Source organism: Lissotriton helveticus, chromosome 4_1 (genome assembly GCF_964261635.1).
Source record: "Lissotriton helveticus chromosome 4_1, aLisHel1.1, whole genome shotgun sequence".
Lineage (NCBI taxonomy): Eukaryota > Metazoa > Chordata > Amphibia > Caudata > Salamandridae > Lissotriton > Lissotriton helveticus.
In genome coordinates, this window is record NC_136063.1 from 1,180,894,341 (window position 1) to 1,181,038,519 (window position 144,179).

A 144,179-nucleotide genomic window follows, 5' to 3' on the forward strand; every position below is an offset into this window, starting at 1 on the left:
CAGAAACACATTGCTTCACGCAAGTAGTTTCCATCCGACTAATCTGGTGAACAGTATACCATATGGGGAGTGTTTGAGAGTTTACGCAATTGCAGTGAACCTGAAATGAAGGATAAGGAAATTATGAAACTCAAAAGTCGTTTTAGACAGAGAGGCTACAGTGAAAAATGCTTGGTAACATCAATGGAGCGCGTGTATAAGCAAACTAGGGAACACGTCCTCTTTAAGATAAAAGATAAAAAGAAGAATGGAAATGAGTGTAGGTTAATCACGGATTATAATAAACTTCATGGCCCTGTTACAAAAATCATGACGAAACATTGGCATGTGATTAGAAATGATCCTATATTAGGAGCAATAGTCCCCACAAGACCATTGATTACTTTTCGCAGGGCAAGATCATTCAAACAGATGTTAGTCAGTAACACTCTGACTAAAAAGAAGAATACGGCCAGTGCTTCAATGCTGACAAGAAAGGATGGCTTCATAAGATGTACAAAGTGTAAGGCGTGTGAACATGGTAAAAATGTCTCGACCTACCAACCTGGGTTATCAAACAGGATTAAGAAGATCAAGGGTCAGTACGATTGCAAAACGGAGTTTGCCGTTTATGTTCTAAGATGTGAATGCAATTTGCAGTACGTTGGTAGCACCATTCTACCCGTACATAAACGGATATTGCAACATCTTAGAGAAATTAAAAATAGAGATAGGTCATACCCAGTAGCACGCCACTTCGAAAGGTTCCATAACAAGGATGTTCGAGGTTTGGTGTACTTCGTGATTGATGCCATCCCCCCCAAGTATTAGAGGGGGAGATAGAACAAAAAAATTACGGAGGCTAGAATCCTGGTACATTGTTGAATTAAATTCTAAAAGCCCTGCTGGTCTTAATATGGAAGAGGACTTATATACTCATTTATAAATAAGAAGTAACAGGTATTGAGCAATTGTAAATATTTATAACTGTAAGGCAGACTTGTAATTTTAGATTGCTGCTTGAGAATTTCTTTCTTTCCTTTTTTTTGGTTTTTGGCACTGTTAATTTTATTCATTTTTTATTGTTTTGTTTATAATGTAAAATACCGCATTTAGTGATGAACTAATACTAGTGTTTGCCCACTTGGGCTTTTTTTTGCGTGCAGGACCATTTGCTATAGAAGGGCTTTGTACCTTTTGTATTTTTGCCCACTAGGGCTAAATTCATGCATTTATTTGACTACATGCATTCGACATTTTTAGTAGAGCCGATAACTGAATTATTACATTCCCTGGTTGTAGCTAAAGGATTTTTAAGTGCAATTTGGGATACATGAATTTGTTCCAGGCGCTTTTTAATTAATTTTTTATGCACTACACAATGTTACTATTTTTTTGCGGATATGCTAATTATGTCGTTATTTCATGAGCTAATTTTTGCTTATTATTTTTGGTTAATAAGCTCGCTTTGATAAATAGAGATTGCACAAACTCTTCATATGCTTGTAAAGAACTACAAGACTGTTTAGTTTTATCACTTTGTGGTTTCACGTGATTGAGTCACATGGTGAGAGTTTAAAAAGCGCTTTGTAAATAAAAAACTTTATTCGTGAACAAGACTGCTGGGACAGGCGAAACGCGTTGAAGAGCGTCATTAAACTTTGAATTACTTCACCACATGGCGTTGTTTTTCCTCATGGTATGTGGGGCTGATATTGGAGATTTTGACCGTGTCCTGCTTGGGTGACCGGCTACAACAACGCGCCCTCTGTTCTGGTGGTGGCTGCTGTAACGCAAGCAACAGGAGGTGATATATATATATATATATATATATATATATATATATATATATATATATATATATTTATTTATTACCTACTGGCGATAGCCAGTAGGTATATATAGTTAGGACCTAGTTTCCATAGGAAATCCGCAACATTCTATTGGAAATATCTTTGGCGCCGGTTGAGGAATTTGCGTGTAATTTTCCAATATTTAGGCCAACTCCGCCCCGCTCCTTCCCTGGAAGTTTCGGGGGGATTCAGTATGCGGGGGCCGAGAAAAAAGGGGGGTCCCAAAACGTCTTTTCCCCATGTTAATTTCCATAGGACAAATAGACACGGCTACAGACCGAACCGCTGAATGGAATTTCACCAAACTTTGCAAAATTGTAGAGACTGGTACGCAGAAGTGCCTTTTCTATATTTGGTGAAAATTGCTCCAGTGGTTTTTATGAAAATCAACTTCAAAAACACATATATATCTGGGCGGAGCCTAACCACACATCTCATCGTGAGATCTGATTGGCTTGTCAGCACTTCATCCAAGACGTGTTGGCAGCCATCTTGGGACCAACATACATGATAGCACCTCATTAAAAAGCATTGTAGTTAATAGTTACATTATGAATCATTTGTTGATGGTACCATACTCATTTTAGGAATTGTGGTGTGTTCTAAGGGGATTTTACCATGTGAAAAAGTCTTCTGCTGGGATATCATGAATCATGTTTGAAAGAAAACTATTATCTCATGCTTTTCCTACAGTGGTTTGGAAGGGGATCTATAAGCTAAACTGAAAGCATATTTTCTGTAAATTCACATTATCTTTCTCAGTCATGTGAGAATGAAGTCTGACATTCTCAGTAAAACATGTACATCCAACAAGGACAGAGACTGTCAGTTGATTCCTTTGTGTTCTACTGCAGCCTCCTAGAGTGTTCTAAAGAACAACTAGAGCGCTAACAGTCCTACTTATTACAAAGGTATGGCACACCTGAAGCCATCTTGATTGGAATAAAATGGTAACTCTTAAAAAATTTAATTTAAAAAGAAACAAAATGAGGGGGTATATTTTGCCATAGAAAGTATGATTAGTGCTGCAGAAAGAAATATTAGGGCACTTTTTGAGTGACTTCTCAAATCCTCTTCTATTTCATTAAAAAATTCTGATATGCAGTCTCCCAAGATGGCCACCAGAGACAAAAGAGCCCAAATGTAGCCCAAATATCACCCAGATGTAGCCCAAGTATAGCCCAATGACAGAATGCCCCAGAGTGTTCTAAAGAACAACTAGAGCGCTAACAGTCTTTCTTATGACAAAAGTATGGCACACCAGAAGCAATCTTGATTGGAATGAAGTGGTAAGTCTGAAAACATTTAATTTAAAAAGGAACAAAATGAGGGGGTTCATTTTGCCATAGAAAGTATGATTAGAGCTTCAGAAAGAAAAATTAGGGCACATTTTGAGTGACTTCTCAAATCCTCTTCTATTTCATTAAATACATTCTGACATGCAGACTGAAACATGCACTTTAAATACCAGCAGCAGACTTCCCTGGTGAGCAGTAGCTTTACTACAGTGATCTAATGAGCAACTAGAATGCTAACATTCAGAATTTATGGCAAATGTGTGATACAACTGAATGCCTTCTTGATGGAACCAAAGAAAACAAGCACTGAAAATGCAATAGATCTCGCCCTCGTTTAAGTTAAAGCCATTCTGTTTGTAATGAGGTGGCTTTTTAGCTCTGCTTTTATTAGTGTTTTTAAAACTTTCCTGTAAATAACATGCATATGTATGCATATATGTATATGTATGCATGCATTTATATTTCAATGGTTTTGTATGAGTGAAAAGTCCATCTAACTATAACACCCCTAAAACCTATAGTTTTTTGAGTGGATTTTAAATGTTTTTTAAATGCTAATTCCTAACTATATTAAGGCCTGAAACCTATGGTTTTTTCAGTGAATTTCAAAGGTTTTTTAAATGCTAATTCCCAACTATATAAGGCCTGAAACCTATGGCTTTTTCAGTGAATATATATATATACATACATATCTAAACATATATAATCTGCATATCTATATAAATATAAATGCATGCTTACATATACTTTGGAATATTCTCTACTACTCTCTACTACTTACTCTCTACTACTCCACTACTTTTACCACTCCACTACTCTCTAATACTCACTCTCTACTACTCATTCTCTACTACTCTACTACTCTCTACTACTCTCTCTCTACTACTCACTCCCTACTACTCACTATCTACTACTCTCTACTACTCACTCTCTACTACTCTCTACTCTCTACTACTCACTCTCTACTACTCTCTCTCTACTAATCACTCTTTACTACTCACTATCTACTACTCTGTACTACTCACTCTCTACTTCTCACTCTCTACTACTCTCTACTACTCACTCTCTTCTACTCTCTCTCTACTACTCTCTACTACTCACTCTCTACTACTCTCTCTCTACTACTCTCTACTACTCACTCAACTACTCACTCTCTACTACTCTCTACTATTCTCTCTCTCTGATACTCACTCTCTACTACTCACTCTTTACTACTCTCTACTACTCACTCTCTACTGCTCTCTACTACTCACTCTACTACTTACTCTGTACTACTCTCTACTACTCACTCTCTACTACTCACTCTCTACTACTCTCTACTACTCACTCTACTATTCACTCTACTACTCTCTACTACTCACTCTCTGCTACTCTCTCTACTGCTCTCTACTACTCTCTACTACTCACTCTCTACTCTATTACTCACTCTCCTCTCTCTACCTCTCTCTACTTCTTTCTCTACTAGTCTCTACCTCTCTACCTCTACCTCTCTACCTCTACCTCTACACCTCTACCTCTCTCTACATGCACACATATACACATATATATATATATATGCATGTATATGCATATGCATTTATGTATGTGTATATATATATATACATACATATATAAACATATATAATCTGCATATCTATATAAATACAAATATAAATGCATGCATACATATACATATATGCATACATATGCATGTTATTTACATGAAAGTTTTAAAAGCACTAACAAAAGCAAAGCTAAAAAGCCACCTCATTACAAACAGAATGGCTTTAACTTAAAAGAGGGCGAGATCTATTGCATTTTCAATGCTTGTTTACTTTGGTTCCATCAAGAAGGCATTCAGATGTGTCACACATTTGCCATAAATTCTGAATGTTAACACTCTAGTTGCTCATTAGATCACTGTAGTAAAGCTACTGCTCACCAGGGAAGTCTGCTGCTGGTAATCATACTTTCTATTTCTATGGCAAAATGAACCCCCTCATTTTGTTCCTTTTTAAATTAAATGTTTTCAGACTTACCACTTTATTCCAATCAAGATGGCTTCTGGTGTGCCATACTTTTGTCATAAGTAAGACTGTTAGCGCTGTAGTTGCTCTTTAGAACACTCTGGGACATTCTGTCATTGGGCTATACTTGGGCTACAGCTGGGTGATATTTTGGCTACATTTGGGCTCTTTTGTCTCTAGTGGCCATCTTGGGAGACTGCATGTCAGAATTTTTTTTATGAAATAGAAGAGGATTTGGGAAGTCACTCAAAATGTGCCCTAATTTTTCTTTCTGCACCACTAATCATACTTTCTATGGCAAAATATACTCCCTCATTTTGTTCCTTTTTAAATTAAATGTTTTAAGAGTTACCACTTTGTTCCAATCAAGATGGCTTCAGGTGTGCCATACCCTTGTAATAAGTAGGACTGTTATGTTATGTTATGTTAAATTAAATTTATTAAGCGCACGTACGCCCGTAGGCTTCATGGCGCTGTGGAAGACTGACAAAACATAACATGTGACAGAAAGAAAAATTAACTAAGGGTAAGCTTGCTTAAAGAGCCAAGTTTTAAAAGCCTGTCTAAAGGCTAACAGATCTTCGTGGAGTCTTAGTGGCAGTGGCAAAGAGTTCCACAGGGAGGAAGCTAGGAAGTGGAAAGATCCTCCTCCCTGGCGTTGTTTCCTAATCCAGGGCACAATTAACAAGTTCTTTTGGCCAGAGCGGAGGGCACGGGAGAGAGTGTAACTGGCAAGCAGGCTGCTGATAAATCCAGGGCCCTTACCCTGTAGAGCCCTGAAGATAATGCATCCCGCTTTAAATGCTGCTCTCTGCGCAACAGGCAGCCAATGGAGACTGGCCATTCCAGATCTGATAGACTGCCACTTAGGAATTTTGCAAATCAACCTGGCCGCTTGGTTCTGGACCAGTTGAAGTCTCTTGAGCTGCCCCGCTGGTAGACCCAAATATAAACTATTGGAGTAATCCAAACGGGACAGCACAAGAGCAATAATGACCTGAATCAGAGCAGGGTGAGTTAAAAGGTGGGCAATCTTCTTAATCTTGCGAAGTTGGAAGAAACTTGCAGATACCACAGTCCCTACCTGGCTTTTGAGCGAAAGGTCTTCGTTGAAAGGGATTCCTAAGCTCTTAACTGTTTGGGATTTAGCTGGAGGAACTCCCATTTCTGGAGGCCAGAAATGTGGTCCCCAGTATAGTTCACTCTTCCCAGGCAAAATCAATTCAGTTTTGCCTGGGTTGAGTTTCAGATGATTTAGGCCCATCCATCTCTGAATGTGAACCATGGCCTCCCAAAATTCGGTGGCCGCACCAGGGGAGTCCAGACAGAAGATCAGTTGCAGATCGTCTGCATAGTTGAAAATTAAGGCTCTAAACTTTTTTAGTGAAAATAACAGGGGTCGTAGGTACAAATTAAATAAAAGTGGGGACAGGGACGAGCCTTGAGGGACTCCACTTTCGTTTTTGATGAGTAGCTTACTACATATGAAGCCAGCTGCTCCGTCAGAATAGATGGATATTTGGCCATATATTGGGGGGGCCGGTATATCAAGACCAGGATGAGGGACCCACTTTCAGTGTCGAGATTAATCACCAAGTTCTCAGTGTCCGGAAGGATCAAGGAAGATAGTTGCCTGACCTGGAGATGTTAGCGCTCTAGTTGTTCTTTAGAACACTCTAGGAGGCTGCAGTAGAACACAAAGGAATCAACTGACAGTCTCTGTCCTTGTTGGATGTACATGTTTTACTGAGAATGTCAGACTTCATTCTCACATGACTGAGAAAGATAATGTGAATTTACAGAAAATATGCTTTCAGTTTAGCTTATAGATCCCCTTCCAAACCACTGTGGGAAAAGCATGAGATAATAGTTTTCTTTCAAACATGATTCATGATATCCCAGAAGAAGGCTTTTTCACATGGTAAAATCACCTTAGAACACACCACAATTCCTAAAATGAGTATGGTACCATCAACAAATGATTTATAATGTAACTAAAGTCCTAAAACCCTCTATTAACTACAATGCTTTTTAATGAGGTTCTATCATGTATATTGGTCCCAAGATGGCTGCCAACACTTCTTGGATGAAGTGCTGACAGCCAATCAGATCTCACGATGAGATGTGTGGTAGGCTCCGCCCAGATATATATGTGTTTTTGAAGTTAATTTTCATAAAAACCACTGGAGCAATGTTCACCAAATATAGCAAAGGCACTTCTGCGTACCAATCCCTACAATTTTGCCAAGTTTGGTGTAATTTCGTTCAGCGGTTCGGGCTGTAGCCTTGTCAGAACGTCCTATGGAAATTAACATGGGGAAAACACGTTTTGGGACCCCCCTTTTTTCTCAGCCCCCACTTCACGAATTTTCCCGAAACTTTCAGGGAAGGAGCGCAGCGAGCTGGCCAAAATTTTGGAAAATTACACGCAAATTCCTCAACCGGCGCCAAAGTTATTCCCAATAGAATGTTGCGGATTTCCTATGGTAGCTAGGTCCTAACTATATATACCTACTGGCTATCGCCAGTAGGTAATATACACATACATATATATAAATGCATATGCATATATATGCATATATATATGTGTATATGTGTGCGTGTAGATAGAGGCAGAGAGGTCGAGGTGTAGAGGTAGCGAGGTAGAGGTAGAGAGTTAGAGGTAGAGAGGTAGAGAGGTAGAGACTAGTAGAGAAAGAAGTAGAGAGAGGTAGAGAGAAGAGAGTGAGTAATAGAGTATAGAGTGAGTAGTAGAGAGTAGTAGAGAGCAGTAGAGAGAGTAGCAGGGAGTGAGTAGTAGAGAGTAGTAGAGTGAATAGTAGAGTGAGTAGTAGAGAGTGAGTAGTAGAGAGTGAGTAGTAGAGAGTAGTAGAGAGTAAGTAGTAGAGTGAGTAGTAGAGAGCATTAGAGAGTGAGTAGTAGAGAGTAGTAAAGAGTGAGTAGTAGAGAGTAGTAGAGAGTGAGTAGTAGAGAGTAGTAGAGAGTGAGTAGCAGAGAGAGAGAATAGTAGAGAGTAGTAGAGAGTGAGTAGTAGAGTAAGTAGTAAAGAGTAGAAGAGAGAGAGTAGTAGAGAGTGAGTAGTAGAGAGTAGTAGTGAGTGAGTAGTAGAGTGAGTAGTAGAGAGTGAGTAGTAGAGAGTAGTAGAGAGAGAGTAGTAGAGAGTGAGTAGTAGAGAGTAGTAGAGAGTGAGAAGTGGAGAGTGAGTAGTAGAGAGTAGTAGAGAGTGAGTAGTAAAGAGTGAGTAGTAGAGTGAGAGTAGTAGAGAGTGAGTAGTAGAGAGTAGTAGAGAGCGAGTAGTAGAGAGTAGTAGATAGTGAGTAGTAGGGAGTGAGTAGTAGATAGAGAGTAGTAGAGTAGTAGAGAATGAGTAGTAGAGAGTGAGTATTAGAGAGTAGTGGAGTAGTAGAGAGTAAGTAGTAGAGAGTAGTGGAGAATATTCCAAAGTTTGGCACAGCACCACTTGCACAATAAGTCCAATCAAATCATATCACTTAGAGTCCTTATTGAAGCGCTGAATCTTGGTGTATATTCAAATGCTTTTATTTTCCTTAAGTTTATGTACCACAGCCAGCTGACGCGTTTCGTTCTGTACAACAGAACTTCTTCAGGGCGTTCTTATTTCCTTCAAGTTATGTCGGTATCCTGTTGTCATATAACTATATATTTCTTCCAAATGTTAGACGAGACGTAAGTACATTCTTATTCAAAGTGACTAGGTATCAATTTTACCCACACAATTCGGGCAGACTTGAGTAATTTATAGCATCCTCAAAGTCAGTCTTTCAAAAATTCCAAAGTATAGGACATGATAATCCAAATCCAAATGTTTCTCAAGAAAAGTCATTTTCAATCGTTCGGAATATCGGCGTTTGGGCAGATATGACCCAGGGACCCCCAGTATGCAAGGGGAATTAGTCCCCCCTCTGCAAACGCGCCAGTGGCCTGCGTTGCAGAGAGGTGTAAAAAGGGGCATAGCCTCATTACACCTCTGTGCAATGCTGTCCCCTGGCGCATACTGGGGGTTGCAGGTGGGCTAGTTGGCCCCCAGGGAACCCCAGTATGCAAGGTGAATTAGTTCCCCCTCTTTAAACATGCACGGGGGCTGCGTTGCAGAGAGGTGTAAAAAAGGGTGTGGCCTCATTACACCTCTCTGCAATGCAGCCCCCTGGCACATACTGGAGGCTACTAGTGGGCTAGTTGGCCCCCAGGGACCCCCAGTATGCAAGGGGAATTAGTTCCCCCTCTGCAAACGCGCCAGGGGGCTGCGTTGCAGAGAGGTGTAACAAGGGGCATAGCCTCATTACACCTCTGCATACTGGAGGTTCCAGGTGGGCTAGTTGGCCCCCAGGGGCCCCCAGTATGCAAGGGGATTTAGTTCCCCCTCTTCAAACATGCACGGGGGCTGCATTGCAGAGAGGTGTAAAAAGGGGCGTGGCTTCATTACACCTCTCTGCAATGCAGTCCCCTGGCGCATACTGGAGATTCCTGGTGGGCTTTCAGGTCTTATATAGTTAGGAATTAGCATTTAAAAAACCTTTGAAATTCACTGAAAAAAACATAGGTTTCAGGCCTTATATAGTTAGGAATTAGCATTTAAAAAACCTTTGAAATTCACTGAAAAAACCATAGGTTTCAGGCCTTATATAGTTAGGAATTAGCATTTAAAAAACCTTGCTAATTCACTGACCATGTCATGAATGATGTAATATGTGACATCATCAGCAGTGGATTGCGGGTGCGCGAAATATAGTTAGTACAACTAACTATATAGGAGCAATTTCAATGGTTTTGTATGAGTGAAATGTCCAGCTAACTATAACACCCCTAAAACTTATAGTTTTTTGAGTGAATTTCAAAGGTTTTTTTAAATGCTAATTCCTAACTACATAAGGCCTGAAACCTATGGTTTTTTCAGTGATATATATATATGTGTGTGTGCAAGCAATATTGACACACTTACAAATAAGCAAATGCAAGTGTTAAATGCATGGAATAAAATACAAGCAGATAACAATGATAATAATAATACGGGATGTCCACTGCAAAAAACAGGCCCTGTTAAAAGTAAATAATCAGTTACAAGGAATCAAAGAAAAGCATGAAAAGATATAAAGATATATACACTAAATACATCAGATGATTATAACCACTGGAGACTGTGTGCGCAGACAGACACACTCACACATCACAATGCCAATAATCAGAACAAATACACCACCAGCTCCAATAACTTCAATAACCGCTCCAGACTGGTGGATTCCCAGCTGGGGTCAAGAGACTCAGCAAGCTGGGAACTGCTATACTGAATTTTATGCGTCTGTCCTTAATTCAGGATCCAAAATCCCACTTTTCAAGTCAACAAACCCCAGTTTTATATTCTCACTGCACTAGAAGTTTCCGAGAAGACCCCTGCTGAGCCAAGGAAACTTACGGGAGTTGGCCACTCTCCATGCAAACATTCCAAAGGCAAAGTACTTCTCATGTGTTCTTCTGCGCTCCCACGTGTTCCAGTCCCTTATCTTAACGAAACTTGAGAATAGTACAACATTTTCCCAAAAGTAGAGAAAACAATCTTGAACGTGAATAGACTAAACAACTTGAGTGATCTAGGGGCCTGACTCTGTCTCAAGCTAGACAGAGTCAGAATTCGACAAGGCATGAGGGCATGTTAAAGCCAATAGTAAAAACTTCATAAAACATCCCAATATACAACACAATGAACATTTGCCCACCACTGCCTATAGCACTACACATTTTATTTCCCAATGTACAACATAATGCACATTTGAGCACCCATGCCTATAATGCTACACTTCGAGACAGAGATGTACATTCCACACCTTTCTCTCTCATTCTTTCAAATGCACTCCCATTCTGCCACATTATGGAAACACAAAATGCAAGTGCAAAGTGGAAATAAATACAAAAAATCAATTAAAACGATGGTAGCCGGAGGTCATAAAATGGTCCCAATAAATGGGAGTGCCTCTGGCACTACATAGGATTGCAATGACAGCCATTTTTTTTAAATTAATATTTATTTGTGTGTTGTACCCAAACAATTTAATAAAGCAGTGTTTCGCTAAGACACCCTTGGTAGCCATGGCACAAGGAGGTGGCTTTTCCTTAGGCAAAACAGTGTTAGCATCAAGCATTTTCAAACAAAATTACATTAGAACACCACATAATGAAATTCCAAAAATAATTGAAAAATTAAGAAAAATGTAATGAGTACAACAAAACATTGTGGAAATTGGTTTAAGGGGAGCACGGATATGAAACTTGTTTGTTTCTCCAACACTTCCAAGGGGGCAAGGCAAAATGTTTTAGTCAACATGGCAGCTTTCTTTGGCTGGTCTACAGTAGCTGCAAATTGTGCTTAGAAAATCTCTGAGTAGGAAGAATTGGCCAATCTATGCCAATGAAGTTACATTGCTTTTTTGGAGGCCTTGGCCTCTGCGCCCTCTTCCTCCTGATTTCAAAATATTTCTAAATTCTAACTTTTCCTAACACTTCTAAGTATTCTGAATATCTGAGGGTCAAAGTCACAGTTCAGCACTGAGAGTCTGGCTCAACCATTTTCTTCACGCATAGCTCCCCGCAAGGACAGGTGCAATTCATTCCCAACTAGTCAGCTGGTTCTTCTTCAGTGTGTCCTTGAGGTAAGACAGGAGGCCAGTAAACTGACACTTGAGGAGCACTTCCTGTCTTAGGATACAAGCAGAGATTGGTATGTCTCTCTTTCCTTTACACCATCAGGAATCTTCTATCTTCTGCATTTTTAACAGGTTCATTTGTGATCTGATAAGCTGAGATGATATTGGGGTTACCCTTTTTTAATCATGCACACTAGGCTGTGATTAGAGAACATGTCTAGTTGAATCCTGATAGAATTCCCACAGTCTAGCTATCCTACTTTTTCAGTTCTATTTGCCTTTCTGCAAACTGCTATACCAGAAGACTTTGCTCAATATGATAGGCCCTTGACTCATCTATATATTAGGGTCCACCCCTGTATATTCCCATCCAACAGTTCTGGAAATAGTTTTTCCCCCAAACAAGATCAGACACAGAGGTCTGCAAAGTATCCCTAGAGCAAAAGCCATGTTCAGAATAACCCCTGCCTTAACAAAGAAGTCAAAAGCCAGGGCTCAGCATTGGTTCTTCTGTTACCCTATCTTCCTCCTCATTCTGAAATACCCCATACAAAGTTAATTGTCTAGAAATTAAACCTCCTAAGCCGTCTGTCTGCAGATCCTCCCTTTATTGATCGTCAGTAGAAAGACTGTTTCATGCCTCATCAGGGTGCTAAGTACTGCCAATGGAGAGAAGGGGAACAAGCGTAGTCAGTAAACGTCTAAAAACACCACTCAAATAGATTTTCGATAGTCAGAATAAACTTCGAACTAGGGAATAACGCCCGTGGTTAAAGGGTTAAAAGAAGCCTCACAGTGCACTAAGTCGAAATAAGTTTAAAAACTCAGGAGACTAGGTACAACGGTAAAATTGTCACAGCAAGCAAAATGGGTTTTCATTTCATTCAAATGAGGACGAAATATCCAAAAAGAATCATAGCCTACTGTAGTACAGGACCTTTGTTTCTATACTCAAGACATACAAAATCCACGTAAAAAGACATATCCACATACCAACTTTCAAATTTTTCTGCGTATGAGATGGCTTCTGAGCTTTTAGTTCAATATTTTGCTTTCAAATACATTTCCCATATTATAATGGTTTATCCCAACTCTCCGTGCAGTGCTTAGTTGTCCGTTTCGTTCTGGTTCAATCAATATAAAACATAAATAAAGAAACAAATATAAACATTATTCTTGGTGGTGTTCGCTTGCTGCCTATGCTGTCAGAATAGGCAAACATCTTATTGTGTTTGTCTTTTAACAAGCAATGTGTACATTTGAACATCAGTAATGTTTCATTCTTATATTTTAGCATTGCAAATGGAGGAGCGGTGCAGAGTGCGCATCATAATGCACACACAATAGGTTTTCAATGCACGAAATCAAAAGAACATGTGGGGTAGATGGTGAGTGAGACAGTTTGCAGTAATAAAATCGTTCAAGGTTACTATCATAATACTGCTTTCACTGATTGTTCCATTGTGAGTTTGAGCAAACAGCAGTAGTACAGTGAGACTCAAGTTGGACAACATTTCAAGGGTTGATAGGCAGTGACTTCGCCAGGAGTATACTCTTTTTTTAAGTTTAAAGTTTATTGAAAGAAAAGGCATAATATACATAGGAAAAATAATATTATACAGTAAATAGCAAAAATATAGTCTGATAAGTACTGAAGAGAGGGAGGGGGAGGGGTATCATAATAAAACAGTACAAGGGGTAATTCTCTCAGCAATAAACGTGGAAGAACATTTCTGAGGCAGAAGTTTTCTAGCTCCAGATACTGATGCTCTTGTTTCATAATATGGTATTTGTGGGGTAAATATGTGAAAAATGGTATGGTTTAAAGCACATTAGGCAACTCCAAATATAATTTAAATATAACTTGAAGGGAAGCGAGTATGCTTTTGTTCTGTTCAAGAATGTTTAGAAAGAGAGTTTGCAGTGGTGCATAAGAAACACAGTTGGGCACTTATTTATTAATATTTTCCCCATAGTCATATAATGGGCAAACCCGTTTGATATATTAGGTGCTAGGTCAGTAACTCCTATGGAAACTGATTAATATCTAAATTCAGCTTTCGAAGGTGTTTATAGGATCTCATTCAGGGGAGTATTTTCAAAGGCAATGGCAAGTAGTGCTTTAGAAAGAGCATTGAAACAGTTACATATGTCAAACCTGGACAGAATTTAAACATAACTCTGCTAGGATTTCAACAACATAACTCGAAATATTCAAGAAAATCAGGGGCATAAAGTCTGTTTCATTGGTTGAGCTAAGGAGTGCTCATTCAATGTATGAGTTGAGAAACATGGGATGGAAATAATACTCTTTTACTTTTTTGGGGCCAGGGACATAGTGCAAATTGGACGATTTGATCGATAACCACAAGTAGCTCTGCTGCAACTCAGCATGTATGAAAAGTCCTCCATTAGCCCGAAATATCTGTGCAAATAGCTTTCAGCAATCTACTTTACTAGTTTAAACCAAAGTTCCTTCACAGCAGATAACTACCCTAGTGCCACATTAACACCTAATAGCCATCTTCATAACACACATATATGTGATGCCGGGATTGCCAATGCAATATATCAAACATATTCCATTTCGAGTGCCAAAGCAGCCTCATAACGTTTTAGCTTTCTTTTCTGAATTTTCATGGGACTTTATTCAGGTTTCAAAAATGTGCCATGTGTCTGAGATGTTTGAGCAGTGTGATCAAAGGCTAATTAGAAGTTACTGATCAAGGATGGTGTCCACTAGGGTCTTACATTTCTGCTTTCCTCAAGCTCACATGCTGTTGTGCATCAAATTAGGAGTCAAGTACCTCTTTTAGCACCTGAATCTCAGGGTAGTGTACGGAGCAGTCCAGGGCTCTCTGAGGGAAGTGCTGTGGTATAAAAACTGAGAACTCAGCAATGCAACTCAATATTCAGTAAGCACAATTTCTTTTAAAAACTAAAAGTACTTTACTACATGGAAAACTAAATATCACACACAGTGTTACACAATATTACAGTGAAGTGCAACATGCCTGGTGGAACCACCAATGGGAACTGAAGGGGCTCCAAGCTACATGTGGGGGTGCATTAAAGAAAAGTCACAATGGTCAACTAACCCTCTCAAAGCAGACTAGAAATCTTATTTCTGCATCAGAAGACTCTAAATCTTAAAACCGCAGTATCCCCTTATAAGGTTTTATCAAGTCATGTGGTAGCGAATTGCAAATGTCAATCATACATGTTTTGTCAGATTAGTATTAACAAAACAATCAACAATGAAAAATAGACATTTCAACATCAATCACTCTTCAATTATAAGAAGGTTTTATCTATTACTATTTAAAAAAACGGACTTGCTGACACATTTTTAATAACAAACATTTTAGTGAAATATTAGATTTCTACTATCAAACCACATTACCTAGCAACCTTTTTAAACTTAAAATACAACAGACGCCACTCCAAGACCAGGACACACAAACGTTTAGGGCATGGAATACTTCAAAGCACCGTCAACTCTTTCCGACCTCACTGATCTAACGCTCAGATAGATTTAGGGTAACACCACTCCCTAATGTGAGGGGGGCACTGATGGGGGACTTCTTATGGTCCCCACAACTTTACCAAACACTTCATAGTGCAGCTGCTCTTCTGGAGACACTTCAAGAGCAAAATATGCACATTTCTTCACTACCCTCTGGAATTATAGGACAGTCTTTTGTCTGATGGTTTTTGTGCTGCTTTTGATACAGCTACCAGCATTAAACTTTTTCTCTCACATAAACTATTGATGAACACACCATCTGTTTTTGCGGCACCATTACTTACATGCCCACAGACACACACAAACACAAACTACCCATGCAGTGAACCCAGTAGCACCGTGGTCTGGGGAGCCCCCTTGCTGGCCATAACAGGTTCCTGAGTGTGGGATGGTGAAGTTAGCTGTTCTGCTTTCTTCTCTGTTGGCCTGCTTCAATCTCATTTAGGCAGTGGGCAGGAGGAAAGAGCAGAAAGTGCACTTGATGTTTCTGGTCCAACCTTCCTTCCTAGGGCCTCCAGGTTGACCCAGGCTCTGTCCCTCGCATGTCATTGCCAACAGTATTTCCAGGTCTGAGAGTGAAACTGTAGCACATTTCTCCTGAGATAGATTTGCTGACCCATTCAGGTGTAGGTTCTTCCAAGCTTCAAAGAAAACGTTCTCTGGAGTTAGATGTCTGCCTGTGCTCCATTTGTTTGGCAGCATCTTACTTGCATTTTATAGGGAGGTGTTGCTAATCAGCTTATGGAGATTTAAATCTGGCCCATTCCTCTCCCTGAATAAATATAATCTCCAAGGATGGGCCTATTATTCAATAAAGATTTTGAAATGTCTTTGGCCCAGCAGAGTAATTAACTTGCTCAGCACGGCAGCTAAAGTATGAATTTCATAGGGCTGGCTATAGGAAATCCATCCATCTCTTTATCTACATAAAACACGAGTAAAACGGACTCTATATGTGCAAGATCATGCAGGTATTGGACCAACAAGCAGGAATAAGGCCACATTATTCTGTGTCCCAACTGTGGCAGTGCTGCCTGTGCACAGATGACAGACTGTGTAAAACAACAGTCATCCTCGCTCCTTCTGCCAGTGTAACCTCAATCAGCTTGTTGTGCCAGCTGCACTGCAGTAGACATGTTTGTTTAAATGGTGTGCACTGCCTACAACTATTTTAACATAGCTTCTACAGTGAGAGGAAAATTACTTATAGCAGAGGTCTAAAAACAGAAGTCCAAAACCAAAATATCTGGTAGTTTTCCTGCGGTAGAATCGGTTTTCTAACAGCCTGTTACCTGAATGGAGTTGTTAGAAAATGTATTATTTGCTGCAGTGGATAGTAGGTACTAGAAGTAACACTGCCACGTTCTTCTTATATCCAGTAAGGGTGTCAGTAATTTGAACCTGAGCGCAATCCCTGAGAGCTATGGCAAAGAGAAGACACGCTTAACATAAGGAAATGTGTGAAGCATTTGCAAGTACTAAAACAGCTAAAATATCGAACATAAAACACAATAAAAAAACAACTCCAATTTACAAAAATAGAGGCTAATTTAATGAACAAATTTATACCAAAATCAAAAACATCCCATAATGGAAGCCTGGACATGGAAGTTTCACATGAAAATAGAGCCAAAAATCGTTAAGCGCCTCCACAGTAATATGGCTGAGCTTGACCGGGACCTAGGCACAATTTAAGGCCATCCGCGATGAAGATACAGAAACCAGATATTATTCGGTTCGAAGTTTTACATTCTGACTGAGTCTCTCATATGGAAGTAAAATATCTACAGCAGGTCATGTTAGCAGTCTGTGGCTGAAAACAGCTACATGAGGCTGGATATCCATTGAATGAGGTTCCGGTAAAGCCGATGACTGTGAGTAGGAAAGTTGTGAGTGGAGAAATGTAAAACTCGAGCCCAAGGAATGTAGCTTGCTGGCTGGATACTTGTGTGAGGCCGCCCAATAAAGATTTCTGTGTTCGGATTTAGTAACATTTTTGGAGCTCATATTTTTCCAGCAGAGCAAGTAGGCATGAAATAGCTGAACAGGACTACAAAAGGCAGGTTACCCTCTCTGCAATTTCCAGCTGGAATGGATTTGTAGCTGTGGAAAAGTGCAAGAACAACATGAATCTTAGTCAGACTTGGCAGGTTTGTCTTGGTCATTTATTGGTCTATGTAGCCAAAATGTTTCTAAGTTCTAGTTTTTTTTAAGATGCCAGGAGGAAAACACTTTCACACATTCAAGTGTCTTAGAACAACACTTAGGAGTCAGGAATCATTCCAGCAGACCACCCCACCAGGTCCACTGGAATTGGTCAGCTGGGCTCTCCGGAAAAAGGGCTTGTTGTAACTTTTGCAGCCTTGGAACTTTACAGGAGGTCCACCACCTGACCTTTTGACTCCAGTTATTTGTTCATGGTACAGATAGAAGCATATCCAGCCTTGCAGGTCTCCTCACAGGTCTCAATAGCAGGTGCAGTCCTCTTCTGTCTTCCACACGTCCAGTAGCATTCTGAAAAGGGTGTCCTGGGGTGCCACGTTTATGCCTGAGATTAGCCTGTGGGTGGGGTGACTGCTGTCCTTTTCCTAACTAATAGCAAATAAGTTCAAAGGGTGACCCTACCCACATTTTCAGCAGTTCCTATGTGCCATACAGCAAACAACCCCACAGTGCCCCTCTCTGCCCAAATCCAAGATGGTGAAACTTTTCTCCCTTTGTACAATGCCTGCATGCCCACCCCAGGCGTGTTGCCAGGAAAACGAGAAACACCTGCTCTGGGGTCACCTCAAAGCAGTTCTGTGAACAGCTCCTCTCCCACTGTAACTGGTGCCTGGGAAAAAAGAAGGACCCTCCCTAGGTGTCAGCTAACATTTGCCTGCGCCGGGGTAGACCTCTTTGAAGCCAATCAAGTTCCTGGGCACGGAAACACCTTCCCATACAGAAACCTTTCTCCAGCTCTAGGAGCATTTGTCCCATATCAGTAAGAGGCTATTCAGCTGCCAGGTGACAGTTGAAACTCTTGCAAATGGACTTTCAAAGGCCTTAGGCAAGGAAAGGTTAACTTTCAAAAAGTACCTTTAACAAAATATTTACGGCACATCTAACTTCACCAATGTATTTGGCTTGTAATAAACATTTTAAAAAGTCCAAGAATGCAATTTGCATCTGTTTCCTAAGCAGAGATGGTATTATTAAATGAAATATAGTATACAAATGCTTTTCCAATGGGACAGCCAACCCTGCTACATGGAAAATAGCTTTAAGGGCCTTTTACTGCAAGGGCATGTTTAATCTTTAACTTTGACATGTCCTGCTTTTAAATACTATGCACCTTGCCTTATGGGCAGTAATACATACCTAATGCTGACATTCATATTTAAAAAGAAGGTTTAGGTGAGCCAAAAGGGGTTATTTTGAAAGGTCAAATGTGCTGTTTAAAAACTGCACAGCCAACTGCAATGGTAGCCTTTCAGTAATGTTTGCATTGTCGCTCTAGTGGGTGGCACAGTGAGTGCTACAGTTCACTAGTGACAATTAACTTTCAGGTCATGGGCAATTTTGTACTTTATACTATGTTTGAGAATTTGGCCTGGCATATGACATCTACTATTCTAGTGGGCACCTTGCACCAGTCCAAACGACCCTTATTGATGGTAGGTTTAAAGTCAACCTTTATAGAAAACTATCCTAGTGGTAGCTGTGGAGAGCAGCCTTCAGGCTAAGACTTAGAGGCGAGTTAAGCTAGTTGTTTTACCAATTATAATCTCTTGAATGATCAAATGAAAGCACACCACACAAGGTATATATCAAATATGTATGTATTTATTCTAAACACAACCCCTCTGGATTGTTTATGATGTCAGGGGTAAAAGTACAATACAAGGAACTTAATTATCATACGATAAGTTGCACAGCATACGTTATGCGCTAGGGGCCTCACAAACCATATACTAAAATAGTGGTATAAGAACCATGTGAGGGTTACAAAGCAGGCCTAGGGCCTGTGGAACTGCTGGGGCTACCAGGAACCACCCAAGGTAGGGACACAGGAGGCCCACGGGGTACGTGTGCAGTGTCTAAACACAGCAGAAGATCACCATTGACTTTCTATGGAGAATGAACAAGTTACAATTTTAAAGATTAAGGGCACTTATAGGTGAACTACAACGGAATCCTTTTAGACTAAGACACTTCGGGAGTCTAGACCCATGGGAGCACCGGAGTACTCGTGTTACCTCACCGTGTTTTCAGGTGAAAGAGGTGAAGATTGAACCTTCAGCCACGAGGACCAGGAGGCATCGATAAGGACCAGGAGCTGGATTCGAGCTGTCCCACAAAATATGTCGAGTGCTGCAGTATCAGAATCCAGATTGAACCCAACAAGCCTTGGCAACAGCAAACCATGCAAGATGACATGATTGGCTTCCGTTCAGACCAGCAAGGTCTGAGGGACTCCTCCTTTGGAGAAGAGTGAGAGCAGGTCTAGAGCAACCTGGAAAGCAGAAGAAATCAAGGATTGGCCTTCGTGGGGGCTCACTATCCATTGGACTAGGAACTGCGAAGGGGCCTCAAGCTGTGGTGAAGGAAGGGGACTCACGGATCACTCGTGGAGTGCTGGCCTCTGTACGTTGGTGCAAAAGGTGCTCGGGCAGGGGCTTCAAATACTCGAATGCACAACTTTGGGATACCTCGCGAAGTAGGTGCAGGTGTAAAAATGCGGGTTGTCCAGGAGTTTCGGTCCCACGTCTCTCGTGTCAGCTACGGGTCTCAGCTTCGCTGGGATCTCGGGTCAGCTTCAGAGATGTATGGAAATTCATGTCCTGTATTGCAGATTCTTCGGGATCCGGCGGGAGCCTCGAAAATGCAGACCAGCAAAGATGCTGTTGGTGCCTGTTTGAACTGGGTGGTCACTCCTGGACCACAAGGGAGATTTCTTCCATCTTCCAGTCGATATGGAATGTCGAAGGTCCAAGATATATGTTGCAGAGTTTTGTCCAATGTAATCTAAAGTCCTAGGGACTGGGGTTCTATACTTATAGCAAGTTTAGGGGTGGGACTAACTCTAAGGTCCCACCTATGGGTGGACCTGGGGAGGGGGTGGTTACACAACTTCCCCTTTGTCCAGTTTCGTGCCAAAGCTGGGGCTGAGTGCCCCAGCAACCGGTTTGAACTGGGAAATGCATGGAGTACTTTGTGTGCCCCAGGCAGTGTCTGAAAAGCATTCACTGAATGCAACACAACCTGCTCCACTACACTAAAGCCTGTCTGGGGAGGTGCTAGCACCTCCCTGGACAGGAAACCTATTGTCCAGGCCTTCCCTGCAGGAGTTTCATCCAGCAGCAGGAGGGCAGACTTGTGTCTGTTCCAGCAGCATCCATTTTGTGAGGCTAGGGCTCTGTTTAACTTTAACTGGGTTTACCAGTATGTACATGTCTTCTCCCTCTAGAAGGGTGGAATGCTACCCCTACCACCTGAACTGGTGGGGAGGTAGTATTCCAAAGTGTTTGACACCTTACACAACATGTTTTGATAAAGCCAAAGTTAGCATTAACCGCAAGGATTATAATGCACTTAAGAGTATATGGTATGGCTATATCATAGAACAGCTGTAAGGAGATGGTTCCAAAAGCTGCAGAGGGGCTCAGATCATGCTAGGGCACCCTCATACACAAAACCAAGCACTCTGCCTTCAGGATTGTCAAGGCCTACCATAGGAGTGACTTATAGGTTACTATGTGTCTATCTGTAAAGGTAGATATAGGTATACTATATCTAAGTAAGGGGTGATTACACCACCTTACCCAGGCTGCAAGTGCAGACCTGCGGTGTCAGTTTGCAAGGCTAACCAGGGGTGGCAGAATACATGCTTCACCCCCTGGGAGGCCTCTGGGGTCCCTATGCCCTGGGTACGTAAGGGAGAGTTGCGGCGCCGCGGCCTGGGCGACTGACACTGGACGCTGAGAATCACAGGTCGATGCCCGGCTCTGGCGGCAGGGGTCTTCCCAGCACCATTCTTCTCTGGGCAATAGCTCGCTTAATCTTCCCAACAGCCCCCAGTGCCGAGATACCCCTTCGGGGGTGATTCGTGCGCTATACAAGTACTGGATTTACATTTTTTATTTACAATATACAGGGACTCATAAGGGGGGCCCAGTAACCAATCTGGTATGTACCTAAAGTACATGGTATCAATTTAGAGAGAGAACAGCCAGGCTGTGGGCCTGATTAGCAGGGCCACAGCCATACTAAAGTCCAAAAAACAATGAAACACAGCGAAAAGTGGGGGTAACCATAGGAAGTAGACCCTACTCTCCTACACTATGGACTTAAAGGTAAGTTAAATATGGCAATTTGGAGTATAAACAATCTCAACATGTTTTAGGGAGTACACACACTGGCCTGTTTATCACAGTTCTAGTGCACAAAGTCAAAACTCATCAACATCAGTCCTAAAAACTGTAGTAATCATGCAAAAAGAGACCTTTTACTACAAGTAGTAGTGCACAATCCGTTTATATTTAAGTCTGTTATTTTATATTGTCACTAACAAAAGTAAATGTTATGTTTCACTAAGATTCATATTTAAATATTATAAAGAATGCAACAAATGATGTAGCTCATTATGTGAGACAACCTGACAACTAGGTACATTTTCTATTGTGCAAAATAGGCATTTACTTGAATAATTGAAATGAACATCAAAAGAAAATATTTTATGTGAAGTTGGATATTGCTCTCTGATTAAAAGGGTGTTTTATTAAAATAGGAACTGCTTCCAAATCAACATTCTTCTGAGCATACAAACCTCTATATTATGAAAAATAACCTTAAAATCCAAAGTAGATATTTTTTAAATGTTGCATGTCATTTAGTTTTCAAAAGAAGAAACAGCACTATATAATTTACTTTCAGTGCTGGAGGGCCCAGGTTCTGGAGAATTTGTGGTTTTTTTTGCAGAGTTTTATATAGCGCGAACTAGACCCGAACCGAATCAGGTATCAGAGCGCTTTTACATATTTTTCCAGTTACGTAAGATTTTTTTTTTTTTTACGTTTCCAGTTACTTTCATTTTAGGCACGGGGAGATTGAGTGATGTGCCCAGAATCACAGGAGGTTTTGGCGTCGTTACCGAGACTCGAACCCAGATCCCCAGGTCCGAGGTCGAGCGTCCTAGCCGTTAGGCCAACTCCTCTCCCCTGTTTCACAGGGATATTTCTTGCACTAGGTGACAACGCTGCTGCATTCAGATGCAGAACTGTCTTGCTACTCTTGTGGACTGTCCTTTTGTGGGAAGTATAAAAGGTATGCTGCATTACTTTACTGTACTCGGTTTCAGTTTCAGTTGGAATTTGTCTAACAGGAGCGTGTCCCAGAGCTGGAGTTCAATTGGCTTAGTATGAATGTTGGATGATTGGAGGTATATTTCCTGTTTGTGCAGTGTACCCTTCTGCTTAAACAGAACATGGATATAAGGCTAAACACAGGCATACTACACTTAGCAGAAAACATAATTCTATTGCCAGTAATAAAGCTGAAATTAACTTACTCCAGCTCTAAAAGACAACCTATGATCAGGGGAAAAGAGAGGGATCACACTTAGCCAGCCAGTTACCGCTGAAAGTAGAGAGGACGTATGTCCATGAAATACTTTAAGCACAGGGGCAATTATTTACCTCCGCAAAAGGGTCCAATGACACATATGTAACTACTACTAAATTGCGCTATATTCACTGGACAATGTCCCCAGTGCTATGCAATTGTCTTGCATGGTGGAAGTGGCCAAGGCGTGACTCACTTGCAAAAAGTGGGTAGACCTCAAAACCTCCTTCGATCCATCAGAGGTATCAGCTGCAATAAAAGTGATTAAACTTTTAATGTATGGGACACAAAGATTTACAGGCAGCAAAAACCAAAATGACACTCTCTTAAACTCCTTTCCTGATGGAAGTAGGGTCAAACTCAATGGGGCATGCCAGCCAACCAGAGCAGACTGGTGTTATCAGGAGATACCAAACCCATAATAATGTTAGACATCTTTTCACCTTGTTAAGAAGGCCTCAAAGAAAGTTGCACACCCCTTCATCCTTAGATGCCGAGAAAACTTTCGGCTGGGTACACTGGCTCTTTCTCATGAAAGTGTTGAGAGGATCAACCTGGGGCCAAACTTGATTGCAATGTCGATGCCCTGATGTTATTCTCCCACTTTAAGGAACAATATAATTGGTAAAGCAGCTCAGCCTTCGCAGCTTCTCATGGGGGCTCAATAGTCTGTCCCTCTCTCCCGTTATTTGCCCACAGCCTTGAGCTGTTTTCAAAATATCTCTGAAGTGATAAGCCCATCGAACCTATTTGATTCAGGCCCAACACACAAAACATTTCTGCTGTCTTCAGAAAGAGGGTCATCCTTGTGTTGCACACAAGATTGTCTGATGATCAGGAACTGCCAAGGACCAAAGTCTAAAAAAAATCCTAATGTGTTACACAAAAACCTATTTTAGGGTCTTAGTTGATTGGTCCCTTCAAGTGATGGACAAACCATGGCCTAATTTGAAACATACTATAGTAGAAAAAATGTTCTGCAATGCATACAGTAGCACTCCAAGTAGACCCACTCTAACATTTAGGGGCTCACTTAATAGAAGGATGATATAAATGATGGTCCCATCCCCCTGCTACCCCATCCACTTAAACCATTTGTTGTCTCCAGTCCTAATGTACGGACATTGTGGGAGGTGGAGGGAGGGGTATACTCTGCTGAGGATATGGCCAGTTAAGGCCTGATACACAGGGCTCATGTCTGAGCCCCACGCTCTTTAATATCTATGTGGCACCCCTGGCAGGAGTGTTGCGTATATACGGCTTTGTCCCCGTATCTTACGCAGATGATACGCAGCTCCTTTTCCCCTTCAAAACTCTTTCCACTGAGGTTAGGAACTCTTTCTCATCAGGCATGAGAGAAGTGTCAAAATGGATGTCTACCAACTATCTCCAATGTAACGTCAGCAAAACAGAGATCATGTTATTTGGGGAGGCTAAGATACTATGGACTCCGGAATGGTGGCCATCAGAGCTAGGAGCAGTCCCTGAACCTAAACAGGTCGTGAAGAATTTGGGAATTCGGCTCGATCACGACCTGTCACTAAAACAACATACCAGCTATATTTCAGGGATATGCTTCCACACCATCGGCTTGCTCCGCAAAGTCTTTCCACTCCTACCTAACTCAGTAAGAAAAACTCTCGTTCAAGCACTGATCCTGAGTCGGATCGATTACTGTAACGGTTTGTTACTCTCTGCCAACGAAGGAGTGCTGGATAAGCTACAAGTCATTCAGAACACGGCAGCTCGCCTTGTTCTGAATGCCCCCCCAAGAACTGCCTCCAAACCCCTCCTTAATCAACTGCATTGGCTCCCAGTTAGACAAAGGGCAAAATGTAAAATATGTTGCCTGATCCATAAGTGTTTGAACGGACAGGGACCAATCTATCTTGAGCGAAGATTTGTTCTTTATGTTCCAGCACGATCCCTCAGATCAAGCAACAATCTCCTCCTTGCGGTCCCCCATGTCAAAAGGGTCAGACATGGAGGTAGAGCTTTGTCTACCATGGGTCCCAAGCTGTGGAACAAATTACCCCTGGCTCTAAGACAATGCAAAGAGCACCTAATATTCCGTAGACTTCTAAAAACTATCTTATTCAAAAATGAAATCTAATTCCACCCCTACATTATGTCTGCTGATTTACCGGTCAAAAAGCGCAGAGATAATCCTGGCGGAGTGATTCAAGCGCTATATAAACCCATAAATAAATAAATAATAAATAAGATAGATTAAAAGAGCAAACAGCTGTAGAAACTAAATGAGGGGCAAAGATTTCATTAAACCCAAATGAGTCTCTGAGTGGGAAATGAATGGAATCAACCTTTAAGGACCTAATTTGAGAGGCATATCCAAGGCAGGTGGCTCATGGAGTACCATCGCCAATATTTATAAAATTTGATAGCAGCAACACAAAAGGCCCATTGGCTCACAAAGGCCCAGAAAAAAAGGCAACACGTGGAATTTGGAGTATTAAAGCATTATTCTGTATGTTATGGTCCACTTTATTATTTATAACATTTTAATAGCTGAAACACCAAAGACACATTGGGTTTAAAGGTCTGATCACATCCATCTCTGGCACAATCTGGAAAATAATCTTTTTGCATTCAGGGGAACGAAACCCACTATAGGGTGATGTTGGGAATTGTATCGCTACATGTGGAATCTTTGGCACTTTCACTGAAGATCAGCTTACTGTACCCGTGGGGATGTGGACTCCCGGATGATTTTCACTACTTTTGTTGAAATTGTGCTCATATTAAGACATACTGTGAAGAAGTTCTATAAGCAATGAAAGAGATTTAGGGTAATTTATTTACCATCTTGTATTGCCTCTGTGCTCCTGGGGCACACTTCCCAAATATGGAGTACAAAGCCAAAGCAGAATAGGAAACTGATGTGGTATTGCCTGGGAGCTTCCAAGTTAACCCAATGTTTAAAATGAAAGAAAGCAAAGGGGTCCTTCCTACCTCGCATAGTGGCATCTGTATCTATGTTACATACTGTCATGGAAAGTCTTTTATTTGCCCATAAACACTGAATTATATGAAGCTCACTGATGAGATATATTTTGCATGTCCTGCCCAGTGCCCCATCATTCTCAGTCTCGAGGCAGTCTCAAAATATTTAATCTCTTTTCAGCTCAAAGCAATAAGCTTCCCAGTGTGGCTCTGGTTTTCTGATTTTCTTGATATTGTTGTATGATTGTTCATTGTAGACTGCAATACCCTTCTTAACAGCTTGAAAAAACAACTGGAAATTGAACGTACATTTCTAAATTACTCCCTACTCTTTCTCACTGCCATATGAATTACCCCAAGTTTCCCTTGTAGCCCTGTAGTGCTAGAGGCACTCTTGTGGTTTTACACCCAATGATGACCTTTGATAACCATTATTTTAACTGACTTTAGTGTGTTATTTCATCCTAGCCTGGATGTATGACAGTCCTGCATTTGCCTTGCTTCTCTTTCTTGTAATCTTGCTGTCTTTCAGTGGGAGCTATCATGGAGTAGACAGCCTTGCTAAGAATAGAACGTGTGGGTTGTGCATGTGAAAGCGTAAAAGGGAGAGAGAGTAGTGTGGTGTAATCTTTGCTTTCGAAGTGCACTGTTGTGGGCAGTGATGCACACATGTTCTATGAGAATTATGAAGGGCTTACCATTGGCTTTGACATGGCCTCATGTCATTCTTTGTCCTGACTCTGCCTTGCTTCAGCTTTTCTGTGTGCACAGCAGCGCTTGCAAGTTGCTTGGGTTATTCACGTTCAAGGTCCTTCTGTTTTTGTGAGGGATTGTTCATGTGTTCTGAAAGGCTTTGCAAGCTTCGTCAAGATAGGGGCTGGAACATGCAAGATTTGGAGAAGAGGCCATGAGAACTCTTTCATGCCATGGGAATGCTTGCTTGGAACCTGGCTAGTTCTGGTAAGATTCCTCTGGCCCAGGGGGAGGTCTTTCTTGAACCTTCTAGTGTGTTTAAAGCTGAGGGTTGCTGACTCGGAAACCCGGAGTTTGGAATCTGAGTGGGGGCTGATGCTTCTACCTCAGAGAGTGGACCCTGGTTGCTGAGGCTCTCATTCACGGCTGTTTACTTCTCCAGTCTGAGATGCGGTGTTTGCACCTGGTGATGTATTGAGTTTTGGTTATTGCCATTGTGATGTTTGGCCAGTGGCTTTGATTATTTGTGGTGTTTTATTTGTGGTGTACGAGTGAGTTGAGGTGCACATCCTAAGTAATCATCTGATGTATATATATATCTTTCTGATCTTTTGCAGGACGTCCAGTATATTTGCTTGAGTCTTATCTCATATTATTTGCTTCTTGTTTATTAATCAGTATTATTCATGTATTTAGATTATTTCTTGCATATAAACATATATACCTCTTTGTGCATTTGAATCTTGTGCATTTGACGTCTGGGAAAACCTTTCTGTTAGAGGGCATTATGTAAAATAAAACCCCAAGCCTTATTCTAGAGAGAAAGTCCTTGCATTTTGTAAAATAAAACCATGCTTTGTTAAAGTTTTTGGCTGCGCCGAGTGTTGGGCTACCATGTAGAAGATTCTGTGTTATCTGATAGGCGCAATCAAATCAAGCCCCTACTTGAGTCAAATATTGCCTGCAGCTTCCTGGTTAATTATTCTATGATGTGGTTACTGTCTACCACAAATATGTGAAAGCCACACTGCTATGTACAAATCTATTATTTCTTACAACTGTTGACTATCAATGGTTTGGGTTTATTCATTGGAAAGCAGCACACCTCGATGATAAAGGGCAATCTCAACCATCTGCTTTGCCATCTTTTCAAAGCCACAAAGAAACTCTGTTATGCATACTACTTTGGTACTGCCAATTCTGCTTCTTAACTCAAGATGTCATCTTCATCTATACATGAATAGCACCCACAAAAGATAGTTCAGCCCATGCTACTGAATACAGTAAAAAAACATATGACTGAGTCTGACTTCAAACCAATGGCCCAAGCAATGGTTTAATATACACTGGACTATGAGAGCAATCTTTTAATTGATCTACCCAAAGCAGATATGTTTTAAGGCATGGACAAAGTGGGCTCTGGCCCAGCCTTTCAGAGGGCCCCCCCTGGTAGAGCCACCTCTGTTCTGCTGAGTTTTGGCCTGATGACCTTGAATAATTCTTAAACGAATTGTAATAGACTCTCTGGCATCACCCATATTCAAAATAAAGGACAGGAAACGGTATTTGAAATAGACATTTTGCAGAGAAAGTTGCATTTATGTTTCATTATTTTACATCAAAGCAGGACCTCACATATTCATATGTCACAGAGATTATTTGCAGTAATATTAGTGTACTGCTGCTCTTACAGTATTGAAAACACACATCACTATCCCTGAACATTAAATGTAAACACATTTAGAATATGGACCCGTGTATCTGTGCCCTGTCAGTGACCTGGCCAAAGAGGGCAAGAAAGAGCTGAAAATGGATCATATATTCAAAGCTGCTCTGAACAAGCGGTCCACAAAAAAAATTTAGCCCAAGGCCCCCGAAATCCTTAAGATGTCCCTAACCCAATGTCTCATTTGCAACCTTCTTGGCAGCCCTCTTTGCAGCTGCCCTCTTGATGCCTTGTACAAACACACAAACACACACACACACACACACACACACTTTGATCACATCAATCCACTTCTGTGTTTCTGTTGATGTGTCATGCAGTTTCAATTTTAACTTTTTGATGCACATGAAAAGTCCACAATGGTTTCCCCTTGTACTTACCCTTAGCGTTTGCAATTGCTGGAGGTGACAAAACCTTACACAGGGCAGCGATTCTGCACCTTCAAACCCTTAATTTTAGAATCATTATTTTCCCCCAGAATATGGAACTCCCCCTTCACTTGAGAACCTCACACGATTTTAAGAGAATATTGATATGTCTGCTTTGTCATTGTCAGTTCTATAAAGAATGTTCAGAGCCCCCTTCCCCGTAATAATATGCACTTATGACTACTTTTACTTTCTACTCCTCTCTTCAATTCTATAAGGAACCATGCTGTTTCCTGGCAAATATAACACTTGTGGGGTATTTTGGTCCTTAATCATTTGATGATGTTGTGCTCTCTTTATGTTTGTCACTGCATGCTTTTCTGAATGCTCTACCTTGTTTCAGTTATTACGCTGGAAAACCTACCTGACTTGCCAACAATCACCGCCGTGAGGGAAACGGCTCTTGAACCCTTCCTGGGAGTGCCGTCACAGGGGTAACAACGCCGCCGTGAGGGGAACGGCCACCGAAGTCGCAGCAAGCCACTACCGCCGCAGGTACTACATTTCCCAGCTGCCCCGGCGGGTGTGGCACGACCAACGCGAAATCACCGGAGCGCCCCTTAAGAGGGAGGAGCGCCGAGCGAGCGCTGAGAACGCTGGAAAACCTATGTGACTTGCCAACAATCACCGCCGTGAAGGAAACGGCTCTTGAACCCTTCCTGGGAGTGCCGTCACAGGGGTAACAACGCCGCCGTGAGGGGAATGGCCACGGAAGTCGCAGCAAGCCACTACTGCCGCAGGGACTACATTTCCCAGCTGCCCCGGCGGGTGTGGCGCGACCAACGCGAAATCACCGGAGCGCCCCTTAAGAGGGAGGAGCGCCGAGCGAGCGCTGAGAACGCTGGAAAACCTACCTGACTTGCCAACAATCACCGCCGTGAGGGAAACGGCTCTTGAACCCTTCCTGGGAGTGCCGTCACAGGGGTAACAACGCCGCCGTGAGGGGAACGGCCACCGAAGTCGCAGCAAGCCACTACCGCCGCAGGGACTACATTTCCCAGCTGCCCTGGCGGGTGTGGCGCGACCAACGCGAAATCACCGGAGCGCCCCTTAAGAGGAAGGAGTGCCTCTCGCCCCGCGAGTCGCGCGCGGGAGCGCCCGGGTGAAGCCCGGGCAAAGTGCGGGCCGCCTGTGGCCGTCCGGGACTGGCCGGTACTGGACTGGGCCAGGAACGCTGCCCAATATATTAATAGTGAGTTTCCATCTTTGAGTATACCCTCCGCTGCAATTATTGTTATTTATCTCTGTCTAACCTCACTTATAACACGCTACCTACTTGTTATATTGTACAGTGACACTTGTGGGAAACTAGTCTTATAATCACTAAAAATGTCTAAATCTAAAACACCCCAAGCTGTTAATACTCTTGATAGCTACCTAGTTCAGGTTGTTGCGAAAATAAATAATGATAGGAGATCCTCCTTGGGCTTGAGCCCCTCCCCCTTATTTCCATCATTAGAAAACATGCCATCCGACATACCTGATTTTGATACCAGCAATGAGGTTATTCAGCAGTCCACCCATGAGAGTAATTCATTAACCCAGCTAATAGTAGCCTTAGCTGAGTCAGATGCTGATAATATACCTGACGAAGAAATAGTACTAATAGAAGATGAGCACCCAGCACCAGTTCCAGCCCCTAGAGCTGCTAAAGGGGGGGATAAGAGTCTCCCAAAACGGGATGGGCTCCGTTCAGGTAAAAAACGCCCGGAAACCTCTCCACCTAAAAGGGTTGGAGAGGATGAGAGGGGTATTTTTGAAGGGAAGTTATTACTGGACGAAGATCCATTTAAGAGATTAGTAAACGCCCTAGACACCAAAATTAAGAACCTAACTAAACCTCTTTTAACCAAAATCGATCATCTCACTAAAGAGGTGAATAGGTTAGGGGGACTCTTGCAAAAAACACTACAGGAAGTAGCAAATATCCCCAAACAAGAGACGCTAAGAGTTGAGACAAAAGAAACTCAGACAGCGCGTAGGATAGAACCCATGGTTAATACACCCCCTATTTCCACGGTGAGCAATGACCAGGGAGGGGGGGCTACTGGGGGACTTGGTGTAAACAGCGGGGCTTATGAAGAGCTGGGGCAAAGGGATAGGCTCATAGACTGCAACATAGAGAGGGGACCGGTAGAATTAATTGTAGAGGCTTCTCCTCTAGTATTGGTTCTCGCTAATGTCCCTCATTTGGAACCTGGGCAAGGAGAGAATTCAACTTCTCTGATAAACAAATCATTGCATTGGCTTTCACGTAATATGGCCCTTTCTCCAGGGGGCATGGACCAGTTGGCACAAGAGGTAGTAAAAGCAAGAAGAGTAGAATGGATCGGGGTGGTAATAAAAAATTCAGAGGGGACTGTGTGGTGTTACATCTCTCAGACCCCGAAGTGTTGCCAAATATTTTGGCTAACATATATCCTCCCCAGCGTAGATCCACTGAGATAGTTCCTTTAACATTAGACTTTTTTTACGCTAGGAAAGGTAATACCCTAAATCCCACAGTATTGAGAACAAAATGGAATACTGTGGTAAGGAGGGGAAAGTCCTTTGGTATAAAAAGTAACTGGGGTATGCCCTTGGAAAATAGATTTTCTGCCCTATCGGATCTAAAGGAGTGTGACTGACTGAATGGGATGGAGGGTGCTGCCCAAGATTGTATAGGCGGTACGCTATCTGGTGAGAATGATACTATTGAGAAGAGAGTAACTGTCCACTGTCATCAAACCCCATGATGGGAGTATATATTCACGGAATAGGACTGAGTTTAGCACTACAGGGTACTCGGCTACTACTAGTTGTTACTCTGATAATAGCTGGGCAACTAGCCCCTCACCAAATCTGACCCAACCTCCCCACAGTCAAAAAGTACTGCTATCACAAGAGAGGGTGGGTCCAGCCAAAGAGGGTCTTAAACTCCTATCATGGAATCTGGCTGGAATCTTGAACAAATTAGATTCCCCAGAATGGTGCGAATTTATTGAGCTCCATGATGTAATCATGCTGCAGGAAACTTGGGCAGTGCTCCCTGTCTACTGACAAGGATTCCTAAATGTCTATACCCCCGCAAAAAAGAATCCTAAAGGGCGGCCCTCAGGGGGGTTAATTATATGGGTAAGCCAATCATTGCAATGTACTATAAGAACGAGATCAGTTAACGATTGTGATATATTGTCAATTGTGATCACTTGGGCAGACGGCCACGAGATGGCCCTTTTCAATATATATGCTAGGGGAGTTGTGGGGGGTAAAGCTTCAGAGGTGGTAGCTGCACTAGATAATGATCTGAAACTCCTCTCACCGCACATTACAATTTTGGTGGGGGAAGACATGAATACCACATGCGAACCACTGGGCCAGGAGGATAGTGAAATGTCCCAAGAGGAGGATGTAAAATGGGGAGTTCCTCAACTAGATTTGGCCCCGGTAAAGAAATGGACCGAGGTGGCAGTACAGTTTAAGAGCATGTGTCTGGCCAGGGGCCTGAGGCCAGCAAATGGACGTACCCCGTCTGACCAACGGGGGGCCCATACTTTTGACAATACAAGGGCAAGTAGTCGGATAGATTACATCCTTGTAGATGTCAGAGACTGGCATATGTTAGTGGATATGAGGGTTACATCCAGACTGGAGAGTGATCACAACCCCTTGTGCTTGCTCTTCCAACTAAACCAAGGAGCAATAGCGCCAAGTTCGGGAAAGGGTATTACGCCCCTGGACATTGTCTCCTCTAATAACCAACGCCATGTTAAGTGGGCAACACTGCTAGATAAGTCAGAGAAAATGCAAGATTTAATGGTGGCAGTGGCGAGCGAGGTTAGTAGCTTGCAGGATCATTGTAATGAGCCCAATTTTAACAAACTAATTGAAGAGTCACACCCCAAGTTTTTTTTTTTATTACAGGGGTTTTTCTTAAAGCAAGTTGATCAAAAAAAGGGTGCACATCCCCCAACAAAGAAAGGATGGTATGATCAATCCTGTAGAAAGGCACGACAGAAATTAAGCTTGGTGCTGAGGAGTAAAAACAGAGAAGAAGTCCTGAGGGCCAGGGATGACTATAGAAAAGCATAAGCTGGGGCAAAAAGGTTGTGGGATGAAAATCAGTGGCTGGACCTAAGAAATGCCTGTGCAGCTAAGAAACAAAAAGAGTTTTGGGCAATCATAAAATGGGATAGGGGTGGAATAGCGGAATGCCCAAAAAACCACGTGGCTAAGGAATCTTGGATTGATTTCTTTAAGCCGCAATATTCTTGCAGACTTCCCCTTGGGTCTCACCCCCCCCCCCTATGGTATTTTACAAAGAAGAAGTTTTCACTATAGGGGATGTAAATGTAGCACTGGATGGGGTGACAAGAGGAAGGGCCCCAGGTATTGACGGAATACCGGCCGATGTATTTTTATGTGACCGGGATAACTGGTGCCAATATTTCGTCTGGCTTGCAAATTCCATAGCACAAGGAGCCATAATACCTGCCTCATGGAAGGGAGCGGAGATCATTCCAGTTTTCAAAAAAGGGGAGAAGGCTTTACCAAGTAATTATAGACCCATCAGCCTTATCGATTCGGCACAAAAACTGATGGGTAGAATTATACAAAATAAAATACAAGCCTGGATAGATGATAAGGATGTTCTTTCCCCGTACCAAGCTGGTTTCCGCCCCCTAACTAGCTCGATTGACCAAGTATTTCACCTTTTAACTCTTTATTGGAAAAATGTGACCTTGGTAAATGGCCCATTGTATGCCGTTTTTGTCGACCTAAGGTCAGCATTTGACCTAGTGCCCCGACAAAAACTATGGACTTCCTTAGTGAGCTTGGTATCAGCACAGAACTACTGACATTGATAGTCCGAATGCACGAAAGTAACTACGCCAGGATTCGGTGGGGGACCCAGGGCGAGATCACTGATTCTTTCCCCGTAGAGCGTGGGGTGAGACAGGGATGTGTCCTGGCTCCCACCTTATTCTCTCTTTATATTAATGGAGTAGTGGACTATCTCAAGAAATCACCAACTGATGCCCCAATACTTGGTGGGGTGCGGGTCCCAGTACTAATGTTTGCTGATGACACGCTCCTGGTCTCGCGAACCCCTAGTGGCTTGCAAAAGACAATCAATGCATTTGGTGATTTCTGTCGGATTCGGGGCTTAGAACTAAACACAACAAAGACCAAGTTCATGAATATGAATCCTAATAAACAATTTAAGGGCAAAATAACTTTTAATGGGGCAGCATTAGAAGAGGTGGATGCTTTCACGTACCTTGGTATTTCCTTACAGGGCAACATGAAGTGGAAATCTCATATTGATTCTGTGGTCTTAAAGTTCCATCAGCTCTCAGGGGCCATAGCACTGAAACATAAATCTTCTCTAACTAAACCTATCTACCCCATGATGGAGATTTATGGTATGAAAGTGCTGGGTGCATGCCTTTATGGAGCAGAACTGTGGGGCTTCGCTAATGTTAGTGCGCTGTCAACTGCGGAGAATAAATTCTTACGCCGGCTAATAGGAGTCCCGCAGAGCACTCCATTGATCCCACTCCTATATGACCTAGGGAGGAAAAAGATACAGGATCTGGCTCGGTTGCGACCACTGCTATTCTGGAGGCGCATAAAGACAACACCGGAACTGAGCCAATATGCATCCGCACTCATGGACATTATCAGTTCAGACCGGTTCCATAAAATAACATAGCTCAATGAAATCAGGAACTTGCTGCAAAAACTGCATCTAGACCACCTATGGTCTATCACTGACCCTACAGTCTTTCCATCTAAGATGTTGTTAAAGAAAATGTTTTGGGACATGGTACACCACTCTGTTTTGTCTTCCACTCAGCACTCTATGTTGACGTTCCAGTATCTGGAGACTAAATTAGCCCCAACTTGCGAACAATACTGGGACTTGATTACAAAACCCTTGGACAGAAAGCTGTATTTTCAGTTCAGAGTTGGTTGCCTACCTCTAAATGCTTTCACTTTAAAATGGTCACCTAATAATGTTAATATGTGTTGTCATTGCAAGGTCCATGCTGAGGACATCCCACACTTTCTGTTTGCTTGCCCCCTTTATGCCGCACCTAGAAGTAGATGGCTAAAACCAGTATGCAAGAATCTGGGGATAAGAAGGTACCAAGAAGCACTTAGAATCTTAAGATCAAATTGCTCCCCTTGTCTTGCAATTGCCCTAGCTAAATATTTGGGCTGGGCATGGATCATACGCACCCGCACTTCAACTTTAATGAAAAGTGATTAATGAACAGTATTATGTTTTTAGCTGGGCTCATTATCTGTGATTTATGTACAATGACTTGGCACTTTTAGCCGTAAAATCCTTTTTAAAAATATGAATTTGCCAGCATTTTGTATTTAATGTGTATTTTAATTGTTGTAACTTAGTATAGTATTAATTTATGCCTAGATTAGGGTGAAAATGATTTTATGACAATGCTGTCGAATAAAGCTTTGAAACTTGAACTAACTTGTTTCAGTTATTACTTAATTGTTCCCTTTCACATGTTACATTTTACTGTGTTTACCTTAGTATAACACTTTGTTGCCTTCTGGGCCTGTTCAATGCCATATAACACATCATACAAATTATAAAATATATACATATATACCTGCCAATATTCGAAAAGAATAGTAGAAGCTACCTGAATATTTAAAGCTCACTCATTTCAAACCATCTTCAGAAATAATACACTAGATTTTGTTTTTAATTTCTTTTTAAAAGTTGTATTCTTTAGTTCGAACTTGTTTCTAACTTAACCATATTAAAATGAAGTCGTCAAAGGCAATCTGTTATACCCATAAACTAGAAGAATGATACTCATGAAATGCTTTGTACTCTGTAGACACCTGTGAGCATTAATTTAAATATTAGCATTCTTGAAAGCCGAGGAAACTGCATGTGAGTTCTAGGGTGTTTAAAAGCATTTGCAGAAACGTTGGCAAGAGTGGTCAAGTATTGTTCTGAAATTCGGTCGAACATGAAAGTCTCCCTGAATCCCCTTTTATGTTTTTACCTATCCACTTTTTACACTCAATGTCTGTGAGCCTACAGCCTTACTCTTATTTCGCAGTGACCACTTCTTTTTTCAGTTGTACTCCTGTAACCCATCCATGCCCCCTCCCTTTTTCAGAACTGCATTCCACCCTTTAAAAAACATCGTTCCTCTTGCAGAATGAGCACAATATATCATGCACATTTTTGACATGCTCTCTTTTCACAAGGAGCAAAAACTACATTTTTAGTTGTGCAACAACATTTCTGATCAGGAAATATCTAGAACGATTGGAGTTTTTAATGAAGGAGAGTCTCGAGGACTGGATACATTTCGCAATTAAATGTGTGCTGTGTTTTTTCAGTTGTTTGCGGATACGGAAAACTTACATAACAAAATATGGAGATTGATTAAATAATAATGTATGGGTGAATAATTAAAATCTTTCCGAAATTACATGCAGTTAAAAACAGAACAGAAACCTCAATTTAAAACGCAAAATATTACATTATGGCTCTAAATGATTTTGAGGTACAGCGTTAAACCCACAATTAAATGTAATCCAAATTAAGACATGGGGTAAATCTGATAAGACAACAAGCCAATTACATGTGACGAAGTCCAAAAGTGTATTGATAAACAAAATCATATTTCAAACTATGAATCAGCATTTCCATTACACTTGTCTTCTATGAAGATTCCGGAATCCCCTGCCATGGTGTCATTACAGAAGCTAAAATTGTGCCAGTATGCCTTAAGGTTCAAAAACTAAAGTATTCATATTTTACATTGAGAGGAGCTAGGGCGATCTTTATGAACTTTATCAAAGAAGCTGTCGTCTTTGGGTCTGACACACTCCGTGCGAATGTTGCAGCTTCTGTAACATTATAGATACCTTTTATTCGAAAACAGCGTCGGAGCCATTTGTGTCTTGCACCCAACAGCTGATCACAACTATATAGCAGATGCTGCATGGTTCCCAGATAAGTCTTGCAAAGCTATCATCTAAAATCAGGTGGACCCACAAATCTCTACAATTTTCCAAATCCATATAGGAGGATGAGCAAAAATCGAAACTGGAGGAAAGTGTGACAGATGTGATTTGTCAAGGGAAACATCAATTGACTCAGTAAAATTTAAATTCAAAAACTTTCTTCGGTCTTAAAAACAATGCACCATAAAAGTACAAAAAAGAATAATGCGCAAAACTGTAAACATACATGAGAATTTCGATATCAATTGGCTCGGTATGATATTTTCAGAATGGTTGCATAACAGGAAAACAGAGAACACCAATATAGTGACATCAGAATATTGTGTCAAAATATATATATTTTTAATCTAGTTCACACTTTTTGTTTCATAGCTGCTTATTTAAATCAGTTCTTTGCAGTTAATGCCTTTGATGCTATTTCTTCCTGTGAATGCCACACATTCAATATAATTTGAGTACATTTTATATGGAGAGGGAATCATACCAAATAACGGTAAATGGGTTCCCCAAATTAAAATGTCATGTTGTACCTCACTGGTATAATGGGGCAAGAACTTTAAAGAACGGCAGACAAAAATTTCAGCTGCACACGAGTTTTTTAGAGTCCCCACACGTTACCCAGTTTTTCTTCCATCATTCGGGAAATGTCAATGTTAGTTTGATGAAGTTGCATTCTCTTTGTCAATCCACATGGTCCTTCTGGTGCCCTGATTTATTTCATTCTGCATGGTATGCTCATGTTGGCGTTAATTAGTTGTTCTAATATGTACGCTATACTCTTTACCTTGCTCAAATTATGTAACAACTGTTTGCAGAACAACTTTAATGTGTTCCCTAGTTGATTACATTGCACAAAACCCTCTCCGATTAGATTGGATGTGAGCTCTTAAATATTATCGACAAACAGAGATCACACTGCATTCTGAATTTTTTACCTTGAGAGTTACCGGGGGATGGGGCTCACATTGCATTTCTTCATATTGTATTTATTCATTTAAGAGATAATGAGGGCCAATCATTGCATTGTATTTTTTTCAAATTTACCAATTTCTTTTTAAAGTCCCCCAGAGAGATTACCGCTATTTGCCCTCAGGTTATTATGTTAATTATATCCATCGGCTTGGTTTGCCATGAGCACCTAATTGATATGATTTGTGTATTTTTCAAGCATACTTAAAACTCTTCCCCATTGCCTCAATCGGTTCCTATTGCTGTATAACATTTGATTTCGTAGAAAAGAAATGCAGTAGTTCCTTATTCTTCAGGCTGTAGTTGTTTTATATATTTTGTTCGTTCGTTAATCTTTATTCGGTTTAAAAAAAACATTAAAAAGATACAGAATAAACAGTTCATACATATTGATAAAACACAGTTAAAATACAAATCCTTCCATTATTACGGCCTTGGACCCCTGCAGTTAATAACATGTTTACATTTACAATAAAATAACGGCTAATGGATGGATCAAGTAAAATGTGACAAAAATGCTAAACTTACGGTTCAGTACAATTAAAACATAGAAGGGACTGTACAATCCAGGCTGAGGTAGGAAAGTGCAAATAATAAAAAGGTACATGTAAGTATTTAAAGCTTTCTTCAGATTCTAGATAGCAAACAAAAGTGCAAGTGCTTTAAAAGTGCTTATATGCAAACTTGAAGCAGCACATAGCATGGTCAAAGGGTGCATGTTGGTGTCTAGGCATTCTGCATGGTCTCTGGACAATTCTAAAGTGCAAATGCAAAGAGTGCATATAGATAATTAAAACAGCACATAAGATTAGAACATTAAAATGTCATGCCTTTTTTTACCTTAATAAATCAACGGTAAACAAATATCTGCTAACACTAAAAACAATTTTCTGTGAAGTATCGGTTTTTAGTATACTTTTGGCATCAGAGCAGGACCTAGTTTCCAAGTTCCGATAGATGGGTTTAATCCATTTTCACCTTGGGATGGCGTATGCTGGGCAGAAGAATAGTCTATGTAAATAATTTTCTTGTACATTGGGTTGGCATAATAAACAACAATCCTCGTTATTCTCACCTATTTTTCGACCCCATTTCACTGTATTAGAATTAAAGTGCAAAGCACCATAGTGAAATTCCATGTACAGGGATTTTGCAAACTGAGGCTGCACTTCGTCCAGATATTGCTCAAAGGTCGGAATTGGTTTTCTAAGAAGGAACTGAAACGTTAATCTATGAATGTCTGAATTGTGGGAAACACTATTTTGTATGTATGCCCAAAAAGCAGTTTTCAATGTTTTTGGGAGTGTGATGTCCATAAAGTGGGCGCTTCCCAAAAATGTTTCAACCAAAGTTTACAAAACCATGTGTGCACATACTTAACCAACTGGAGGCTAGTACACTGCTCAAATATTAAAATCTCTTCTAGCCCTTCTTTATAACTTGCTAGTTCTGTTGTGGTCCACAATCAAACTCAGTACAGCAGTGGTCTCAGTGTAGCCTGGTGGTCAATGCGTATTATATTCCAATCCATGTTATGTTATGTTATGTTATAGGGGGTGCTTCTATAGCGCACGGCTACTCCGAGGAGTGTCCCGGCGCTGTCAGAGCCTCACAGGTCCAGAGTGGAAAGAGACAGGACGAATGAAGGGGGCATAGCACAGCAGGGCGGTGTTATTTCAGGAAAAGCAGGGTCTTCAGGTCTTTCCTGAAAGCCAACAGATTGGAGCAGGATCTGAGAGAGAGAGGAAGATCGTTCCACAGCCGAGGGGCGAGATGTTTGAAAGAACGCCCCCCACAGCGGGCACGCCGGATCATGGGAGTGACTGCCTTGGCCTGGGTTGAAGAGTGCAAGGATCTGGATGGTGAGTAAAAACTGATCCATTTCTGAAGATAGCGGGCGCCTGTGCCATGCAGAGCTTTAAACGTGATGGTCAGGGCCTTGAAAGTGATCCGCTTCTTCATGGGTAGCCAGTGAAGAGTTCTAAGAAGCTCACTGGCCCTTGCTCTCCTAGAGAGGCCGAAGATGGCGCGGGCCGCCGAGTTCTGCACCACCTGGAGACGTGATAGGAGGTAGTCTGGCAGTCCAAGGTAAAGGACGTTAGAGTAGTCCAGCCTTGAACCAATTAGGGCCTGGACAGTGGTCTTTCTGTGTTCCAAGGATAGAAGCGGCAGGAACTTTCTCAGCATCTTCAGGATGGCAAAGCATTGACCATGGCAATGGGAATAACAGGTGTGCGCACCGGGAGACATAGCAACTTTCTTAAAAAAGTATTTTCTTCCCCCGCAAACGTGTTCCTACACTTAGCCCCCCATACTTCTGCACCATAAAGGGTTGCTGATTGTGCCCGGTATTTATACACTTCGGGGCATATTTACAATAAGTGGCGCATCCCTGCATATCAGCAGGGATGCGCCACTTATTGTGCGCCATGCCTCCGCCACCATGGATGCGCCACATTTACAATGCGGCGCACCATGGGGCAAAAACGGCACAGATGCGTCACGCATCTGTGCCGTAAAAGTGATGCATTGTTGGAGTTTTGTCGCAAGCGCGACGCAGCTCCAACAATTCCCTGGGGGGGCCCTATCTTGTTAATGCTGCGTCAATCCTTACGCCTGCTTCAAGCAGGCGCAGGGTTTTGACGCAGCATGGGCCCCAAAGTGACTAGGTGAAATCTTGTAGATTTCACTCAGCCACTTTAAGAAGGCGTTCCTGCGCTGGAACGCCCCTCCCTGCGCAGGAACACCTCCTTCTGGCCAGGGCTTTACAACGTGACGCATCTCCCAGATGCGTCACGTTGTAAATACCCTGCACCATGGCGCATCTTTTGCGCCGCCGCTGCATCACAAAAGTGACGCAACAGCGGCGTAAAAGACGTGCAAGGGGCTTGTAAATCTGCCCCTTCAAGTGCAGGGGACACTGCCTTAGTTATACTGTTCTGATTTATTTTAGTATTGTGAGGAAATTTGGAGCAAGATGGTCTTACTTTTTTTGCAGATGTGGGTACCAAGTCAATTTGGTGTTAAGTGTGATACCTAGATAATTCAAATTCAGCACATATTCTAGCTTCTGTTTTTGAACAGTGGTGTTCTTCTTAAACGATTTATGTGTTTTAACTGCCATATATTTTGTTTTGTTAGAACTAATTTCAAGGCCCTTTGAATCGCAGTAGTCACCGAAGGAGTCTAATAGATTTTGAAGACCCTTCGGAGTTTGAGATACTAGAATGGTGTCTTCCGCTGGCACTGGCACCCCACCTAACTTCAGTGAGTCATGCACACCCCCCTAAAGATATTTCGGGCATCATTTATATGTAATGAAAAAAAGGTGGGTGCCAGTACTCAGCCCTGTCTTACATCCCTCCTTATGGGGATTTGCCTCCGTAAGTTCTCCTCTGGGTCCCCATCTAACTTTTGTGTAGTTGTCTTCATGTAATCTTATTATTTGTACAAGGAGATCCTCAGGTACACCTTGGTTTTTTAGAGTACTACAAAGCAAATCTCTGGGGATAAGGTCGAAGTCGGCCTTCAAATCTAGAAAAGCTATATACAGGTGACCCTTCTTTAAAATCGTATATTTCCAAACCCCCCCCCCTTTTTTCTTTTTCTTTTTGTTTTCCTCTTCATCTTTCAAATAAGTGTTTTGGGTCTTTCTAAATACATTGTATAGCTTTAATATGTCTCACATTGTGTGTTTGTAATAAGTCCTATAGTAAATATGTCTTATATTGTATGTCTGTTACAATCTCTGATTGTGTCCATCAATTAAGTGATATGTTTGTGTGTCTTATATATATTTTATGTCAATCTGTTCGATGTTGTTCGAAGTGAAATATTCTTCAAATAAAGAATTGAAAAGAAAACATCAAGAGACCTACATTTCTCTATTTTTCAGTGCACTTCTCAATGTGAAAAATAACCCATGCAAAGGATTCTAAAGGCCTGATCAATTGTACTAGCTCTAGCTCTAAAGCCAGCCTGGATTTGTGATAAAATATCGTTTCCCCCTATCCAGTCATTTAATTTTGATAAAATCTGCTTAGTATAAATCTTTTGTAAGGTATCGATTACATTTATAGGCCGGTAATTTGCAGGGTCTTGGCGGTCTCCTTTTTAAAAAATAGTAATAATTTCTGCCCCTTTCCATGATTCCAGTATTGGGGCACCTGCTGCCACTGCATTACAAAGAATATTGATATATGTCCACCAAACAGCTTTAACATGCCTCAACAAGTTGCCTGGTAATTTATCTGGGCCTGGGGCTTTCCCGGGCTTAACTTTAACTGCGTCAATAGGTGCCGGGGTATCCTCTATACTAATGAATGGGGTTTTTGTTTGTTACCTATTGGTAATTATTGCAGGGTTTGTTGTATATACTTGCTGATTATTTATGGGATAAGTGGTGATCTCTGAATACAGTTTTGAAAAATGGTTGACCCAAGTCAAAAAAGGGATCCATACTACTTCTTTCCAATTTGTTACACTTGGCTATCAATCTCCAGAAGAGAAGCCTGCATGATCCTTAGTGTTGGCTGCAATAACCAATTCCGTCCAGACACTATTGTCCCAATTTCTCTTTGTTTGCATTAGTAATCTTTTATACTGGTACCTTTTGTCTCTTAGTGTCTTAACATCATTTGATTTTGCTGCCATTTTAAGCTCACTCCTAGTTTGCGGCACTCACTATTTTACCACTGATTAGCTGAGGTATAAGTAGCTGCATTCCCATCCTCAATATGCCTAGGGATCTTACTCAAGATCTGTTTTAAGTTGCCTACCATTGTGTGATGGATCTGCACAATAGGAATCTCTGTAACAGGCAGATCGATGTTACGGAGAGATGGCATCTGAAAAGGTGTTGTAAATCCTTATCATAACCTCGTCTTTACCCACTATTGATGGCCATTTCAGGGCTGTATGGTTGTTACTAACTGTGGGTTGGGTTAGAATTGGGTTGTTAACATTGTTTCTCCCATTCATAGGTTGAAGGAGAGAGCCTGCTAGTGTAAGAGTAATGGTCTCTGATTTCAACTTTTAGATCATAGATGTTAGGCCAGGAGTTAATGGATACCATCATGTGATCAATGCTGCTCTTAGTGGTTCCCCTGCTAAATGTAGGGGCACTCAGTCTATCTGACGGCAGTCAACCATTACAGGCCCTAAATCCCTGCCCTAAGACGAGTCGAATAAGTTGTGAGGCGGCAACTGCGCAGGGCACTGCAGGGCTGGTTTCCAGAGAAGGAATATTATTTGCTATATCCTCCTCTTCAAAGATATTTCCCAATCCCACTACTGGTTCAAATGTACAATTAAAATCTCCCCCACAATTGCAATTGCCCTAGAATCAATTGTGCTTAAAAATGTATCTAACAACTCTATAGCTGGAGATTTCTTACTAGGTGGACATGGTCTATTGTAAATGTTTCCTATAAAAATTTCCACTTCATCGTGTGTTGATATCTTTATCCCCAGTATGTTATGTCAACACTTAGGGTGATTTTTACCCCTAGGACAAGACCACCTGACGGTCTAACTCTTACTGAGGGGTTGGCACTAATGCTGAATGTTTTATATCAATACATGTGAGGGTTTTTCAGTGCCCAAGTTTCTTGCAGCAGGCAGCTTTCACTACAATCAATATATATGCAAAAATCCGCCAAATTCCGCGAGCTTGCAAATTTTTTTTTTGCGAGTTCGCGCAATTTTTTTACTAGTTCAGGAAAGAGAACTTGCGCATTCAGTCGCAACGGTCGCTAACATGTTGTTTCCACTTAACCAGCCTTCTTGCAATGCCTTTTTCCTGTTTCGGGTCGCAATGACGTGTTCGCAATTTGCTGTTTTGGGTCGCAATGACGTGTTCGCGATCGCGGTGCCGCTCGGCCAACTACCAAAATCTCGCAGCACACGCGAATAGGGAGGAAAACTCATCAGCGAACGCACAATCATGGTAAGTCAATGCCACGCTCGCGAGATTGTATTTTTGAAGCGCGGACAAGAAAAAAAATCCACCAACTCGAGAATTGCTGTTTTTTGGGCAATTTTGCGCGATTCACGGATTGCGAAATTGCCAAGAATTTGCAAATTCCGCGAGCGGAACAAATTTTCCGCCCATACTTAGTCTCTTCCTCAAGTAGTTGGGCCCTCTGCCTTGATACACCTGAAAGGCAAATGTAAGGGCCTTAAATTCGATGCGCTTGGCTATCGGGGGCCAGTGGAGTTGTCTAAGATGAGGAGAAATAAATTGGCAGGGTGGGACCTTGCAGACCAGTCTAGCTGCTGCGTTTTGTATTATCTGGAGCCTATGGATTAGGCCGATCAGCAGACCCATGCAGAGTCCTTCAGCATAATCGAGATTGGAGGTGGTTAATGCATGGAAAACGGTTTTGCGAGTTGACTCTGGCAAGTAATCAATACATTTTCGGGTGGCTTTCATTTAGCCAAAGCAGGCCACAGATGCCAGTTGGACATGGGTAGCGAGGGACAGGTCTTTGTCCCACCTGACTCCTAAATTCTTGACCGAGTCCTTAGGTGTGGGGGCAGATCCTAGTTCTGCTGGCCACCATAAAGCCGTCGGAGGGTGGTACAGCCTCAGTCTTGTCGGCGTTAAGCTTTAAAAAGTTGCTGCTCATCCAAGCAGAGATGCTTCTCAGGCAATCTTTTAGTGAGTCACAGGTGGATGCAGGGCCGGACTGAGAACCAAAACCGGCCCTGGCAAAGTGCTCGGCCGGCCCCCTGGGGGTGCGACCGAGCTCTTTGCCCGCAACGGCCAGTCCGGGCCTGGGTGGATGCCAACACCCGCTGAAGGAGAAAACCAGTTGAGTATCATCCTCATAGGATGTCACCTTGATCCCAGTTTTGGCGATGAGCTCCACCAGTGGTGTCAAGTAGATATTAAAAAGTAGCAGGCTCAGCGCTGATCCCTGCGACAGTCCCCATTTTAATGGTTTAGTGCGGGAGGTGAAAGGGTGGATCAAGACCTGTTGTTCTTGGTCACGTAGGTAAGATGTTATCCAGTTCAGCGCCGTCCCCTGGATGCCAATCGATTTAAGCCGATCCCGTAAGATGGTATGGGACATACATGGGTCGGTGTTTCGTGCTGTATAGCATGCTGATCCTGCAGCCATGCTATACTTTCCCTCCCTTGTCTATGCTAGCTGGTATGACCCCCTCTGTTTATACTAGATTGAATGTTTGTGTGGGTGCTAATCCTCTGCACTCTCCCTGAACACTCATTTCCACTCTCAGGTCTTGTTCTTTCCTGACTATGGTTTATTCTTTTTTCCCAACCGTACCTATCCTCAAAGATTTTACGTGATGTTTCAGGTCTTGAGCCCTCCCGTTGTGTATCAGTTCTTTGGTCCTTCAATTATTTATCTCCTTTCACTAGATCTTGTAATCTCAGATTGTTATTTACAGGATCTTGAGGGGCTACCTTGTTCCTCTTGTGGCATGCACAGTATTCTTATGGGGAAGATTCCCGGCATTTCCTGTTGTGAATTGTTAAGTTACCTATTATTTCCTACAAGTTAGCGACCTCTTTTGTTAGTGTGTCTAATTTTTTAACAAGGTTGACTTTCAATTGCATGTTTTCATTGGTTCATAAACTATTGTCCTGAAATGCTAATGTTATTGGCGGAGCACATGTTTTACTAGGTTTTCCTTGTGTATTGGCATGTTGTTGTGCCTGCATAGTTGTATTAGATGCATGTATGAGTATTTCCATGCTGCTAATGTGTGGCACTATCTCTACAGCTAGAGGGGAATACCTGTTGGAACATACAATCAGAGTCAGGGTCTCTCTACCTCTCTCAGCTCTATTTAATACTTCTGGTGCAGTAGACTTGGGCACCTGGTTGACGTTGTGGTCACTTTCATTCTGGGCCATGTGCTGGTGGGAGCTAATATCTCTTGTGCATTGCTGGGGTTCAATTATTACGGTTGTCAGGCCCTTTGTTGTAGTGCTCACAACTTGAGTGCTTCGGGGACATTTGGTATAAAAGGCGGTGATTCTTGCTTTGCTATTTCTAATTGATTTACATTTCGTGTTTGGCATTGATTCCACCTCCTCAATCAAATTGTCAATTTCGACAATATAGCAAATTCCAGAGGCGCACATTCTTATTTTTGAGGATTTACTGTTGGCTAGGCCATTGAGGGCCCAAAGCATTTTTATGTGTTTTAGGGCTAGGGGGAGAACTATTTCCCAAAAGTACACCCACACAAAGATCCTTTGGAAATTCACCTCTTCCTTGTTGCTGGTACTAGGTTGATACAATCGCCACTAAGCAAAGGAGGAGCAATTAACAGCTAGATGCAGAGGGTAGGAGAAAGGAAAGACTGGCAATTGGCAGTACAAAGATCACTCCTTATGCGTAATAGCTGAGTAACAATTTTTTGTATCTTTATGGGTGCCCATCCTCTGTAGCAAAAGTGTCAAATTTCAAGTATACATCCAGAGTTTGGTTTAAAAGTATGAGAACAATATTCTTTCTTTTAATACTACTATTATGAGATGGAACTGCTAGTAGTCTTGGTGATCTTACCTAAGACTGAAGATGATTAGGGCGCCCGAACCAAGGAGGGTGGCCCTGCCCTGTCTCTTTCAGGCACTGACAGGCGCAGATGAGCCAGCCCTGGGCCCGGGCACGCCCATGCATGTCCCATGCTGCGGGGGCTTTATGCACATCCAGGAGCAGGAAGAAGGCTGCAATGGCCGCGAAGGCTGCTGGGGCTTATGGTCCTGGCTGCTGGATGCCACCTTCACACAAAACGGGCCTCCCTACTGCGGGGGACCAATCACTGCTTTATGTGCCTCCAGGCACAGGAAGAAGGTGACAACGGCCGCAAAGGCTGCTGGGGATTGTAATCCTGGCTGCTGGCTGCCCCCTCCACACAAAATCGGCTCCCACGCTGCAGGGGCCCAATCACTGCTTCATGCGCCTCTGGGCACAAGAAGAAGGCGGCAACTGCCTCAAAGGCTGCGGGGCTTGTGGTTCTGGCTGCTGGCTGCCTCCTCCACACAAAACAGGCTAATGTATTGCGTCCCAATCACTGCTTTATGTGCCTCCAGGCGCAGTTAGAAGGCGAAAACAGTCGTGAAGTCTGATGGAGCTTGTGGTCCTGGTTGCTGGCTACCCCTCCACACAAAACAGGCTTCCATGCTGTAGGGGCCCAAATACTGCTTTATGGGCTCAATCTTTTTTTGTTTTCCTAGATTGTCCTGCTAGAATGTGTTCACGAATGACAAAATAATTCCCCTAACTATTCATTTCTGCAGTATGATCATTGTCCTGCAGAGCTGTTTTATTTTGGTGAACTTGTTTTACTATTCCCTTGACTTTATGCTGTTTTTTAGTAGCTTATTGCAGGGGAACCTCATTCTGTAGACCTTCAATCAAATTAAGGTGGCTAATTTTGTTTTTCGTTGGCTGGTCTTTTTTTTATTTTCCTCCCAAATCTTACCTGGCTGTGATAATCCTCTATCAATGATTTGCGTATTTTTATCATGTATTGGATCAGTTGGAATTAACTTCCTCCATCCTATCCAGTACTTGACTCAGCATATCCTTTTGAATCTGCTGCCCACCCAATAGCATTATTATGTTATGTTAATATAACTTATTAAGCGCATGAATACCTGGAGGTGTCTTGGCGCTAAACCTGAATGTAAGCCCTGAGGAATGAGAAGGAAAAAATGTATTTAAGAATAACCATGTTTTAAGGTGTTTTCTAAATGAGGCAAGAGAGTTGGCAGCTCTAATGTCCATACCATGGCCTCTGCTTCAGACTTCCCAGCTTGAGGTTCAAATCCTTGGTACCATCATTAGCCTGGCATTAGTAGACCGTAACTGTCTGCCAGGGTGGTACCAGGAGAAGATGCTTTTCAAATTTACTGGCCCTGTGTTATTCAAGGCCTTAAAGACTAGACATAGTGTCTTGAACTTAATAGTTTGTGCCACAGGAAGCCAGTGAAGTTTCCAGATGTCTTTAGAAACTGATTCATACTTTGGCAGTTTTAATAAAAGCCTGGCAGCTGCATTTTGCACCATCTGAATTTTTTTCAGATGTTGCTTCTGCACATTTAGATGGAGACCATTACAGCATCCTAACTTTGATAATACCAATGCAGTTACAACCGTCCTCCAGGAATCGAAGGTAATATAGGGAAGAACCTTTTTCAGTTTTCTAATCAGATAGAAGGCGGCCAAAACCATAGCATTCGTTTACTGAGAGAAAGTAAGTTTGTTGTCAATCAGGACCCGAAGATTTTTTGCTTTTTCTACCAGTTTTGGTAACTCTACGATCTCAACAGGTCACCAGAGTCCATCCGAACTTGGTTGGAGATTACCAAAGATCACAACTTCGGTTTTGTTCGAATTCAATTTGAGAAAATGCTTGCCCATCCAGCTGATAATTTCCCTCATGCAGTTTTGAAACTGCATTGCGTGGAGAAGCTTGATCTTTATTTGCAGCAATCACAATCTGGGTGTCGTCGGCATAAGATGTTAAATCTAAACCGAAATGTTGGATTAAGGGAGCCAGTTCCAACACATAACTGTTAAACAGGGATGGGCTCAGTGAGGAACCCTGAGGGACCCCACAAGGGAGCATGTAAGGAGTAAATTTAAACTGTTCCAGGGTCACTGTCTTCCATCCTTCAAAAAAGATGATAATAGAGACAGAGCCTGACCCGTAACCCCTAGTTTTTCCAGACCGAGTAGCAGTATGTCATGGTGGACGGTATTGAATGCCACCAACAGATCAAGGAGGATCAAGGCCGTAGAACCGCCCTTGTTCATCACTGTCCTAATCTCCTCAGTGGCCTTAATCAATGCTGTCTCTATACTGTGCCCTTGGCGGAAGCCAAAGTGGGAGGAATCAAGTAGTTCATCTTCTTGAAGTAATTGTGTTGACTGCTTATTCATGATTTTCTCAACTGATTTTGCTGGTAGTGGCAGCCTGGCAATCGGATGGTAATTACGGAAGGGCGGTTACACGTGACCAAGAATAGCCAGAGGCGCATGCCGAGCGATTAGAAGATTACATCATGAGCAGGTACGCATAGAATCAGGCTTGTATCAATTAAAGAGTGCGGGTAATGTAGAAAAGCTTAGCAGAGTGTCGGAGCATATATACAATCTGTCCTGCTGGGAGAGAAGTTAACTTGACGTGATGAAAGAGAGAATTAGAACTTATCTGTTACTATGACTGAGTAGGTGTAGCCTAAGGAGAAGGCAAGTCATAAATGAAATCTGGTAGATGGAAGGGAGAGATAATTAGAGAGAACGCGTCGTAATAACAAATGCAATGTATGTTGCAATAAAGTTGGTTTTTATTGAAGTTGGACAGAGGGATGAAAGAATAACGTTTTGAGGGTTGAATATTTATTTGTTTTGTTTAATTTGAAATGATGATGTTGCACTTAGAAATGATGGCCTAAGCATATATGTAAGACGTAACAATGATTTTAGTGATTATAGTCGAAAATGGAACACTTTAGTAATGCTGTAATTATTAACTTGCAGGTACCCCTGACGAAGGGCTGGAAAGTAGCCCGAAATGCATTGGGTTTTTAATAAAGACACGCTACTTTGAATCACCTTGTGTACTTGGATCGTATTTGCGAAGAAGTCTGGATGGGCGCACGCAAATATGGGAAGCATTACTTATACACTACGACACATATGGGAATTAAACGGAAGAACATGAAGAAAATGTGGAAAATAATATAGATTAAACTGGACAATTTGTGAACATGGTCAAACGGAGAAATACTGGTTGGATTTGTCATCCATAATTGCAGTGCGTCTGGGAGTGGAGCGTGACTTTTCACGCTCCCCACAAGCATTGTTTTAATAAGGTGCACGAAGGGCAAAGCACTGCCCAGTTTCGCACGCAACTTGCATTGTTTGTTTAAAATATAAATTAATACATTACGATAAATACGGTGTGCATGCCACCTTCTTTCATTATTTCACATGAAATATTACCGGCAGCCCACCTCCTCTCTTAATTGGGTCAATCCATTCTAGATTATAAAAATCCATGGGGGACTGCAACCATGAAATCGAGGTCAGACGCTGCGTCCACCCATGTCTCAGTAAGAAATGCTCATCCAAATTATATTGAGATATGATGTCCGCTATTTCGTGTTTATGTTTGGCAAGTGAGCTGACATCAATTAAATCACAATGTACCTCTGCCCAAATTTGGGTACCTGGAATCTTTGCGTTCAACTTAATATCGGATGTTTGACTTGCTCTGATTGTAAGTTGTGCCTGGAGGGAAAAACCACATGCACATATAAGACTTTTTTTGCAGAGAACCATTGTCCAGAGCATCTCTCTTGCAGACAGAGGTAGAACTTAAGTGGGAAATATCTAAAAGCCTTTACCTGTGGATATCACTAGTTCTGGCTTCACTGGACCAGAGTTTCTGGCCCTCTGCATGGTCCAGGCGCTGAAGGGTGCAGATGGGCGCACAAGGGCGCTGATGTGCTTGCCTTTGCCGCGCTGGCAGAGTGCCGGCAGCGCGTCCGCATCATCTGGTGTAAGTAGTGTGGTAGCAGTAAAAGGCTAGACCACTCACCATCGGAAGCAGCAGGATACTCCAAACCAACTACCCGGAACAGAATGTTGATCCCAATGCCCTCCATGCAAACAGCACTCTGCCACGGCGGACCAGGGCATACTCCTTCCTAAATGAAAAGCAGCGGCGAATTCCAGGTAAGAATCAGTGCAAATACCAACACAGCTATTTAAAAGCATAAAACCAACAGCAGTGGTGACATGTAATGTATGCAGTATGTAATATACTAGGTAATGTTCAAATTTCTCTGTGATTTGTCCCCATAAACTCACATCTGCTTGTGTATGCTCGCTCATCAATTTTTTTGTGCTCCTTGGGAATCTGTAGTTGTTTGACTGAGAAGGTCTCTATGCTGTCACAACCTTTGTCTGCTTATAATAATTCCAGTTCAAATTTAAGAGCTTGTTGAAGATTGCCTTCAGGTATTTGTGACTGTTCCTGATTTTGAGCACTAATCTGTAGGTATCCCCTATTACAGCATTAGATATTGTAATTATGACATACTTGCAACTCTTTTCCAGTCATTCTTTATGGGTTCTGTAGCTTCAGTAGCTCCTGCTGAAGTCAAACTGTTCTTTAAGTGGTTTGTTTTTGTTCTGTTCCTAGCTTTTCTCTGAAATGTCAGGTACATATACAGAACTCTGAACAATGTCTTTGGTAATAGTACTGGGTATGAGCATCTTAAAGTTATTTTCACAATAAACATTGATGGGCTTTAAGAGTGTTTGAGTTGTTTAAGCTTTAAGATATGGGGCAACAAAATGAGGTGCCTCCGTCCTTCTTTTATCCCTAACACCTCAAGCAAGTAAGATCTTCCCTTGCTGACCCACAGCTAACAACCAACAAGTTGGACCAAACCCGCCACACCTCCCTTCATTCTCCCACCCCAAATGCCACTGATGCACCACGGGTACGCTCTTTGCCAGCCTTTAGAAAGAATCCATGTAAAGCTGTCCACCGCTGCCCTGGATACCCAACAGCTGAAGGGAAGGGATCAGCCTTATGAACCTTCTAGTACCTTGTACCTCATAGCTGGACATCTAGGGACATCCTCCAATGAGCATCCTGGAGGCCTCTCTGGGGAAAGTGTGGACAAACAAACCAATCCAAATCTTTGTGAAAAGTTGGGATCTTGGGAGTGTTCGGTCTTTTACCTTAAATCAAGCGAGTTTTAAGTTATGCCACTGTTGGAGCAGTGTTATTTAGGTTCCACCTTATACGCCATGATTATGCAAATATTTACTCATAACTGACATTATATTCACTGTGTGCATTAACTTCATTGACATGTGTGAAGCATCTAAATGTAATAATGGACTGAAACCACTGTGGGGATTAGAGATGTCTACACATGTACACTAATGTTCAGTTGAATCATATAGCCATGTCCTCTTTTACTCATGTTTTAAATGTATTTTTTAAGTTTTACATGTGAATGTGCACTCATATTAAAGTTCATATTAAAACCTCAGCTAATCTAGCCTTGTTATATTCCATATAGGTACCTTATAGAGGCGCAGGTAACACTGCAACCTCTCCCCTATATCCTTCCCTACATTTCATACATAACGCTTCATAGTGACTGACCTTTTACCAAGATACGACAATGCATTCAGAACGCGGGATTTTCCCTAGTACGATACTCATACATTATGCATGAGGCTTCTTGGAAGCACAGCAGGACTCACAGCAGGATGAACATCTCCTGGATAATATATTTGTTAAAGTTCAAGCCCGACAGTAACACACCAATGTAGGACCCTTGGGGAGACCTGTGGGTATATATACATCATGTTTTGCTTAGACAGATAGAGGAGATCGCAACTTTGTGGCTGACATACTGACCAGATACGCTGAGGTTCCTGCATGCAGACGCTCCAGCTAGTAGTGGTCTAACATCCCTTGCGGGGTGTCCAACTTGAGACCAGATGGGGTCCTATATTCTCTCCTTACTCAGGTAATGGGGTTGACTAACCTTAGAGAGATCTTTGGTATAACACCTACACAGATGCTAGGTACATTTAGGTACATCTAGTTAGCGAGGCATCGTAGGAATATGCACTTTTTATCATGTGTTTTATATATATGTATATATATTCATGATTACTGCAAAATGGTAGAACTATACTATCCCTTTACTTTCGTAGTACTGCTAATCATATATCTCTGCTACTGTCTAATGGTTGTTACAGCAAATCTATTCTACACTAGAATAACAATTGTTCAATAAATCCTAATTGAAATGCCTAGACTGTTTATTCTGTGTATCTTTGAGACCAACTAAGTGAGCACGAGTGACTGAGCGAAAAGTAGTATATTGTTTCAACGATCCTGGGGCATCAGGGTTGTCATGTTCTGAGGTTGCCAGAAACTATTCTCTCCCCGATAAGAGGAGATTCTAGCGGCACTGTGAGCTAGCTAATGCAAATAGGCTAACATATCCGGTGTTCGGAACCAGTCTGCCACCAAACCCACATTTTATGTTATTTGAATGTGCAGATCCTGTATAGGATATATAGGAACTACACGACATGGCACCGCCAATGTTGGTTGCGTACTTATGTAACAGTAGAATCTGAGTAGTTCAGTCGTGCTATTCTCAGAGACCCCTACTCACGAAACACCAGAGACAAATGGAGTGGGTGGGCACAAAACTCTGCCACCGTTAAGTAGGCGAAAAATCCTGTTTATTAGCTGTTGGATAATCAAGCTTGAAGGACACAGCGTTCCTAAAATTGTGCATAAAAACCTTGTCTTGGATACCTTGAAAAGTTATTTTGTGTTCTTAAACAACAATAACTCACCCGGTTTTAGACCCACTGTGACAAGCTCTCCCCCTCACAGATGAGGAGGATACAGATGCGATACAAATTGCACCGAAATTCAGACATACAGTCACCCTGTTAGAACATGGTTAAACAGCCTGGGGTGGCTTAGTGGTTTTTGTGATTGGGGCAAACAAATCAAACAAAACAGATGTATTTCATTCGTGGGTTACATTCCCGGCAGAAAATGCAAGAACAAAGACATTTCACTCTTACACAGAAGAGATGCACCAGTAGAATACGGTCAGTTTGAGGACATAGAGATTCCACTCACGTACCAGGAACACTTATACTGGTTTAAAGGGAACCCCACCCCACATAAGAAGAAGAGTAAGATTAGGCCCGCATAGAGGAAAAGGAGCAGCATGTCCAATATTAGCGGCCTACACACCACATACTGACATTGACACAATACCACAAGGAGACTTCCTCATACAAGACAATGACCAAATTTAAATCTATAGAAAAATGCTGCAATTCATCATGAGGACTTTAACCGTCCAACCAGCAATAGGTGTAACAAAGGGAACTCATTCACGGGGTACAGCAAGTAAAATCACAACACAAACATTACATGCAGTGATGGGAAAAATGCCCACAAAACACGAACAAATGCCATTCTGGGTAGCTCAGAAAATAACAGAGTTAGAGGCAGTATTCACGAATCCTACCCCGTTTGGAAAACACAGAATGATAATAATCTGCTTGTCCATGGGGATAATACCACAAGTAGAGGATTGTACTACTTGGGGTACAGTCTTTGCTGCCATTTATACCAGAACTCATGGTATACCTTCATTAGCAGTGATACGCAATGTATTAAGACAAATACAGAACGAGTACGGAGCAAAGCCTGCTCTGAACATTAGGTATGAAGTTACTAGGTAACCATGCCCAGGTATCAGCCATAATACTAGCTAATATTAAGGGAGAAGCAGCTTCGGTGGCGATCCACCAACGCCTAGGGGAGTTCAGTCCTTTAGAACAGGAACACAAACTATGCAAAATAATTGAAACTACATTGCAGAAATAGTCAGAGACAGTTTGGGTGGGAAAGTTTTAAAATCCACAACTAAAGGACACTACCAAGCAAACACCTGCTTCTTCTAAAAAGAAGTGGGACAATAAACAACAACAAACATTTAGGGGAAATAGATATTGTTCCCAAGGCAGATCTCCTCCACAGGAGCCCTCTGAAATGAGGTATAATCTCAGGAATATGGATAATAATAGGAAACTTGACAGGTATCAGGGTACTGATACACGTTCCTCTCGTTCCTTTCAGGGTTTATCAAAAAACTCCAAGAGGGAAAGACGGTCAGAAAGACAAGAAGAGTGTACAAAGTCCAGAGACAAGCAGCACGCTCAAGAATACATTTCCAAAAAGAAAGAAAAAAAGAAAAAAGAAAAAAGAAAAAAAAATCCACAGATCAAGAAAAAGAAAGTTGCAAGTCTAAAGATCAGACATGCTCTGAATTCTGAGGACTCGACTACTGAACGTGGAATGGGCTCTGACGATGCTAGACAGTGCGGCAGAAGTAACAATAGATCACCAGAAAACTGATGGAATTTCTGGTGACAGCGGACTTGAATGATTATACACCTGATACTAGAGTAAGTGTCTCACATAAATTGTATGAAATAATGCTCCAGATGGAGGAGAACAAGAGTAGGAAAGTTTGGCTATAACATTTTGTTAGCTGTACAATATTGGCCGCCTGCATTCATCATGGATTGCCCTAAAGGAGAAACGGTAATTCTACCAGCCTTCTCAGATCATATTCCCAGGCATTTGCAACACACGTGTGCACAAGAGTGGGCTGTAGCCCATGCTTCAGCATTATACAAAACCATGTTGGATGGGTTGAGGATTCAACCCACCACATGACTCCTTTAAAAAATACTCCAACTGCACAGAGGTAGTGTTCAATAAAGCAAGAAGCTAAAAAACAGGTCAGGGCGATCTTAGAACAACTTGAATAGCGACCGGTTATTGAAACATGCACCTCTCAAATGAACAATCCTTTGTTTCCAGTCATGAAATCTGACAATTCATATCCTCTAGTTTCAGATTACAGACATTTAACCACTTGGACTAAGACATCTGCAGTCCAAAACGCACACAGTGCTGCATAAATGAACAACATTGTGCGGAAAAAATACAAAATAACACTAGATATCTCAAATGGATTTTTCTGCCAAAACATAGCACCTGAAAGCAGGTATTTAACAGCATTCTCAGCGCTAGGGCCCCAGCGGCAATTTCGGCGACTCACCCAAGAGTATAAGAACAGCCCGGGGTTTCTTCGGCCAGAGTAACCGAGTTACTTAAAAATTGGACGAAAAGGCATTGTCCTATGTGGATGATAATTATCTGATGGATGATGACCTGGAGGAACACTTGAACAGAGTGAATACCATAATTTTGGGATTTGCATCTGAGGGCTACAAATGTAACTTTAAAAAATCAATATTTGCCCACCTTTGTGTCCTGTTTTTAGGATACAAGCTTTAAAGTAAAGGGAAAAGCCTGGCAGCCAATTTTAAGAGACATGCGCGATGCTCCAACCTCCAAAATCATTAAAAAATCTACAATCAATACTGGGATTCCTAAATTTTGGTCGAAAATACATTTTAGATTATGCAGAAAGAGTAAAACCTTTCTACGACTTAATTAAACCTGATTTCTCAGCAAGAAATTGGACACAGGAACACACAGATACACTTGGGGCCAGATGTAGGTAAATCTGATTTACCGACTCTAGAATACCGAATTTTACCGATTCGGTATTCTAGATTCGGTACATCAGATGTAGGTAAAAATTCGATAATTTTCACCAAATCTGTATGATTCGGTAATTACCGAATCGGTATTTACCGAATTTGCAAGGGTGACAGGGTGTCACTTTGACACCCTGTTGCACCCCTGATTTTGGCTTGTGTGCCATGTGACACACATACATGCCCTTAGGGCATGTACACAGGTTTTCGTTATTTACCATGCGATTTAGAAAGATCTGCTGCATTTTCTAATAGTAAAACATTGGAGAGCTCAGCAGATTATGAATCAATGTATTGTTATCAACATTATGGTCATAATTTTTTGGATAAATCTGTTAATCCTAAGGTTTGCGTAAACATTCCGGGTTTGAAAAATATTTAAAAAAATGATATTGAGACGGTGTCCTTCTCTGGCCCAGACCCTAGTGAAAAAAATTAAACAACTGAGATAACTTTCTCCAACCTGATTATGGCAGACGCCTTGAGAGGATATAAAATGCAACTGGACAATTGGAGCATAAAAAACAAGCCCCCGCTCGCCATTAAATATCCATAGATCCTGAAAAACAATGTGCCATATGCCTGACAGGGAGAACAAGATTTGAATGGTCAGACACGGATGTTCAGTAAACACTCAATTCTACTAGCTACTGGATCCATTTTACATGGCTCCATAGGTGGCCCAAAAACGAATTTGCGGAGCAATAGCTCAATTCAAACTACCACACACATAGAAGGAGGTAACCTCTCCTGTTTGACTAAGGGGAACAGTATTAAAGACTGGTCCTGGCTCCCACTGGCCTTAAACTCTAGCTCCTAATTTCAGGCCTTTACTGAGCAATCAGTTGAGACTGCCAACGATTAGTTCTGCCACAAACATTGGGCCCGTCCAGCATACACGTTCCTCAGACAACAATCAAACGATTAATATCATGACCTGGAACGTTGCAGGGATAAATAAAGTTCTGCAAAGTCCAGCTGCAACTACCTTCCTTGCAGGAGCCAATATAATCTGTGCCCAAGAAACCTGGGCAACTTCATCCACACCAATAGGGGGCTATGCGGAATACTTCAAACCTGCAATCAAAGTCAATACGTTCGGGAGACCATAATGGGGCATTTCAACATACATCAAGCAAGCGCAGAAAGTACATTTCTCAGTGATAAAGAACTCCTCAGACATGTTTTTGGCTAGCACTTTGAAAGGTTTGAACACGACAAATGGCCCAATATCAATATTCCTAATCAATATTTACGGGCCGGGTCCGAAGGACATACTCAATCTGTTAATAAGCAAAATCAAAACTCTATTATTGCAGTTTACAGGCATGGACTCAATTATCCTTGGGGACTTTAACATGCACGATATAGTGCTGAACACACCTGAAATCCACGCCAACAGGGGCACCGGAAGATTAAACGCCTGTATGCAGGCATATAACCTGGCAATGCAACACTCTTTAATCACAAAAGTCGACTCAGGAGCATTGATAGCACCCACTTACAACAACCGGACCACAATTGACTATATCTTACTAAGTGAGAGGCTACAAAAACATATGTTAAACTACGTAGTTCAACCCTGGAATGAAATCGATAATGCCGCCCTAACCATCACAGCAAAAACTCGTCACACTCTTAGCTGCATTGGGGCAACAAAGACCAACACAGACTCCTTAGAAGAATCAAATGGGGGCCGCTCTCAAGTCACACGTTTGCTTCAAGGAAATCAATGTGGGAAGGCTGGCAGACCGGTCTCAACAACAAGGGCCATATTGAGGAATGGAGAATACCTGCCTATGATTTAGCATCTCTGCTTCGACGGAGCATCACACACAGAACCAACGTAAATCCTGCATACACACTGGGACACCAACCAGCAATCAAGGAATGCTCCACACAACTAAATTCCAAACGTAGGGCCTACCGGGCAACTAGGTCCTATTCTGCCAAAAAGGAACTAAAATTAGCGGCCAAGAGCCACTCATTACTGGTTTGGCAGGTAAAACGCGAATTTACAGAGGCAAAATCGCTGAAGATGTTCGAGCTGCTGGCACCTAGCAAATCCCAAGAATTTTGGCAATATCTAAACAAGATAATTCTCTAGTAGAGAAAACCCACTTAATGCAGGTACTTGGACAGCCCACGTGAAAACCCTCTACACCGATGATTCAAATGTAAATCCAACAGATAGAACCACAACTCTAGGGAGGCAATCTAGCAAAGCCGCAACAAAACTTAAGGAACCTCTGGCTGATGCTACACCCCCCCAGAAAAACACGCAATTCGAACCATCTTGAAAATAATATGACATAATGGAGCTCCTGGACCTAGGATACTCCCTGGTTCCCTCTTTAGGGAGGACATCAACTTCTGGCCAAACAATTTGGCTCAGCTGTATGCTGAGTGTAGGCTTCTGGAGGATGTTTCAGACCCTTGGAGGGGATCACTGCTGCACCCAATATACAAAAAAGAGCCAAACACTGACCCTAGGAATTATGGAATGATTGCCTGTTTGGACATTAAGGTCAATGCCTATGCTAGCACTCTTCTGGCGTAACTAGCGGATTGGTTCAGCAAGGAAGATCTTCTCCCCTTCTACCAGACCGGATTCTGATCAGGAGGTTCGATGATAGATAACATCATTGCCCTATCATACCTGGTACACAAAGTGGTGGGTAATCGTACCTAGCCGCTATTTGCTTGTTTCATTTATTATACAGCAGCATTTGATGGGGTAGACCACAACATCTTCTGGCAGAAATTGCTACATTGAAATATCTGCCTGCCACTGTTACAAGCCATTAGATCCCTGTATTCACGAACTTGGGAAGAGTTAAACTCTCATGTGAATCTGCCACAGAAATAAACACCACGGATCACGGGCTGAAGCAGGGCTGTATCCTTGCCCCACTGCTTTTTAATTTATACACAGCGGATATGGGAAGCGCTCTGCATGGAGCCGCTTTAGCGACTCCCAGGATTGGGCAAATTAAGATCCAGTTGACACAATATGCTGATAACCTGGTCCTTTTGGACCACACCAAAATCGGTCTCCTAAAAGCTCTAACAGCAGTCTCAGAGTACAACGTTAAAAACAAGCTGGTCGCCAACCCAACAAAATCCAAGATAGTGATCTTGGATGTTATCCAAAAAAAAAGCAACAAAATGGAGTCAGTGCCCATTAAGATTGAATTGCACCCAATCGTAAAACTATCTTGGGGTCTGGATCAGTGAAACTGGCCGCTCACGGGTACACCGCCATAAGATCAGCAAAAGGGGAAATTGTTCACCTACGCCATCTGCAAACTCCATGCTGTCTTAGATAGTCCGACAACAATGGCCATTCAACGAGTCCTGAGGGTAAAACTACTACCTTCCCTCAACTATGCGATAAAGGCGTTCCCAGGCAATTTCGCTCAGGACCTCGAAAAGATTCATTGTGCAGCTTATAAAAAGTTATTTCGCCTACCAGCATGTACTGGGAATACTTTAATTCGCCTGGAATTCAATGTCAACTGACAATCCTTGGAAGAATTGGCAGCTCTAGTGAAATACTTTTACCTAACAACTGTGGCTCCAGATCACTTGATGAAGTCACATTGACTCCACAAGCTAGAAATATATTGTTGATGTCTTCTACTTTACTTTGCTTCAAGAAAACCAAAAAGGGTCCATATGACCAATGGGGGAAAATCTTCAATGACAGCAAAAAGGTTGAGGTGTAACTACCAGTGCTCAGTCGGATGGTAACAATATTGGATGGTTAGTTACTGAAGAAATGGGAGTTAGAGTACCCCCTATAGAAGATCTTAACTTGCCCAAACCCAGTCCAAGCCCAAAAAGCCCATGTATTGGTTCAGAGGATAAGCGGAGTTCTAGAGGTTCGTAAGTGAGTTTTAACAGAGGAGAAGTGAGTATTAATAGGATTGCATGTTGTAGAGTGTATGTCAACCTTGCTCAATTTTTCGAAGATTGCCATGTGCGATCCAATGATGTTCTAGTTGTTGTTCATATTTGAATGCAATCAACACTGAGCAGATGAAGTTGTTATCAGGCTGGACATAGCCCAAGATCCCAGGATAAGTATGAATATACTGTGTTGTAATTACCTGCTAGGCTTTGTGGTGTCAGTTGTGGGGTCATCAAAATCATACACTCGATTACTTGTAATTGAGGTACCATTACCTTCACAATTGAGATAGGGACATATAACTTTCTGTGAGAGTAAGTTGTTATTGGTGTGGGGGAACCTGTTGTGCAAAGGAATAAGTACATTCATAGGGGTGATTCCCCGCATTTTTAGGTTTCTGTCTCATGAGTGTCTGAGTAGGTCAGAAGTGACATTCAGGACCATTTCTGGTGTGATTGAAAACTTTGAATTCTTTAGTGGAGCAGTCAAAAAGTTATTTCATGAAAAAGCTTAGTGCTTTGTTTTATGCCTGCTTATATTTGAGAAAAGGGTGTGCTTATGAAAATTGTAAAGGAAGGTGAACCGCTGCAAGGAGACTTACGTCATAGTTTGCCATGCTCAGATTGGATGTTGCTGTCAAAAAGAAAACTGTGGTTAAAGACATTATTACCTGTTTTGAAATCTAAATTCTATTTGTGATTAGTGATATAACTGCTGAAAAATGAAATGTTAGAGGGCTATCAGAGATTTCATTAGGGGAGACTTGAGAGTCCATGTTTGAGAAGGAGAAGAAGCACTACCAGAAGGCACAGCAGGTCATTATATGGCCATAAATTTGGCACTACACACATGCATTTTGGCTGAGTCAGTGACATCAGATCACTGAAAAAGAAAGTGGTTTGATGTTTCCATTCTATGGCACATTCAAATTGGGAATTATTGAAAATCTGAGAACAGTAGTGTATAAGACAAAATCACCTCCTAGACCTGCACAGTATAAGACACTTAATACCTGGGAGCCAGCAGCTCACGTCAAAGAAATAAAGAAACATCAGGGTCGAGTCAGAAAGGCAGCACATAGCTGTGCTGAAGCTAGGTGTGATGCAGAACAACAAAAATGTCGATCTGACATAATTGAGGGAACTAGGGTGCACCATGTATTGTTGAGTGAGGAACCTCAGAAAGAGAAAAAGAAAATGAGGATAAAGTAGAGAGCGGAGGGGGCTCAGGCGAAGATAGTGATTCTAGTGATGACTTTCTAGATGTGTCATTATCAACTCATCCAACGCCTTGTAATGTGACCCAACCTGAAGGGATAAGTGGCTCTGTTACTGGTGGAGACTCTGATAAAACAATCTCCCCAGTGAATACAATTCAGAACCCTATAGGATAGAGTTCCGGGATTTGTGCCCCTGTTAGCTCTACTGTTTCGAATGCCCCAGACGTGAAATCAATTCCAGTTACTATTGGTCCTGAAGCTCCCTTCTACAAACCTGGTTGTTTGCAACCGCTACACATGCCTTTATGGCTCCTACTAGAGTAAATATGTCAACTACTGTTCCTGCAGCCACTGGATGGGGAGGCACAGGAAGAACTCCTTTGGTCCTGAATATGGTGACTCCACCATTGGTTGTTCCTGGACCATCAGCAATGAATTAGACTGGACTTACACCTGTAGAGGAACCCACTCAGAGGTCGCAAAAAACTCACCTATTCTTTTGGAATTCAGCTAAGTGTATTTCAAGCATTAGTCCACGGGAAGGGATAATATCTAATACCTCTAGAATACAAAATGGTGTTGATTTATGAGAATTAGACGATTTGATTAGGTTTTTCAGTGGGTTACTGCAAGCATGTTAGGGCTCAGAATTGAGCAGGGAACTCCAGTCTCCGAGAAGGGAAACTGCAGTGGATGTGGTCAAATTAAAATTAGAACTGGATGAGTTGATATTAGGAAATCTTGACGTTTCTCGCTTAGAAAATGAACTTCTTTACATGTGCAAGGATGTTACTAAGCTTCCAGGATGAGTTCATGATAAGTTGTCTGAGTTAGTTCAAGTGTATGATGTAGATTTTAGTATGACCAAATCTTTACAGAAAAGTTACTGCATATGTTTTGATGAAAATGTAATAGAACTGAACATTCAAATTAGGGAGTTAATTGGTAGCGTCAGAATATAGAGAGAGTTCGACAAGTGGGAAGGCAGAGGAGCCATGAAGAAAGGTCAGAAGAAAGCAAAGGGAGAGCCACTTTCTTCTTTGATGGATGGAGAAGGTGCTTCAATTTTTCAGCTGAGAGATGCCTGCTGGAGGGTATGCTCATATACCTTGGAGTTGAAGTGATCTTGCATGGTTAACGAAAGATTTCCCTAAATTGAGAGAGAAGTTAGTGGAGTGGTATACCAGGTTGATCGATTTGTAAAGATATTACAGTCATTGCTGGTGGATTTGAATACCCTTTTTGACTTTTTGCTATCAAGTGACTATTGGGCTGAATGTAAAGTGGCTATACAGTGGACTGGGAAAGAGCCTCAGAGAAATCAGATATTTCATGGTGTTGCCTTTGGTAATGAAAAATTGATTGGGTTAAGATTGGCAGAACAGCTAAGGAGCCTAAAGAGAGTATGCATGCTTTCTATGAGAGATTTTTGCCATTGTTTAGAAAGAACAAACAAGAATGGAAAATCCCACAACCAATGATATAGAAAGTTTTGTGTCTCAGTTTATGACAGAATTGAGACCTGTAGTTAGTATGATGATTCAACAGCATTTAATGTTTTGGCAGAATAAGACTATCAATAAGAACTTGAGGTATGCAATATATTGCAGTGATGAATTGGAAATGAAACAGAAGCAGTTGAAAGATAAACTCATGCTGGCTCAGATGAAAGCTGCACAGAGAGGAAGTCAGACTCAACCATATGTAAAAAATGTTAGTGCTATGCAAGCTGTGGATCAGCGAGGAGCTCCTATGATGTAGGGACAAAATGGTAACCCAAACAGTGTAGAGGTCGCAGTATTCTGATTGACCCGAGTACTAGGATTAATGTGGCAACGTTGAAGATCTCTAATCCATGTCATTACTGGAACACGTTAGGGCAATAGAGGCAGGAATGTTGTCTTAATCCCAACAGACTAATGAATGAGCATCAAGTTCAAAATTCAGGATCTGTGCAGACACAGGTTAACAACACCGTACAGCCACAACATTTGCCAAGACAAAGGACACAAGGTCCTAATAATCAACAAGTTCCAGTGATGTAAGTTCCCCAAGCCCCAATTCCTCAGCAAAATCTAAATGATCCTAGATTTAATTGCAACTAACTCCTAAATTTTGATCAGAATTCCTTCCAGAACCAAATTGCTCTTCAGCAATTTCCTGTATTGGACACGCTGGAGGGCTATGTGTCAGATCTGCCACAATGAGGGTACCTGAGTAGGGATGAAGATTGTGTGCTTGGCCCACCCTTAGAGGTAGACCAGAGTGGATGATGAGCTAGAAGGTAAGGTGAATGTCCACCCCATGTCATTTTTGATCAACACTGGTGCTACCTCTATGAAGACAGCAGAAATCCCATACCTCCCTCTTGAGAAAAAGAATCCAAGTTTTAGGAGTTGCAAATAAACAAATGAAAAACTCTGTAACACGAGTAGTGCCTGTTAAAATACAGTCCTTTGAAGAGAGCCATTACTTTGTGGTGTTATTCTAGTCTTGTGAATCATTTAGGATGTGATTTGTTGTGCAAGCTGAAATGGACAATTTATTGCACTCCAAAAGGTGTGGAGTTTCAGACTCATGACGAAAATATTAATTTTAAAGTAGTGAATGATGAGCTAAACATTGAACTGTACTCTTCGATGACGAATTATGATTTGCCACCAGATCTCACAGATAAGGTGATGCCTGCAGTCTGAGACTTGTAGGGATAGGACCTATGTCTCATGAAGGGAGTTGAGCCTGTCTGTATAAATCTCAAACCTAATGCTGAGTAGCCAAGACTTCCTCAGTACAATTTGACCCCTGAAAGGATTGCTGGAATTACGCCAGTGGTTGAGTCAGTTTCAGTTTCAAAAAGCTTTATTCGAATTGAATGAACAAATTCATAAAAGCATACAAGATAAAATCACATTAAAAAACAAACAGCGATTATATTCATAACGTGGTCACTATTTGTACAAAAAATATAGGAAGGTCATTATACTAATAAAATCGTTTATACAATTCATCATAAACAAACCCCAGCAGCAATGGTACAAGGCGTAATCATATCAATTCAATTCAATTATCAACTTTAAAAATTCAGGTTCAGACAGGATTATTGGGCAATTCAGTTCTCCTAATGTAGAGAGTAGACTCACAGCAACATTACATGTAGTGTTGTTTGACTTGGGCAATTTATGATGACAAAATTAAAAAAACAAATAGGCTTCAGAATGTGCAAAAGAGCAAAGTGCATAGATGCTTACTTTAGTAAGGACCATTCCCGGACTTGGGGTAGGTGGTTATCATTTTCAATTATTAGCAAAACCGTTCAGAAATCAGATTAACAAATCAGTGCACCAGATCTATACCAGAGAATAAAGCAAATCGATTATGGGTGGGTATATTGTACCTACTAGATACAGGGCCTCTGCTACCCATGCAGTGGTTATTTTGTACATTTGATCTTACAGGGGGCAGGTATATAGTTCTAGGGTAAAAGTCGCACAGTTCCCAAGTTATAATTGGGCCGTCACCCATTTTGGCTGCCAACTTTGAAGATATTTGATGACTCGGGTGTCCCTAAAGTTGACTAAAACCAGGTCTCCCGGTATGTCCTTCGGGAGGGATCCTAACCACCCCACCCTTCTGACATTTAAAATGTTTCCATCGATGTTGGGTGGAAGGGGTCTATTTTTGGTGAGCCAGAAAGATACCTAATTTGCCAGATCCGCTGGTCCTTCGATTTTGCCGTTAGTAAGTTCAGGCACGCCTGAGAGGATGCACACAAAAGGTGCCGCTACCGGCGGTAGATCTATTTGTTTAATCTTTCTTTGCATGTTGCCATAGTTGGAAGACATCCCCTCTGTGGGCGTGGGTTCTTTGGTCGGCCCTTCTCTAATGGCAGAACTCTACACCATTAGGGGGTTTGATGGTAATAATGTTTTTGATGATTTTGGGGCAACTGCGTGAATTTGGGCGGTATTACTTTGTACAGAGGTGTTGGGGACGTCAGTAGCGACTAGGGTCTCTACTTGCTTATGTCCTACCATTCTTTTTATAAGTATCGCATTTGCCTTGATGGTTTCCTCTATGCTTGTGAGCTTTTCCCCTATAACCTTGATTCTTTTTTCCAACGGGGATATTAAGGATTTGACCAAAAGTTCAATCTGGACCAGTAAATCAGATTGTGTAGTGGATGCAGGAGATTCCAGAATTGAACATACCATGGGTGTTTTTGGGGTATTGCTAATGGACGAGGGGGGACTTAAATACAATGTATGTTTTTTTACTAGTCTTCCCCTTTGTTTAGCACCTTTGCGCTTTCTGTTAACAAAGGGGGCCTGGAGGTTTGCTGTCGGTTGGGTAATGTCTTTAGCTGATAGTAAAGGGGGGGTACCAAGATGGCTTACGTTTAGTTGAGATGATGTGCTAAGCTGGGGACTTGTGTTTCTCATTACACATGCAGGAGCACCGGTTTGCTCGTTTCCATCTTCAACATTAGTATATACAGTTTTGCAGATCAGATTTAATTCCTCCATTAACGTAAAATTTTGGATTTGGTCTGCTAGCACCAGAGGAGATTGGATACTAGATGTGGATTCTACGGAAAGACTTTGTTCTACTTTCTCTATTTCGGATTCGATTGCCGATGTAGCCTTAGTTAAATAGTTGTCCAATGTCCCCTTCCGTTGCCCCCCCTGAAAGATATTATTTGTAGGAAGCCCTTTATCAGTCATGGTGTGATTAGCTTTTGTGCATGTATATGACAACAACAGATACCTATGCTGGTTGGGCGCGTAACCTAGTAGCCCAAAAAGTCAAAAAGTAGCCCTTTAGGGTGTGCCGAAGTGTATGTAAAGTCAGTCACTGTGGTGGGTTAGTTCGTATTACCTCCTTTTTCCAGCGAACATCAGGCGAGAATCAAATGGGGTGGCCCTGCCCGGCCTCCTCCGGCCGCCGAGGGCCACAGAGGGCCCGCCCTTTGCCCGGGCTTCGCCCGGCGTCCCGCGAAGTGGACCTCAGCGCAGATTTAAAGCGCCTCCTGGTGCTGGCGCGTGGTCAGAGGAGTGCGCCACCGCTGAGGCTTCCGGGTATTGTGGTCCCGGGGCGGCGGCGCGATGAGAATGCTGGAATTGACTCTTGGCCGGTGGCGGCGCCCGTGCCCCCCAGTGTGGAGTCAGGTAGGGGCCTTCAATGTTTTCCCCCCTGCTCCGCCGACCTCAGCGCAGATTTAAAGCGCCTCCTGGCGCTGGCGCATGGTCAGAGGAGTGCGCCGCCGCTGAGGCTTCCGGGGATTGTGGTCCCGGGGCGGCGGCGCGATGAGAATGCTGGAAATGACTCTTGGCCGGTGGCGGCGCCCGTGCCCCCCGGTGTGGCGTCAGGTAGGTGCCTTCAATGTTGTCCCCAGTGGTTGAGTCAATAATACAGCAAGACATTTGAAAGAGAAAATGGGGATTCCACGTAACTCATTCATCATGAGTCTGCAGAAACCTTGTGGTAAGTACTGCATAGTGCAGGACCTGAGGAAGATTATTAACATTGTTGTTACCTGTTGTCCTGTGGTGCTGAATCCACCTGTGATTTTATTTCAGTTTCCATTTGAGCTGAGTGATTTACTGTGATCAATTTGTGTCAGTCATTTTTCTCTATACTCGTGACAGCCTGTACCTTTTCACCTTCTGCTTTGAGAACCATGTTTTGACATGGTGCTGAGTTCCACAAGGGCTAAACAGAGAATCCCTCAATCTATAATCAGATCTTAAAAAGAAACTTGAGTCCCTAATAATGCCCTGTAACTCTGTCTTAGTGCAGCATGTTGATGATCTGGTAGTAGCTTCAGATATCCAGGAAGCATATAAACAAGACACACTTGAATTGGTAAACCACTTGGCTGAGAATGGGCATAACATGCCCAACGAGTAAGTTACCATATTGTCAAATAGAAGTTCTATACCTTGGACATCCCATTGAGAAGGTAGCAAGGAAGGTATTGCAAGAAAGAATCTCGGAGATTCTGAAAATTAATTCGCCGACCACCCAAACAGAAGTCAGGATGTTTCTGGGGTGGGCTATCATCAACAGTGGATACCAAACCTTTCTTTAGTGCCCTAGACTTTACAGTGGCTGCCACACAAAGATGTGTTGGATCCGGTACCATGGGATAATTACTGTTAATTGCCTTCCTAGAGCAAAAAATATTGTTTCTTTCATGCCCCAGTACTAGGAGTGCCTGATTATAATAAAGCTTTTCTGCTTTAATGCAGTGAGACAAATGGCTTCCCTGTCTTAGTGCTAACACAAATGCATGGAAATGCATGGTGACCTGTGGCTTATTTTTCAGCTACTTATGATCCTGTAGCTGCAGAACTGCCTAGATGCCTTAAAACTGTAGCGGTGGTAAGTGTCAGCATTAAAAGATGTGAAAGAATTGTCATGGGACATCCTTTTACTGTAACGGTGCCCCAATCTGTGGAGATCTTGCTAACTCATCCACACACTCAGCATTTGACTGACAGTCTATTGATCTATACTACTATAATAAAGGAAGGACTTTGAAGCTTTGAGGCGGGTAAACTCGGGAACCACAGCGCCAATCCACACACCTGATACATCGTTGGAATTGTCAGGGTGTGCAGATGGACATAGGCTATATAAAGTAAAAATTAAACGTTATTTAAAAAATGTAACATAAAAAAAAATTGTCCCCTGGAAGTAGCGCCGGTCGCGATGTAGCGCTGGCCGCGACGTGCGTGCTGACGAGGAGGAGCGGCGGACATGAGCACGGGGTGGGGCGGCGGACAGGCGGGGAGGAGAGGAGGACAGGCGGGGAGAAGCGGTGACGAGCGGCGAGGAACGGCGGTGAAGTCAGGAGCACGGGGAGGAGCGGCGGCTCAGGTAAGGCTCCGGGACACGGACAATGTCGGGGTTGGAGGAGGCCGGGGGTTGGCGGTTGGCCCTGAAGAACGGCGGCTGAGGTAAGGGTGCCGCGGCTCAGGTAAGGCTCCTGGACACGGACAATGTCGGGGCGGGAGGGGGCCGGGGCCGGGGCGGGCGTTTGGCCCTGAAGAACGGCAGCTAAGGTAAGGCTCCGGCTCCAAGATACGGAAAATGTCGGGGCGGGCGGGGGCCGGGGCGGGCGGATGGCCCTAAAGCCTCATTGCCCCTGGAGGACGTCGGGGCGGGCTGCTAGTTAAATATAAATAGATTGTACTTGCAGTAAAGAATATCACTCTGAAGCAGTGTGCTTCCTTGAACCCTTCTACCTTGTAAACTTTGCCTGAGAATAAAAATGATGAGGGGGAGTAGAGCATGATTTTCTCAATGTCACAGAGCAATTCAAAATGCCAAGACCACATATGTAAGATAAGCCATTTGCAGAGTCTGACTGCACACTTTTTGTTGATGGGTCTTGACCACAATATGATATAGGAGCCCTGAGAGCAGCATACACTGTCTATACCGTTATGGGGTAATGGGAGGCTCCTGGCTCTGAGGGGTGTCTCCTGCCCAAGTAGCTGAACTGATTGCTCTTACTAGAGCTTGCAGTTGTGGCTACAGAGGGGATTCATAACATCACCAGGATCTCCTATCCAGAACAGAGACCATGTCATAACAATGTTGGAGGCATTGCAGTTACCTGCCAACATTGCTGTTATAAGGTATTTGGCCCACAGACACAAAGAAAACTATGTAACAGTTGCAAACAGATATGCTGATGAGGTTGTGTGATATTGTGCTCATGGGGCCAAACATTTGATGGAGAATATGTAAATTAATCTGAAGATGGATACTTGGGAAAAAGTGAAAAAGGTTACAGGAGGAAGTGCCAGGGGCAGAACAGGTCGTGTTGAAAGAGAGGATGACATTTGGGTTTTAGCAGATGGAAGACCTGTGTTGCCAGATAGCTTGTTGTCCCCAATGGCTAGACTTTTGCATGATCCTGCACATGTTTGGAGGGATGCCATGAGTAGATTGTTTCAACAGAATCTCATTTTAGATTGATGGCTGATGGATTGTGCCACAGATGTGTTGTGAACCAGAAGATGAATGTAGGGAAAAACATAGTACCATTAAGCCATATAGGAAGATCAGGTGGGCCATTCAACAGGATGAAATTGGACTTTGTTGAGATGCCTGTGTGCAACAAGCTGAGGTATGTCCTGGTGATTGTTTGTTAGGTTGAAGAATATCTAATCAGGAGAAATGATAGCCTCATAGCAGCTAAGTTGTTGAGGGAACTGATCCCTAGGTTTAGTTTCCCCACTTCACTAGAGTCAGACCAAGAAACCCATTTTAATAATGAGGTCCTGAAAATGTTGTGTGCAGCATTACAAGTGAATCAAAGACTACATTGCAGTTATTAGTCTGAGGCCGCACACATAGGTAGAACAAGTGAATGGGAAGAGTCTTCACCGTATATTTGATAGGACAACAGGATTGTCCCCACATGAAATGATGATGGGTCAAGCAATGACCCTGACTGAAGTGCCTGCAAATGCACTTGTGAACATTACATATGACATGGTTCTTAACTACTGCAATGGACTAGCTGACGTGCAGCATTCTGAATCTCAACAGGTTGAGCTGCCATGACCCACCGCTTCAGGAGCAGTCCAATGACATTAGTTCTGGCCTCTGGGTCTTGGTGAAGAAACAGGTTCAGCAGATGTGTCTGGAACTTTGATGGAAAGGACTTTTCCAGGTAATCCTTGTGATGAATATTGCTGTTAAGTATGTGGGGGCTTCCCAAATAAATCTATGCTTCCCATACTCACAGAGTGGTGTGTCCCCTTTATTAAGTGACTGTACCGCTGCCAGAAATGTAGACAGCAACTGAAAGGCAAATGAAAGAGGTTGAATGAGCTACCAAAGATTGACAGGAACCTGGAACAGCTTATCCTCTGCTTGATGGGGGTCTTGATGAGTCAGCATCTGGGGTTGAAACATGAAACTCTTGACCTGTGACGCTGGTAGAGCCAGATTCATACTATGATGAAGAGCCTAGTGCCATGTCAAGCCGAGTGGATGCTGGAGATGGCTGGCCAAAAAGACAAGGGAGAGAGAGAGGCCAAGGGCACAATCACAAAGGGGATGGATATCCGGTCCACCAAGTTATAAATCCCATTACATCCAATGACATTTATATTTTGGCGGATATGCTATCCATCACACTTGTGAGTGAGTAACCCATCCACCAAGATCTAAATCAGGCCGGCAGGATGTGTGCCATGTACTATCCCACAGTGTGGTATTGGGTTTCAACAGACCTACATGCTCTGCAAAAACTCTCGATACCTTAGAATAGAAGTTGGCACGGAAACTGGAAATGCAAAAGACAAGTTTATTAAGACCCCATGGGGTGGTGGTACAATCCTACAGCACCCTTCAGCAATGCAAGTAGTCTCACACCGAACATTGAGTACGTGGCTTCTTTTATACAGTTTACAGGAATTTGAAAAATAGGCGGTACACACTTTACACAATTTTAGGTACATATAGGGGCATTTTTGGAACACAGACAACTTGTGGGAGGAGTTTAGTACCACTGGTCAGTTTGGAGAACATTCCTAAGCAGTGACCGATCATTAACCTTGAAAGCCTGAATACACATGTGCAGGCTTGACCATTACTAAAAATAGCCGGTTGCTGCGCAGACCAAATGGTCATCGGGAGAGAGAAAGGACAAAAGGGCATGCTGACCACGAGGCAGAGCATTCACTCAAAATGGAAGCCAGGAATACAAAATGGCCTCCGGAATATAATCAAGCTAACAGTGAAAAGTTTGTGTAGCTGAAGCAAATGCTAACCCAATCGCTGTCAAACTACGATAGACTGCCCTTTTAGCATTTAGCTGAAGCTACCTCATATCTGGAGTAATCAGGGTGCTCATCATCAATATTAATTAGCATTATGTTCGTTATTTCGTTGTTGATCATTTGCTCATTTTTGGCAATAGCTTGTTTGGACGGAATGCAAGCAGGGATACATACGGAGCATAGTGTAGGGCCACATTGGATACATAGGCAAAGGAAGAAGAGTATTCCAATAAAAAAACAAAGAATAGTCAATAGTTTCCAACCCCAGGTACTAAGCAAAGTCCAGAACCAATTTCAAAATGTCCATGTACCATTTTCGGGGTGGATTTCACCAGCGATCTTGTGTAACTTAGAGATAGCATCATATACAGAAGGCGAGTTATCAGGAACATATACACAACAACTACTACCAATGATGCGACATGCACCCCCACGATCAGCCAATACTCCATCTAGAACCATTCGGTTCTGAAGCGTCACGATTCTGGTAATTTGAAGCTCCTCAGTTAAGTTCCCTAAAGCGGAGGCAGTTTGATTGGCAACAGCTTCCACAACATGTGTTAGCCGTCTTATTTTTCTAATGTTTAGGGCAGCACCTACAAATGAAAACAGGTCTAATTTGAAGTCAACATATTGCTGCAGAGCAGTATCTGTTTGGTCGACATCATCAATATCTAATGTCCTTTTAACTCTATTCAATATAAAATCGTGGTATAGCACAAAATCATTATGGTACATTGGCGGGGCGATAAACACAGGGGGTAATACAAAAGATATGTAGCAGGTTCCTAACCACCCAATCGGAAGGCGGTGGTAGCCCTTATTTCCACAAATAAAATAAGTGTTACGTGATGCTACAAAAGCAATATTATTTGGTGTGTCAAATGCTAGAGTAGTAGTACATTCACTTTTCCCTACCGGAATAGTACCTTTATTTCTTACACAAAGATCAGCTTTTGCTTCAATAACTGTAATCACAAATAAATTAGACATGTTCACAGTTCTTTGATTAGTAAAAATACGGGGTGAAGATACATTGTCCGGTCGATATTCTTCCCACTCGAGTTTAGTTCCTTCTGCCTGTGGGTAACCATCTTTATCATTATGACAAACTTTATTAAGTCGGAAAAGAAGTCCACCTTTTGTTGGCCATCTCAAGGTGAAGAGGAGAGTGTACCAGGCATTGCAGGAACCATTATGAGAAAATGGAAGAGGAATAAGTGGAGTTCCTCCTTTCTTTTGATGTCCAGGCAACATTCCACATATCCAACAGTTTGTAGTATTCGTCATATTGTGGGTGTGGTGTAGATTTTGGATGAAACTGTTATTCAAATAAGTTTGCCTATGTCTTTCTTCATGATAAGGCAAGGTAAAATGAAAATGCTCAGATGGAACTGGAGTGGTAGGCAGCAAATTCTACGACCCAAGCTATTATTGCTATTACCACCATTATGGAAACAAAAATCACAGCACCATGAATTTTCTTATTTCTCATCGTATTAGGCACCATAGTCTCAAAACAAAATAATCAAAATAAAACTAAAAATAAAAATGAGTGCTGAGCCCCGAGGTAGCCGCTGGTTTCTTCTCCGAGATTCAAGACAGGTGTCTCTACACTGGGCAGAACTGATCCCCCCCCATGATATTCTCGACTTCCGTTTTCACAAACCTCAGGGTGGTAACTCAACCAGTCTCGCACAAAACAACTGCCTTTCTCGATCGCAGATTGTACTTCGCTGCACCAGAAACAGTGTGGTCTGGGAAGGCTTCCTCAGATTCGCTGGGCGTAGTGGCTGGGCTCTTCTCTGCATCCAAAATATCCCGATAATCAGACAGCACAGCAGGGTTCACCAGATCCGGAGAGACACGGCAACAATGAGTGGAATGCACCCACCGCTTCTTGTTCATAACTCGCACTGCTGTTCGGGCTGCAAGTAACACTTGCTCAGGACAACGCCATCTTGGCTCTAGGCTGCTGGACCTCTCAAATGCTCGGACCATCACGTGGTCTACAGGTCGGAGATCATGAGCCTCTCCGGTAGAGTTATCTGGGAGCGCTTCTCGAACCTGTTGATGAATAGAAAGTAAATCATTTGTTAATCGTGCCAAATAATCGTTCATCATTATACAAGGCACATCATGTACTAAGCGAGGCTTAGGAACTCCCCAAATATTCATAGACCTTCCAAACACCACTTCATAGGGTGTGAGGCCAGATCGGGAGTGTGGCACTGATCTAATAGATAGTAATGCTAAGGGCAAGGCATCCGGCCATTTCAAAGACATGGATGCCACAATCTTTGCCAGCTTCAGCTTCAAAGTAGCATTGTATCTCTCCACCAAACCTGCTGACTGCAGATGGAACACAGCATGGAAATTTTTGTTTTATCCCTAATCCTTTCAGGACATACTCCACAATCTTCCCGACGAAATGGGGACCGTTGTCGCTCCACAAAAATTTACAAACACCATATCTCGGGAAGTACTCCTTGAGTAACACCTTAGCTGTTGTCAATGCTGTATTGTCCTTCGTGGGGTAGGCCTCTATCCATTTACTGAAGGCACACACCAACACTAAGACATACCTGAGATTGTTACAGCGTTCAAGCTGGATGTAATCCATCTGTAGTACTTCAAATGGTGCAGTCGGTGGAGCGAACCCTCCTTTAGGAGTATAAGTCCTTTTGGCAGGATTGTACTGTAAGCATATCAAGCAGGTCTGCACTACTCTCTTAGCCATGCTGGCAATCTCAGGATACTCCCAAACTCGTGTAAGCAATTTGGTAATTGCAAGAGCTCCAACATGTGCCAGCCCATGTGTCATTTGAACCATTGCTTGCAGATAGGCGGCAGGCAATTTCCATCTCTCCATATCTTTGCTACGCCAACAGCCCTCATCACCAACACTCCCTCTGTTGCCCAACTTGCAAGTTATGCTTCAGAAGCAGATTTCTGTATGTCTAATATTTCCTCTCTGGCGTCATGCCATCGCTCAGCCTGTGATTTCACCACATACATGGGAGAGACATTCTTTAACATTGCAGTCTCTCACGCTGTACGGTCTGCAAAGGCATTTCCTTGTCCTATTTTATCTGTCACCTTTTTATGTGCACTGCATTTGACTATCGCTACTTTCTTTGGACATAATAGTGCATTCAGGAGATCGTGTACTAACTCTCCATGCATGATTTGCACCCCATGCGAAGTCAGAAACCCTCGTTCCTTCCAGAGTAGGCCAAAATCATGTGCTACTCCGAAAGACTATCAGTGTAAATATTCACACATAATCCAGCACTTAGCTCACCTGCTTTCGTTAGAGCTATCAGTTCAGCTGCTTGGGCCGATTTTTGTAGTATGCGAGCTGTCTCTACCACTGTCTTAAGTGTCGTAATTGCATAGGCTGCGGAAGTCGTGCCATCTGGCAGCTTTAAACACGATCCATCAACCCACAGTTCCCCATCTACATCTGGAAGTGGCGTATCCTGTAAGTCAATACGGCCCTTTGTTGGTTCTTCAGTCAGAAAAACACAATCATGTTAATCTTCCTCTTGGGACTCAGAAACAGGATATGGCAGTAAAGTAGCAGGGTTCAAAGTGGCGCACCTCTGCAGTGTAATATGTGGCGCCAACAGCGTTAACTCGTATCCTGTTAAACGAGCGCTAGTTAGATGCTGTGTTTTCATTTGGTTCAATAAGGTGTCTACCGCATGGGGCACTAACACCAACAATTTGTGCGACAAAACTATTCCCTCACTCTGTCGTATAGACACTGCTGTTGCTGCAAGTGCTCGAAAGCACCCAGGTAATCCTCGTGCTACAGGATCAAGTACTGCTGAGAAGTACGCACAAGGTCGCTGTTTATCTCCGTGTGTCTGCACTAAAACTGATAATGCGCACCCATCCTTCTTATGTACATATAATGTAAAAATCTTTGTATAATCTGGTGTACCTAACACTGGTGCAGAGCAAAGGGCCTGTCTCAATTGTTCAAACGCATTCTGACCTTCGTCTGTCCATTCAAGAGGAGTCGGTGTATTTTTGGATAACAACGCTAACAAAGGTTTTATAATGTGTGAAAATCCTGATATCCACTACCTGCAAAAGGATGTCTGACCTATGAAAGCACGAACATCTTTCGGAGTGCAAGGAACTGGTGTGTCTAAAATTGCTTGAATTCGATCTGATGTCAATGCACGCCCCTCCTTAGACAGAAGATGACCGAGGTAGGTCACCTTCGGTCTACAATATTGTAATTTCTTTCTTGAAACCTTGTGATTATTTTTGGCAAGGAAAGAGAGCAGGGAGAGAGTACTCTCCTCGCATTGTTCATGCGTGTCTGCTGCTAACAAAATATCATCAACATATTGAATAAGAGCCACTCCAGACAGTAGCTCAAAAGAATCAAGCTGTCTTTTCAAAGCCTGACTGTAAATACTAGGACTTTCAGTATAGCCTTGAGGAACTCGACAAAATCTGTATGATCTATTATTCAAAGTGAAGCCGAAGAGATACCGGCTGTCGGGATGAATGGGGATCGAAAAGAAAGCATTCTTTAAATCCATGACAGAGAAGGTGGTGGCTGTGGGTGGGACCAAAGTAAGTAAGGTAGTAATATCGAACACCACAGGATATTGGGGCACTACTATCTTATTGACTTCCATCAAATCAATAATAAAACGGTAAATCCTAGTGTCTGTATCTTTCTTTAGAATCGGAAGAATAGGGCTGTTGCAAACATTATAGGAAACTTCCTCCACCACTCCTACAGCGATCAAGCCATTTATGATATGGGTCAAGGCAGCTTCACCTTCTCTAGAAAGTTTATACTGTGGTACACGGGGCAAAAGCACTCCCTCCTTTACTGTGATGTGTACGGGAGGGATAATCATCTGTCCTACATCAGTATGAGAAGTGGCCCATAAAGTACTTGGAAGGGAGGCTAACGCATCGGCTTCCTGAAGGAGGCATGATCTCTCAAACTCTGGGTAATTCTCATTCAAAATAACCCGCACCCCTTCAGGGGCGCAGCGTATGGTTGCTCGAAAATACTTGAGCATATCAAGTCCCACAATATTATCTGGTGTATTTGGAGACAACAAAAATGGACATGGGCAGTGAACTTATCAATGTGAAATGGAAGGGGCTGAGACAATGGGCTAAGGGAAGGTGTTCCATCGAACCCTATTGATGTAATCGTTTCGCCAGACAGGGGAGCCCTTGGAACCAATTCTTTGGACAGAGCGCTACGAGTAGCTCCTGTATCAACCAGAAACTGATCAGTAGAACCCAAAACATGTGCTGAAATATATGGACCCCTTTGATCTACTGGTACTTCAACCGATTCCATACCCCATCCTACGCAATCCTATGCATACGTATTATCATGAAACTCCGAAGATTCACCCTCAGCTATCTGATACTGATTCCGTCGATCAAAAATATTATAGTCAGCCTGACCACGACCCCTAGCTTCAAACCTACCGCGATCATTCGCTCCACCCCTCAAACCTGAATAACTACTCCAAAACCTATTATTTCCTCGACCACGCTGAATACGCTGTTCTCGAAGCACCAGACAATCTGAAAGCCAATGTCCAAACTGTTTACAGTATGCACATTGATCTGCAGAGAGATCAGAGCGGGAAGAAGGCGGGCCATAAGACCCACGTCTACCCCTGTCATTTCCCCCCGGCTGCATAGCGAAAACCTGAGCCAACATCACCTTCGTCTAAAAATCTTTCACCTTTTTATCACTACTTTCCTTAGCCTCCAATTCCTGTCGTTCATAATACTGAGCCATAGTCAGGAGAGAAGCGGGAGTTGCAGTGGTCCATGAACTTTCACTAGCCTTTAAACGCTTTGCAATCTCCGGTAGGAGATTAGCTACATACTTATCAACAAACAAATGCCTGCCCGTATCCTCTGTTAATAATTGACCACTGTAAGCATGAAACGCTTCCTCGAAGCTTGTAAAAAAATCAGAGACTGTTTCGTCTGGCTTCTGTTTACAAGAGGCCAACATCGTCCAATCAATCTTTTTAGGGGGAATGAGCGTTTTTAATTTATTCAAAACAGCCACCGGGAGGTCTAAAATTAATTTGCATGGCTTACACGCGGGTTCTCTATCCAAATCGGCCTGTGCTAGATCCCTCCAATCTGCACCTAATATCTGTCTATCATCAAACTTACGAATTGCCCTCCACATATCGGGAGGCAATATTAACCCAAAGAAAAGATCAATGTCAACTAATGTCATGACACATGAAGAAATAGCTCCGTCTACTCCCTCATAGAAAGCTGCCGGATTTTTGCGCGGGTCAGGTAAAGCTGTTTTAAGCGCCATAACATCCGCTCTATTCCAAGGAGTATAAACCCAATTATATATGAAATAGCCCTTCGAATCCGCAGACAACTTATTATCATCTGTACCTTAACCTTTGGGAGGGACATACAAAGGCGCAGCTTCTCGCATAGGCATAACGTGAACTGTATCACTCTTATCTGCTCCAAAGATAGGGCACTCCCTGGACTCAACCGTCGATCCAGACGCAGTCGAACCCGCTGCCTTTTTCAACTCCCGTAGTCATAACGTCTCGTCCCGTAGCTGAACCAGACGCCGGAAGAAACCATCTGCGTCTGCGAGAACAAAAACACCTTTACGTAAATTATCACAACCAACTGCTATATCCTTAGATTCCAACTCAGGTGAATACTTTCTAAACCGTTCAACAACTTCTTGCCCAAAATGTTCCAGAAAATACAATGGCTCTTTTTCAGACCACTTACGCATACAATCTTCAATCTCTGAAATAGAAATACCATCAACATTAAGTTTACGAGCCATCCCGCGTAATTCCGCAGATCGAGCAGTAGAAAGCATAGAACGGGTATCCCTCCTTTTATCCTGCTCCTCAGATGAATCAGGATCCACATCTGGGGCCGTAGGCATAATATATGGAGGCGGGCAACGATCTAACAATGAAAAATCATCAGATTCATTATTAAGGACAGGATAAAGAGGGGGTCGAATAGGAAACTGACCATTAATTTGTAAATCACGCTGTTGTATCTCCCTATCTTTCTGGTCCTGTAGTTCCTTATCCTGTAGCTGTAAAGCTTTAACATGGGCAGCCTTTCGCTGCTCCTTGTCCGCCAAGGCTTGTTCACGCTTCATTCGTTCACGCACCGCTTTCTCCCACATACGCACACAATCAAACATATCCTGTCTAGACCTGCGCTGAAACAAACACTGCTCCACATACTGAACCTTTCGTAAATCAAACGACCCATGTAGTGGTCATTGCAATTCAAGATCGACCTTAGTGTACTTATTCCATAATGTACTATACATAATAGGGGGGAGGCCAAATTTTATATACATTTCACGATTAGGTGTTCCCTCTGGGGGAGCCGGCTGAGATTCATTTAATCGATAACTGGTACCATTTCCAAGACAGCACATTCCTCGGAGCGTGCTAAAAACAGGCATGTCAAAAATATCACGAAAACGTGATATTACACTAAGTGGCACTTAAAGTGTTTTACACATGATGTGCCATTCAAACAAATACAAAATCAGAGAAATATCTCCACATTACCTGCCTATGTGAGGTGCACTCCACATATAGTACAAATCATAGATCCAAATGTTAGCTAACTCAAACAAATCCAAAAAGCCACAGTAAGTGTCAGTAGACTACCTTACCAATCCAAAGCTTACCAAATATTCCAAATGTCCAGATTCCAACTGCCAAGTTCTCGAATCGGCCAAACGGTCACTGCACGGCAACCCAACGATCAGGATCTCAGTTGAGGACCGGCACCACCTGGAAGGTCAGGTCAGAAGAAAAGGAAAAAACGCCGTGGTTGCCAAGACTCGGGTCACTCAGTGGCAGCGCGCGTCCAGGGGGAGTTTCCAATCCTTCGTCACGACCAATCCTTCGGGCATCCGAGTCGCCGATGAGTTCCTATTCGGGCGCCAATTTGTGGTATTGGGTTTCAACAGACCTACATACTCTGCAAAAACTCTCGATACCTTAGAATAGAAGTTGGCACGGAAACTGGAAATGCAAAAGACAAGTTTATTAAGACCCCATGGTTTGGAGGTACAATCCTACAGCACCCTTCGACAATGCAAGGAGTATCACACCGAACATTGAGTACGTGGCTTCTTTTATACAGTTTACAAGAATTTGTAAAATAGGCGGTACACACTTTACACAATTTTAGGTACATGTAAGGGCATTTTTGGAACACAGCCAACTTGTAGGAGGAGTTTAGTACCACTGGTCAGTTTGGAGAGCATTCCTAAGTAGTGACCGATCATTAACCTTGAAAGCCTGAATACGCATGTGCAGGCTTGACCATTACTAAAAATAGCCGGTTGCTGGGCAGACCAAATGGTCATCGGGAGAGAGAAAGGACAAAAGGGCATGCTGACCACGAGGCAGCGCATTCACTCAAAATTGAAGCCAGGAATACAAAATGCCCTCCGGAATATAGTCAAGCTAACAGTGAAAAGTTCGTGTAGCTGAAGCAAATGCTAACCCAATCGCTGTCAAACTACGACAACAGGATACTGAAGATTCTGGTCTAAGTGACAGGAAAGGCAAACAATCTGCACTCAGGAGGTCAAAAAGAGCTAGGGTACCCTGTTGGAGGTACACATCCTCTGAATGGACATACTTTGTAGCAACTGACGGTGATCGAAGATCTTTTGATATGGAGAATAATAGTGGGATTCCAGTTGAACCTCCAGGATCTGAATTCATCACTGAATGTTATTTTGAGTTGCTTCTATCATTGAATGTACTGACCCAGTCTGCAATTGGCATGGTCCTTGAACTGAGGTTTATTTCCATTAAAAACTATTTGTTTAGAAGTATTAAGAAGATTCCCAATGCCCGAGGCTGTAGAAAGAGTATAAGGTTGTCATTTAGAAGAAGATGGTGTTGTGTTAGGGATGACTCACAAAGGCTTTATAAATAACTTTATTATATGATTCATGAACTTGGTTTTGTCATTTGCACGAGTAGAAACATGAAGGAAATCCGTTTGTGCTATTTTCTACTTAACGGCCTGATTCTAGCAAAGTCATGGAAATTAGTAATATTAACAGATGTGGCTCATATTAGCAGGTGTTCTAATAACCATTGTTGTAGAATTAATCATTTTGCTTTAGGGGTTATATTCACCTATACTTCCTAATGCAACTGAACTTAGAACTAAGACTATTGCTAGAACTCGGATTCTCACTGATAGTAGCTTGATACATTTAACTTTGAAGCACTGCGTGTAAATTCATTAGGAGGCGATTTCTTCTCAAAAATGTAAGTTGCTTTATGAATATATTAATACCATGGATGCTAAAGATTGCTTTGTAGGTACACAGTTACCTGTTGCAGCTGAAGAAGGGATTACCTATCACCATATTACTCTTACTCATGGAATTACATGTAGTCTTTTTTTACAGCTTTTCTGGGAACAAGGTAATTTTCAGTGTTATTTTTTTTAATTATGGTTTCGTGTTTTTTGAAGTCCCCATGTTTAATCATTTAAATCACCACCCTAATGCTAAAGAAATGGATATAGCTGATTATTTCTTTAAATCCATTGAAACATTAGGTACTGCGTGTAATGAAAGACATAATTTGACTTGTTACTTAATTGATGTTGAAAAGTAATTTCTAGATTCATTTGAAGACAGAAGGGTGATAGATGCTTGATAGAGAACAGGGAAGGATTAAAAGTAGACGAATCAATGAGCTGAAGCAAAATGAAAACATCAACAGTCAGGAGTTGTGCCTGCACTATCTTTAGATTAGAAATGCAAAGGAAAACTATCTGTGCATAGGGGTAAATCTATAGTTCACACTAATCTGATGGGAAGGAGTGATTGTGATCACATCTTTTAATATGGAGGAAATTAGCCATTATTCATGGGAGGTCAGGATCAAGTTATTACCGGAGTTTATTATGTTTGTGGGGAGCACACATATTTTACAGTGCCCCAAGGGTGGTATGGCACGTTATTTGGCAATAGTCTTATCAAAAATGTATCATGTACAACATTTGGATAATCCAGTGTGGGGGATCACAGGTTAGGACATTACAAAGCAGCAGTGATTCTGAAATAATTACAGATATATTTGGTGAATGAATTCGTGCTTTAGGATAAGTTTTTAATTATCTCAAAATTTGAAACCTCTTTACTATAGTTGATAAGTAAGCTATCAGTACGGAAGATTCATTTTTGGCATTGGACACTGATATGATAGCTACAAGGTCTATGGTGATGCAGAATCTCCTTGCATTAGACATCCTTCTCATGAAGGAGGGCAGAGTCTGAAAGATGTTGAAGGTTCAGCAGTTCTGCACATTGAAGGTTCAGTCGTACTTCACCTATATTCCTGATAACAGTGAAGAGGTGAAGAAATACATTAAGAATATTACAGACTTTCATCACAGGAGGCAAGATGGCGTCCACGCTGGATGCGTGAGTAAGCCGCTCCTGACGGACCTCCCGGGGTATGAAGTGTTCGCGGTGAAGACCAGAGCAGCTAGTATCTAAAGAACTGGCGTACTGCTGGCAATTATTTCTCCTACCTTTGTTCTTGGCTGAACCCAGTGCGATAACCCGAAAGGCTGGTTCTTGCTGGTGAGGGTGCTTCTGTTCGGACCCGGATGCTGGAGATTCGAACGGCCGTAGCGTTGGAAGCCTGGAGCACGCTGAGGGATCAGTGGGCGTTTCGCCTGAGGCAGTTCACCCGACACACCTGGGGCGCTGTGTTCCGCGCAGCACGGAAACCGAGAAGTGTACGAGACGCTCTCCCGCGGCTGTGGCAGTAAACGCTCCTGAGTAGGATGGGACCGAAAGGGCAGAAAGGCCGTGGACAGGGAGCCGCCGCTGCCGAAGCTATGGAAAGAGTCGAGGGCTCGAAGGAAGCACCTTCAGCAAGTAAGGTGACTGAGGATGGGTCAGGGCTCGCTGCAGTGCGGTCCAAAGAGGGGGTGGCTGTCAGCTTAAGGAAGAAAATACCGGAGATGTTTTCCGCTGTTAAAACTAAGGAAACTGAAAAGAGGCAGCAGAGTAAGCAGAATGAGACTCCTCTTATGATTCCCGTAGCTCAGGAGGCAGCGGCGGGTGGCACACCAAAGATTCAAGTTGTTGTAGCTTTAACACCCTCTGCTTCTGCACTTGAAGTGAATCAATTTATGGTAACTGTTGAGGCGAGCCAGAGAAATTCGAGCAGTCTTTCCTCTCAGGGTGTCGCAGATTTAACATCTTTAACTTCTGTAGCAGACATTAATGACTTATTGATCACCACTGAGGCAATTGATGGTAACTTGGCTACAGTAATGAACTTGCCAGATCATGATGGGTCTACAGCAGTGGCTAGTGGTGAGACGGATTCTGCCGATTTCTATTCTCTATCCGATCGATCCATGTCATCCTCAGAGGACTTAGCAGAGTTGTATGCTACTCGTATGAGTATGGAGGATGGCAGGCTGGATGATGGCAGCGATCACAGTAGCTTGAATGCCGACTTCATGGAGATAGAGGGCCAGGAGCCCAGCACGGTACGCAAACTTCAACCGGGTGCGAAAGATAAGGATAATGGCGTCCAAGAGGAAAATGAAGGTGCTGCCGGTGCAGCAGCAGCAGCTTCTGACTCAGATTGGGAGGACATATCACTGGGTCTGATTTATCAGACGATGATGCAACATAGAGACGAGACGCGAGAGGACAGTCTGAGAGTACCGAATTCGTGTAAGAAGCTACATAATTGCGTGAGACGCTTGGTGAAGTCACACTCTGAGTTTTTGGTGAGGGCAACAGAGGCAGAATCACGTATCTCGTCCTTAGAAGATGAGGTAGCTCAACAAAAGAAGACTATTGACTTACATATGGCCACTAAGGACGATATTAATTGGAAACTTGTGGACATAGAAAATTGCTCTCGCAGAAATATTCTGAGATTTTTGCAGATTCCTGAAGGGAAAGAGGGGTCTGATACACGAGGGTTTATAATCACGCTTTTAAAAGAAGCAATGCCAGATGTTACTAAATGGGATTGGGATCGGGAGGTGGAGCGTGCCCATAGATTCCCATTTAAAGTTAATCAGCGTGACCAAAAGCCAAGAGCTATATTAGTGGCTTTTAACAGCTTTCAAGCTCGTGAGGCAATATTTTTGTAGGCCCGACCGGATAAAAAATGTTGTGCTTTAGATTGTGAATTTTTTGTGAGACCCGACTTATGCAAACAAACGGTTGATATAAGATGGCAGCTTCGGCAGTTAATTTCAGAGTTTCAATCTAAAGGGGGGCAGGCGTATTTGATGTTTCCAGCTAAATTAAAAGTTATTCATATGGAACGCACCAGATTTTTTACAACTGCAAACGCTGCCAAAGATTTTTGGGGGTCATTATAATCTGCAAAAGATATAAGAATTGGTTGCCAATAGGCTCAAGATAGTAAAGAGCCAGCAGTGGCTGTATATATATATTTTTTTCTTCCTCGGCTCTTCACCAGGAGCAGTTGGTCAGAGCATGGGGTAGATATGTTGGGTGAAGCCCCGTGAGGGACGGTAGGGGGATGGGGGTAAGCTCGCATCACAGGACCATAAGTCCTAAAGCCTCTATTAAGGGAGAAGGGAAGGGAGGGGGAGGAGGGGTGGGACTAGAGTGGGGGGTAGGGGGGAGGACGGGGGCACTTGGGCTGTTTTGGGGGTAAAAATGGGGGGAAAAAGTGTTCACAGCAATCCATACAGGGGAAATATGAAGGCAGAAGGAAATAAAAAGATTGTGTTAATATCCTCATTATTAGCTTTGGTTTTTTATTTCAGGCGGGCGGTAGATAGATGGGTGGTAGGGTTTGTATTTGTACTATGGCAATGGCGAATAAAGGTGTAAGAATTTGTTCTATGAATGTGTCCGGGTTGAACAACTATACAAAAAGACAAAAAGTAGCTGCAGAACTGATACACATTTGGCCTGACATACTATGCATACAAGAAACTCACATTCCTTGTTAAAAAAAGGGGTATGCTAAAGGAATTAGGATTTAAATTAGTGGTGGCGTCCGGCCAGTCTAGTATGATAAGGGGAGTGGCTATTCTGGTACAACAAAACTATGTAAATATTGGCCGGAAATTAGCGGATAAAAATGGACGGTGGGCTATCGCAGAGTGTAGGATTGAAGGGAGCCAGTTAACATTATGCACAGTCTACGGAGGTAATTTGGACGATCCAGCTGCCTTGAATGAAATAAATCTAGAATTGGCTAATTTCCCACAACCAATAGTGCTCTGTGGAGATATGAATATAAATTTATTGAATAGTGCAATACAGGATGCATTTGGAAACTATGCAGGCCGGAAACCGAGGGTGTACAAAGCTCTTGTTAACCTATTGACAGATCAAGGTTTAGTCGATGTATGGAGGCGGCTTAGGGGGGAAGACACTGGGTTTACATTTTATTCATTTCCACATCAGAAGCTGGTCAGACTGGATTATTTTTTTTGTACCGGAGAATATATTGGGTGGGGCAATAATTAAAATCTATCCCAGGATTACATCAGACCACTCTCCTATTGTGTTGGAAATACAGGGGAGTGTGAAGAATATAAGGTGCTCCAATTTCACCTATGACCGAAAGCTGGGTCTGAATGAGGAATTTACAGTGCATATGGACAGCTGGATACAGTCCTTTTTTGGCCATAACAAAGGGACAGCTAATGTGTGCATAGTATGGGATACATTCAAAGCGGGATTCCGTGGTGAGTGTTTGAGTTTTTCCATCTGGCAGCAAAAGAAATTTAAAAAGGAGATTGCCATGTTATATGATCAGTTAGCACAGGCAGAGACTTTATTAACGAGGGAAGTAGTTAGTGGTAGGAAGGAGCTATGGGAGTTTGAGAATAAGGTGGCAAAGGCCAGAGCTAATATTCTTGGATTTTGGAGTACGGAGATCGCAAGGGAATTTTTAACATTTAAAATGCAAAGTCATGAGTTTGGGGAAAAAATTGGGAGAAGGCTTGCGGTCAGATTGGGGATGAAGGAGTCAGCTAGGAATATTCATGCTATGAGGGATAGTCAGGGGGTATCACTTTCGGAGCCACAGCAGATTTTAAATATATTTCAGAAGTTCTATTCTGAATTATATACTCAGGAAGGCGGGCATGGCATGGGTACAGACTGGAGTGATAGGTTGGAGGTAGGCCTGAAGGTTCTAGAGTCTACGTCTGCTGAACAATTGGATTCCCCTATAACAATGCCTGAGCTAGAATTGGCAGTTAAGAGTTTGGCAATCGGTAAGGCGACAGGCCCCGACAGAATCCCTGCGGAGGTTTACAGACAGTTTTTTAATAATATTAAGGATGAGTTACTGGCCGTAATGCAGACAGCACAGCGGGGGAGCCCTCCTAGCACCTGGTCGGAGGCGACTATTGCTATATTTTGCAAGAAAGGCAAAGCGCCGGATCTGGTGGGATCTTACCGGCCTATATCTTTATTAAATGTAGATAATAAAATGTACTCAAAGATCTTGGCCAATCGCTTATCCGAAGTAATAACATCCTTAGTATCTAGGCAACAGCATGGTTTTATACCTAAAAGAGGCACGGTAGACCACATAAATAAAGTCATCACGCTATTTGATATCGCGGCTGCGAATAATAGAGAATTAGCGCTTTTTTTGCTGGACGCAGAAAAAGCGTTCGACTGGGTGCACTGGGGCTATTTGTGGAGGCTCATGGCTAAAATGGGATTTGGTCAGAAATTCATTATATCAATACGATCCCTTTATTATACACCAAAGGCTAGGATATCAGCTATGGGTTTACTCTCAGATTCTTTAAATATTACTAGAGGGACTCGCCAAGGTTGCCCCTGCTCCCCGCTATTGTTTGCCCTGTACATCAATCCCTTTATAGAACAATTAAACCATAATATATTTATCCCCCCGTATAATGTTTTTTAATATGATTTTTCTGTTTTTGCGTACGCGGATGACATCGCTGTCATAACAGTCAATCCGGGAACCGCCATTGTAGAGATTGAGAGGCTGGCTAAGGAGTTTGGAATGGTAACGGGGTATAAACTCAATGAATCAAAGACGCAGATTCTTTGCTCTGAAGCATTAATTTGGGAAGACGAAAGAGTGGTTAAAGAAGTTACTTATCTGGGGATACTGATCAAAGCTAATTTGTTGGAATTGGTTGATGCCAATTGGAATGATGTGTATGCTAAAATTAAGCTGTCCCTTGAGAGGTGGGAACGATTGTATTTTACTATCATTGGTCGCACCAACATTATTAAAATGAATGTAATTCCCAAAGTTTTATACTTGTATAGGTCGATTCCTTTGGAATTCACCAAACATAGGATACAGGCCTTGCAATCCTTATGTGGAAAATTTATCTGGAGCCCTGGAAAGCCAAGGCGGGCTATGAAGCATATGATGTTACCAACAGAGAGGGGGGGGCTAGCGGTCCCGGATTTTTTTCTTTATTATGTAGTTTGTTTTTTACTGAAAATGAGGACATTGATAATAGGGGGAGCAACGGATCATATGGTTAATTACCCATCAATCTTTGAAGTTTTGTTAGGACCCTGCGGAAAGCAGAGCCTATTTATTGAAATTGACGGTAGCTGTTATAAGCGCACTCGCTTTAAGGTGCTATTGGGTGCCCACAGGATTTGGAGATGGTTAGTCAGAACAATGGCTATTGGGAAATATTCATACTATACACCTTTTAAAGCTTCAAGGATACTGCCTACAATATTTTCGGATAGAATGTCACAAAATTGGCAGAAAGAAGGTGTTAGGTGGTTGGGTGATATTTGTTCGGAAGATGGTACGTGTAAATCTTTTGAGGAGTTAAGTGAACAGTTTTCCTTCCCAAGAGCTTATTTTTTTGAATTTTTGCAAATACGGGATTTCTTTGTAAGACAGAAGTTAATTTTGCAAAGCAATCCAGTAATAGAAGGAATTAACAAGCAGGGTAAAATAGGTTATTTCTATCGGATACTATTAGGGGGAAAAACAGAAGATCTTGAGAAAGTAAGGGCAAAGTGGGCTAATACTCTAGGTGATTCCGGAATAGTGGTGGAAGATCTTCTTTTGTAGTCCAAAGAGGCATTAATGTCTGCAAATTTAAAAGCCCAATTTTTTAAAACGGTGTTTGATTTGTATTATACTCCTGAACGCATGGCTAAGTGGGGTGAGCGATTCGATGGTAAATGCTTTCGATGTAAGGCGGACCATGCGGATAGTATTCATATTTTTTTCTCTTGCCCTAGGTTATATGGTTTTATAGGAGGAATTGAAAAGTTAATTTCTTTAGTTCTTAACACTTCTGTAACTATTACTCCTGCTATGATTCTCTTGGGGAAAATTCCCAGGGATAACTCCTTGGAGAGGTTATACTCTCATCACCACTTTATTTTTTTTTCTATGACGGTGGCACGATTATGTATAGCTACTGAGTGGCTTCAGGAAAAGCCGCCTGTTTATCAACAATGGCAAGCAAGAATGTATAATTTATAAAAACTGGAGTGGGGGCTTTTTTCAATTAGTGGATCAAGGAGAAAAAAGAAAATGGGTATGAAAATTTGGGATTCTTTTTCAGACTATTATGAAGAATAAGAATGTATATAACAAATGAATTGTATCTGTTAGTAATGGATTTATACTGACCACTAATTGTTATTTGTAGTTGATATATGTATAGCAATGACTACCCGCTCTAGATTAATTTCAGTCTTATTATATATACTGCTTATAGAATAATTTGGTGCCATTCTTATGTTGTATGTAATGTATTGCTGTGAACATATAATAAAGAAAAAAAAAGAAAAAAAAGAATATTACAGACTTAAAGGAAGATTTACAAGAGTTGGAAGCTACAGGTGCCTGGGAAGTGATTGGAAATGGATTCTCTGCAGTAGGCAAGTGGTTTGGAAATCTTGAGAGTGGGATATTGGGTTCCATTTTGAGAACCCTTATAGTCATTGCTAATTGTTTCATTAGTTTGTTTGTAATTGTTAAAGGTTAGAAGTGTGAAATACCAGGAAAGGAGAAGCAGAATGAAAAGGCAGTAAAACAAAAGAGAAAGAATATGGAACTGGAGGAGAGTCGGTGTAGACTTTATGATGAGATGAAACAATTGGAAAACTCCGCACGTAAAATGCTGAAAACATCATGGTTTTGAGCTGGTCTCATCTGATAAGAATTATATGTTGATTGTGATGGCGAACATTGCCTTCAAAGGAGGTATTGTAGCAGCCCTTATACATCACGATTATGCAATTAAATATTCATAACACACATTATATTAACAGTGTGCCTTAACTTTATTAACATATGTGAAGCATCTAAATGTATTAATGGACTGAAACTAGTGTAGGGATTAGAGATGTATACACATTGTCACTAACACTGAGTTGAAACATATAAGCATGTCCTCTTTTACTAATGTTTTACATTTATGCATCAAACTTTATATATGCATGTGCACTCATGGATTCGAGTTCATATTGAATGCTCAGCTAATCTAGCCCGACTACAGGCCTCAATTGAAATGCATTTTGCATTGCCAGCCTATTTTTTCTTTCCTTTACAGGTGCCTTATCATGTTTTTTGTTAGTGAGAGAAAGGGTTATTGTGTGTATTAGACTGCTGATAGTGTGGCCTGAAGAGAAGAATTTGGCAGCAAACATGGAGAATGAATGGTCAGAAGAAGCCTCCTGTTCACCGTGTATCAGGACAACGAGATGTTCAAGGTTTTGGGTTACAGTCCAGGTTTCGATGTGAAGGGATTTTGCAGCTGATCTCCCAAGTAACTATTTAGTTGGTTCCTGTTGGAGTAAAGGAGATAAAGATGTTTCCAAATCTCCATGTGGTTTTTATTTGGTGTTCCCACATAAGCAGTTTCAGATCTCCTTTGTACTTTGAGAGGTACACACCTTTCTGCTTTCCTTTTTCGTGTAAGTTTGAAAGTTTATGTTAAGCACGTATTTTCTATTTCCAAGACTTCTACTGAAGTCTGATCATGCTGAAACCTTTTTTTCTCCCTAAATAGAGACTCTTGGTAGATGATCCGATAATTGATTTATTTTAGAAGAGAGAAGAAAAGATTCCTTTTGGAAAACCTATTTTCTTTTTTTTGTTTCCTTATTGTTGTGGATCTTAGTTTTCTGTATCTCATTTTATTATGACTCAATATTCTGAGAAATGTTGGCTTATCACATGTATTGTTGTATCTTTTGAACTTATTCTTGGTATTCTTATATGCTGGATTGATTAACAACCTAAATTAAAACCCATGTAACCATATTTGGTGAATCCTGGACCTTATTGTGGAGTCACATTGGCTCCACAAGCTAGAAATGTATTGTTGATGTCTTCTCCCTTGCATCGCTTGAAGTCAATGAACAAAGGTCCATGTAACCAATGGGGAAAATGTTTCGATGACTTTACTAACAGATTGAGGTGTTAGTACCAGCACACAGTCACTGTCATATCAGTGACTTTAATCTTGAGTAGAGAGCTCTCTCAGAATGATCTGCTGGCTCAACAGAAAAGTATCTTTTTATTGCTACTTCAGCGATTTGGATTTATTTGCATTTTTTTGTCTTAGTCTGCCTCACTGCCTTACCACCTCACTGCTCCCACTGAGTGAATAAAGCTGTCCTCTCCAATGCCTGATAGGAGCCTACAAGACTTTTACAAGTGGCTTCAACCATTACCACACATAAGTTAGTTGAGCTGCTTCTGCTCCTGAGCCCCGCAACCTTGAGCACCAAACCACCTTAGGTACCTTGGCCCTCCGACATCACCTCATTTCATTCCCTCTTCAAAGATTGGAAGGAACTTGGCAGGGGGTAAAAGCTCTTCAGGATGCAAAGACCAACGGGAAGCAAATCCGGAAGAAGCCACAACTTAGATCGTCTGAGCAGCAGCAAGGAGGAACACAGTCCTCCCCGCTTGTTTCTCCCTATCAGCGTCTTAGCATCTCAGCGTTAGCATCACATGTCAACACACTTCATTCACACTGGCTCTGATCCATACCCATCTTAAGAGCATAGCATTGCTCAGACTCACTGAAAAAAGTATTATTGAAAATGAATAAAGATGTTTTCAGATAAAAGTAGTCAGATATACTTGCAACATAGTTGTATGAGATTGCTTAAAACTCATCTTCTCTTCTTCATAATCATAGTCCTTTACGCTCAATTATTTCTACTTTCTTACCATTCCATCAATTTTTGTATTTTGGTCGATTTTGATATTTTCATTACTGGAGGTATATTTCTTTACCTATTGACATGGGTTTTTCAGCACATGCAGAATTTCAATTGAATGTAGTGTTCCCTTGCGTCAATAGAAGAAAACACTGCTTTTCCTTAGTTTAGGTGTATGTTTATTCTCTATTCAGCAGCCACACAGGGAAAGAGTAGTGCAGCCCTCTTCTCCTGTCACCGACATTCTCTCAACAATTCTAATGCCAACATTCTGCTGGTTACACAGAACCATTCTTTACTTATTTCATGTATTAACCTTTTTACAATATTAACAGAAGGATACTACATTACCTTTTTCCTAGGGGAAACACAACAACTAAAAAGAAACAAAGGAAAACAAACATAAAATAAAATTCAGAATGATGGTATATTAACTAGTATATGACCTATCACAAACATGAGAAGCACATGGCGAGCCTGAAACCTTAAGGTTGTGTAAAAGTGGAAGAATATTCTCACAGACTAAATATAGAACAAATCATAAACTCTGGTTACTTACAGAACGTAAGTGGCATCTTCTCAACCCTATTGTTCCCACCAGCTTGAACACAGGAACTATGCTGAACATCAAGTTCTGCCCATGGGGGTGTTACAAAATGAAGTGGAGCATTAAGTATCCCAATTTGTTTCCTGAACAATTGGGATGCCTTGAAAGGTTCGAACTCCATATCATTCTGAAGTCAGGTTGTAGTCTCAAAGTACACAAGGTTAGTAATTTTCCGCTGGTACTGTGAGAGAAACTAAAGGGAGAACTTAACTGTTTATATAGATGTTGGGATAATTGGTCTGAATAGAATCATCTGTATGGCTCAGTTTGATTTGTTGGCGTGCAAGTCTAATGCTAAACTACACATGTGTGTCGATTTGAGGGACCTCAAATGTATCAGAACCTAAAAGCAAGCAGAAGGAGACTTATGCAAATCACAACAGTGTAAGTGAAGTAGGTTTTAATGTAGGTAATGTTGTGCACACCAAGGAGGGTGATTAGGTAAAGAAGGGTGGTGAAAAAATCAGTGGCCCGGATGTGGTAGACACGTTGTGTGGTAATGAAGTCAGAGCTAATGGTTCCAATTGGTAGAATTTTGGGAGAGTGGTGAAATGCAAAAATGTGAGTGTTCGTGAAGGAAGCTGGAACCATTATCTCTGAACACAATACCACACAACTTATCTACCACATCCGGGCCTCTGAATGTTTCACCAACCTTCTTTGCATAACCCACATCCATATTGGTAAGGCTAAAATCATGCTGCATACATTTTCCTTAGACCTATCGCCTGAGTAATACAATTTAGCACTACATAGCAGGTTGATGGACTCTCAATATGTTATTGAATCAATAAACCTTCTTGGTGTTTTGTGAGGCTTTTTCTGATAAAAAGTTGATTGTGTTTACTCAAAGACGAGTTAGATAGATTCTCTGAGGTGGAGTCTTTATCCAAAATAGATAGGGTTCCATGCCTTCACAGGTTGACAATGATGTGTATGAGTAAACAGTGATCAGATCTAAAACTTTCTTAAGTCTCATCTTATCGCTGTGGATGTAATATGTGCCCTTTACCAAGGTCTTCGTAAGAGTGCTTATCTAGTTGGTATTCTCAATAATTCTGAATAATACTAGGTCTTGAAGAGTATTTTTAAGGTACTTAATCCATAGGATATCTACCATGTTAGACTGTGTCAGACAATCATCCAAACTTTTTCCCAAGTAAAACCTAGCTCTGGAGTGGACCAAATTTTAACCATAGCAAGATTGGCGTCAAGCCCTGTCTTCTAAAAAATCTAAACCCATTTTGTATGAGTTATAAAGCCCAATGACGATCTGAGGAGTCCTAAAAGCCTGGTTAAAAGCATATTTTCGACTGCCTGAACAGACTTTGCCGGCATGTGCCCCCACACTCCCGCACCAAATGTTCCCACAGACAATAATTTGTTTTTATACTGCATGGTCAGTTCTTTGGGAGGTGTATGTCCAAGTTTTGCGCAAATCTAAATAGGGATTCATGTACCGCCTCCCTTGAGTGCAATATTTGGATGATTAGACGGTCCAGATTGTTATTGTCAAAAGCCTCCTTTTGCTTGGGTTTACCTTCTGATACATTTCCTCTTTGCCTTTAAATCAATGTCACAGAGTTCTACTCCACATTTGACCCACTTACTCATCCAAACCTTGGTAGCAGACTCGATATCCTTAAGCATCTGAAATGGGGACACCTCAGTGGAAAAATCGGGACCGGTGCCGTAAAACCATAACATCGAACACACCGCATTGATCACAACACACTGGTTGGCAATAGCACATTGAATACATTGAACCAAGGCTAAGTTTATGCATTCCACCTGGCCATTTGTTTGGGGATGATATATATATGCTTTCAAATGCTTAGCATCCACATATTTAAAAAACCTGTCTACTTCTTCATTCACAAATTGAACACATTATCGGAAACTTAAAACTGAGGAAGTCCTTAACGTAGAAAGATATCTTTCAAAAATTCAACAACATCTTTGGCTTTGGGCTCAGGAACAAACTAAACCTCTGACCATTTGTAATATTGATCAACCATCACCAATGCCAAATGAAACTGACAGGCTAACTTATTAAAAGGACCCACCAATTACATTCCAACCTTCTCCCAAGCTTTTGATATGCATTCAATAGGTTGCAATGTTTTTGTTTACAGCCAAGCTCTTCTCCGAATTTGCACAAAGGATGCATTCCCCAACGAAGTGATAAACCTCTCTGTCCATCGAAGGCCACCACAATGTCTGTTTTAATCTTCGTTTAGTAAAAGCGTATCCCATATGAGCATACTTGGTCTACTTTTCCATCAATCCAACAGGGTTTACCGTTTTATCAGGTCTGACTAAATGCTCAGCTTTGACTGACAATTCATTGCACACCTTCCAAAAGGGTTGTCAATTCTTCTCAATCAGCTTTTCCAATGCCACCCCTTAGTCGCATGTGAAATGACTAACTTCAAGTTCTAATCCTTCATCGTTTCATCCTTCCACTCATACTTTGAACTGGCACATATTACATTTCAGCTTTGATTCCTGAAACGCCCAACCTGATCCAAAATTTCCAGTAAGACGTGCTGACGTACCCTGAAAGGCCCAACCTGTTTCCAAAATGTCAGCTAAGATGTGCGAGCGGCCGCATCACTATGCCCTCAATGACTGAACTACTGCAAACTGGAGCCAGCAAATTTCTGGTGCTGCCCGCCATAGCAAAACCGCACTTCTAAAAAGAAAAAAAGCATAAAAAATGCTTCTGTGAATCCTTCTGAACCAACGAAACAAATGCCAATGCTGAACTTAGTATGGAATAGCAAAAAGAAAGACCTGTTATGAATGAAACATAGCAGTCAAATTGAACATATCATATTATATTATTTTATTTTTATTCCAACGAGTTTTCAAAAACTTTTTTTTGGTTTGTATTATTCAAACAGAATTTTTTAGTGCATATTTACAATATAAACAAACTATACAAATAGATACAAAGATCGACAATTATATACAAAACACTCCTATTACTCACTCATACTAATACTTTCACACTTCATTTACACTACTTGTTATCTCTAAATAACAAAATCAACAATACCACTGAGGTATGGATCCGTGTCAATATTCCATTGCAAAGTATAATACAATGTACATTTGTCAATTATAACCAAAATAAATCTTTTTTTTATTTTCGTTGGATCACTACTTTCAATTTTAAACTGACAACGGACCTATGGGGTCGACGCGTTTCGAACCCCCTATTAGCGGGGTTCTCCTCAGGACCAAGGTGATTTCTACAAAGACAAAACACAAATGGGCCAAGTCAACTGATGTAAACAAACAAACTACGTTTCAAAACCAGCCACCACGGCTTGACAACGCCTACCTTGATACTCCTGCTAATGGGGTCACTGTCTGGAGTAAATAAGTCTACACGAAAAGACACAAAAAAGACGACATTGATGACAATCTATATTTTTAAGGCGGGAGGTCAGTGGTAAATTTAACAAAGAGAATGTCGCTCACCTTCGCTATCTTTGTGACTCGTTTAGAATGCCTAAAAAAAGGGGTAGAGAAAGGGGGAAGACTCAGTAAGCACTGTCTTGATTTATGAGCGTGGTAAGATTCACATTAGGCTACTCCTAGCTTTTAATGCGCTTACCCGGTTTGAGCGTGGCCGTTGTTAGCCCGGGTTTCCCATGACGTTTTTTTTCGTGTTCGATTTTCGGTTTAGACGGGTGGCACAAAGTTAAGCTGTTCAAAAAGGGATTACGATTAGTAACAGTGCTGATAACTTTTAATTTAGCCATCTGCAGAGGGCTGCGGAGGAAAACTCTAATAAAGGTTCCATATATACTTCAGTACAGTATTACATCTAGTCCCCCAACACGTGATTAAGGGCTCTTAACCGTGTTTTTAGGGTCACTTATCCAATAATCACCATCAGGCACCCCCATTAGGTACATACCGCCTTTCCCTTATTCATTCATACAAAATTACACAGTAAAGTCATTCACGCATTTAAATTAGAACATGTAGGGGACTACATAGACCACAATGCCTTGCCCTCGATATGAGCTAAATGAAGGCTTTGCCAATGCTGTTCCACGTTGCTGGACTCTATTTTTATTACTAGTAATACAGGCTGATTAACATTGCAAAATAAGTACAAGAGTTGTACTTGAAACACTCGTGTTGCGCGAACCAAAGCGTTGCGGGCCCTTTAATTCCAAAGACAACCGGGTCCAGGAAGTAAGTTCAATGCTCGCGCCGGCTTCAATCCCGCAGCAGACGCCCGACCGCACGAGTGAGTTACTTTTCCTCCGCAGCCCTCTGCAGATGGCTAAATTAAAAGTTATCAGCACTGTTACTAATCGTAATCCCTTTTTAAACAGCTTAACTTTGTGCCACCCGTCTAAACCGAAAATCGAACACGAAAAAAAATGTCATGGGAAACCCGGGCTAACAACGGCCACGCTCAAACCGGGTAAGCGCATTTAAAGCTAGGAGTAGCCTAATGTGAATCTTACCACGCTCATAAATCAAGACAGTGCTTACTGAGTCTTCCCCCTTTCTCTACCCCTTTTTTTAGGCATTCTAAACGAGTCACAAAGATAGCGAAGGTGAGCGACATTCTCTTTGTTAAATTTACCACTGACCTCCAGCCTTAAAAATATAGATTGTCATCAATGTCGTCTTTTTTGTGTCTTTTCGTGTAGACTTATTTACTCCAGACAGTGACCCCATTAGCAGGAGTATCAAGGTAGGCGTTGTCAAGCCGTGGTGGCTGGTTTTGAAACGTAGTTTGTTTGTTTACATCAGTTGACTTAGCCCATTTGTGTTTTGTCTTTGTAGAAATCACCTTGGTCCTGAGGAGAACCCCGCTAATAGGGGGTTCGAAACGCGTCGACCCCATAGGTCCGTTGTCAGTTTAAAATTGAAAGTAGTGATCCAACGAAAATTAAAAAAAGATTTATTTTGGTTATAATTGACAAATGTACATTGTATTATACTTTGCAATGGAATTTTGACACGGATCCATACCTCAGTGGTATTGTTGATTTTTTTATTTAGAGATAACAAGTAGTGTAAATGAGGTGTGAAAGTATTAGTATGAGTGAGTAATAGGAGTGTTTTGTATATAATTGTCGATCTTTGTATCTATTTGTATAGTTTGTTTATATTGTAAATATGCACTAAAAAATTCTGTTTGAATAATACAAACCAAAAAAAAGTTTTTGAAAACTCGTTGGAATAAAAATAAAAGAAAATAATATGATATGTTCAATTTGACTGCTATGTTTCATTCATAACAGGTCTTTCTTTTTGCTATTCCATACTAAGTTCAGCATTGGCATTTGTTTCGTTGGTTCAGTTTAGATTTGACTTAGCCTTGCTGCTGTAAGAGTCAAGACCCAGTTTTGTTTTTCTGTGAATCCTTCAGCTGCTGACACCACTCCACTAGTGCCATGGCAAAAAAGAAAAAATATAATTTCAAATCAGCTGGCACGAGTTGAAGTATTCGTAGTGTCTGTCTTGTTATCTAGAATACAATTAAAATCTCCCATGACAACCAGCTCCCCTGCCCATTCCAAAAGTTAAGAACATAGATATAAAAGAACGTCTGGACAATCAGTATTAGGACCATATACGGTACCATATACCGTACAAACCGTAACCTTACACCCATAAATCAATAGCTGAGCAATTGCCCATCTCCCTTTAGAATCAGCCAATGTACAATGCAAGGTTGCCGGACAATTCTTAGATTTCAAAATAGCCACCCCTCGAATAGAAATTGATTTCGAACTACTAACAAGCGTATCGCATCCAAGCTGCTTTAAGTTTGCTCTATCTTTAAAATCCAAATGTGTTTCGGAGAGCCCAAGTATGTGAGGTTTGAAAGCCTGAAGTTCCTCTATTACAAGGCGGCCCTTTCAAGCATAATTGAGCCCAGAAACATTCCAACACATATACTTAAGGTCCAACATTTAATCTACATTTATAAAGCCATTCCAAAAACTCCCCCTCCTTCTGGTCTCTTTCCCTTGTGCTCTACCATTGCTGCCTTAACTAAGCTATGGCTACTTAAACCCCTCTCCCTGCCCCCCTCCCCAATTGCCGTTCAGAAAGTTCAACTGATGACAGCCAGCTACTACCTCTGCCCCTCCCCCAACCTCCAAACCCACTCCTGTGCCTACAGAAAAGAATCGCCTCCTTTTCTGCTGGCCCAAAATGACAGCATAAGGAAGACGCTCCCTCCACTCCCACCCCACAGACCCCGGGCCACCACCCTAACGCTCCACCGAAAGTGCACATACAGTACCAACCAGGAAAACAACAAACTGTGAAAGGATTGTGAAGCAGATTACATAGGCAATAACACATTATTCCTCTCTATTAGCCCAGGATAATATAGGGAAAAAGAAGAAAAGGAATTACTGCCTTATGGCATTCGGTCCTTTCTTGACAACAGATTGCCATTCTAATAAAGCTGTTTGAGCCTCATGTTCATTAGAAAAAAACTGTAGTCAGCCATCCTTCATAAGCTTTAGACGCGCAGGCTCTTGCAAAAATACTTGTGAACACACATCCTTAAGCAGATCCATCAGTTGAACATCCTCCATCATTTATCCATTGTCTGTTTACACAGATCAGTAAGCACAAATATAGACATAGCGTCCACCTTCACAGGAGCCGATGGACGTGCCCTTCAGGTAGATTGCCTGTCGCAGCAAAAAGTTACCAAGAAACACCAGAATTGGCCGTGCAAATTTGGACATACCTTGATTAGCCTGTGATATAAATAAAGGCAGCCTGTGCACATGCTGGACCTGAGCATCCATATCCCAATCTGCCAAGTCAGGAAAGGCTTTCTGAAAGAGACTCACAATGAAAGCCCAAGGATCTGAGCCATCCCTCCCTTCTGGGATAAAAAAACCCTTAACGTCTGACAGCATAGCCGGTTCTCAAGGTTCTCAATATTTGCTTCTATAGTCCCCATTTGAGAATCTTGTGATTTTGCCAGGTTCGCTGTGTAAGTATTAGCCTCCTCCACAGCTGCAACTCGCTCCTGTAGATCCATGACCTCAGAGGAGAACTGGGTAACCTTAGATGTAACATCCAGGAGAGTTTGCTTTATCTCCTTACTATCAGCTTTGGCCTGCTGATACTGTACTCTTGGGCCTCTGCTCTCTGGGTTGCTAATGTTTGCATCATTCTGAACATTGGTTACTCTTTACCCGTTGCTGGCTGCTTGCCTTTGAGAAAAATTACTGTTTCTGATGCTACTGTTAATTAAGATGCTAGACAGGGAGCCAAGAGTGAAGATGTTGGGAGATCGGGAGGCACAGTTTCCACCCTTTGTACTGTTGGTTCAGTCAAAGATGCTGAAACACCTAAAAGACTATTGTTTAGTCCACTAGGCGCCCTGCCCAGGTTATCAGGGCCATCCTGGATAAATACTGCAGTCCCCAGAGTTGCTGCTACTATCAATTGCTCAATACCAGCATCTGCTCCTGCTCCAACACCTGTCACAGATACGGCTGCCGTCATGTTTCTAGAGTTGGACAACCTTGAAACAATGGCCTTAACTTGGCCTTTTGAGGCAACCCATTTATGTAGGGGGCTCACTCCATGGCCAACCTTCACAGTGCAAGCCGCCGCCTCCTTAAGCCGTCCCACTGTTGTAGCTATCTGAGGCTTTACTCCACCACCCGACCCCTGCCTTTTTTACCAGCCCTAGTAGCTTTAGGGCCTTTTGCTTTAACATTTTTCGCCTCTAAGATATTAGCTTTAGGTTCACAGGTGGCCCCTGCATCATTAATACGACTTCTCAAAGTACAGTTCAAAGTATCCTGCTGTTTCAGGGATTCTGTTGGGGGGGCTAAACTGGCCTAGCCCCAAGTCTTGAGTGAGGATGGATGGCTCCACATCTGCAGCCTGGTTGACATTTATTACCTCAACAAGCTCGATACCTGAGGAGCCACAGGTGGAATGCTCAAGCAAATCTGCTGTTTCGTTGACGGCACTATTCCTGTTCTGTTTCCCTGTGTCCTCATTAGGCGATTTTTCAAGTATCTGACTCGAATGACTAATTGTTGCTGCAACATTTTCTAGTGGCAAGCTGCTTGAGTCTAGAGCAGTCGCTGGCTTGGTAGTTAAGTTTGAAATTAAAGTAAGAGCTAGACTCCCTCCCGGGTCACTATGCATAGGCTTATAGCCAAACAAAACATCCTCCGCTTCTTCCCCTGTCTCCACGGCATCAAGCAGTGTAGCACTGGCTGACCCAACTTTCATGCCAATTTCATCGCAGTCTCCATCCAATAATGTTTGAAACTGACCTGGTCTCCCTACTGAAGCATCGTCTCAGCCAAGCCTCTCCTGTACTGCTGCGTTCAGTAAATGGGCCATGACAAAACCAGATCTGGAGGGCTCTGTTCCACAGGATAGGAGCAATTCAGTAGCCTTTCCCTACTGCAATAGCCTCAGTATCAGTCTCCCCAGCCTCAAACCGGTGCCATTGTCCATGCTGAGAGTAGGGGTGACTTCCAACTCGACTTCCTCTACCGCCAGCACACCTACTGTGGTGGCATCATTGCAGCGCCTATTGTTACCCTGGCCCCCCACAGCTACTCCTGCCGCTGCTGTTACCTCCACATGGCCTCGCCCCCTGGCAGAACGCTGCGGGCCATTCTTGCATCTGGAGTCATCTTTGAAAATGCCGCCAAACTCCACCTGCCGCCATGGACTCCTAAGTCACCTCCAAGCTCAAATGAGGGCGTCCGCGGTAACTTCAGTGTAAGCTGTGTAAGCCACCTAATCACCCGACTGGCAAACACAGCACTCTGCAGCTGAGTGATCCAGCACATCGAAGGCAGACGGCAGATACATTCAGGTGTTAAGATTTTTAGAAATTTTGTAGTTAGAAAATCCTGGGCGTCTTCGTAGCTGCTAAACACTTTGTTCATCCGTTAGAGGAAAGAGCGAGCGGGGGGGCGGGCAGCGGCACACGCGGAGCTCATGAGTAGAGAGCGGAAAGGAGCGTCCTCAAGCGCGTAGTCAATCCGCCATCTTCCTTATCCTGTTCAAATTCAAATACCAACGTTCTGCTGGTGACATACTAAAATTTTTTACATATATCATGTTTTAATCTTCCTAGTATAATAACAGAGAGATAGTGCAAACCGTCATTCTGAATATGTCAAGCTGTGCCCATATTTAAAGGACAAATTAGACTTTATTTGTCCGTCTTCTCTCAAATGATTGCCCAATGGGGGCCCCAGGGGGAGCAGAGCGCGAGCGGTCTCCCCCTGGGGTCTTTCGCCCGATGGACCAGACCGGGCACGGGGATAGGGAAGATAGGAAGGCAGGGGTGCGCGCTGTGAAACGTCACAGTGCGTGCCGAGGGAGGTCGAGAGGCGGCAGCTGGGTGGCGGGTGGCGTTTGAGTTTAGTAAGTGCGCAATTGTTGTTGTGAAATTGTTGGCATTTTTGCCGTTTTTCCTGGGCAGACTGTTCCTTATTGCAGGGTATTTATCCATATTTTGAAAGGCACTGTTAGACGCTGCTCCCTGAGGGGGCCCCACAGCCCCGGGCTCGGAGCTTTTTGACAGGGAAAGGTTTTCATTTAAGATGTGCCTCATAAGTGAAAGTGTTTAGTTTAATTGAAGTGACTTTTCCAGATAACGGTGTAAGAGGCAGCCCTGTCTCCTTGCCATTGAATGGTCCCCGGTTTTTTTTGTAGTTTTGGTGCGTGGTTTTTTCTTTAGGCAGCATGTCAGTTAAGGCGGAGCTGCTTGAGGCTCTTCGTGTAATACAAGAGGCGGGTCGGGCCGATTTATTATCAGCTGAGGCTCGTAGGGTGGCGCAGCATTCCCCTGTCAGGCCGCGGAGGCAGGTGGCGACAGGGGTACAGCGTGCAGTGGCTGCTTGTTTGCCCCAGAGTTCGGTGAGGGGGCGGGGAGCTTCACGCTTAGCAAAAAGAAGACCAGCCTGCGTTTGTGGAGCCAAGCGCACGGCGCGCACAGTGCTGAAGCGACAGGCCCACTCCCTGTCTCCAGTTGGGGCACCTGAGGACCGCCCTGCTGTGAGGGAAGAGGCAGCTGCGTGGTTGGCACCAGGAGAAGGTAAGGGTATTTTGGGTGGGGTAGAAGACATGTTTTGTTTCAGCAAGGCGCCTTTCAAAGGTTTCAACAGGTGTGGGGGGAGACGTGGTAGGCAGGTTAGTGGTGGGGTGTGCCAGGGGGCAGATACAAGGTGTGACGCAGGAGCGCATGCAGTGACGGAGAGTGCAGGTTTGACAGAAAATGTTCCCCTCTGGTTTTCTAAGTCTGCCATCGCACGGCAGACCCCATCACTGGTCCTTTATTCTAGTGATTCTGAGGCCGAAATTGAGGTTCAGGAGCCGCCAGTAAAAACAGAAAGGTTTTCAATGGCCAATGAACCTGTTAGGGCACTGTCGCAAGAAATTAGTACTGTTGGTTCTCAGAGTCAGTCTGCAAGTGGTGGTGGCAATTTGCACACTAGTGTAGAGACAGAAATGAGGAATGCCTTTGATGGCGACTACCTATTCCAGTTGTGAAAATAAACAAGGACCCCCTGAAAAGGATACAATTCCTGGGACAGGGTAAAGCAATTTAAAATGAAAATAAAAACCCAGGCAAAATATAATGTCTAGCACAATTACATTAAAGAGAAAAAACACATTGTACTATGATAGCATGATTGATTTAATTTGAGTCATCAAAAGTTGGCATGAACATATTCATTAACACATTTTCTTAAAATATTAAAATAAATGTTTAAAAATAGTTTCTTTCTGAATGATACATGAAATTCATTAAGTATATTGGAACATCAATTATTCTTAGAGATGTCACGTCTACGCGTTTCGACACGTGCTTTGTGTCTTCATCAGGACGATACCAATATTTTTCTAAAAATGAACAGATAATGTTTTTTATATAGAATGCCATCCTTATGTTACATAGTACAATGCATTTAATGTTTCTTCCTAGTATTAAACTCTTTAGCTAGACGTCTGGTAAACATAATATGATACTAGTTCAACGAATTATCTAATTAATCGACAATTTTTCAAGACAATATATTGACATAATACATTTAGAAGTGCAGATACCAATCAATATATAAAGAGAAAAAAGAGTGACACAGCAGAATCAATAGAAAAGAGATAATAATAAGTTCAGGTAGTCATGGTGCTATATTTCTTAAATTCCTAAATTTTGGTATACCTATTTTGTAATCAATGTTTTTGCTATGGCCTATGTAAATACTATAAATCAAGGGCTTCCTGTATTATCTGTTAGTACCTAGACTAGAAACTTGTTTCATGAATTTTGTTAGCTGCCTGGGCAATATTATTGTATAGAAAGACAACCATGGCTCAAGTAAGTCCATTATCTATAATGCTATGGCTGAACTTTAATTAGGTAAGGGAGTATGAAATTGTTAATACAGACATAAAATAAAATAAAATAAAGGAAGTTTCTATCTTTATCCATGGATTAAATAAGGTAACCAGAGCCATTCATGATTAAGGATATATTTATATTTGTATTCAAATTGCTAGCTATAGAATGGTGGTCTGATATAGTCATTAGTATGTAATCCAGACCCTCATTCCTCAATATATAACCTTATAGAATGGAGCTTCATTGTTTATCATTACCAAAATTACCTCATATTAGATGATAGAAAAGTCTCACGCTGGGGACAAACGCCCGCGACACGGGCTTTCAGAGGATAGTCAGTGGTCCTATTTGCAAAGAAACTAACAATTAAAACATTCTGTGGTCTTTTTTAAGCAGAACTTTAGAAATGCGTTAAGTAAGGCTTTACAATCTGTCTAAAGACGACACTAAATGGTACCTACTCAATTACGATTATTATTCTCAGAGCGCCTTTCAGTTTAAAATGAAGTGTTGCCTGAGGAGCCTTCAAGGTCGTTCCGCTTTTTATCAAAGTTTTCTAAAATAAAAATGAAGAGCTTCCGTCAATAAAAGGTACTCGCCAGGGAGTGGATACACGTAACATTTATATAATGTCACAGGATTTACCTGAATCAGAATCGACAAAAAGAGACGTCCCGCGTGTGGCTGTAATTTGTATATAAGACGTAACTTTAGATTGAAAACGATTCCGTATTCCCAATTGTCTGAAATTGTCTGATTATTAAAGTGCGAATGACAGTCAAAGAATACTCATATGCATAGTGTCATTAAGCTTTCCCTAAGGGAGCAACAAACGGAAAGCATTGCCGGTACCAAGTAAACGTTTGTTTTCGTGATGGGGCGTTAACCATGAAAACGACTAAATGCTTTTGACTCTCTAAGCAGCGTGGTAGTGACCAAACCTTGACGCCCTAGATTAAGGCAATAACTTATAAACATTGTGTGTTCATTATTTCACGATTTTACCTGAAAATGTATCAAGCAGGATATGTAACCGCCGTATGGCTTATTTTTGTCGGTATAGTATGGCACGCGACACCGAAACCAATATACCATTCCAACTGCGTATAATATTCTAAAAAGAGGGGGCAAGTTAAAAATACACAGTTAGAAACTGATGTAGTAGGTTCCCTTAGTGGAAACGGGCACATAATCTAATCTTCATTCACGTACCTGTTTGAAAGTTTCCTGAAAACAGCAGGAATGATGTCTGGTCGCTCGGCTATCACAAAGATTTTTGTAAGGGCGATTTTGATTTGCTTATATATGTAGTTTGTTGAATGGATGTGGAAATAGAGCACTCCCTCTCTTAAAGGGGAAGATGTTTGTTTAACCATCAGATATGTGTGTTCTACCTAACGCCCGTATCGGTTAGAATCACGGACAATGTGCATTGTCGAATATCAACACACTCTTTCTATGTATGTAACTGATAATAACAGAAAAATGTAACCGACTTTCTGAAAGATATTGCTGGGCACACGCAGTCATGTGTGGGGGGGAGAGGGAGGATGGAAAAGGAAAAAAGAAAAGAAGAAAAAAGAAGAAAGAAAACAGGCAGACTGTCTTGGGCAATTACGAAGAGATAAGAGACTTTATATTATCGCATTCTCCCAAGGCAATTCATTATTCAACCCATGGGAGAAGGTTCCAAGAGTGAATATCCAATATACCTCTTTTTTCTTTCTGATTCTGTCTCCACCGTTTTCATTGGGTATATGTATTTTTTCCAAAATACGCCATCTGATATCTGTGGGAGAATGTTTATAGTCCAGGAAATGACTAACCAGGGGAGCTGTATGCTTGTGCGTTTTAATTGCAGATCTATGCTCGGTCAAGCGAGTCTTTACAGTACGTGACGTTTCCCCTACATACCCTAGATCACAAGGGCATAAAATAAGGTATACTACATTGCGCGTGTTACAAGTTCGAAGTTCTTTCGCTTGAATCTTGCATTTGTTGAAAATCATTGTTTCACCTGTGATAATACTATCACAGGATTGGCATGAGCCACAACGCGTAGTCCCCCTTATTCCATTAGTGCCATCAATGGATTTCTGTATATATGGAGGACTACCTATTCCAGGCAACAGATTGTGATTTTGATGTAGTGGAGGTGAGGGCCAATAGACACTCATTTCCCCAGAGTTTTGAAGGACAGGCGCGTACTGATAGGGAGCCACTGAGCCGTTATAACACAGAATACATTTTCCCTCGTGCCAGGTCCCCTCCGGGCAATAGGTCCCACAGACATGATCAAGTTATGTGGGAAGAGGAAGGCCAGTGGGTTTGGGTGGCACATGGCAATGCATACGGTGGTGATAAAGAGAATGCTTCGAAAGTTTTAGAGCAAGAGACAGGCACAATTTATTCCAAGCAGTCGTTGTCAGGTAAACGGGCGAGGAAGAGTACTGTTGGCGCAACTACAAATGACGGCAGAATAGTTGGGAAGCCTCGGCCAGCGGCGCATTTTGCGGTTGCCAGAAGTATGGCAGTATTTGACGGGTCACGAGTCGATTCCCTTCAAGCGGACAGACCTAACGAGCGGAGGTCTGTCAGAGATTGGTCTCAATTTGATGGTGGTATTGGTGATGGTGAATGCCCTAGCACTAGTACTAAGCGGTCTGGTGGGGGGATCCAAATTTTAATTTTGAAGTGGACAACAATTCTTTGGAGGAAGTTGAATTATGTGAAGGGCAAGAGAATGAAAGTTGAGTGGGAGAGGGGAGAGATTCGTGCGGGTCAGGGAGGGGGGCAACATTTTGTTCTCAATTGTTGCAGCAGTCAAGAGCGGACCTGACAACTGCGGAGAAGTTACAAGGGCGTAAGCAGACCGTCATTCAAGAGTTTCAAGACAGAGCGGAGCAAATTCCGAGAGGTAGGCAACAATGGTGGTCTGCATGGGATTCCACTTGTCATAATTTAGGCAAATGGGTGGGGGACAATTTAAGGGAACAGGACAAGCAAGTAAGGTCAGGGGTTAGGAAGAAGGGTAAGTTGCATGATACATTGGATGAAGCCCACATTGCTAAAAAGGGGTGAGTGATGAGGCAGTCCAACAGGATAAGCACCAGTTAGTTCAAAATTTGACAGTTGTTGAGGTAAGCACAAGGACACGTCTTCCATACATGGGTTTGGCGATGCCTTTAGGGATGCATTTATCATTAAAAACGAAACAAAGAATTTGGGATCATGAATATGTAGACGTTTTTAAGTTGTTGCATAGAGATGTGCAGTCTAAAGAAGGGTCGAAGGAAGAGGAGTGGGAGTTAGCGAGGCGTCCTAGGGTCCCAAGCAATATTGAGAATTGGACATCAGCATTTCTCATATTTGCCAGCATATACACCGAAAAATACCCCGAGAGGGCGGTTTCACTTTTTAAATACATGGACGTAGTGCGGAAAGCGCAGATGCATTTTGGGGGCTATGCATGGCTAGATTATGAAGAGGAATTTCGAGCCAGAATGAGTATATTCCCAGAGAAACCTTGGGGGGAAGTAGAGGCAGAATTGTGGCTACAATGGATGTCATCTGGAAATCTGCCAGCGTCAACGCATACTGCTAGCGGTCTGCCAGTTGTTTATCGGCCCTTTCTGCCGCGTCCCACTCAGCCAGGGGCTGGTACAGCAGGGAGAGGTCAGATGGCAGGGTTTGGAACATGTTGGAATTTTAACAGAGGTTATTGCAGCAGGCCAGTCTGCCGCTTTAAACATGATTGTGCCCAATGTGGAGGCCGCCACTCTGTTACCAAGTGTGTTGCAGTGCTATCAGAGGCGGGGGGACAACAAATGCCAGAAGCAAGTCTGGGTGGGAGAGGAAGGGGGACCCCATTCCCAATTGTTCAAAAAAGGTGGCTACGCCAATTAAGTTAGACGCTATGATAGCATGGTTGGAAATGTACCTGGACTGGAATGCAGCGAACAAATTGTATTGGGGATTCATGGAAGGTTTTCAGATCAGTTATCAGGGTCCTAGAGTACGGCGCTGGGCTGAAAATCTAAAGTCAGCGAAAGAATTTCCTGACATAGTGAGAACGAAATTAGCTGAAGAAGTGTCCTTAGGCAGAGTAGCAGGCCCCTTTGAGATGTGTCCTTTGCCTAACCTTAGTGTGTCACCATTGGGAGTTATTCCCAAGAAGACAGCTGGTGAGTTTAGAATGATCCAGCATTTGTCATGGCCGGAGGGCCAATCAGTCAACGATTTCATTTCTCCCATTGATACAACTGTTTCGTACACGTCAGTTGATGAGGCTCTGAAAATGGTCAATCATTTGGGAAAAGGCACAGAATTGGCCAAGTGCGATATTCAATCTGCCTTCAGGTTATTACCGATACACCCGTCAGACTTTGAGTTGTTGGGTATGTTTTTTGATGGATTTCACTAGGTAGATAGAATGCTTCCCATGGGTTGTGCTGCGTCATGTGCGCTATTTGAGCTTTTTAGCACCTTTTTAAATTGGGTGTTTGCACAGAAGTGTCAGCAAGGTGCCGCATGTCACTATTTGGACGATTTTCTTTTCATGGGCAAAGGGAGGACACAGGATTTTCAGGAGGCATTGGATGTATTTCAGAAATTGGCAGAGGAGTTGGGTGTGCCCTTAGCGCCGGAAAAGACGGTAGGTCCTACTACAAGGTTAACTTTCCTTGGCATTGAGATTGACACGGTGGAAATGCTAGCGAAGTTGCCGCAGGACAAATTGCACGAGATTAAGGAGTGTGTCACACATGCATTGGGACAAGCAAAGCTGGAGCTTATACAGGTTCAGCGTTTACTAGGTTATCTGAACTTCGCATGCAGAGTCATTAGAGCAGGCCGTACCTTTTGTAGAACTTTGGGCATGGCTATGTCAGATGCCTGCCTACCTCATCATAGGGTGCGCATTTCTAGACAAGTGAAAGAAGATTTGAAAGTTTGGTTGACATTTTTGCAATATTTTAACGGGGTCCCATTGCATTTCATTGAGTAGCAATTGGTATGGCAGGTACAATTGTATTCTGATGCAGCGGGCTCCAAAGGTTTTGGCATCTTTTGGGACGGAAGATGATGTGCCGAGCAGTGGCCGGAGAATTGGATTACACAAGGGAGGAGCATAGCCTTTTTAGAAATATTCCTCCTTATTGCTGCACTCATGGTATGGGGAATAGAATTTCAGAACAGATCGGTCCAATTTCATGTAGATAATATGGCTGTAGTGAATCTAATCAACCATCAAAAAGCTAAGGATTTGAGGGTTTTACGACTGCCCAGGGAATTTATGCGGATCAGTTTGAGGTTGAACATAGTATTTAAAGCAAAACATATCCCTGGGGTTAATAACTGCATTGCTGACTTCCTGTCTCGTTTCAATTGGCAGCGTTTTCGTGCGTTGGCGCCAGGGGCAGAGGCCAGCAAAACTCCCATCCCAGACAAAATTTGGGCCCTAGGGGAATGAGAATTACTCAACTGATAGAGGATTCTTTGGCTGAGAATACTAAGAGGAATTACAGACAAGCATGGGCGGAGTTCATCAGTTATGTGCAGTATTTTCATACCAGTAGCAACACACAAGTATTGGTTCCCATTATTTTGGATTTTATTTAGTTTTTGTCTAATAAGAGTTTATTGGCTAACACAATAAGAGGTAAATTAGCTGGGGTTTCGTTTTATAGTCGTTTGCATTGGGGAATTGATCCTGTTGATAGCTTTCTGGTCACAAGGATGTTAAAGGGTTTGAGTAAAGAGAAGAGCATAGTACCCAGGCCTCGGGCCCCCATTACTTTTCACTTGTTACAACAGATTTTATCTGCCCTACCCGATTGTTGTTACAATAAACAAGAAGTGGCTTCATTTAGACTTTACATGATTTGGTTATTTTTTGGAGCGTTTCGAGTTTCGGAATTGTTGGGAGTGAGGGGTAAAGAGGGTTTCAGTTTAGAGGATGTGGTATTAGAAAACAATAGGATTCGCATATGGTTATAACGCTCCAAGACGGACCGGTTGGGCAGGGGTCTTTGGGTTTTTCTGAGCAAAAGTTGTTTTATAAGTTGTTGCCCAGTCTTAGAGTGGGAGGAATTTCAATTGCTCATGAACTTTAAGGGGAGGGAATGTTTTTGTTCATAAGTCTGGTGCCTACATATCAAGTTCCCATTTGTTGTCGGTCTTAAGGAAGGCCTTGCTCATTATTGGGGAGAACCCGGCAGCATACGGGACACACTCATTTAGGTTAGGAGCAGCCACAGAGGCGGCAAGGTTGGGCTTGGGATGGGAGGCCATCAAAAAAATAGGGAGATGGAAGTCCGGTTGCTGTACTCGTTATGTGTGCAAATGATGGCTTGATTACTGTTTTTTGCTAGTTTTGCTAATTGTTTTTTCTATGTAGGTGATATTCGTGGTGTAGCTGGGAAAAAGCAAATCTGGATTGTCGGGCATTTATTTGTCAATTGGGTGGCCATCTTTGCTGAGCGGCAAATCTATGGACGGAGCCTCGGCGTTCCCAGTGATTGACATGAGATACAATGGCGCGAGAAAGGTGGTATGAGATGGGACGAGCTATTCCCTACTATCGCCAAGATGAAGTACGACAGAGGCTTGCCAGCGGTATTAGCAATCCACCTTGGCAAAAATGACTTGGTGCCCCTGTCCGGCTTAACATTAATAAAGAAGATGCAACTAGATTTTGCAGTTTTAAAAGACAATTGGTTAGGCACCTGCATAGTGTGGACTGAATTCATTTACAGACAACACTGGAGGAACGCTAGGGATCATTCTGCAATGGGTAAGGCTCGAAGAAAATTGAACAGGGCGATGAGGGTTTTTTGTGTGGGGATGGATATAAAGTACATTTGCCATGAACACATTAATAGCAGAGAGGGCCACCTGTTTAGGGATGATGGGGTACACTTGAAGGATTTGGGTTTAGCATATTATTTGCTTGAGCTGAGAGATTTTTTAGCAAAAGAACTGCAAGTGAATTTATGGTGCACTGGAAGGGATTAATAAAATTGACTTACGATATATGTGGGGTCGAGGAAAACTCTTCGGTTTTCCTGGGTGGCGCTTATATTGGGGTGGGTAAGTCTGGAGCGGGCTTGCCCACCTTGAATTTTGAGTAAAAGAAAGTTGAAAGTAGTAAAGGTAACAAATGAAGAGAAATGAAACACAAGGTTTGGAAGGAATGTGTTAAAATACTATTGAAGGTTTCGGTCTGAAAATGCTAATATTTTATACGCAGGAAAAGATGAAAGGTTTTGGCACGTTTTACTAAATTGTTGATGTATAAACACAATTGCCTGAATTTTGGAGTTACCTGATCTAAAATAAAGGTGGTCTTTTCTGCTATTTGATAAACCTGTTCCTGGGTCTGGTTATTTTGGGCGATGGGGGCCCCAGGGGGAGCAGAGCGCGAGCGGTCTCCCCCTGGGGTCTTTCGCCCAATGGACCAGACCGGGCACGGGGATAGGGAAGATAGGAAGGCAGGGGCCCGCGCTGTGAAACGTCACAGTGCGTGCCGAGGGAGGTCGAGAGGCGGCAGCTGGGTGGCGGGAGTCGTTTGAGTTTAGTAAATCCCACCCTCCCATCCCTAAAAATGAAAAAAATACTAATAATAATAAAAATAAAAAAAAGAGAAATATATAAAGAAAAAAAAATTGTTGTGGGTAATCCACATCGTTTGTCACTTTTAGATAGGTAGCTCCCAGGCTTAAGAAAAGTGGAGGCGCTTATATTGGGGTGGGTAGGTCTGGAGCGGGCTTGCCCACCTTGAATTTTGAGCAAAAGAAAGTTGAAAGGAGTAAAAGTAACAAATGAAGAGAAATGAAACAAGGTTTGGAAGGAATGTGATAACATACTATTGAAGGTTTCGGTCTGAAAATGCTAATATTTCATACGCAGGAAAAGATTAAAGGTTTTGGCACGTTTTACTAAATTGTTGATGTATAAACACAATTGCCTGAATTTTGGAGTTACCTGATCTGAAATAAAGGTGGCCTTTTCTGCTATTTGATAAACCTGTGCCTGGGTCTGGTTATTGTGGGCGAAGATAGATCAGTATGAGCTGAAATATTTTGCATTTGTCCTTGTGAAACTGATTCGTGCATTTGTGCCATAAAACCTAGCTACATACGTTCAGCAGCAGTTAATATGGTATTCATTCCTTCCTTCCCCTTTATCACTGCAGCAATTGCCATTACCTTGGTCTCAGCTAAAATAATATGAAATGATGTAACAGTACCACAACTAAACATTAACTTTAGTATAAATTGAATGGATGCTTTAAGATTGGTGTCTTAAAGTCACATGCCTAGTTTTGTTTGGTAGTTTTCTGTAAACGGCAGACCTTCAATAACTCACCTCAGGAGATCACTACATCCTGTTATGCTCGGTTGCTATACAACACAAGCTCTTGGATTGTGATCTATATTGTTCAGATGAACAGTCTAAAAAATGATTTCCAACATAGCTTTGCTGGTGGAGTTCTGAAAACGAAACACATTGAATGTGACTTCTCCTACAAGTCAGGTAATCTGTTAATACATCTTTTCACAAAATTGTTTTTTTACAAGATGAAGGCCAATTTTATGACGTTAACAGTCTTCTCTCATCCACATTTTTATCTATAGCTCTTGAGTTAAACACTGAACAATAACATCTCTTTTTACTTAAGCATGCAAATGTCACCTAAATACATGTATGAGAAAATACATTGAACTGTAAAGTCTCAAAGGCCCCACCCAGTCAATTCATTTGTATGTACAAAACCTCATACTGAGGAGCTTCTGCTACAGAAAGGTTATCTGTGGAGAACTCTGCTGTTCTATAGTACGAGCTCTGGCTGATATAAAAACAAAATAAAATAAAGTTCATTATCAGAATAGCCTGTTGCTTTCTGGTATTATTGGATCGTAACAGGCACATATATCAATGTTATGCTTTAGCCTATGTATGATGGCTATTGTAAGGAACCAGGTTCTAACCCCAGCCGCGGCCCGTGGAGGGAGTTGCAGTGGGGCAAACAGGCGGGGCGGGGGAGGGGCAGGGTGGGGGGTGATAAACACCGGAATATGGATGATTGCAGGTAAGTGAACAATTAAATTAATAAAAACGAATTTCGTAGCACGCCCTGCATCGCATTTTGCGACGCAGGGCACGGAACGAAATTCATTTTATTCATTTAATAGTTAACTTACCTGCAATCATCTATTTTCCGGTCTTCATCACCCCCCACCCTGCCCCTCCCCTGCCCCGCCTGTCTGCCCACCACAACTCCCTCCACGGGCCGCGGCTGTCTAACCGTGTAATACCCAGTTTATTGGATTTTGGATTTCTTTTATTTTCATTCGTTGCTGTGATGTGGGCCCCCATAATGAAGTTTCACACAATTCAAGCTCAGTGCTGTGCAGCTAAGGTAAGGGGTTTTGGCAGGTTGCATGTAATTTGGTGTACATGCATGTATGAGTTGAACGCCAATATTGCATTACTAGGTGTGAAAAGGGAAATAGTATTGCCACATGATGTTGTACAAAATAAGCCTAATATTAGCTGGTTGGGCTATAGCAGTTGTCATGGAAAAACCATATACAATAGAAGAGTGTACCCTTGGAATTGTTAAAAATGTAACATTCTTGAAGATATCACCATATAGTAGTGAAGCTTACTACTACAATGATATAAAAGAAGGTAGGGGTACGGGTTTTGGGATTTGCTACACGTTGAAAGAAAATTGCTTATATAGGTAATCACCACTGTTTTCTTGTGTGTAGTTGATTGCTAACAGTAAAATTAGGGCAGATGTCCATATCATTATGTAGAGTTATCTGAAACCTACGTTGTATTTGTGTGTTTCTAAAGTTGAACCAATAAAATATAGACTTCTTTCTTAAATGAGACCTTTAGCGCCAGAGCTATCGACTTTGTTTCTGCTGATCATGCGAGACTTGTAGGGTTCTCCAGCAGATGCCTCAAGTTGCGGGCAATTGTCAAAAAACTTCAAGCCCAATTAATGTAACCCCAGGAAAAGGTCTCCGGGAGACTTGTGCATGGATGTGCACTATTCTCAAGACTTTCGTTATAAATGGTGGATCATGCGCTGCTATAACTGCATCTGGCTGGAAACAAGGGAACTCTTCCCCATCCACAGGGCTTTTTCATGCACAAATGGGGCAAGGCGCCTCAAAACAATGTGGAATTGTTTAGATATATGAGGTGAGTAACTCATCAATACCTATCTGTTGGGTACATGACCTGCACACCAGTTTGTTTATAAGGTCCCCATAGTAGGGGTTACTTGTGTGTTTTCGAACTGCCATTTTGTAAATATTTGCAACTGTGTACATAGTATTTTGTTGCATGCATATTAATCAATCAATCAATCAAGATACTTATAAAGCGCACTACATACCCATGAGGGTCTCAAGACGCTGGGGGGGTGCTGCTACTGATCGAAGAGCCAGGTCTTGAGGAGTCTTCTGAAGGCCAGTAGGTCTTGGGTCTGCCGTAGGATGGTGGGGAGGGTGTTCCAGCTCATGGGGGCTAGGTGGGAGAAGGATCTGCCGTTGGATGCGGGGGACTGTGGCGAGGGTGATGCCTGCGGAGCAGAGCTGGCAGGTGTGGGTGTAGAAGCTGAGTCGTCTGTTGAGGTATGCTGGCCCGATCTTATGGAGAGCTTTGTGTGCTTGGATGAGGAGCTTGAAGGTTATCCTCTTCTTGACGGGGAGCCAGTGCAGGCCTCTCAGGTGGGTTGCGATGTGGCCGTGGCGGGTGATGTTGAGGGTTAGACGTGCCGAGGCGTTCTGGATGCGTTGTAGTCGTCTCAGGAGCTTGACCTACGTTCCTGCGTTGAGGGTGTTTCCGTAGTCCAGTCTGCTGGTGATGAAGGCCTGGGTGACTGTTCTAGTTTTGGTGGGGATCCACTTGAAGGTCCTGCGGAGCATTCGGAGGATGTTTGAAGCAGGATGAGGAGACAGTGTTTACCTGTTTAGTCATGGAGAGGGTGGAGTCGAGGATGACCCCTAGTTTGCATGCCTGGTCGGTGGGTGTCGGGGCTGTTCTCAGTGTCGCCGGCCACCAGGAGTCATCCCAGGCTGAAGGGTCAAGCAGGGTCCTGATGTCATTGGTGGCAGCAATGAGAGCGGTTTTGGTGCTGTGGTTGCTGCGGAACCCGGACTGGGATGGGTCCAGGATGCTGTTCTCATCGAGGTAGCAGGTCAATTGTTTGTTGACGATTTTCTCAGTGACTTTCGCTGGGAACGGTAGCAGGGTGATGGGTCGAAAGTTCTTAAGGTCCTTGGAGTCTGCCTTAGGTTTCTTGAGTAAGGCGGTGATCTCGGCGTGCTTCCAGCCTTCCGGGAAGGTTGCTGTCTCGAAGGAGATGTCGATTATTTTCTGGAGATGAGGTCCGATGGCTGTGCAGGCTTTGTTGAAGATGTGGTGAGGGCATGGGTCTAACGGTGATCCAGAGTGGATGGTGTTCATGATCTCGTTTGTGTCTTCGTCGTTGATGCTGGTCCAGGAGAGCAGGTGGTTGGTGCGGGTGGTTGTCGTGGGGGCGGTGGTTGTCAGGGTGGTCGCGGCGTTGAAGCTGTCATAGATGTCATCAATCTTGCGGTGTAAGGAGGTGGCCAGTGAGTCACATAGGTCTTGCGAAGGCGGGATGTCATTGTTGTTGGAGCTGGGGTTGGAGAGTTCCTTCTCGATGTTGAAGAGCTCTTTGCTGTTTTCTGCATTGTTATCTAGACGGTCTTTAAATTAAGCCTTTTTTGCGGTTCTGATGAGTTGATGGTGTCTGCGAGTGGCGTTCTTGTGGGCTGCGTAGCTGTCTGGAGTTCGTTCCCTGAGCCAGTTATTCTCCATATTAAATTGCTTGTACTTTTTTGAAGGAAGAACACTGACTGAGCCTTGATTTATTTAATGTGATTCAAAATTGTGCAAAGTTCTGAGTTTCTAGCCCACAACACCTACTTGAGTCAGCCTTGGACTGCTCAATATATGTGGGGTCTGCCAGGATTATGACAGGCGCAGGGCAGTTTTTTCTACTACACTAGGTGCTTCCGGCCAAATATGGATCCTGCGTGATCGCTAGGGTTGGCCAAGAAGGCTCCTTCCTTCCTAGGAACATCTTTTCTCACTTCTGTCCTTAACACTGTCACAAAATCTTGCCCACACCTCAGACCCAGATAGGGTTGCCACTTGCCTTTTCTTTTTACCACCCAGGTCTGTATCTTTAAGTTCAGGCTGGTACAAATATAAGAAAAGGCAAGTAAATCCGATAATCTATTCCTTCGGATACAAAAACCAATTAAAACAAACACATATATAAAATCAGTTAAACAGTATTTGTGAGCTGTCTAAACCGGTTCAGAAAATTACAGACAAAACAAATTGTGTTTCACTTACCAGCTTTTGGCTGCTCCAGAACAGCAAAAGGTATTTTCTCTAAAAAGAAATTGGCAACCCTGGACCCAGTGAATTGTTTTGCTAAGGACAGAGGGGTGTCTTTATGTGTCTTTCCCAAGCATACTAGTTTGTTTACGGACTCTTTATTTTTCTCATAGAGAGGGAAGAGATAGGGAGTGTCAATAAAGTGCATAGCTCTTTGAAGTAGAATTACCTAAAAAAGTTAAGGACTGGAATTCGAAAACAGATCTTGACGTCAGGGAACTACTTATTTGTCTCTATTTTATGTACATATCAGTCTTGCTGTTTCCTCTCCCCTCTCATCACACACCTATACCTTTTCCAAGTGCTTCTGGGCGAGAAACTAGCATGGAAACATTCTAATTCTGGATGTTGCGGGCCCTCAATCGATTTGAATGGCATTTAGCATATTTTTCTCTACACAAATAAATCTAGTTCTCGGAATAAGTATACAAGATAACGAAGAGTCGCTCGAGGCTCCCCCATGGGATGAAATCCACGTGAGAAATACCAGGAACGTCTTTACCTAAGAATGAGCGAATCAATTAAGCAGACGAATGAAGCAGGAGATAATTGAATAAAGGTGGGTGTAGAGCATGCTCCATATGCAAAGTCTCAAAGGTGAGGGAGCTGGAAAATGAGAAACATTACAAGAGGAAAAGAAAAATGATAAGCACTTGGTGGGGAGAAAATTAAACATCAGAGGGAAGGGAGCTGTCTGTAATTGTTTCAGAATATTGTCGAAGGACAGAATGAGATGTGACACAATTTATTTGTGATCAGCAAAAACAAGCCATCTGCTACATAATTCCATTCTACATTTCCAAAAGGCCGAAATCGACATACATTATACATTCATTCTCATGTTTATCTTCATGCAAAACATGTAAAAAAAAAAAAGTATCGAAAAGCAGAATGAAGTAAGATATTGCACAACTTCGACTAAATAACTCCATGTGCAGCAACTTACAAAAAAGTCCTGAAGTGCCTTGAAGGAATTGTAACACATAATGAATGCTGACATTTTGCCAAACCGACCTGGCATTAATTCAACAGATTACATTGCTGTCACGGTTCACTTGTCAAAAGAAACAGCTTCAAAACAAGCATGGAATTACATTGCGTCACAAAGATGTAGCAAGCATCTAAAATAAGCAAGTACGTTTTAAAAGGGGAAGCTACCACCCATGTCATGTCTGCTTCTATGAAGTATCTGTTCGAATGAATACAATTGTCTTTGCACCACAAAATGTCTAATCTCATATTACTGAGTGGTTAATCTGCCCTTTTCGTGGAAAAGCACAAACAGCATTACATAAAATAACATGTTATTGTGTTCAGCTGAATATTGTAAGCTCAAGTTTATGGTTGACTCTTGGGGCCTCATTATAAAAAGTGACGCATTGCTGCGTGAAAACAGCGATGCGTCACTTTTCACTGCGCTCTCCCTGCGACACTAATGATGCGTCATATTTACAGTATGACGCATCATGTCGCAAGGAGTTACAGATACGTCAGTATTTCTGACGTATCTGTAGGCGCAAAAGTGACGCATTGCTGGAGTTTGTCACAAAAGTGACGCAACTCCAGCAATGTGTACTTTCACATGGGGCAAGCCCCATGTGAAAGGGCCTGCGTCAGTCTTACGCCTGCCATGAGGCAGGCGTTAGATTTTGACGCATTAGCGTCCACGAAATGGCGCAGTGAAATCTTATCGATTTGATTGCGTCACTTCTATGACTCTTTCTTGCGACAAAACGCCCCCCTTGCATACATTATACCTGGCGCAGGTATAATGTGGCGCAGGGGTTTACAAAGTGACGGATCTACCTAGATGCGTCACTTTGTAAATGTGGTGCAACAAGGTACATTTTTTACTCCACTGCTGCATCACTTAAAGTGATGCACCAGTGCACCAGTGGCGTAAAAGTGACGCAAGGGCTCATAAATGAGCCCCTTATTGTTTAAACCATTGAACCTGCTGCACTCATGTCCACTTTTAAATATGGCAGCTCATGCGCGCCGGAGACCCTATTTCATACAGGGCGCAATCGCCCTGCTTGCACCTTGGCACACCTTTCAACATTTGTGCTGTACGCAAACCGAAGGAGCGCCCTATTAGGTTGAATGTACTGCCCTCAGTGCAACCACACACTCGTGCTGCCCCGGGGGCAGTGCATTCAAGTGAAATATGGAGCAGCTTCTTCAAAGCAGCTTTGTGTTTCACTGTGCGGGCGGCACCTGCCTGCACTTTTAAGATTAGAGAGAGATCCCCTTGCAGGCGGGTGCAGGAGTGACAGCCACTCCTGCACTCAAGGGAATGTCTTGGGGGACATAGGACCCCCTTTACCCCTTCCAAAGGGCTGCCGTCAGGTGGGGCACTGACAGACTGACTGACTGACTGACTGACCTTTTTGTGTCGCACGGTCAGTGTCACTCTTGGCAGCTTCTTTGCCTTTGTTCCTGTGTCTATAAAACGGTGAGGGGGGCAGAGTTGAATAAATTCACTCATTTGCATGCCTTCCTAAGATAGTCCTCGCCCTGCCATCTGTATTACAGTATTGGCGGCACAAGCATCTGTGGCCCCTTCTTTACTACCAAAGTGCCCTAGGAGTGAACAAGATGGGCACAAATGCCTGTTACATCCCGGGAGTACTTCTATAATACTGCCCTTGGTATGTCAATCTTAGTCTAGGGCGCAATTTAAATCTCAGCAGCACGATTTGCCAGATTTTTTGAATTTTGCATTATGCCCGTTACATGAAATTCTCAAAAGGACACCACATTAGTATATTTACCCCAAAATTTGTGGCAAAAAAAATTGCAGGAACAACGTGAACAATCAGAAGGCAGGATGCTGCTGTACGAAACAAGAGGATTTTTCATGCTATTTTTTTGCGTGAAATGAGCATCTTAGACTAAAATATATAACTAAATAAAAGATTTGCTTTCACATACTTACTCTTAATTTTTGCATAATTTTCTGAAAGTTTGCATAATTACGTGAATTTCACGCACTCTTTGTTAAAATCCAGGTTAGGCCAGAGGGATGGAGGCATTATTAGCCTTGAGTCTGAATTCTACCTGGTATCCCTCTTACCAAACACATTTTAGAGTGATGTCCACTTGTTCTCGGTTCCACCGGGATTAATTTCATGAAATCATATGAGAAATAAATGGTAACACCTTTCTTTGTCTCCTATCTTCAGTTACATTCCAGTGGGAGAGTAGTGCGCACTGCATATGCTGCAAGTACATTTGTCTACAAAGTTTGCATCTAAATTAACATATATAGCCAAAAGAACCATCTGTCCGCAACATCAGTTTTGATTTTATTTTCAGCAATATAGTGAGCTCAGGGAAAGAAATAATACCTACGGGAAAACCTGTTGAGACAGATGCCTCTTCTCTGTAAGGTAGGATACTTCTCTGAGAGAATTTGAATGCAGACCCTGTCTTACATTCTCTCGAAGGGTCTCTTCACCTACATTTGACAGCTGCACCCTAGCATCTAAGTACATGCACACATTAAATCAGCCATCCAAGTGTGATAAAATTGAGGTTACTTGCCTAGATGGCAATTCTAGTAATAATGTATTCAAATAACCTTATAAAAAGCAGAAAGATGAAACGCACAACACAGTACTCATAGCTGCATGACCTGCTCTGAGTTTGCGTCCTATGAATTACAAAAGGTAGAGTATATGTGACTTCATATTTCCATACTCATTTAACATATGCTTTATGTGGAAAATATAAGAGGTATTGACAGATCTCAGATCAACAATTAAAGATTAACATGGTATTCAGTATATAGTGGAAAACAGAAAAGCAGCAATACTAAGTACACTATCAGTTCATCTAAGCTAGGTTTGGAAAAAATAGTGAAAGTTTCCCTTACATAAAACACATAGAGCCATATGTAGGTAATCTCTATTTACCGATTCTGAAATACCAAATTTTACCGATTCGGTATTTCAGAATCAGTAAATGGTATGTAGGTAAAAATTCGGTAAATTTTATAGATTCAGTAATATTCGGTATTACCGATTCAGTATTTACCGATTTGGTAAATCCCATTCATTCCTATGGGCCTGGAGGCCCATAGGAATGAATGGGAAGCCATTCACTATTACCGATACGGTAAATACCGAATCGGTAATAGGGGGAACATATTCAAGGCTGGCAGGGTGTCACATTGACACCCTGTTGCACCCCTGAATCGTGCATGTGTGCACATGTGGCACACATACATGCCCTAAGGGCATGTATGTCTGCCACATGGCACTTTTAAAAAAGCACAAAATTGCTTTTTTAAAGTTTCCGATATTTACCACCAACTTGTAGTTGGTGCTATATAACGAATCCTTAAGGCTAAAATGCACTCACTTGAGTGCTACCTACATGGGCTTTAACAAATCGGTAATTTACTGATTCCATAACATAAGGAATCGGTATTTTACTGAGTCCTTAAACTAACAAATCGGTAAATTACCGCTCCCTTATTTGCAGCCTCTTACAACTCAAATCCCTAAATACCGGTCGGTAACGGGGAAATTTACAGAATTTCACCGTTACCGACCGGTATTACCCCACCTACATATGGCCCAAAATTTCCATAAAAATGACACAAAATTACAGAGCTTAATTTTAAAAAGAATGAATGCTGGAGCCCAAATTTCTGCTCCGAAGACCGCAACAAGCATTATTAAATGTGGGTGCGTCAGATACTAATGCTGTGTAGTCATGAACCCACCTCATGTCTCTTTAGTCCACTACCAGACATTACCTGCCCCTTAGTCTCATTCCAGCAGGTTCCTGACTTCTCCTTTTATGACAATCTTTCCATCTTTCTCTTCTTTCTTAATTATTTTTTTTTGTTTTTCCTTCTCTTGATCTCAGTAAAAGTCATATCATGAAATATAAATGACTCTACCCCAAAAATGAGTGTTAGTGTGCTCAACCAACAATCCTCGACTCAAATTAAGCAAACTTATCAGTATATTGTTAAATGTACTTCATCAGTATCTTTTGTTAAAAGATCTTTTTCCTTAACTTTTTGTCACACACCCTTTTTCAAATGTTAATTTTCCTAGTAGTTTTTGTAAATTAAATTTTGTCCATCAAATGAGTGCACATGAAACCGTCGAAAATATTTTAGATAAGACATGATTAAATAAATCTCACCTCTGACAAAAACATATTACATCTGAGTCACTAAGCTATAATAATCTAGAAGTAATATAAAGATAGAAAATTAAAGATGAACGTAATCATATTTTTAAAAATCTTTCATAGAATTTAATATGGTGAATGATTTGTAAAATGATACTCAAATGGAGAAATTGGTGTGCCCCAGTGTCATCCAAGTTCTTTCTTACAATCTCCTCATGTGGCTGCATGAAATATTACCATCTCACTAGCATCACAGTGAATAACCCATCTCCCATTTCCCAAAACCATTCAACACAACACTCTTTTGAGTTAAAAAATACATTTCTTACAATAAAACTTTATTGGAACATTTACATAAACGTGTATTTGAATATAAATCAACTAGTATTGGTGAGATAGTCGCTTTGAGATATCAGTACTGGTTGTCTTCATCTCCAGGCCATGTTTTCGCAGTAGTCGAGCTCGAGCGCACAAGCAGGCAAGCAGGATGCCGATCGCCAAGCTGTAGCTCCCGGCTCTCAGCTGGTTCTCAGCTGCCGGTTGCTGGTCCTCGCTCCCAGCCCCCACAGATCTCCATACTGCAGTCGAGCTTAGGGGCCAGCAACCAAGACCATATGAGTCTCATCTCGTGTCTCACGGTCCGAGCGCACTGCAAGGAGGGTCAGTCAGCAACAGCTCCAGTTTCAGCTCCAGCTTCAGAGAACTGCAGGAGTAGCTGTGAGTTTTAGCGCTGTGCAGAGTGGAGCTGAGAGCAGGGCCAGGAGCAACAAATGGAGAGAAGCATGCGACAAGGATGAAGGAGGATTGACACAGGCGGGCCAAACGGGCTTGGTTTGGTCAGCCAGCCAGAGTTTCAGTGCTGGTGTTTCAGTGCTGGCCTCAGTATTTAGTATTCAGTTCTGCCCAAAGCCTGTCGCCACTCAGACATATGGAGATACTGGCGTGGGTTTGGCCGTGGACTTGCCGCTGTCTGTCACTGTCCGCTGCCTGCCACTGGACGGCTGCGGATTGTTGAGGATTGCCTGATCGCCTGATCACCTGATACAGCCTGATTACAGCCTGATTACAGCTTGGAGTAAGGTAGGTGCAGCAGCGGGTTGGTGCAGCAGTGGCGTGACGCAGTGTGGTTCTGGCTTGCCTTGACTTTGCTCCACTGTACCCCGCTAGCCCCACCCAACTATCAAATCCACCGCCCCATCTTGTCCCGCTCCGCTCTGATGTGCCAAGTATGGATGTATGATAAAGTAATAGCAATAAATGATGAATTTATCTTGATGTCCTCCGTCCAGAGCTACAACAAAAAATCAAAGGAATATCCAATGAGATACTGGTTCAACATCATACATGAACAGTATTAGGATTTGCATTCAGGAAGAGTTTTGGGGTTGAGGGAGGGGTAGTGTAATCCAATCTATCATGCATGAACCGAGACTAAGACCTCTGTGAAAAAACTCATGACAAAACTGCACCATGAAGGGCGTTTAGTGAAGTAACGTGTGTGACAGTTAAATTCTCTCTCATTACCACAACCCGAGGTGACTTTGTGCGTATGGAAAATTCCTGCAATGCTAGTCTGACTGGAATTAGAAAGACGCCTGGTACTTAGACTTAGACAAAAGAAGTACTTTGTTTTATATTGTTTTATCAATACAATATTTTTTAAAGTAACTTTTAATGTTTTGAATGCAACAGTTTTAATTAATCATGCATAATAAACTTACCTTACCTAATTGTAAAATGAAACCATTCAAGTGAGCTTATTTTCTCATAACACTTTTACCATAAACACTATTTCCGGTGAACGTATTTCTGACTACCAGATGATATCCAATAACAGTCACATCATGACAGGAAATATATTTCTCCCCTACTTCCACACATGACTATATTGGATCTTAACTGCTTTATATGATAGTTTTATGGCCATGTCCAAGGGCGAGATGGGTGTCGCCCTGCCACCCTGGGGGATTTAAAAAAATGCCTAATGGACACTGAGCAGTTTAGCAATAAACTGTTCTGCTGGCTGCTTGTGAGTCCTGAAAACATGTGCAAATCTGTGGTTTTCTTTAGGGGGGTGGGGGAGGATGGCCCTTGCTCTGGTCATGCTTTTGGCTGAGTGAAGGCTTCTTCGACCTGGAGCTAGAAAGCAAGGCAGTGACGACACACTGGTGGGTACAGCCTGTGTCTCACTGCCAGAATAACATTCAGATTTTGGGCGTTATTAGCTTGGCCCAGGGAGGAGTTGGAGGCCCTCCATTATTTCCAATGGCTGCGGGCGGGGCTGTCCAGCAGGTTTAGAGATGTGTGGGGGTGTGGCAGTGGCCTTTGCCTCTTCCACCAGACTCAGCAACAGTTGCAACTTGCTTGTTGTTTTGCAAGTGATTGCTTGCTGGGATCTGGGGAGGATTCCACAGACCAAATCCAGTATTTTCCAGTTTCAGTTAGGCTTGTGCCTGCGTGCTTGCCATGCTGTCTCTGCAACTCTAGTCTACTCTGCACTGCAGTCCTGGAGCCCGGCTCGAGATCGTTGAGGACAGAACACTATTAAGATAAGCTGCCCTTTGAGGCCCTGCTGTGCCGTTGCAGTAGTACTTGGGGCCAGGGGAGGGGAGTGTTGGCTGTTTTCAGCGGCAGAGAGTGTACTATGTCTACCTGGGCCGGCGGTAGCTCGTAGCGGTGTGAGTGGGTGGCACGGGGGATGTGAGTGCGACACGAGTCCTGTGTCAGACTTGATTTCAGTGTAGTGAAATCATTTCACTGTAATGAAGTCTTACACAGGGCAGTGCAGAGTCACGACTCGTGTCGCATCCCCTGTGCCTCTCACTCACACAACAGGGTTGTAGCCAGTATTCTGAGGTGCTTGCTCGTAGCTGGCCCGCTATCACATGCCAAGTACTTTACAATGGTTCCATTCCGCCATAGCTGCGAGGATGCTGGGATAGTTCAGTTGTTGTTTGCGCACCTCATTATCTCCAGAGAGGCTGGCGCTGCCAAAAGGCAATTAAAAGCAGCTCACTGCAGCCAGCAACTTCAGCTGCAGAAAAAAAAATTAATCTAAAATGTTGCACAAGTGACGGAGACAGTCTCAGTGAGCTGCCTTTAATGGCCTTTTGGCAGCACCAGCCTCTCTGTAGGATGTGAAACTGAAAGATATTCCAACCATGGACGGAGGGCCCCATACTTTATTACTGATTCCTTCCTTCTCTCCCTCACGTCTGCTCTGAAGCACATCAAGCTGCTGCAATGGAATAGGAGCGCTATCACAAAACAAAACTTACATACAAAAAAGTAATTCAGATGTTCAGTGCAGTGACTGAAGCACATGTGGGAGATAGTGACCTGAACAAGAACGTCCGAACATTTTGGCTTACACCCATGATTCTGGTCAACTAACAAACCACACCCGACACATATATAATTAGTCACCACAATAGCTCATTCCAGGACTTAAAATAGTCATATCCCTTTCTCTTCTTTTTAAGTGGTTTATTAGGGGGGTAGGAGGGGTAGCCGACCGCTGGAAGGTCCCCCCAGGCAGTTTGGGAGGGGCGGGGTGGGGGATGGCGGGCCTTAAGCCAGAAATTCTGTTTTGGGCTCTTTTTATTTATAGCCCAAATGGAGCCCAAGCATAAATGCTTTGGGCTTCTGCTCCTGGCCACCATTTTTGGTTTGGTGACCTGGTGGCTTGGAGCTTTGGCATAGTTTGTTTTTTGGTTTTGGTGGCGTAGCTTTTAGCGTTATTCTAGTTGTGGCAGGCTTTTTGCGTGGTTTTTGGACGATTTCGTTATGTCAGGGGAAGATTACTGCGTTCTGGAAGCCCTCCGGCTCCTGAGTAAGGTGGGCCGGATAGATTTGGTGATCGGAGAAGTGGCGGGGCCGACACGCCCTGTGCGGCAGGCCTCAGTGGGCTTAGCAGCGGCAGTGGCCACCTGCACGTTGCCCAAACACCTGCGGATTTCTCTGGTAAGTGAGCGAGGCCGCCTGCGTGTCAAATAGTCGGCCCGACTTCTACATTGCAGTCCGAGGGGGGAGTGTCAGTGGAGGCGGGCGTATGGGGTGCGTTGGTGGAAAGGCTTTTTCCGGACAGGGGAGCCTGCTGTGGGATCCTTTGGGCAGTTATCGGCCCCAGCACCTGTTGAGCGTTCGGTTTCTTCCCCCGCGGTGAGATTGAAGCACGGGAGTGGCTGAGGCGGCAAGCGACGCTCTGCCTTGCTGCCCTTTGTTCCATCATTAACTGCATCAAGGGAGGTCGGGCGAGCCAGGGATCCGGGTGTTAACCTTTCCACCGGGGAGGCAGGCCTGAGCACTTGGGAGGCGAGGGGAGCGCGGTAGCGGTGCAGAGGGTGGGGGAGGTGAGCCACGGCCGGTAGTGGGAGTACCAGCCGGGCGGTGACGTGGGGAGGGGGAGGGGCAGGGTGGGGGTAGTAATGTATGGATCCTGGACCTTAACAGGTAAGTAAACATAAAAATAAATAAAACTAATTTCGTTGCGCGCACTGCATCACATTTGGTGATGCAGTACGCGCAACAAAATTCGTTTTATTTATTTTTATGTTTACTTACCTGTTAAGGTCCAGAATCCATACATTACTACCCCCCACCCTGCCCCTCCCCCTCCCCACGTCACCGCCCGCCCGGAACTCCCACTTCCGGCCACGGCTGGGGGAGGTCCTACTACCTTTGGCTCTTCCACAGGAGCGATGGATTTGGCTGGGGTTTACTCGCCGGGGCACAGAGGCGGTGAAGAGACTTTTGCAGTAGGGGAGTCAGACGCTGTCGATGGGCATATCTCCAGCCCTCTGCTGTTCTCTCCCCCTTATTCTGTGAGGGGCGAGAAGGTTTCAGTGGGGGAGCACTCTGGGTGAAGGTGAGTGGGCCCAACCAGGAGGGTGGGGAAGCCAGCAGAATGTTTTCTCTATCCGGGATATTGTGGCAGTCAGGGCAGCCCCCCTCCAAGCTAGGGGGAGCAGTGGGCCCCCGAAATGGGCAGTGGGGACATGGTTTGGGGGACATGGGGCAGGTAAGCTGGCCTGGGTCTGGAGGGTGAGCTTTTGGTCGATTTGGACCCAGCTGAGGGGGGTCCGGCTTGGGAGGGTTTGGATATTTTTCCTTCTTGAGTGGAAGGGGTGCGGGGTCTCGGCGTTGGGGAGCGATTAGATGTTAATCGGTCTCTTGGGCACAAGGTGGGTGCACACAGGCCGGGAAGGCCAATAGCGGGTGAGGTGGCCAGAGGAGGGGCTCAGGGAGGGTTTGGGGGTACATTAGAGGAGAGGCGTGCAGGACGGGGTTGGGGCCTGACTTCCACAGTGGTACAGACAATGTTGGAGCGCAGTGGGGAGGAGGAAGGAGGATTTCCCCCCGGTAAGTGCGGTCAGGTCAGGGCAAGCCAGGGGTAGGCAGGCCAGGGAGTTTTCTCCGGGCTTGCAGGGGGTGGGGTTTTCAAGCAGGTGTGAGGGAACCAGCACATTAGTCCAAACTTTTTCTTTACAGCGCAGGGAGCATTGCAGTGCTGCAGACTCGTTATGGTGAGGTGCGGCCCAATTACACCGAGGGGAAGGGAGGGTGAAGCCTTGCATGGCGCATTCTGTACCGGTGGGGGATCCCGTCGCGGCCAGCGTGCGAAGGTCCAGGATGACTTTGCTGACCCCAACAACAAGCAAGACAAGGTGGTCGGCCATACCAGCGGAGATGGATTTTCAGAGAGGTCAAGGCATGGGGGGAGTACCGGCATGTACAGTTGGCTCCCCCGCAAGGAGTGCATACGGGAGCCGTTAGGGCCAGTGTGGGGCATGATGGGTCCGGTAAGGCCGTGGCATTGATTTTGCTACTGATGTGCTCCAGGTGGAGGAGCCTATTGTGCTTGATTATGATGAGGACAGCCCCGAGGAATGGGGATTGTGGGATAATGGGAAGAGGGTCCCTCTCATGTGTCTCCTAGTATTCTGCAGGCTTCGGTGGCGGTGCCGCACGGAAGGGCAGCGGCGTCTGGATACAGGAGAGAGCACAAGCCCTCGGTGAGGGCACCTCAGTCAATGGATCAAACAGAGCCAGTGGCACGGCGGTCGGATTCCTTCCAGGCATCCTCATTAGAGCCAGGTGAGACCGGTAGAACACAGGCCAAACCTAAAATGGTGTCTGTGGGGACATGGGAGGTGGGGGAGTGATGGAGGGGAGATTGCACAGGGGAAAATACGTAAAGGATACATGGGTCGGAACAGGAGATGGGGGAGTAGCGCTGGGCACCAAGGTAGAAAGCGGGATGAACACGAAGGTGGTAAGGGAGGTAAGGAGCCTTTGGAGAGTAAGGAATTGAAAATTAAGGTACTGCCATACATGTGCATGACAAAGCCTTTGGGTGCCCATTTAATGCTGGTGACCAAGGAATGTATTTGGAAAGGAGAATACATTGAAATGCTAAAACTTCTGCATAGGGAGGTAAGTCCAAAGCGGGCTCAAAGGAAGAGGAATATGAGTTAGCCAAGCGACGTACGGTGCTGTTAACCTTAGAGAACTGGACGGCAGCATTTTAGATTTACATCAGCGTTTACTGCAAAAAAATTCCTGAGCTCAGCGTAGCCATATTTAAATATATGGATGTAATTCAGAAGGCTCAGATTACAGGTGGTAGTTACGGTTGGGCCCAATATGACGAAGACTTCCAGGCCAGTATGGCTTGGGACCCTGAGGCAAAGTGGGGAGAGTTAGACACTGATTTATGGCAGCATACGATGGGGGCAGTGGCTGGGGGTAAGACCCTTTTGACAGCTAGCGGGTTGCCTTTGGTATACCGGCCCTTTCAGGGGAAGCCCACCCGGGTAGCGGTGAGAGGTGCAGCCGTGACACAAACTGTAAATGGGGCATGCTGGGGCTTCAGTAAAGGCTTATGCACAGGGGAGTATTGCAAGTTTCGCCACGAGTGCTCAAAATATGGAAAGCACTATCCCCTTGTTAACTATTGGGGCGTCAACCCACAGGGAGGCTAGCAATGGCAGCAGTCAGGTGCCGGCACCTATGGTCCATCTCAGCAATTCCAGAGTGTTAGGGGGGTAAGGGACCAAAGGATACTGGGCCCAAAGGCTCCTATGCCAGTTAGGCTAACAAAGCTGGTGGAGGGCCTGCAGGGGTGTGGGTATTTGGGGTTTCATTTGGGCTACCGGGGGCCACGGCAGAGAAGGTGGGCGGATAACCTGAAATCAGCTGCAGAACACAGGTTGGTAGTGCAGGATATATTGAGCAAGGAGGTGCAGGAAGAGAGAATGATGGGCCCCTTTGATGATTGGCCAATAGACACCTTGATTATATCGCCTATTAGGGTGGTGCCTAAAAAGGGGGAAGGTCAGTACAGATTGATTCAGCACCTTTCATGGCCAGAGGGGTCTTCAGTTAATGATTTTATTGATGAGGAGGTGGACTCAGTTTCATATTCCTCAGTTGACGTTGCCATGTCATTAGTTGTGACCACGGGCGCAACTGCAGAGATGGCAAAATGTGACATAAAGTCGACATTTCAGTTGCTTTTAGTCCATCTAGATGATTGGGCTCTTATAGGTATCCATTTTGAAGGTAAATGGTACGTGGACAAACCATTACTGTTGGGATGCTCTATGTTGTGTGTTTTATTTGAATGTTTCAGCACCTTCTTGCAGTGGTATTTTACGCGGCACACGGGTCACATGTTGGTGACGCACTACTTGGACGATTTCTTCTTTGTCGGTTTCCTGGACTCCACGGAATGCCAGATAGCGCTGGACACTTTCCACATGCTCATGAGGAACTGGGGGTGCCGTTGGCACCCGAGAAGACAATAGGACACTGTATGGATTCTTTTTTTTGGGAGGATCAAAATTGATTCTGTGGCAATGCGGGCTCGCTTGCCAGCTGATAAAAAAGTGAGAATGTTGGAGTTGTTGGACAGAATGCTTTCGAAGCAGAAAGTGACAGTAAAGGACATTCAGGTGTTACTGGGTCATCTTATTTTTGCCTGCAGGGTGGTCAGAGTGTGGAGGACTATTTGTAGGCATTTGGGTGGGACACTGGCAGGACATCATTTGCCTCACCACCACGTCCGCCTGTCAGCAGGGGTGAAGGAGGATTTGCGTATGTGGTCAGTTTTTCTACACTCTTTTAATGGAGTGCCATTGGCCAGGGAGGAGGACGTCCAGTGAGACGTTCAGATTTTTTCTGATCCAGCAGGCAGTGACGGCTTTGGCATATACTGGCAGGGCAGGTGGTGTGCCGAGAAGTGGCCTCCACAATGGAAAGATGGGGGAGGAGCATAGCTTTTTTGGAGCTTTTCCCGTTACTGGTGGCATTGAAATTGTGGGGTGAGGAGTTGGCACACAAGAGGGTCTTGTTTTGAGTGGACAACATGGCAGTGGTGGAGATCATCAATAGGCAAAAGCAGGAGTAAAGGGACCCCCTCGAAGTAACTTTAGGTCAGGGAAGAGAGGGGAGTAGATAAACGCACCAAATCAGCTATTTCCCTCATTGACCACATCATTTTACCACTGAAATTGGTTCATAAAATCAAAAAACAAAAGTTCAAGAGATATACAACAGTAAGCCCAAGTCATCTTCGATATGAACTATAAGTACATTAAATGTGCTTTTATGGCATTCTATTGATTTGTCCTGGATAAATACATACCGCCCTTCGCTATATTTTCACGCCGTACTACAATGAATTCAGCTGAAATTATAGTTAACGCTCTGCAGTATGCCCCCTGTGAAGTGTAAGGTTGTATCTGGAAAGGTCCTGAGGAAGGTGGTACTTTCAGCCTGTAAACCACCGAAATGCGCGTCGACCTAGTGCGGAGTCTCATGCCTTACGTTGAGATTTGATCTGTTGGCAGAGGTTCTCCTTTGTCACTTAGAACTCTACCGTGTACAGATATTTTGTGAATAGAGTTAGAGTGAGTATGGTGTATTGGAATGATTGATTGTGTTGTAGCCAGGGGTGTTTCACTGTATATACTTGTTTTGATATTTCTATATTTGATTGTTTTGTATTAATTTGATTTGTGATAATAATGAACTGATGAGTGTTTATATAGGTCATGTATGGAAATTTCAAGAAATAATGTGATAAAGAAAAGGACAATCCACTATTTTGGATATATATGAATAATGAAATGAGATAAAAACAGGAAAAAAAATGATATGTTTTTGAGAAAATAATAAAAAAAATTGAATGAGATGTGTTGTGTTCTCACTGATGTACTTAAAAGAATTGATATATCAAAAGAATGTAGAATTATTTCAGTGGTAAAAAGATATGGTCAATGAGGGAAATAGCTGATTTGGTGTGTTGCTCATCAATAGGCAGTCCATAAGAGATGAGCAGATTTTGAAGTTGCTGCAAGTTTTTGTGCTAGGTTGCCTTAGAAATGACATTGCTTTCAGGGCCTTTCCTATACCTGGCATGGACAATGACAGAGCCGATGCTTTGTCTGATTCACAGTGGGGGAGATTCCATGGGCTGGCCAAGGAGACAGACAGAGCACCAACCCCAATGCCGCAGCATCTTTGGTATGTAGGCAATGTAGGGTTCTACAATTGGTGGTAGGTTCTCTGTCAGCTACTACTCGGGCGGCATATGCGCTGGCCTGGAGGGATTTCCTAGCATCTGGAGCTTGTAGGCCGGAGGAGGTCTGGTGGCGTTCAGAGGATGTGATTCAGTTTATTCTAGACCTCATTGAGAGAGGCCTTTCCAGGGTGACCATCGCCGGGAAATTGGTGGGAATTTCTTTTATGGGGAAACTCTTATGGGGTTACTCCCCTTCTGCAGGGGAAGTGGGGAGGATGATGTTGGAGGGTTGGGCTAGGGAGCGGGGAGGGGAGCGTTTGCCCCGTAGCCCCCTTTCTTGGCAGACACTGGCCCGGTTGTTGGAAGGTTTAACTGTAGTTTGTAGGGACGGTTTCGAAGCATGTTAGGTCTCTACTCTTATTGTGTGTATGTTTTATGGAGTGTTTAGAGCCTCAGACCTCCTTGGTACCAAGGTGAAAAGGGGCATCAGTTGGCAGGATGTATTTTTCGCAGAGAGGGGGATTCATATCTGGCTGGCCAGTTCAAAAACAGAACAGTGAAGTCGAGGGAAACAAGTCTGGTTGGAGGCAGCGGCCTCAGTTTCTACATGCCCGCCGTTGGAGGACGCTGTCAGGAAGGGCTGGGGGCGATTTGGTTTTCTGGCATTACAATGGGTCCCGGGTAACAGATTACCAGTTGTGCATGGTGCTGCGTAAGGCTTTGCAGAGTATTGGAATGGATGGGGCGCGTTATGGGGCGCATTCTTTCAGAATTGGGGCAGCAACAGAAGCACATGACGGGGGCTGGTCTCGGGGGGACATTATGCGGCTGGGGCGCTGGTTGTCAGACTGTTTTCAGCGCTATGTGGGAAGAAACGTGGAGGAGGCGCATGCATCTTCCTCCTTTGTTGTGAATCTCATTCTATTTTTCTCATTACAGGTTCGGTGGGTGGGCCCCAATCGAAGGAATTGACCATATGGATAGTGGGGCACTCGTTCATCAAATGGGCGCACATCCAGGCATGCTGATGCTATTTCGGGGAAATGTTGGGTTTCAATGAGCTTTTATTTAGAATTGTTTGGAGGGGTAAAGGAGGGATGCTTTGGAAAGAATTATTACCCTGTCTGAATAAATGGATGGTGAGGGGCCAGTGCCCAGATAGTTTGTTTTGTTGATTCACCTTAGAGAGAATGATCTTTGAGGAGTGAAGGGTGTGGTGTTGCTGAGGGCAGTGAAGAGGTATTTGTCACTTTTAAGGGAACATTGGTCGGGGTGCCACATTTTTTGGACTGAGTTGGGTCCGCGCAGGGTTTGGAGGGGGTCTGTGAACCCCAGGGCTATTGACAGGGCACAGAGAAATGTGAACACGTACATTTCCAGATTTTGTCGAAGCTTAGGCTTTGGGAGAGTGACACACAAAGAGATATGTTTTGAGGCGGTGGAGTTTTTTTTTGGGATGGCGGAGTGCATTTATCCAGGCTTGGTATGGACCTTATTTACAGGAGATCCGGGAGGTGTTATCGAGATGCTTGAACGTACAGAGGCATTCTGTTTAAGTCTGAGAGTGGCTAGCCTACTTTGGGGGGCAGAAAGGGGGGTAGTTTCTCCCCCCCTTCTTTCTGGGTGGCAGGGGTTATTTGAAGTTTGCCAGGGTTGTCAGAGGTTTGTTGATAATTTTTTAAGTTGGGTTATCGACAGGGAAAGGGTAGGCAGGTTATTTGTTATTTCGGTTACACAGGTTGTGTGATTGACAGCTGTAAAGGGGCAGGCAGGGGAGGTTGTTTAACGGACGGGTTGAATTTATAGGGTTATTTTGGGTTGTATGTTGATGCATTGTTTTGTATTGTTTGTAATGTTGTAATGTACGGGCGGGTTCAATCAAATTTTAGGGGCAAGGTGGGGCAGGGTTAGGTAAGTGGTTTGATTAGTGAGGTTTAGTTTTCTAAGGCTTTTGCCGAGGAATTATAAAGTTATGTGTACCTGTTTCAATAAAGCGGCCTTTTACACACATATCCTGGTTTGTGGTCTGCTCCCCCCCACCCCTCCCAACCCAAGTTGAACATAAGGAATAAACCGACATGCAAGTTACATGGTACACCGGAATGTACCACCTTGTGTAGACAACATACGTGCTCTCCAAATAAAAAAGAAAAACTGAAAACGAGAGAGAACAGTTATTGTTCCTCCTCAATGATTGTGTTTTTTGCTGAATCAAAAGAATCTATACATTCCGACAAGATAAGTACTCTAACGCCTCATCAAGGATAGTAAGCGCTATATTTAACAAAATACAGTGTGCTAACTCAGAGCTTACATACAGATGACAACATTGGAGACCACACAACAAAGGATCTGGGGCCAAGGTTTGTAATAGGTTCTCGTCTGTGAAGTTGGATTGAGGCTAGCATCAGTTTACACAGATTTTAAAGGCCCCGGCTTTAGACTGCATAGCTGTCTCTCAAGTACAGAAATCATGCATGATCAGGTCCCAGACAGCAGAGCTATCAGACCTTTTCTTACAGTTGTCCTATTTCTTCCAGCTGCATCATGGGTTCTCAATGTATAATTCCCTCTCCCAAGTGCGTCACACGCCTTGTCACATTGGCGCACCCGCTCTCACAAACCTCTCAATGGAGTCGGACACATTGCCAGAGATAGCCTTGATCACACTCTCACTGATCCCGCTACATGCCAGGTTAGAAAGCACATCATGAAGTTGTCTTCGGTGAGCCACATAGGTAGAGGCGGCAATGTTTGGTGTTTATTCACTTTATACATTGCTTCAGAATTACTGAAGCAATGTATAAAGTGTCAGAAAGGGGAGGACAATTGCTTTCTCCTAGTGCTTTCTGTCACATTGGATAATTAACTACTTTGTGTGTCCAATGTGCAGGATAAGGTGAAGCACGCATACGAAGTCTGTCGTTTCGGTGGTGATGTCGTGAGGATAAGGGGTTAACTGCAGACATTGCTATGTTAGCATAAGCGAAATATATGCTTAGACACCATGTTGCCGCTTTTGCACACAACACGACATGGCTCTGTTCTCGTAAATAAACTGCTTGCGCTTCTTCAGATGAGAACTGTCTGTTTTTCACGTATCTAGGAGTACAGAGTGCTCTCTGTCTGCACAGTGTGTTCAAGGTTGAATAACAATGTATGCTTTTAATTCATGTTGATCAGTCCCACTCACCTAGATATAACAGAAGGTGCAGCTGCCCAAACTGAAACTTGTGTGCTTTTAATATGGCATTGTGACTTGGAGAAAGCCTTTCCAACTACGAAGAGTTTTTCCTGGGATGTGATTCACTTCATCTGATCTTGAAGGTATGGGGTCCCCGTCAAAGCCTAGAGGTCTTCTTCTAATATTACTTAAAACTAGCTCCCAGCACGTGAAGGGTGGTACAGGCGCTGTAGTCCTTTTTCAACTGTCTTTTTCCTATGATTTCCCCTTTTGTGCTTTATGGAATTGTAACAATTCTGATTGTATTATTCTTATGCTTCTTTTTGTTAGTATTGGCGAGAATACTGCATCTTAGAGCATGTTAGTTAAAATAAACATTTTAAACAATCTTGTATTTCGTATTACTCACGTTGTGGACTAGTATGAGCGTTATAGTGAAGGAGTGTTCTTGGTTCCCACTATTCCTGAGAGTTTACTAAGTGGCATGTTCTAGGTTGTCTAATCATTGGTAGCTTCGCTGTATTACGGAGAACGAATGAGACACTAATGCTAGTCGGATTGGGGTTCTAGGTACTGAGGTGGATTTTTTGGTACACCACAATACACCGAGGTCCTGGTTTCCTGCGCATAGTTCTGTGCATGAGCAGAACCCCTGCAACATGGCGCCCTTAACGTTTTGTCTGGTACTTATATTCGAGCACTTTAGTAGTGCTTATACTTGTCCACAATACCCTTGCTCCTGTATCCGGAAAACAGTTGTGATGGCATAACCTACCTATATAGATGAGTTATAGGTTCATTCAAGCTTGAGATTTTTTAAAAAGGTTCTTATTGCTATATTGAATTACTAACCCTTTTTGTGCTGCCACACAAATAAGTAGTAATCATTTTCTTTGTCATCTCCGTCATCAAAGGCAGGTGTAGTGCTTATTGTTGTGGTTGGTACTGACCCAGCTTTTCAATTTGAGGTATTCTACTCTTGGGTTACCTTTGAGACAGTGAATGGGGATGATAACTTATTCCATTAATATACTCCCACAGCAATACCTGTAGCATATCGGCCATGCACAATGCTTGTAGTTCCGATTTTGGCATGGTAATATCGTATTTGATTTAATGGCGCCCTCCCCCGCACAGTGACTCCGGTCCGTTTAGGCCCTTTGTCGATCTCTGGGGCCACTTGGCCAGTTTTGGCCCGGTACAAACCACATCCACGTTATTTAGCAGTCCCTGTAGATGAATTGCTTGTTTTGCATGCCTCTTTAATTGAGGTACATGGGGCTCTAGTTCAATATGTTTCCCGCAATCTCCAGGTGGGGGCACCTGGGGTTGCGGCACAACCAGCTGGACCGGTCGAGATGCCGCTTAGTTCCGTCATGAGTAATTCGGTTATGGGCAAACGTCCTCAGAATAAGGATGATTTACCTTACTGGCTTGCTGAGAAATTTGACCAGCTGGAAGCATTATTTCCTAATACCATGCCCGTGGAAAAGCACAGGATTCTTACAATTAGTTTTCCGAAAGACTTAGTATCAGAGGTAAACAATTGTGAGAATTGGGGTAAAGTATTTGCAGCAGTGTATGCAAAGTATTTTGGCACACCTTCTATGACAGTGCTGCCCTCTGTGATCAAGCGTGTTCAGGATGAGTACGGACCGGAGGCAGCGGTTGAGTTGGGAATGAGGCTTGTCAGATTGTTGGACGTAGTTGCTGATCTCATCCTTGTGAATGTTAAGGGAGATGTGGTTAACTTTCAGGATTCTAATGCTTTGCGCCTTATCCCAGAAGATGCGAAACCCCGTAAGTTACTGAAGATTATTGTTGAGGCTTAAAGACCATGGGCCGCAATAGTTTGCGTTTTAAGCCTTTTGCTAAAACACCAGCACAACAGCAAACTCAGACAGTGCAGTCTAATAAAGACGACCGTCCTGTTTTTCTGAAAAAAAATTGCAAAAATTAAAAACATGGAAAGCAACAACAGAAACAAGGGTCACGTGCTGCTTCACCGATACCCGAGTCTTCTGAGAGCACTTATGATTTGCGTGACCGCGCTAGAATTAGGTCTCCTGACAGGTCCCTGATCAGCGTTCTGCTTGTTCTTCACAGGAAACATCAGGCTCACAATCTGGTGGAGGAGATCGCCAGGATCGCGACAGAGGTCGAAGTGCCCCGCAAGGACGTAAGCAACCTTGTCAGGCTGACGCTAAAGGCAAGCAGGACGATTTTCCTCGTCAACGTCCTCTGTTTCAGAAAAAGTAAGTTGCTGCGTTAACAACAAGATATGCCACAGACGGTGAGAACCCAACTTCGGAACCTAAAATGGGCAGTAACTCTGCTAGACAGAGCAGCGGAGGTTACAATAGTGCTGCAAGCACTGCGTCCATTTCTGAAGGTGACAGCAACTGACAGTTTCATCACAGTTGAAACTGCTGACACCCGAGTGGCTCCCCCTGACAGACTATATGACATCATATTTTTGATTGAAGGTGATATACAACGTGTTGTTACAGGGATTTTTTGGGAAAATCTGAATTCTTCATTTGATATCCTGTTAGCTGAGGCAGATTGGACCCCGCCTTTTGTTTTAGCCGCTCCGAGGAGGGAGGATGTAATCCTCCCTAGTTTTTCACACACAGTGCCCAAGGAGCAAGCAGAGGCTTTTGCGGAAGAGTGGGCTCTGGTGCTTGCACCGGCTTTGTACCATACTCACGTTGGTTGGGATGAACTTTCGCCCCCACATGGGATACCATTGCGGTTTAGGCCACAGCCACAACCCCAATATCCCCTCTGGCGGGAGGCAAAGGCTCCCGTTTCTGAAATTCTAGAACAATTACAGTATCAAGGAGTGATTGAGACATGTGTGTCACCGATGAATAACCCTTTTCAATGCAACCAAACCCGATGGGTCATACCGCCTAGTTTTGGATTATCATCATTTGAACTCTCATTGTTGAACCTGTGCGGTTCAGAATACCCATAGTTCTGCCCTCGTGGACAGTCTTGTAAGAAAAAGATTTAAAACCACTCTTGACATTTCGAATGGCTTTTTCAGTCATAACCTGTCTTCTATAAGTAGTCAATGGACAGCTTTTACTTCCGGCGGCAAACAAAACAATTTAAAAGATTGGCAATGGGCTACAAGAACAGCCCAGGAGTTTTTGCCGCACATTTCCTCTCTTTGTCAGATGACATAGACCCTGATGCATACTCGTACGTTGATGATATTTATCTCACGGACAAAGAACTATGGCTGCTCTTTGTTGCATGGACCGCATCATAGTTTTGTTTGCGGACTACGGTTACAAATTTAACTTTGCAAAATCACATATTGCAGAGTACACAGTGTTGTTCCTGGGCTAGGAGCTCAACAATGAAGGAAGAGGCCTGGCGCCTCACTTCTTGGAGAAATGTGCACATTTGCGTTCTCCTACAACTCTTAAAACATTGCAATATTTGCTTTGACTTTCTAACTTCGGTCCAACTTACATTCTCGAATATGCCCAGCGTATCAAGCCACTACATGCCTTGATACAACCGAACTTTTCAAAAGCCTGCTGGCTTCTGGAACATTCAGCTATATTGCAATCTTTGCAGTCTTATCTTCTTGAATCTAAATACTTGTTGACACGTGACAAGCACACAAATCTGGTAATAAGAATTGTGCCAGGCGCAGTGGGTTTCACCTACTTGACATTTAATGAAGGGGACACAGTACCCATTGCTTACAAGTCACATTTATACGCTGTGACAACCATGATTGTAAGTGACTACTGTGTTCTGTCTTTTAATGACAACTTATTCTTTTGGACTCTGAATGACTATCATGATTCCAAAGCCAGCACAGTTAAGCATAAAATGCTTTGGGTTCATGTCGCAGATCTTAAGGAAAGTCTGCCTCATGCAAGTAATTCATACTCTAGGGCACAGCTGCGTAGGAGTAAACGCCGTTGGCAACAGTTTGGCTGACAAAGTAGCTAAAACAGCAGTAGACACATAATCAGTTGCAGCAATTACAAGGTCCAGGTGTAAGATTGATGATGACATTTTGGAAGCGATAGCTGCTAAAGAGAAGAGAGATAATTACCCAAAAGGCTTCCCTCATAAATACTCTTATCATTTAAGTCCCGATAATGTTCCCTATGTGAGAATAAATTACCCTGGTGACAGGTTGATTCCCAACGCGGACAGCAGACTTTCATTGATAACAGCTGCACACAAAGGCATGGCCTCAGCCCATGTAGGCTTTTCACCGACTTTTTCTATCCTGCTGCAACATTACTGGTGGCGTGGGTTGTATAAACAAACCAGTGATTATGTACTTTCATGTGACATTTGTCAGCAGATTAAACCTTTAACTGCTACACGCCTGCCACAAACACAGATGTACATTTATAATAAACCATTTGGTTGTGCTTATTTAGACCACTGCGGTCCATCTTCTTCACTCACTGCGTATAAGTCTATATTAGTTGCAGTTGAATCGTGCACACGGTTTCTATGGGTCTGGCCACAATGCACTGCTGACGCATGAACTGTCATCTAGGATTTGCGTGTCTTTATGGGAATTTTTGCTTGTGGCTCCTTCCATTCTGACCAAGGTCCTGTGTTCACCTCTAAGGCGTACAAGGATGCCATGAGGTCTTTGGGGGTGCAGGTAAAATTTTCATCTCCATTCAGGCCTGAGGGCAACTCAGTTGTCAAGCGAATGAAATATGACTTAAAGCAATCCTTGACAGCTAGAAGTATAGGTGCTGGCAGGAACTGGTTTGCCCATTTGTATAGCGTACAGCGTGCACTTAATAATCTCCATAGAAGATCTCTGGGTGGGCGGACCCCATACGAAATACTTGTTGGCATATAAATGTTTGTCCCGGACCTTGATGGTCTAGACATGGTGGCGACAGCCGCAGCCTTTGACGCAGATAATCATTCTGCTGTATTACAGAACCTACTAGAGACTTGTGACAGTCTTGCAAAGGAACATTTGCCCTCCACCACTGAAGCTGCACTAAAGATTTCGGTAGTTGGCTGGCTACTTAAAGTCAGTGACCTGGTCCGTGAGAAGGTAGAGAACAAGAAGGAGTTAGGCCCATATTATCATAGTCATTTTACCACCACTTCCTGGTCGCAAGGATAACAAATACATCTCGGTGGACAATGTCAAAGTACAGTGACTGGCCAATTTTTCATAGTATGACTCCAGCTGTTTCCTGTCCAGCAATGTTAAGAAATTCAGCCTTGGACTCAACGAACAACATCAGGCCTGACACAGCCATTGAGATGACCTCTGTTAGTAATCCATTGTTGAATCCTCCGGCTTGCAGTCTACATAAAGACACTGAATATGCGTATCCCACTACTGAGTAGTTGCCTGGTTTGCAAGCAAATGCCGTTGACCAGTCAAGTTTTTCTTTTGACACTGACTCCCCAACATAGAGTCCGGCTTCAAAATTTTCTATTTTTGTCACCTGGTTTGAACAACATTTTTCAGTTCCACCTTGGACACACATCTGGTTGGTCCTCATCACCATTTTCTTTGTTCATGTCAAGTGGATTTGTGACATTCTTTTTCTTTCTAATCAATGGTCACTACCTTACTGAATGCTCTGCTTTGAATTTGATTGATGGAACTTTGGCACCACATACTTCTTCACACATCATGAAACGAGACCAGACTTTTGTCAACATCTCTGCCTGGCCAGTTGATGATGGAATAGTTTGGTATGCTGTAAAGTTCCAAATTCATGGCCCCACTGAGGTGGCTCATGTCTCAAATGTACTTTGTGTTTCTATGGGGGATGTAGTGAAACAAAACATACGCTCTGATGATTGGGACGTACCAGCCCGTGAGTTTTTATTTTCTGATTTAAAGTATTATGCTGCATTTGATGCTGAAGATTTATATTTATATTTTGCAAATTATGCTGATTTATTTTGCTACCAGCCTTATGGCCAACATTACCTGCATTAAGCTAATACATTTAGAAATTTTGTTAATTACACACAATGGGAACATTGCTCAGCTCCCATTGAAGGCAGTTCAAAAACACTTGAAATAATTTGCATATTTCACTGATTTTAATAAATCCAATCCAGATTAATTTTATTTTAAAATTAATTATACATCTAATTCTAAAGTCAGGCTCTCCCACACAAAGATGCTGTATTACAAATCCTTTATTGATCAGTTGGCTATAGCTGGCTAAGAGCTATGGAAAGATACAATCAATCTGAAATCTGTTTGGCGTTCTAGATTCTGGCAGGTACAGAGAACGGAGGCTTTACATCGAGCGTGCCATATCCCAAATCAAATCCTGTTTTTAATCAGTTCGATTTATCAAACAACCTGTTTTGGATTGGCCACTTCAAAACAAATGAATGCCCCTAAAATTCCTGATCTGTATGCTTATGAGACCTAGAGCAATCATACAGATATGACCCTTGATGAGTTGCAGTCATTAATTGCAAATGCTTCATTTAATGTTTCTACCCTGGACTCCCTGGGTTGGTTGGTTGGGCAGACAAGTTCAGATTCTTGCCAACATTGTTTTTTGGGCAAGGCTCCTGGTTACATACAGGATAGACCTGATCCACGTTTTTCAAACACCCATTCTGTTACAACCTATTTAGTAGGAACATTATGTCAAAATTAGTTGAAACACTCCACCCTAACTTCAGTTAAACACCATTTGTCATTATTAACAGATGACATTGATTTGACAGATTTTATAAAAGGACCCGCAGGTCTCAGACTGAAAAGATTCCTGTATGCTATTTAAAATGAAATCTGGAAGCTGTCCCAAATTGAAACTGATCAAAAATGTTTTCCTGAGCACTCAAATTCTATAATTATAATGTCCTAAAAAATGTATTTTTTCAAAAAGTATTCATCCACTTGGCACAGTCCAAATAGTCAGTTCATAATCCGCTTCCGTATAAATCCGATTCACAAGTTCCTTGTATTCCAAAGTTTATTTATTTTTCCAAATTCACATCCAAGAAAAGCAGCCAACATGCGTTTCGTCGTGCTAAAGTTGATCACAATGACTTCGTCAGGGCTGCAACCCAAAAAAATAACAAGTAAACTCACTGCTAGTATATACATTACATATTATCATTACATCTGTTGAGATAGTGAATTTATCCAAAACAATAATAACACCCTGTGCTCCTGAAAAGAATAGAACCACTTCACAAGTCTGAATCTCATCGAAAACAGTGAAATAATATATATAAAAAGATTTATCATCAATAATTCCTTCACCAGGTTAGGTCCAAAAAGGTAAGACTAGAGTATATACTAATAGTAAAGTCACCTGTTCTGTCACTAAATTACAAACATAAGATCGTCAGTTCCTCCACTGTATTCTTTATAAATCAATTCCCTAAAATGACAAATATCAAAATCTGATAATACTCCCTGTCCATGGTGCCCCAACATAACCAACAATTAAATCAGTCATCTTATTATTAGTATTCGCTACAATCTAAATCAAACATCAGTAGCATGTCTAAAGTCCCTGTCACAAATGCCAACACTATATCCAAGCTTCTCTGCATAGTAGTCAAATGTATATAGACCAAAATACCAAAATAGGCTACCGTATAAAAGATATCCACCATCATATGCTCTTAGTGTCACACAGTCTGGTCTTTATAGTATTGCCAGTAAATACTGAAATCGAGATAAAAAACCATGTACAATTATGTATACTCGCACGCATTCACTCTGTAATCGCAAAGTTATTATAAATCTCCAATCTGCATCAGTACACTGACCCCATGGCTTAAAGTATTCCGTAGTCCAATATCCACATCTCACTTCAGTTCACCAGTGTTGAAATATCTACTAGTAATGGTTCTAAAAGTATTAAAAAAGCGAGAAGACCGCATCTCATTACAGGGTCTATCTACCCTCACCACTCAAAAAAATATTTTTATAAAGTTTAGAAAAACGCTAAAGTATCCACGCGTCACTAAACAAATAATTCCGACTCACCCAGTATCTATGCGAGCCCAGTCTTTAACAAATGCCCATCCTCTCTCACTCACGGCAGCCGGCGTACTAAACGAGCGCCATATTGGTATTCCCTTAAGTAATGTATGATTGTGGGCGCCATCTTGTAGTATATAAATATGCGTAATATAGTCAAGGATCACGTTTAAGATCTCAAATCACAAATCACGAAAATTATTAAGGGACCTAATCTAACTCAGTACATATCGTTTATTACTTCTGTACTCGTACCCTTGAGGATTAATATATCAATCTCGCGGTTTATCGAAATTGTTCAAATTAAAATGGCCCGCTTCCCAGGGCAGTAACCTACTTCTGTTATGCTGCCCACCGATCTCTGTCCTACTAGACCAAGTGAAAGATGCCAAGGTCTATACCAAATTGAAGCTACGTGGAGCATACCATTTGATTCGCATTGCTCCAGGCGATGAGTGGAAGACGGCTTTTCGCACTCGTTATGGCCTCTTCGAGTACCAGGTGATGCCCTATGGGTTGTGTAATGCTCCAACAGCATTTCAACATTTTGTAAATTATGTGCTCAGAGAATTTTTGGATAGAATTGCAGTGGTATATATCGATGATATATTGATTTTCTCAAGTAATGTTGAAGAACATGAATCACATGTGAGAATCATTTTAACCGGGCTGTTGGAAAACCATCTCTATGTAAAGCTTGAGAAGTGTGCCTTTCATGTAATGAAAGTAGAATTTCTAGGTTTCGTTCTATTTCCTGACGGAGTAAGTATGGATACTTCTAAGATTCAGGCAGTTAAGAATTGGCCACCCCCCAAAAATGTAAAAGATATTCAAAGCTTCATCGGATTTTCAAATTTTTATCGGAGATTTATCCCAGACTTCTCCTTGAAGACAAGTCCTATCACTTGGCTTTTGAAAAAAGGAGTGAAGTTTGACTGGTCAGAGAAAGCTGAAGAAGCCTTTCAATTTTTGAAGAAAACTTTTACTCAAGCACCCATACTGTTACATCCGAAAATTGAGGAACCATTTTTTGTTGAAGCAGATACTTCAGATGTTGCCATCGGAGGAATTTTGTCACAACCACATGTTGATACTGGTCAGCTATATCCAGTGGCATATTATTCTTGGAATTTGACTCCTCCAGAATGCAATTATTCAATTGCAGATAAGGAAATATTGGCTGTCAAGTGTGCATTCTTGGAGTGGAGGCAATACCTTTTTGGGGCAAAAAACGAGGTCACAGTCTACACAGACCATCGCAATTTACAATTTTTAAATTCAGCTCGAACATTAACTGCTCGACAACTACGATGGTCTTTGTTTTTTGCGGACTTTGATTTCATTCTCACATATAGACCAGGAGTGAGTAATGTAAAGACAAACGCCTTATCGATAATTAATGCAAACGCTTCAGAAAATCAAGAAGTACTACAAAATGTGATCCCGGCAGAAAAGATCATTTTAGCCATCTCCAATACAGATTTGAAACAAGAAATAAAGGTTTCCATGACTGAAGATGAGATGAAGAAGTGGATAGAGGACCAACCAGAAAGAGAAATTAAAGAAGGTCTACCATATCAGAATCACAGGTTATATGTTCCCACTAAATCTTTGCAAGAGAAGGCATTTAAGTCTTGTCATGACGATTTGCTTTCCGGTCATGAAGGAATTCGTAAGACTACAGAGTTGGTGGAGCAGAATTTTTGGTGGCCGGGGATGAGAGATCAGATCAGACAGTATGTGTCAACCTGCGAGAGATGTTTAAAAGGGAAATCGGATCGACTTTCCCCGCAAGGTCTTTTAATGCCCATGCCTACCCCCCCTTTACCCCTGGCACACCGTCGTAATGGATCTTGTTGTAGATCTTCCCACAAGTCAAGGGTTTAACACCATCTTGGTCATGGTTGACATGTTCTCCAAAATGGCACATTTTGTTCACATATAAAAAGTATTCCATCAGCTTCCCAACTAGCACAACTGTTCTCTCAACACATAGTGAGGTTACTTGGGATGCCCAAGATTCTGGTGTCTAATCGAGGTTCACAATTTGTTTCCCATTTTTGGAGAGCCTTTACAAAAAGATTATGAATAGATTCTCGTTACACCACCAGTTTTCATCCAGAAACAGATGGCCAAACTGAGCGAGTAAATCAAGATTTAGAACAATATTTGAGGCTATATTTGCAGGATCAGAAATTTGAATGGTCAGAGTTAGTGTGGGCGGCATAATTTTCCTATAACAACACCAAACACTCATCTACTGGGTTTACCCCATTTTGTTTGAAATATGGAAGACACCCTAGTTTAATCTTTGAAAAAGAAGAAATAGCTGCTCCAGCAGTAGCAGAGTTAGTAAGAGAAATCAAAAATACACTAATAAAGGCTAAGGAAAATCTAGTAAAGGCTAAGAACTCTTATAAGGCCCAGGTAGATAAAAAGAGAAGAGAAACCCCAGTTTTTAGAGCAGGAGACATGGTTTGGTTGTCAACAAAACATTTAAGGCTGAAGGAAAATAAAAAATTTCAACCAAGATTCATCGGTCCTTTTATGGTGGATCGCCCAATAAATCCAGTGTCAGTAAAACTCCTCTTACCTCGTTTTGTAAATGTACATCCAGTATTCCATTTGTCACTGTTAAAAAAGAGTCCACCAGGCTTAGGCACCATAGAGAGGCCAAGACCAGTACTGGTAGACACATCGGAAGAGTACGAGGTTAAAAAGATTTTAGATTCCAAGATTAGCAGAGGCAAACTGTATTATCTGGTCGATTGGAAGAATTTTGGTCCTGAAGAAAGGTCTTGGGAGCCTCACAGTAATGTTCATGCTCCAAGATTAATACGCGCCTTCCACAAAGCCAATCCAACAAAACCCACCTGGAAAGGACGCTTCTTAGAGGGAGGCCCCTCATGTAAGCGCAAGCGTAAGCCCAAAGAAGGCTCAAAGAGGACTGAATGCATGGAAATAACCTCATTGGCGAAGGTTGGGTCCAACCTGGAAATCTGGACTGCGATCAGTGTTGCGGCAAACACAGGCTCTGCTGACGCCATGCTGCAAAAGGAAGTTTACTTCCTGTTTGGGGTTCTCGGTCTAGTTGTTTTTGACTCGAGGATCCCAAACAGGAATAGTGCGCTTGCGTGATCCTCGCGCCGCGCACTTTAACTGATTCCAGTCAGAGGCAGCAACCGATTTTCTCCGTGCTCTGACAGAATCTAAAAAGACTCTGAATTTAGTTTATGCTAGTTTTGACCGCCGCTAGCTCCTAGTCTAGTTAGCAGCGCGAGTAGACTCTTAATGAAAAAGGTTAAAACTTCTGGTTTCCTGCAGCTTAAAAGAAGCAACCAACGTTTCAACGTTCCAGTTCAACATTCAAGTATTTCCAGTCAGTGGTTGTGACTCGTAGCAGGGAGAGTTTCTTCAGTGAAGAGAAGAACTTTCCAATTTTCAAGTAAGAGTTTTCAGTCATGTTTTGAGCGCGCAATTCATATTCTTCAAGTCAGAGAAGAATTGCGCTTAAGGCCACAAGCAGTTGCGTGCGCAGTATAGTACTTGTCCAGAGACTTGTAAGGTGAAGAGGACAATTTCTAATTTCTGCAATTAGTTCCTGCATAGAGAACGCACTGGAGATTTGAGCAGGATAGAGTGTGCCTAGGATTCTTCAGCAGAAAGAAGCGAAACAGAGACTTATTCTCCTTTGTCTTTTGGAGTAATGCATTCTTGATATTAATCTCGAATTTGACAAAGACTTCATAGAGACATTATAAATGTTTTGTAAAAGACAAACGAATGACGTATGAATT